Source organism: Oncorhynchus nerka, linkage group LG13 (genome assembly GCF_034236695.1).
Source record: "Oncorhynchus nerka isolate Pitt River linkage group LG13, Oner_Uvic_2.0, whole genome shotgun sequence".
Classification (NCBI taxonomy): Eukaryota; Metazoa; Chordata; class Actinopteri; order Salmoniformes; family Salmonidae; genus Oncorhynchus; species Oncorhynchus nerka.
In genome coordinates, this window is record NC_088408.1 from 32,477,761 (window position 1) to 32,589,328 (window position 111,568).

Genomic DNA, 111,568 nt, shown 5'->3' on the forward strand with positions numbered 1-111,568 from the left:
GACCTGGACGTCAAGGCTGAGAAATGCCTGTTCTTCCAGCAGTCCTGTAAAGGATGTGCAGCGGTTCTTAGGGTTTTCCAACTACTACCGGGGTTTTGGTAAGGTAGCGGCTCACATTACCTCACTGCTGAAGGGGGGCCCGGTACGTTTGCAGTGGTTGGCTGAGGCGGACAGGGCTTTTGGTCACCTGAGTGCTCTGTTTACCTCGGCTCCCGTGCCGGCTCATCTGGATCCCTCTTTGGAGTTCATAGTGAAGGTGGACGCGTCCGAGGCTGGGATAGGAGCCGTGCTCTCTCAGCGCTCGGGTACGCCACCGAAGCTCCGCCCCTGTGCCTTCTTCCCGAAGAAGCTCAGCCCGGCGGAGCGAAACTATGACGTGGGGGACCGGGAGCTGTTGGCTGTCGTCAAGGCCATGAAGGCGTGGAGACATTGACCACCTCAATCTGGAGTACAATCTGGAGTCCGTTTTGTGTTCACCCTTTCCTTTTCAGACCAGGCTCCCAGAACGTAAAGGCAGACGCATTGTCCCGGCTGTATGACACATAGGAGCGGCCCATGGATCCCACTCCCATACTCCCTGCCTGGTGGCGCCGGTAGTGTTGGAGTTGGACGCAGACATTGAGCAAGCGTTACGTGCAGAGCCCACTCCCGTCCAGTGTCCCGTTGGGCGTCTGTACGTCCCGTCTGCTGTTCGTGACCGGTTGATCTATTGGGCCCACACGTAACCCTCCTCTGGTCCTCCAGGCATCGGTTGGACGGTGCGCTGTCTGACTGGGAAGTACTGGTGGTCCACTTTGGCTAAGGACGTGTGGGTTTATTTTTCCTCCTGCTCGGTGTGCGCCCAGTGTAAGGCTCCTAGGCACCTGCCCAGAGGTAAGCTACACCCCTTACCTGTTCCACAATGGCCATGGTCACACCTGTCAATCGATTTCCTGACCGATCTTCCCCCATCACAGGGAAACACTACAATCCTGGTTGTTGTGGATCGTTTTTCTAAGTACTGCCGTCTCCTTCCTCTGCCCGGTCTCCCAAAAACCGCTTCACCGCCAATTACACACGGCCTTAATGCGGTCACACTCCATCACCACCCCTGAGGTGGAAATGCGATAACCCAGGAAGGAGACGGCTCATTTGGAGAACACACACTTCTCAGCCTTGACGTATAGGTCATGCTCCAGCAGTCTCCCAAGCACCTTGCGTACCAGAGACACATGCGCGGCGCGGGTGGCAGAATAGATCAGAATATCATTGATATAAACAACCACGGCCTGCCTGTGCAGGTCCCTGAGAATCTCGTCTACAAAGGATTGAAAAACGGCTGGAGCATTCTTTAACCCATACGGAATGACGAGGTACCCATAGTGGCCCGATGTGGTACTAAACGCGGTTTTCCACTCGTCTACATCCCGAATACGCACCAGACTATACGTGCTCCTGAGATCCAGTTTTGTGAAGAACTGTTCTCCGTGAAATGATTCCACCGCCATAGCGATGAGAGATAGTGGGTAACTAAACCCCACTGTGATGGCATTTAGACCTCTATAATCAATGCACGGACGCAGACCTCCCACCTTTTTCTTCACAAAAAAGAAACTCGAGGAGACGGGTGAGATGGAGGGCCGAATGTACCCCTGTCCCAGAGACTCCGTGACATATGTTTCCATAGCCAACGTCTCCTCCTGGGACAATGGGTACACGTGACTCTTGGGAAGCGCAGCGTTTACCTGGAGATCTATCGCACAATCCCTTCACGGTTAATGAGGTGGTAATTTAGTCACTTTCTTTTTACTGAAAGCGATTGCCAAATCGGGATATTCGGGGGGGATGCGCACCGTGGAACCCTGGTCTGGACTCTCCACCGATGTGGCACCAATGGAAACTCCCAGACACCTTCCAGAACACTCCTCTGACTACCCCTGAAGAACCCCCTGTCTCCACTGGGTGGTGGAACGCTGGGTGGTGGAACGCACAGGACCCTCTCCGAACGCCCACGGGCAGCCAGCAGATTGTCCAGCCGGATAGACATGTCAATAAATTAATCTAGAGAGAGAGCGGACGTCCTCCCGGAGACTACACCGGTAGTGGTCTATAAGGGCCCTGTCGTTCCATCCAGACCCAGCGGCCAAGGTCCGGAACTCCAAGGCGTAATCCTGGGCGCTCCTCTTCTTCCTCTCCTCTTCTCTTCTGCCTAAGGTGGAACAGTCACTCTCCCGCCGCTCGGCCCTCTGGAGGGTGGTCAAACACGGCACGAAAGCAGCGGGTGAATTCCGGGTAGTGCTCCTTCGCTGAGTCTGCGTTTTCCCACTCCAGAGCACGACCCGTCAGGCAGGAGACGAGGACACTCACCCTCTCCGCTCTCGAGGGAGTGGGTCTCACGGTCGCCAGGTACAGTTCTAGTTGGAGTAAGAACCCCTGACACCCCGCAGCCGCTCCATCATAATCCCTCGGGAGCGCAAGACGGAGAGCGCTGGAGCCGGGGTGGGGAGAGAGGAGAAGGGGAATCCTGAGCTGGGGAAACCGAAGGTGTAGAGAGGAGACCACTCCTCTCCCATCGGTCCATTCTCTCCATCATCTGGTCCATGGCGGATCCGATCCGATGGAGGACGGTGGTGTGGTGGAGGACACGTTCCTCCATCGATAGGAGGGGGTTGGCAGCTGCTCCTGCTTACTCCTTTCTTAATGGTGCGGGATTCTGTAATGCCCGGGGTGTAGTGGAGGAAGAAGTCAGACACAGGAGACAGAGAGTTCAGAGTAGCGCTACTTCTTTATTCACCACACAGTTGAAAATGATGCCACTCAAAACAAATGCCCCAAAACACAGGGGAACTAAACAGTCCCAAAAATAACTCACGTACACAAACAACCGTGACTTACAGGCGTGTACACGAGTACACATTAAACAATCCCGCACACCCAGCAGGCGGGGCCGGCTGGATAATAGAGCCCAACTAATTAACCTAACTAAAAACAGGTGTAACTAATGAACAGACAAGGAGGGGGAGGAAAAGATCAGTGGCAGCTAGTAGGCCGGTGACGACGACAGCCGATCGCCACCCGAACAGGAAGGGGAGCCACCTTCGGTAGGAGTCGTGACAGTATGTTAATCTCTTCTCAGGAGACAAGCTGTTGTGACATTTTCCTCAACAACCACTGTTGCAACCCCTATTTTCAATAGCATGTATAATTAGAAATTAATATTTGTCATGTTATAAACTAGAAATCAAATGTTTTTGTTGCTCTAAAAAGATATCTAATTATTTTCAAATAAGAAATGTGTGCTTAAAATACAATGTATACATTGATAATGACTGAGATGGTTATCCCTGTGATAAAACAAAACAATATATTCAATATTATTATAAACCGGGTAGTTTAGCTCCTGGATGGTGATTGGCTGAAAGCTGTGGTATATGAGACATTTTTGCTGTGTTCACGTGCTGGACACAGAGATGACTGGGGCTGAACTGGAGATGCCGACGCCCACTGATGCCAAGGCAGTACAGAACGAACAAAACAATATATTCAATATTATAAACCGTTTGGCTCCTAGATGTTGATTGCCTCAAACCTTTTTGCAGCGTTCACGTGCTGGTCGGAACTCGGAAATGTACGACATGCTAACTGGTTGAATGCGACATGTGTAAAGACAATATACCACGGCTAAGGGCTGTATCCAGACACTTCACTTTGCTCTGTGCCTAAAAAACAGCCCTCATGCTGCGTTCATGACCAAGTTGGAAATTACCACATACAACTGGGAAAAATCCACTTCAATGGCCCCCCAACTGGTCATTCCTAGTGTGAAACTCATCCATCATCCTGATCTCCACCTTCTCCCACATGCTGACCTCTGACATCACCTACTAAAGAAATTACCTCTATAAAAGCATTTTCAACAGTTATATGCAAAAACAAAATAATTTATTTATAGTAAAATGTTTACGAGCATGATAGCTGTACTTTTAGTTGATAGGTTACACAGCTCGTTGGCCATTAGCCAATCAGCGTTTCTAAACGAGTTCAAAGCACGTGAATGCGTCACTGGTAAATTCCCACCTCCATCTTGGTTATGAAGGCAGCATCAGTTGTGGCGTATTGGCCACATACCACACCCCCCCAGCCCTTATTGTTTAAATAATATACTGAACATGCCTTAGACATGCCTTAAACATTACTTTGTCTAATATACGAGCCAATGAACTCACAAATTCATGTAGATTATTTTGGTTAAACCAATCAATACTTGCATTGTTTCAAGCTATTTGACCTTTACTTTGTCAGAAAATTGTGTATTGTTGTGACAATAATGACCTGCTGTGCAAGAAACCAATAAAAACGAATAAATAAAGGAGGCTATTTATTTTGTCAGAGCCATAGAGACGCTTGGCTGATTGTGAGTTGAACGTTATCCCCCACCAACCAACGGGCTGGGCTGTTATAGCCTGACACTTTCACTTTCTGATTACTAGAAATCAGGAGGACGTTTCAAGAGTGAAAATACCGACACACAAGTGTTTACATAAATTAAGATTGTATTACTTTTGATCTGGTATTTGACGAACCTCTCGTCCAAAAGTGATTGTGACTAGTTTGTTTATTATCTGTGTTGGTTGACGTCGTGACAGTATTATGCGGTAAGTAGACTACGAATTGGTCATCATAAATTGTGTATATTTTTCTAGTTTGGGCAGCCGATAGATAGTGCATGGGCGCTAGATCTGCACTATCGTCTGTCTAGGCTTGATATGCATTTTGTCAATGGTTTGTGCGGCTAAAACAGAATAATACAAGACAATAATGCCAGTTTGATACAGGTGCAACATGTAGTGAGTAGGAGAGTGAAAGAGAATATCACCAAATACCCCACTACAGGAAAGTAACACACAACTGAAGCTGTACTCAGGAGAGCTAATTTGATAAATGGGGTGAAATAACACAGACTGTGTCATTAAGGGGGTTAAGCACAAGCTAGTCTTTGAAGTTGTGGAGTTGGATCAAAACCCACTACTCTCTGGTTTTACGTGTGAGCACTTAGGATTCGTAACTCACAATTCCACAAAGTGGAGCAGTGCCCCAAAGAGCTGCTGAGCGAATATCATGACGTGTTCAATGATCTATTGCAGTCTGTGCTTGGAGATGTCCACTTCCAATCTGGTCTCATAGACTAGACATAACATCGTAAATGTACATCTTGGAGACTCAAATGAGTAATGTTACGTTTGGTATGGTTACATAAAACAGATGGCTACTTAGGGTGGTTTGTCTGGGTCGAACGTAATAAGGCTAACGTCTAGCAACTCAAAGGTTGCGATTTGGAATCTCATCACGGACAACTGTAGCTAATTAGCAGCTTTTAATCTATTTACTACTCTTTAGCATGTTAGCTAACCCTTCTTCTAACCCTGATTCCGGAAATGTTGTGCCGAATAAATGCAAGACACATTGGCGGGGAGGCACGCTATAGACAGGCAAGGGACAAACTTTTCTGGTCGAACATGAGAGAGGAATCAAGGACATGTATCCAATTGCTCAGCCTGTAATGAATATGCACGAGCACAGCAAAACGAATCAATGATTTCACATAACATCCCAGAGTGCCCATGGCAAACAGTGAGCATGGACCTTTTTACGTATATAGGAAAGGACTTCCTGATTATTGTTGATCATTACGTAGATTACTGGGAGGTGGAGCCACTGCCAGACGTGTCAGCTGACATGGTCGTCACATTCTGCAAAGTGGGGAGGAGGGGGGCTATGAGGCAGAGCCAGCTGCTAAGAGAGTGAAAGATTTATGCAAGAGGGCAAAGCTAGACAGTATGGATGTATGGTCAGCTATACTGCAGTGGTGCAACACGCCACGGAGGGGATGGACAGTAGACACGCACAGCGTCTTGGTTGTCACCAGCGTGGGTAAAATCACTGGGAAGCAGTATTTGAGGCGTCACTTACAGATGCGGGTTCGATCCCAGGCTGTGTCACAACCGTCCGCGACCGGGAGTCCCATAGGGTGGCGCACAATTGGCCCAGCGTCGTTCAGGTTAGGGGAGGGTTTGGCCGGGTTGGCTTTACTTGGCACATTGTGCTCTAGCGACTCCTTGTGGTGGGCCGGCACCTGCAGGCTGACTTCGGTTGTCTGTTGAATGGTGCTTCCTCCCACACATTGGTGCAGCTGGCTTCTGGGTTAAGCGGGCGGGTGTTAAGAAGCGCTGTTTGGCGGGTCATGTTTCGGAGGACGCATTACTCGACCTTCACCTCCCGAACCTGTTGGGGAGTTGCAGTAATGAGACAAGATTGCATATCACTAAATGGGGGTAAAAAATATATACATAGATATTTTTCAGATCTGTGTTTCATAATTTTCCTTCAATTTTATTTTTTAAATTTTTTAAATTTCACCTTTATTTAACCAGGTAGGCAAGTTGAGAACAAGTTCTCATTTACAATTGCGACCTGGCCAAGATAAAACAAAGAAGTTCGACACATACAACGACACAGAGTTACACATGGAGTAAAACAAACATACAGTCAATAATATAGTATAAACAAGCCTATATACGATGTGAGCAAATGAGGTGAGATAAGGGAGGTAAAGGCAAAAAAGGCCATGGTGGCAAAGTAAATACAATATAGCAAGTTAAACACTGGAATTGTAGATTTGCAGTGGAAGAATGTGCAAAGTAGTAATAAAAATAATGGGGTGTAAAGGAGCAAAATAAATAAATAAATTAAATACAGTAGGGAGAGAGGTAGTTGTTTGGGCTAAATTATAGGTGGGCTATGTACAGGTGCAGTAATCTGTGAGCTGCTCTGACAGTTGGTGTTTAAAGCTAGTGAGGGAGATAAGTGTTTCCAGTTTCAGAGATTTTTGTAGTTCGTTTCAGTCATTGGCAGCAGAGAACTGGAAGGAGAGGCGGCCAAAGAAAGAATTGGTTTTGGGGGTGACTAGAGAGATATACCTGCTGGAGCGTGTGCTACAGGTGGGAGATGCTATGGTGACCAGCGAGCTGTGATAAGGGGGGACTTTACCTAGCAGGGTCTTGTAGATTCGCAAGAGGGTGAATGTATCTCACCAGAGAAAGTATCAGAGAGAGCGAAACAAAAATGTGCTAATCAGCGTTGAGCTAAACTGAGTGAGTTCAACTGTGAATGGTCCTGGCGAAAAAATCTAAGTCTAAAGGGAAGCCAGCTTGGATTTGGCGTCTCTCCTATCAAATCGCTTTGAGAGCATACGTCATTAACAGGAACAACTTGAATTGTTGCATCTCTTTGTGTTGTTGTCCACCTGTGGCTAGCTAGCTAAAATTGTCTCTTTCCTAAATTAGCCATGGATGGATATAGGGATTTGGACGTGTGGTTTTACTTAATTCGCCGTACTTGCCAATAATTTTAAGAGCGATTCTGATCCAAACATTTCTCTACGAGTTGGGTGAGTCAGCATGCGTTTCTACTTTCACGAAGGCGCACGCACACATGCAAACAAAAATCAAAACCATGGACAGCCACATCATATTTAGCTTATGTTGATTGGACTTAATTGTTTTGGGTATCATTCAGTTGTCACTGTATTAGACTAAGCAGAGGTGATTTGACGATGTTGAAGTTAAGTTGAAATGGTGCTGGAATAGTGGAGGTATCTCCTGTTTTCTTTGTGACTTGCGGTAACTCTCTGTGGTTTTAAATCAACAGTTGTTGATTGGTCTGAAAATGTTAGAAACATTGACTCCCTTAACCATGCTGTAGGTCATGTAGGTCTATAGGTCTGTTACATGCAATATGCGTCATGGATTTCCCCAGTCAGAGGTTGCTGTTTTGTGATAAAGCCAAGGTTTTGTTAATGTATTCTGCCACTGTGTCTTCTTATTGTCTTGGCCTTTAGGCCTATATATCACACTCGCAAGGCATATGAATTAACAGCAAACAACGCAATTATCACAGCACATACAGTGTAGAATGTAATATGGCTTTTCTGGTGATGGGGGTGGCTTGGCTTCCCCAGTGGACTTATCCACACACCGCTACTGTTAATTCATATGCCTTGCGACCGTGATACCTGGTGTGCATCTGCGTAGTGGTTGTCTGTCACGACCAACCAAAAGCACTATTTTATACTGGTTTTTAACTTTTGTTTCTTCCTTCTCGTCGTTAAAGCTACTATAGGAGGGAAATGATGCCACCATCTATGTCATTAAGTGTTTCAGTAACAGGCAATGCTTTGTGTCTCTGCAGCGTCAGTATTTGACGTCCCACTCAGCCAACACTCATCTAAACAGTGACTGTTTCTCCGTGGGTCTTACCTGGCAGCGTAATAAAGGTTGATAAAGAGCAGCAGGTGAGATTATATTTGTAATTTTTGCATCCACTCATGGCCTAATGACTCTTACCTTGCCCTAATCAGTGAATTTGTTATTTGATTGCCCAGGCTTATTGAATTATGAAATGTTTTGATAAATGTACCTTTTACAGCAAGGAAAATGTATTCTCTGGGCACAATGTATTTTATATCTGAAAGTGTTGTAACATTGTATCAGAATAGGCCTACCGTCCTGAATCTGTTATCTTTTCAAGATCAGAGCAGAGGACAGCAAATCCTGTTTCCATACAGCAGCATCAGTGTTGCAAGTATGAGTCAGGTAACTACAATGAAATGATACAGTTAGCAGCTGTGTAAGCCTGTGAACAGTAATAAATAGCCTATCAATCTCTTCCTCTTAGGCAAGGACAATGAGTTTGGAAGAGCAAATCAGGGGCCTCTCACCAGTTGCAGCATCTGCCCTTGCAAGTAAGTTATCTCCCTGAGCTTTATGCAGTTGTTGTTAACTGTCCTCCTAATAACATCATATTTGTTTCCAGGAGCTGGAATTAAAGAGGACATTGATATTCAAGAGTTAACAAGAGATGATCTGAACGAACTTCTGCCAGGCCTTGAGCATTTCAAACTTAGGAAGAAGATCAGTGAACTTCTAACCCAATCTAAACAGGTTGGTATAGTCCCAAAAGCTTCTATGGTTACTGTACCACTTTGTGTGATCATTCAGTATAGTTAATAGAATGAAGGTTTTTGATTCATTGTACATTTCCATTGTATGTACTAATCCCCCCATGTTTTCTGTTATTTCTGTTTCTTAGGACACAGCTAAACCTATCGATTTCATTCTTAACGAGTTTAGGAAATTCCTTCCAGCTGTTGTCATGAAGAGTAAGTCCCTTTTCAAGGACTTTCAGCATAGCTGTCACCCAATACATTTGTGGTGTCTCTTTGGTTGTAATTGTATGCACTGGTCACTTTCTCCTTGCAGATGCACTTGTTCCTGGGGGAGTGTTACATGGATACGTCCCTATTCTTAAAGATTTGAAGAAGCAGCAGGTCAAAGCCGTGCACTTCATTCAGGAACACATTGAACTGCTTGAGAGCTACAATAAAGAAGAGCCCATGGAGGCTGAGGGCAATGCTGTGTCCCCATCAGCTGACTCTGCTACAGCAGGAAACCAGCTATCCAATGTTGCAGGTAAATGACATAACTGCTGTCTGTGTTGGTTGCAGAACAGTGGGTCTCATCCCTCATGAATCAAAAGACATAGATAATGGTATACAAAATGTTGAGAAATTAAACATTCAAGACATTCACTATTGGGATTTTAATGGAGCTCGAACAGTCTTTTCTTAGCCTAAAATTACTCTGTTAACAGCCGAAATGTACATTATTTCCAGTACATAAGCAATATGTTGAAGGCGCTTCAGAGTCCCTGGGTTCGCGCCCAGGCTCTGTCGTAACCGGCTGCGACCGGGAGGTCCATGGGGCGACGCACAATTGGCCTAGCGTCGTCCGGGTTAGTGAGGGCTTGGTCGGTAGGGATGTCCTTGTCTCATCGCGCACCAGCGACTCCTGGGGCGGGCCGGGCGCAGTGCGCGCTAACCAAGGTTGCCAGGTGCACGGTGTACCCTCCGACACATTGGTGCGGCTGGCTTCCGGGTTGGATGCGCGCTGTGTTAAGAAGCAGTACGGCTGGTTGGGTTGTGTATCGGAGGACGCATGACTTTCAACCTTCGTCTCTCCCGAGCCCGTACGGGAGTTGTAGCAATGAGACAATATAGTAACTACTACAACAATTGGATACCACGAAATTGGGGAGAAAAAGGGGTAGAAAAAAAGAAATTGAATGGGCTCCGTCATGTTGTCAGTGCACTTCCATGTTAGTGGACATTGCCTGTAAGGGCACAATAAGGGATTCAAACAGGCTAGTTAGATGTCTTTATTGTAGCTGCGACTTCTACAGTACAATTTAAGTTCGCCTACAACACTGCCATTTATGGACCAGGCTAGCTGTAAGACACATTTGAATATGCTAATGTAGTAACTGAGGTGTCACAGTTGCTTAACCCTATATTTAATCACATGTTTATTATTCTATAGAGTGGAGGACGGCGACATTCTTCACCATTCTGACTGGGAATACTCTGCGGTCTCATGAGGAAATCAATCGCTGTCTCACTGCAAAAGGTTTAACTGAGGTGACGTCACTAGAGGAGAGTGATGTCATCCTGGCTTTCTATCCCATTGTCTCTTGGGCTGGGACTGATGTTGAAGCAGCACTGCAGAAGATTCCAGGTAATCAATATCCATGAAGAACATTGTCAAAACGTTAATGATTAATTAATCAGGTATGTTTACGTGATTATTGCTACTGTTATCCCCTCTCTCTTGACAGCTGGTAAACCTGTCATCCTGGTAGTGCTGCATCACACCTTCAATCCAGACTACACTGTACCTAACAGTAGCAGACTAGTGACCAGAGGTGATGAAATACTCACAGTGGACTGTCTCTTCCATGAGAACCAGGGACTACTGGATTGTCCTCGCAATGAAGAAGCAATTCTAAAGATTCTGGACAGGACAAAAATACAGCCAAAGGTAGTTCACCTTTATTCAAAATGATAATTTAGATAAAGAGGAACATTGTGTCCCCAATTAATACAAATGGGAAAAAGTGAGCTTGAGTTGAGATTAGTAACGTCTAGGGAAATAACACGTAGTTGTAATACTCCTCATGCACACTGACCTGTATGTGTACTGTGTATTTTAACTCTGGTGCAGAATGATGAGGTCTGGGAACTAATCGGAGAAGAAGAAGCCAGTGATGCCTCTGAGCAGGAAAACCTAGAGGTATGTCGTCTCATTTCAGACTTTGCCACTTGATCAAAATATGAATGACAGGTCAGAGCAGAGGGAGGTGGTCAGAGCAGAGGGGATCAAATCCTGTTTACTTACAGCAGCATCAGTGTGACAATACAAATATGTTTCAGGTAACTACAATGAAATGATACAGTTAGCAGCTGTGTAAGCCTGTGAACAGTAATAAATAGCCTATCAATCTCTTCCTCTTAGGCAAGGACAATGAGTTTGGAAGAGCAAATCAGGGGCCTCTCACCAGTTGCAGCATCTGCCCTTGCAAGTAAGTTATCTCCCCGAGGTTTATGCAGTTGTTGTTAACTGTCCTCCTAATAACATCATATTTGTTTCCAGGAGCTGGAATTAAAGAGGACATTGATATTCAAGAGTTAACAAGAGATGATCTGAACGAACTTCTGCCAGGCCTTGAGCATTTCAAACTTAGGAAGAAGATCAGTGAACTTCTAACCCAATCTAAACAGGTTGGTATAGTCCCAAAAGCTTCTATGGTTACTGTACCACTTTGTGGGATCATTCAGTATATTTAATAGAATGAAGGTTTTTGATTCATTGTACATTTCCATTGTATGTACTAATCCTCCCATGTTTTCTGTTATTTCTGTTTCTTAGGACACAGCTAAACCTATCGATTTCATTCTTAACGAGTTTAGGAAATTCCTTCCAGCTGTTGTCATGAAGAGTAAGTCCCTTTTCAAGGACTTTCAGCATAGCTGTCACCCAATACATTTGTGGTGTCTCTTTGGTTGTAATTGTATGCACTGGTCACTTTCTCCTTGCAGATGCACTTGTTCCTGGGGGAGTGTTACATGGATACGTCCCTATTCTTAAAGATTTGAAGAAGCAGCAGGTCAAAGCCGTGCACTTCATTCAGGAACACATTGAACTGCTTGAGAGCTACAATAAAGAAGAGCCCATGGAGGCTGAGGGCAATGCTGTGTCCCCATCAGCTGACTCTGCTACAGCAGGAAACCAGCTATCCAATGTTGCAGGTAAATGACATAACTGCTGTCTGTGTTGGTTGCAGAACAGTGGGTCTCATCCCTCATGAATCAAAAGACATAGATAATGGTATACAAAATGTTGAGAAATTAAACATTCAAGACATTCACTATTGGGACTTTAATGGAGCTCGAACACAGTCTTTTCTTAGCCTAAAATTACTCTGTTAACAGCCGAAATGTACATTATTTCCAGTACATAAGCAATCTGTTGAAGGCGCTTCAGAGTCCCTGGGTTCGCGCCCAGGCTCTGTCGTAACCGGCCGCGACCGGGAGGTCCGTGGGGCTACGCACAATTGGCCTAGCGTCGTCCGGGTTAGGCAGGGCTTGGTCGGTAGGGATGTCCTTGTCCTGGTGCGCTCCAGGAGGCGCACCAGCGACTCCTGGAGCGGGCCGGGCGCAGTGCGCGCTAACCAAGGTTGCCAGGTGCACGGTGTACCCTCCGACACATTGGTGCGGCTGGCTTCCGGGTTGGATGCGTGCTGTGTTAAGAAGCAGTACGGCTGGTTGGGTTGTGTATCGGAGGACGCATGACTTTCAACCTTCGTCTCTCCCGAGCCCGTACGGGAGTTGTAGCGATGAGACAAGATAGTAGCTACTAAAACAGTTCGATACCACGAAATTGGGGAGAAAAAGGGGTGAAAAAAAAGAAAAAAGAAATTGAATGGGCTCCGTCATGTTGTCAGTGCACGTCCATGTTAGTGGATATGGCCTGTAAGGGCACAATAAGGGATTCAAACAGGCTAGTTAGATGTCTTTATTGTAGCTGCGACTTCTACAGTACAATTTAAGTTCGCCTACAACACTGCCATTTATGGACCAGGCTAGCTGTAAGACACGTTTGAATATGCTAATGTAGTAACTGAGGTGTCAGTTGCTTAACCCTATACTTAAATTACATGTTTATTCTATAGAGTGGAGGACGGAGACATTCTTCACCATTCTGACTGGGAATACTCTGCGGTCTCATGAGGAAATCAATCGCTGTCTCACTGCAAAAGGTTTAACTGAGGTGACGTCACTAGAGGAGAGTGATGTCATCCTGGCTTTCTGTCCCATTGTCTCTCGGGCTGGGACTGATGTTGAAGCAGCACTGCAGAAGATTACAGGTAATCTTGGCACCCAGAACCAAGTGTACCGTAACAGTCTGTCACCAGAGACTATTTCCAGGCGATCAATAATTCATAAAGGAACTTCTCAAAAAGTGATATCTAATTCCAAAATCTCTTATCTGTCCCTCATTCTCTTGACAGCTGGTAAACCTGTCATCCTGGTAGTGCTGCATCACACCTTCGATCCAGACTACACTGTCCCTGACAGTAGCAGACTAGTGACCAGAGGTGATGTAATACTCACAGTGGACTGTCTCTTCCATGAGAGCAAAGGACTACTGAAGGGTCCTCGCAATGAAGACGCAATTAGAAAGATTCTGGACAGGCCAGAAATACAGCCAAAGGTAGTTCACCTTTATTCAAAATGATAATTTAGAGAAAGAGGAACATTGTGTCCCCAATTAATACAAATGGGAAAAAGTGAGCTTGAGTTGAGATTAGTAACGTCTAGGGAAATAACACGTAGTTGTAATACTCCTCATGCACACTGACCTGTATGTGTACTGTGTATTTTAACTCTGGTGCAGAATGATGAGGTCAGGGAACTAATTGGAGAAGAAGAAGCCAGTGATGCCTCTGAGCAGGAAAACCTAGAGGTATGTCGTCTCATTTCAGACTTTGCCACTTGGTCAAAATACGAATGACAGGTCAGAGCAGAGGTAGGTGGTCAGAGCAGAGGGGATCAAATCCTGTTTCCTTACAGCAGCATCAGTGTGACAATACAAATATGTTTCAGGTAACTACAATGAAATGATACAGTTAGCAGCTGTGTAAGCCTGTGAACAGTAATAAATAGCCTATCAATCTCTTCCTCTTAGGCAAGGACAATGAGTTTGGAAGAGCAAATCAGGGGCCTCTCACCAGTTGCAGCATCTGCCCTTGCAAGTAAGTTATCTCCCTGAGCTTTATGCAGTTGTTGTTAACTGTCCTAATAACATCATATTTGTTTCCAGGAGCTGGAATTAAAGAGGACATTGATATTCAAGAGTTAACAAGAGATGATCTGAACGAACTTCTGCCAGGCATTGAGCATTTCAAACTTAGGAAGAAGATCAGTGAACTTCTAACCCAATCTAAACAGGTTGGTATAGTCCCAAAAGCTTCTATGGTTACTGTACCACTTTGTGTGATCATTCAGTATAGTTAATAGAATGAAGGTTTTTGATTCATTGTACATTTCCATTGTATGTACTAATCCCCCCATGTTTTCTGTTATTTCTGTTTCTTAGGACACAGCTAAACTTATCGATTTCATTCTTAACGAGTTTAGGAAATTCCTTCCAGCTGTTGTCATGAAGAGTAAGTCCCTTTTCAAGGACTTTCAGCATAGCCGTCACCCAATACATTTGTGGTGTCTCTTTGGTTGTAATTGTATGCACTGGTCACTTTCTCCTTGCAGATGCACTTGTTCCTGGGGGAGTGTTACATGCCTACGTCCCTATTCTTAAAGATTTGAAGAAGCAGCAGGTCAAAGCCGTGCACTTCATTCAGGAACACATTGAACTGCTTGAGAGCTACAATAAAGAAGAGCCCATGGAGGCTGAGGGCAATGCTGTGTCCCCATCAGCTGACTCTGCTACAGCAGGAAACCAGCTATCCAATGTTGCAGGTAAATGACATAACTGCTGTCTGTGTTGGTTGCAGAACAGTGGGTCTCATCCCTTGTGAATCAAAAGACATAGATAATGGTATACAACATGTTGAGAAATTAAATGTTCAAGACATTCACTATTGGGACTTTAATGGAGCTCGAACAGTCTTTTCTTAGCCTAAAATTACTCTGTTAACAGCCGAAATGTACATTATTTCCAGTACATAAGCAATCTGTTGAAGGCGCTTCAGAACGACCAGGTAACTCAACCTTAAACATGGCATGTTTTTCTCAAAACATAAGAATTCTATAATTTTAAACCCTTTTACAGCTGGCAAAGCCAACCACAATGACTTGCACAGACTCACAACAATGTGCTGCAAAAACACTGGACTTGAATTCATAGTACTTTGTTGTCCTCAGCCTTAGGTGCTGTAGAGGTCCACCCCAAACGACCAAGAACAGATCTGCCCACCAGTGGTAAGTGGCAAAACTTCAAGGAACCCCCACCTCATACTTCAGGAGCAGCTGGAATAACATGTGCTCCTCCAAGTACCACTGGTAGTGTGCAGTTCAGGTCGCGAGGCAAACTGGAGACCTCAAAACCATGCTCTCCGTACACTTCAGGAGCAGCTGATATTGAGCCATCTGCAACATCCTACAAAGGTCATTATCAAAGCCTAAACACTGTTCAATGTCATTAAATCCTTTAAAATATAATTCATTTATAAGTAAAAAATTGATGTATCAATCACAGATAGCCTCTTTAAGGAATTGGAAACAATGTGTTGAGAATTTGATTTCAATTGCTACTTTCAGATAGGTCCTCACCAGTACCTGGTAACATCCAGGCCCCAAAAGAAAAGGAAAGAAAAGAACCTGGAAGTTGGAATTTCTTCAGCAGATTGGGAACAAAACATTTGCCAGGTGAGATTCTTGAGATATGCTTTGTACTAATCGAAAACAATTTGTTCATGCATTTCCTGTCAGTCAATCTAATTGGCATAAATCCCTCCTTACCTCTCCACTCTGATAGCTGATGTGTGATGAGCTTTCTAGTGTGAAATGTCTGTAATGGAAATCCACCACTTTTGTTTGCAACATCTTGGGGATATACTGTATGTAGTGTTGTCATTTAATTATGTTTTGTTTCAAGAAGTTAAAGTCTATTCGCAAGTGTGTGGAAAAACCCTGAACGCTCACCTTGCACTCATGAAACAAGTGGAGGATCTGGGACTTAAACGAAAGGAGACCAGTGTAGAGGACTGCCAAGTCATAATGGTCTTCTGTCCTGTTACATCTCGTGTGGGAACTGACATTGAGGCTGCCATGAGCCAAGTTCCAGGTAGGAACGCCTTTTGGGATTACACCATGAAAGCAAAAGATTTCTAGACCGAATACAATTGTCAATACTACTTCTATCATGGGATTTCATTTTACTCAACAGGATGTATTGGTCCATGTTGTAGAACCTTTTGTCTAATGATTTTTTGGGTGGAAGTACTTTTCTAAAGCTTGCATCATTTTGTCTCAACAGGTAACACAGATGCCATTCTAGTGGTGATGCACCATACTTTTGATTGCTACTTTGTCACAGACCAGAGATCTGCATCTCACTACAAAAGCGTAGTAGAGAAAGTGAATGTTCTCTTCCATGACTCTGTGGGACTTCTGCATTGTAAAACAAATGATATTGCAGTGACTCTCATACATAAGGCCTTACTGAAATACAACAGCAGTCCTTACAGACATTAAGCGCCCCATTGTGGCAACACAAAGAAAGTGTTTGAAGTCTGTAACAAGATTACAACGCCACCAACATTATTTAAAAACCTACATTTCTACAACTTCCACCCAGGGCTTTGGTAACTCATTCTAGTTTAGAAAAAAGCTTATCACAGTTTGTGTAGTGAGCCAAATTAAATATCTTGATTCTCAATAAGTACAAAACTAGACTTCTCTCTGTAGAACCTCTGTTGTGAGTGAATCTTTGAAGATAAGATTCCTCATATGCATTTGTGAATTTCAGCTTGTTCTACTTTTAGTATTAGAAGCATTTATAGTTTGAGGTGTTTTCTACTTTGTTACGTTATGCCTCAATCATGAGAATGTGTTTGAATGTTTAGTCTTCTATGAGAATAAATTAAGTACAAGTGTTGCATAAAATATTGAATTAACTTAGTAATAATGATATTGACAAGATTTTCAACTCTTCTGTGTTGAGGAATTTCTGTCTCTGCAGATAGACTAATCTATTCCAAAGCTAAAATAAAGAGTGCACACGCAACATTGATTGGAACAAGTGTCAAGTCAAATATTTAATATATCATAACACTAAGAACGTAATTGATTATAAAAATTCTGCTGATATGAATATAAAAGATGCATAGCGGCATTCATTTCTAAACATCCTTGTAGCAATACTTTTGCATTTATATTCACACAAAGTGATTTAGAATCACTTTTCTCTTGCCTTAAGTCTTTCCATCACAAAGTAAAGACAGGCTTTAATGACGAAACAGCAGTTTTGTCAACTGATGTAAAAACCTGCTGTTAATAAAGGACACCATGATCAAAATGTCATAAGCCCATCAGGCCACAAGAACAACACTAGTGTCAAAACACAACCATGGGCCTGTAGCACCAAAATGAAGTAGGTCAGTCAATGAGAATGTATGTTCTTATTTCCACTGGAAGTAAGGCCATGTCCCATGATCCATCCATCAACCATCTCCACCTCGCAGAAGTAACCGTGTCATGACACAGTGCAGATCATTGATAAATATATTATGATATTTCATGTTTCCCAAATGTAATGTGTTTATAGGGACAGGCTTTACAGGAGATTGTCCTCAAATCTTCTCCCTCAACAGGAATTGGTCTGCAACCTGTTAACGTGTACAATATGCTTAAGTGTGAGAAAACATCCTTTTACACTTTGGTATGAATCACATGAGCATTTGTCCTCATCGGACACTAGAACTACTGCCACATGCTGGAAAATATAGGCCATTAACAGTATATCACTGTTCTTTAATATATTTAACTGCTGTCTCATCACCACCACTGGTTTTATGCCCATTAGACAGTATCATATCCCCACGTCACAAGAAACCAACTGTCTTGAATTCACAATAGCTTTACAATTCTCTCTCAGACACACACATCATGGCATTTATCCCAGTTAACTCAACCTAGACAATCAACCATCTGATACGTCTTGTGAATATGTTAACTGGACAGCCATGGTTAATATACTCCAAATAACACACACACAAAAATATATACAGTACCAGTCAAAAGTTTGGACACACCTACTCATTCAAGGGTTTTTACTATTTTCTACATTGTAGAGTAATAGTGAAAACTGAAAAAACAAACGGAATCATGTAGTAACCAAAAAAAACAAAAATATATTTTATGTTTTAGATTCTTCAAAGTAGCCACCCTTTGTCTTGACAGCTTTTCACACTCTTGGCATTCTCACAACTAGCTTAATGAGGTAGTCACCTGGAATGCATTTCAATTAAACAGGTGTGTTTTGTTAAGTTAAATTGTGGAATTTTGTGACAAGGTATACAGAAGATAGCCATATTTGGTAGAAGACCAAGTCAAATAAGCAAATAGAAACAACAGTCCATCATAACTTTAAGAAATGAAGGTCAGTCAATCCGGAAAAATTCAAGAACTTTGAAAGTTTCTTCAAGTGCAGTCGCAAAAACAATCAAGCGCTATGATGAAACTGACTCGAATGAGGAATGCCACAGGAAAGGAAGACCCAGAGTTACCTCCGCTGCAGAGGATAAGTTTAGAGTTAACTGCATCTCAGATTGCAGTCCAATGCTTCACAGAGTTCAAGTAACAGACACATCTCAACATCGACTGTCAATCAGGCCTTCATGGTCAAATTGCTGCAAAGAAATCACTACTAAAAGGACACCAATAAGAAGAAGAGACTTGCTTGGGACAAGAAACACGAGCAATGAACATTAGACCGTTGGAAATCTGTCCTTTGGTCTGATGAGTCCAAATTTGAGAGTTTTTGTTCCAACCACCGTGTCTTTGAGACACAGAGTAGGTGAACGGATGATCTCCGCATGTGTAGTTCCCACCGTGAAGCATGGAGGAGTTGTGACGGTGTGGGGGAGACACTGATTAATTTAGAATTCAAGGCACACTTAACCAAGATGGCTACCATAGCATTCTGCAGCGATATGCCATCCCATCTGATTTGCACTTAGTGGGAGTATCATTTGTTTTTTAACAGGACAATGACCCCAAACACTGTGTAAGGGCTATTTGACCAAGAAGGAGAGTGATGGGAGTGCTGCATCATATGACCTGGATTCCACAATCCCCGACCTCAATCAAATTGAGATAGTTTGGGATGAGTCGGACCGCAGAGTGAAGGAAAAGCAGCCAACAAGTGCTAAGCATATGTGGGAACTCCTTTTTTAAATGTTACCTTTATTTAACTAGGCAAGTCAGTTAAGAACAAATTCTTATTTTCAATGACGGCCTAGGAACAGTGGGTTAACTGCTTGTTCAGGGGCAGAACGACAGATTTTTACCTTGTCAGCTTGGGGATTTGAACTTGCAACCTTTCAGTTACTAGTCCAACGCTCAAACCACTAGGCTACCCTGCCGCCCCGATCCTTCAAAACTGTTGGAAAACAATTCCAGGTGAAGCTGGTTGAGAGAATGCCAAGAGTGTGCAACGCTGTCATCAAGGCAAAGGGTGGCTACTTTGAAGAATCTAAAACATCAAATATATTTTTATATATTTTTTTTGGTTCTACATGATTCCATATGTATTATTTCCTAGTTTTGATGTCTTCTTTATTTTTCTACAATGTAGAAAATAGTAAAAATAAAGATAAACCCTTGAATGAGTAGATGTTCTAAAACTTTGGACCGGTAATGAATATACACACATATTCTGGTTCGGGGGAGAGACGGGCAAAAAAGTGCCATTCATATACATTAAATTAACAGCAGAGAAAGTCTGGCTAGGGTCAACATCCCTCCCCTTATAGTCCACACCCGCTGTAACCCTGCTATTGGCCCTCTGCGGTGTTCGTCACTGGCTTGGTCGGTTGGGGCGGCCCCTCCAGTAGTTGTTATAGGCCTCCTGGAACATGTTCTTGCAGCCGAGCTTGGTTGGGGCGGCCCCTCCAGTAGTTGTTATAGGCCTCCTGGAACATGTTCTTGCAGCCGAGCTTGGCGTCGAGGCGGGAGCAGATGAGGAAGGAGCCGCCCATCTTGCGGTGGAGAGAGTAGGTCTCCTCGGGAGGCGGGGTGAGGCGCTGCTTCAGCATCACGGGGATCAGGTTGTGGATGCGCTCCGTGGTGCTCTGGGCGCCGAAGTTAAAAGGCTCCATAGAGGCAAAGGCCTCGCCCAGGATCATCACCGCGTCCACATGGGCGTTCACCATGGACTGAGGGAGGGGACAGAACATACTCAGAGAGAGTAATAACCTGTATGTGTGTTTTTTAGTGGGTTCAGGGGGAGCCATTGTAATTAAGTTATGGGTATTCACTACTCAGTTTATGCCATGGCGTAATGAAGAGCCTTCTCAATTCATTGTCTACGACAAAATAAACTAGTACGTGGCATTGTTGATTCATGTGTTGAGAACGAATGGACTCACCTTTGACTCATAACCTGTGAGGAACTTGAGCTCTACTGATCTTCTCCGAACCCCCTCTCTGTCTCCCTCTGCTGCTGACTTGATGAGCTGATTAAAACAATGAATGTCACACACGTCAAATAAATCATTTTGATCGGCTATGTTTTGTTGTGGGATAAAGCCTAATAGCTTACCTCGATGTAGATGTCAGTGAAGTCCTCACTAAATCCTCTTGTGGCTCCGAAATCCAACAATGCAACCTATGGATGGAACAGAAGTAATGTTTAGTCATTCTAAGCATTCAACATCGTGCTACTGGAGGTGGCTACTGTATAGGCTTGGCAGGCTCTACAGAAGACACCAAGAAGACCCATTTAAACAGAGACAACCTTTAGGAGGGTCATCAACATTAGTTACAGGACTCTAATGATGAAATTGATAACAAGAGTTAAAACTCACCCTGTGTGTCTGTGGGTCGTAGAAGAAGTTGGACCAGTTGGGGTCAGTCTGCATGTATCTGAACTCAAACAGCTCCCTTAAACAAAGTTTCAGGATATTCTCACAGATCTGACACACACAGCGAGAAAGAGGCAGAGAGAAAGAAAGATACTTTAAGAACACACATTTTTCAGTCTGCAATTTCACCACCAGGTGGCAGTAATACACTGTAGCAGGTGCTTTGGCGGGTGAGGTGACAGAAATGAGTTTTCTGTAGTGGCGTTTGTCTTACACATCAAAACAAGCTTGGGCAAGCAGAAAGCACACATCAAAATCCACAAGTACACAACGTACAATAAGTAAATACCAAAATACATAATGGTGGCCTTTGTTAATGAACACAGGTGCAGCATACAGTGACCTCGTTCTTGAGCTCCTGGGAGAGTTGTTCAGCCTGGTCCAGAGGGAAGCCTGGGACCAGCTCTGTGGTGAGGACGGCGTTGCTGCTCAGCTCGTCTATTACATCTGGCACGTAGAAGAACGGGTGGTCTTTCAGCAGCTCCCTGTACCAATCACATAACCATCGTCAGACGCGGGAACAACACAACACACAGCTTTGAAAACTCAAGCTCATATGACTAAATGGGAGTATATGTGCAGTATTTATGTCATGACAATTCACAGGATATTTCCAGTGTTTCAAAAATGGCATTATGTTACTGTATGAATTTATAATAACACGGTATGATCTTCTGTTCAAACTCCACAGATGTGTCAGTGAGTGACCTCTGCAACAACTCATCTCCACAATCCCTCAAATAATCCTCCCGTGTCTACACTCTAGCTGTACAAATCACTGTTTAATACTGTATGAACATGTATAGAAGGGAGAGTCCACTGGTCATGGTCAAGGTGAAAAAGCATGTCATCCACAGCTGGTGCGTACTGTATGTAACAGGAGCCTCCTCTCTGGACACAAATCTTATCTCTCACCCTCACCCTGCCTGCCAACAAACCTGGGGATCATGGAGCGGGGACAGGGGGCATGAGGACAGGGTATGTAGAGGGGGTGCTTGTTGTCTCCTTGTATTATGTCCAGATCGGCTATATTTAAATGCTGGCTGTAGACGAATGATGCACTTTTATATCAAAGTCATCCAACCAACACTCCCCAAAGGCCTGGAGTGGCTATTCGTAGACCCTACAGGCTACAGTACATTTCCTGATCTGGAGTCATAATATGCTGTGTTGTCCTCCCACCACGATCTGGAAAAGTCACTGTGTTTAAGAGATTCATTTACCTTGGCCCCCTTGGGATTTATGGATTTACTAAGTGCTCACTAAAAAGCCACTGCTTGAGTCATCACAAATTCCTATTGCTTGGCTACATCCAAAAGATAAAGCCACATTTCCCCCCCTTCATTTCTGGAGCCTGCTGTGACGATTAGATGACGGAAATAGTTACGGGGGAGGTGGTCTTTAAGAGAAAGCTCATCTGGTTGTTTTGATCACTCACTGGAATTTCTTGGCACATTTGGCCTCTCTTATGTAATCACATTCCAGTGCCAGCTCTCTGCTCATCACCTCAATCAGATGCTCAGGGAAGAGACCTGCACAAGATGTTAACAGAGGGAGAAAGAGCGAGAGAGATATAGAGAAACAGATTATGGTTATGGATTATGGTCGACTGAGGCCTAGAGGGATGTGTGTTCGGATCATTCCCAGAGTACAGTGGAGGCCCAGAATGATGGGTATTGGACACCATCATCGATCATCTGCTGGGTGACTCTGCTGTCGATGACTGCGTGGGCTTTATTTTTGGCAGGCGGTAACTGTCAAACGCACATTAGTTAGAAATTGTCATGTAAAAACTGGTGCACTGGCATTTTTCACCCCTTAAGCCAGGTTCGACAATTTACCTGTCTAACATCAGCTTGTTTGTGCTGAGGTGGAGGTGTGGAAATAAAATTTGCGCCAAAATGCCAATTTCAGTCAGCGCATCTAGAAATATTGAAGAAGGACCGAAAGCTGGTCTTAGCGGAAATACAATTGGTTATGGCATTGATTTTGCCAACAAATGTGCACACAGTAGTTTTATGTACATCACCAATGTTTAAAACAGACTGCATAAAGTTTTCCCTCATCTTTAAAAAAATATCATGCATCTTGGACCAAACAGTCAAATCGCGGGAATTCCGATGGTTGTCTGTGGTTACTACATGATTCCATATGGGTTATTTAATAGTTTTGATGTCTTCACTATTACTCTACAATGTAGAAAATAATAAAAAATAAAGAAAAACCCTAGAATGAGTAGGTTTGTCCACATATTTGACTGGTACTGCATATCCATATTTAAGCCATGCATATTTAGCAAATATGGGATAGGCCTAGATTTTTGTTTCTGTAGGCTATTTATCAAACTAGGCTATAACGGACTAACATTCCAATTGTAGCAGATGACGACATAATACACAAAAGACCGTAAATACACAACTTGAACCAACCACATATTTATCAATGGAGCACGTTCTGATTGCCCAGTGAAGAGCGTCAAGCCTCAACATGCCTTCAACTTGTCTATTCATCAAAACCCAGCAATTTCACACCACCGCCAGCTACTGCGCCCATTATTCTGGTTGCAAAAATATTTCTGACACACTCCAAACCTATAGCACTACCGCCTGCTCTTATATTTACCATTGCGTTAGGGTTGTTAAAATAGAGCCCCGTATGTGTGTGAACAGGATCAGAGTCTGTGCTTACAGGGAGGGGGGCAGTATATTCCCCACGTTATGTTGTGCTGCATGTGTGATTTACGCTAAGTCATAAATGTGATTACTACATCATGCTACAAATAAAAAACATTAAATAAAAATCTAATTCTACAAAACAAATCTGAAATCCGTTCAGGGATCATCACCTTCAGGCAGTGCGTTGCTCATGGTGAGGAGAGTCATCAGGTTGTTGATGTCACTGTCGATGCTTTTAGCCACTCCGGGGTACTGCATGGGACAAACAGAGCAGGAGAAACATGACAAAACAACCATGTTTACAGGTTTGACTCCCTGACACCAAAAACTGTGAAAACACTGCCATGATATGGTGTCCCTTAGTGCCCTCAAAGCTCATATCTAAGCTAAGGACCCTGGGACTAAATACCTCCTTCTGCAACTGGATCCTGGACTTCCTGATGGGCCCCCCAGGTGGTAAGGGTAGGGAATAACATATCTGCCACGCTGATCCACAACACGGGGGCCCCTCAGGCATGCGTGTTCAGTCCCCTCCTGTACTCCCTGTTCACTCATGACTGCAAGGCCAGGCAAACTCCAACACCATCATCAAGTTTGCCGATGACACAACAGCGGTAGGCCTGATCACCGACAACGGTGAGAGAACCTACAGGGAGGTCAGAGACCTGGTCGTGTTGTGCCAGGACAACAACCTCAATGTGATCAAGACAAAAGGAGATAATTGTGGACTACAGGAAAAGGAGGACTGAGCACGCCCCCATTCTCATCGACAGGGCTGTAGTGGAAAAGGTTGAGAGCTTCAAGTTCCTTGGTGTCCACATCACCAACATGGGCCAAGAACACCAAGACAGTTGTGAAGAGGGCACGACAAAACCTATTCCCCCTCAGGAGACTGAAAAGATTTGGCATGGGTTCTCAGATCCTCAAAAGGTTCTACAGCTGCACCATCGAGAGCATGGTTGCATTACTGCCTGGTTTGGCAACTGCTTAGCCTCTGACCGCAAGGCACTACAGAGGGTAGTGCGTACGGCCCAGTACATCACTGGGGCCAAGTTTCCTGCCATCCAGGACCTCTATCAGGCGGTGTCAGAGGAAGGTCCTAAAAATTGTCAAAGACTCCAGCCACCCTAGTCATAGACTGTCCTCTCTGCTACCGCACTGAAAGCGGTACCGGAGTGCCAAGTCGAGGTCCAAAAGGCTTCTTAACAGCTTCTACCCCCAAGCCATAAGACTCCTGAAAAGCTGATCAAGGGCTACCCAGACCCCTCTTTTACGCTGCTGCTACTCGGTTTATAATCTATGCATAGTCACTAACTTTACCTACATATACATATTACCTCAATTACCCAGTGCCCCCGCACATTGACTCTGTACCGGTACTCCCTGTATATAGCCTCGCTTGTTAATTTACTGCTGCTGTTGAATTATTTGTTAATTTTATATATATTTTTTAACTTCTTAAAGCACTGTTGGATAAGGGATTGTAATTAAGCATTTCACTGTAAGGTCTACACCCGTTGTATTCGGGGCATGTGACAAATACAATCTGATTTGAAATGCTAATGAGACAGGAATTTAAACATCTGAAAAGCACTCTAAGAGCCACATCTATATAGAAGTTTGGAGATACATCTCTACAGTTTATGACAACAGACAACAGAGCCTACTAAAGCATTTTAAGGTAAACAGTACAGAGTTGACACACAACACATGTGATTCAAAGGTCATGTTTTATCTTTTCAAGGAAAGACGAACATTGCCTTAAATGGAGCCACGGGAACAGCAGAAAAACAACACAGATTGTTAATGCTGCTGGTCACTGCTGATATTTGTTCGCTCATTCAACATCGGTCATTTCTACACTTTGGACTATTACGTCAATGCAGCAGACGAGGCCTTTAAAGTAAAAACAGAGGGTATGAAATGCCTATACCATGATGTAAGGTTCGAGAGGTTTGTTCAGGAGGGTGCAACATCACAGAATGTTCAGATATAGAAATATACTGGTGTAAAACACAGCATCCTCCTGAATGACTCCCAGGTCGCCATCTCACCTGGATCTTCATGGCCACCTCCCTGCCGTCCTTCATCTTAGCCAGGTGGACCTGTCCGATGGAGGCCGCAGCAAACGGCCGCTCCTCAAACGAATCCAGCTTGTCCCTCCAGTTAGGGCCCAGGTCGTTGTTGATGGACTTCTACCGAGGGAAAGGGACACAGATACCTAATGGCAGCTCCCTCAACAGTGTATCACTGCAATGGGCTATAGCTTTCAATGATATACCTATTAGTCTTCTAATGTTATTCACTTTCATTGTCTTGTTGTGACTGACTGACTAATTCATGACTCAAAGAGCAGCTTGGCACAATTTGTTTTTCTAGTATTCCCCTTTATAGCCAGGGGCTACAGGGCTAGTGACGAGGGGACTTAAGAGTAGGTTATTAAAAGGTGAGACATTACCGTCATCTGCTTGATGGGCATGAAGTCTGCACTCTGTCTCACACGCTCAAATATCTTGGCCAGCTGGGGGTTGATGAAGGCATCATCTGAAACACAGAAGACAGGGAGATGGCAGTGAATGGCTGATTGACGTACAACAGCCAGAACAAAACATGAGGAGACAAGCCATCTTGTTGCTGTCTGTCAACCTGTTCATTACACTATGCACCAACACAGGACAGGAAATGACAGGTCTTAATCACAATGCCTTGTTCAGTTAAAAATGACCAACTAATATAAATAACATCTAAGGCCTTGGTACCTCTGGGCACTTGGACAGAGTTTATCACAATTTACAGGTCCTTGCCAGTGTTCACTAAATGTCTCTGGGAGACCAAGATGTTTGGCACAGCAACCACCTTCACATACCCAAGCTGGCAGTGCTGTAAAAGGGCCCTTAGATTTGTTATAGCAACAGAGGTGTCTGTGCATGTTAAACAAAACAAAGTGGTGTGACCCACGCTGCAGGGCATTGTGGGTAAGATCTACAACAGTACAAACATTCCGACAAGTGGGGAAAAAGCACTGGAGGAGAACAGCAGCAAAACACATGACTGAGGTCAGAGGAAGAGATTCCTGCCAGATCCAGCTGATTGTGAGTGAAGGTGACTTTACTCGGTATTTAGGCTTAGTTTGGCAGAACAAAAATCTATTACCTGAATCACATCCATCGGTCTGTTTTCTGAACTGAGAATTACAGAAGTGGTGATTTTACCAGTCTTACTTTAAATTACAGTGATTATTATGGATGTTTATCGTGACTTTTATCAGTTTATCATTTATCTGTTATGATCAGACAGCCATTGAGTAAAATCATTAAAGAGATTCTCTGGTGCTCTTGTATACTTTTTAGCCAGTAGTTCTGAAAGTAGGCAAAAGTGGTCCCCTAAAATTGCAATGGCGTCACATATGTGCACCAGGTCATTGTGCTCTCTCCCGCTCCGCTGTGTGTGCATCTTGCTAGCTGTCATTCAAACGGCGAGGGGCTGAAGATCATTGGCTAGAACTCAAATTGCTAGGGGGCTGGCCCATGTTGGGGAAAATGGCGCACCACAGCGTACAGAAAAACAGTCACTTTCAAACTAGGGATTTAGTGGCTAGATAAGGTAAGAAAGTAATTCTGCTCATAGATTTTAAACCTCCAGCCCAAAGCAGGAGGTTTAAGTAAATACTTAGTCGCCGCCAAAGTTCCAGAATATGTCTTTAACCCTTTACACATGTAGAAATGGACTATTATGGACAGGGCCAAATTGAAACGATTCTAACAGAAGAAGTATAAAAAGCATATGCATGACCATGGTAGCAAATGAAAGAACACTTTGGAGTTCATGGGGAAATTATCCGGCCGACGGTGAGGACAAAACAGTTCATCTGGCACAAGACTGAATCCAAACACTAAACCGTTGATTTCATGTGCATTTCACATTTACTGTACATTTCCCAGCAATGTATACTCTGGACACATTCAGTAACGTAACAATATTCATGAGAATTTTGGGGTAGGTGCAACAAAATAAGATTACAAGGGTTTGAGTGAGGTCTAACTGGTGTCTCCAAGTGGCCACAAACACACACCTCTCCAAACTGTGCACAGTTCCTAAGTCATTTCAACGCACATTTATGACTCAAAGAAGAGTCTTCAAATATACGGTGCTTTGTTGAGCTCCTCCTAGCTTTGTCGTTGGAACACAGCCCTGCGTCCCCACCAGCACACAATTACTCTTATTTACACAATGCAAAAATCTACTATTATAAATCTCAATCTGGGTCAGGTAGGCATCATTTGAAAGTTTGTCCTATTGCCAACGTGACTAGCTTAAGTTATAAAATACGAACTTAGTGTTAGGCTTTCACAAGGCACTTCAGACAGATTGTAATTTTGGTGCACATAGAATGGAGTCAAACACACTGTAAATTATATGAGTTTATGAGTGTGAAAACGCACATTTGTACTCATGGGTGCGTGGTTTCCTTGTAGGGCATCAAATCTGTATTTATTATGATCCTCAAAGTCTCATCTTTCAGAACACATGGACTCCTCTCGAATTACAGCATTTCCTACACTCCGACAACAAAAAGTGCAGAAGTAAACCAATTAGCAGGAGGGATGGGGCATCTTTTTGTTGCGCTTGGTACACACGTTTAGAATGGCTGTCAGTTGAACCCCATACAGCGCTGTAAAGCGAATAGCCTGAGCTCTGATGTCATATATAGTACGTTACTGTACAGCCACTGCCAATTGAGGCGCTTATCAATTACCAAAACCTGCCATTTTCAATCCGTATACGGGATGACAGGGGCTGTGAGTGTAGGGCTACCCCATCAATTTAATGCTGTTTTACCCTGTCTTACTTGACCTAAATAATACAAGTAGCAGCCGCATTTCTAGTCAATGTGCTGAAAAGAAAAGGCTAGGACCCATCCAAGAGAACCACCAACTTCTAGATAGGACACTGTATACCCAGGTGAACATTACAGTACAACTAGGTGGCCACATATTTGAAGCTGGAATAGTTCATGGTGAAACTGCCACGTCCGTTTGCAATATTACAACAACAAACACTGTTTTTCCTGTTCGGACTTCATTGCAAGCGATAGAAGAGCCAAAAAAAAAAAAAGCTGTGAAACGCACGGGAAACTGTTGAGCGTGAAAAACCCAGCAGCGTTGCAGTTCTTGACAGAAACCGGTGCACCTGGCACCTACTACCGTACACCTTTCAAAGGCACTTAAATCTTGTCTTGCCGATACACCCTCTGAATGGCACACACACACACAATCCATTTCTCAGGGCTTAAAAATCCTTCTTCAACCTGCATCCTCCCCTTCATCTACACTGATTGAAGTGGGATTCAACAAAATCTATCAATAAGGGATCATAGCTTTCACTTGGTCAGTCCATGTCATGGAAAGCACAGGTGTTCATAATGTTTTGTACACTCCCGTGTACGTCACCGGTTGATAACTGAAATTCTACGACTAAATCTATTACTAAGATTCTGCATACAGTTAAGAGCTACCCGTATGCAACACCTTCCTAGAGTACCAAGCCAGTTGTGTCTAAAAACAGCAGAGAACACTTGCTTAGTCACCTCTGTTTACATAGGGAAATATCAGCGGTTTTCTAACAAGCAGCGATTCTGGAGCTTTGGTAGAGACCGGCCACTTCAAAACACAAAAGGTTGCAGGTCTAACATGGCTGGTGGCTTATTGTGAGCCCTGGCTATGCCTTGGCTGTTGCTGTCCCACAATGGTACATTTGGTGTGTGTCACACAATTGACATGACAACGGCAGGAGAATGCCTGTGCATAGAGTTGCATTAATCCTATGCTGTGCCCTGTGGCGCTGTTTCCCAGCTAGCTGGAGCAGTTGGGAATTAAGGATGGGCATGTGTTGTTGTGAGCCGACCTGAGGTGAACTAGGCGATGCAGGAAGAGATGCCAGAGGGCCAGAAATAACTCCCGACTCCGTCACATACTAATCTACAGAGGCTGGATTAAGGCCTCACAGTATCAACCCAGTAGAGGTTATGAAGATGACTCAAGACTGCCCTGACACTAGGGGAAAGGGTCATGAAGCCTGCCATGCTGCAGCACAGTAGACATCGCTGGTGTGGGCAGTAAAAAGACAGAATGGAAAAGCTACAAACAACTAACCATAGGTCAACAGAGCAGCATAGAGGGGTGACTGGGGTCGCAAAGGGAGAGAATGTTTGGAGAACAGAGAAGGTGCTACTGGAGGTGTGTATTACAATGTAAGCCAGTTGTCACCTTGAATGCTGAGCATCTGGCCCAGTTTCAGTGCGGCTCCGCGGACCTTACACAGCGTCCTGACGATCCGCTCTGCGTTAGCCTCTGACAGGAACGGACTGGAGTCCAGAACGGCCTTCTTGTCAGCTGAGTGGAGAAACAACAGTCAGCTCTATGCTAAACTCTGAGGTTGGCATGGAAAATGTGATTTTCCTGGCGGGAGGTAAACTAAATGTTGAATCTCATGGGTTTAGTGGATAGGTAGTGTATGTGTTCTATATTCCTAGGTTTGTTGGTGTAGTGTAGTCTCTGATGAACTCATTAGGCTCCATGTGTGGAGTCTACACTTGGGATCACCGTACTCCTCCCTCCCCCTGCTCTCCCTGGACGAAGATACACCAGGGCACAGCCTGGAAACAAACCAGCTTAAAGCCTACCCACATTCCAGACATTTAACCAAAAAAATAATTTTCATAAATGAGGCATTTTCATAAACCAGTGAGCTAAACAATCAGACAAGGAATCTGGTCTCTCTAGGTCAGGGCAGCCCAATTCCGGTCCTCGAGGCCCGAAACGTAGTTTTTTTGTTTCTACCTGGTAGTTACAGTAACTGCACACACCTGGTGTCCCAGGTCTGCATTAGTCTCTGATTTGGAGGGTGACAACCAGAAGTGTGTCGGCCCTCCAGAACCCGAATTGGGCAGCCCTGTTCTAGGTAGTGCTTTGGTAGCAGCACCAGTCAGTCTGGTTTGAAGCCCCCAGACACCCTCCAGCAGAGAAAGAGGACCACCTGCCAGGCAGCCCAGGTGAAGTGTGGGGGGGGGGTCAGTGGGCTACACTGATGTCAGCAGTCAGACTAAGGCGTTAGGAGCAGAAGGAGATTTGAAAGACTGTTAATGTATCTTGAACCAAGATTACCTCAGCCACAGTACTGCTACTACGTCATATCCCCCAGGACAGTCTTGATTAGCATAACGTCAGACCCCCAGACTCACTTTGTATTGTGCAGCAATTATGCTCATTTGAGAATGATGTGTACTTTTATACCATCTTTGACTTTATTTGTACTTGACCCTGGTTGTCTCCCTAATTTCGATCTGGTCTCATCGCTCAACTCCCCAACGGGCTCGGGAGGCGAAGGTCGAGTCATGTGTCCTCCGAAACATACCCTCCAAACCCGCCCGTTTAACCCAGAAGCACCAAAGTGTCAGAGAAAACAGTCGCTAGAGTGCAATGAGCCAAGTAAAGCCCCCCTGGCCAAATCTTCCCCTAACCCGGACGATGCTGGGCCAAAAGTTCACTGCCCGGTTGTAATACTTCCAGGGATCGAACCTGGGTCTGTAGTGATGCCTCTAGCACTGTGATGAAGTAGCTTAGATCGCTGCGCCACTCGGGAGGCCCTTATCATGTCTGATCCATGGATTAAAGTTGGAGCTTCATTCACAGCCCTAGATTCAATGTACTTGTCTTTCTCCCAGGGTATTAAAGAGACAATGGCCATGTGAATGGCTGTATAGTCGCCCCTGCTCTAGATTGGACTGCCACACCACCTCCAGCGGTCCAGCCGTGGCATGGCGGAAAACTAATTGAAGAGTGCGCTGGAAAGGTCAGCTCAATAAACGGCCCTCTCCAATTCTTCCCCCGACAGCTGCAGAGGGTAATATCACAGAGGGCAGTTTCATTAAGGGCCCTTTGTAAGAGCTAAGACCACCCACACCTCAACTGAACCTAACTATAGCAGAGTCAAACAACTATAGCCTAGTGTTTTCAGCTATGCTGAATGACGAATGATTGATTTTGATATGAATTATTATGCCTCTCTGCATGTCTGTATAGGTTCATCATCATATCATGCACTTGTCCATTGCATGCTAATTGAAAGGTTGTCATTCCTAGACAGGTTACATCCTGCAGGGGCAGTGTGTGCATGTTACTGCTGGGTTAAGTGTCTAGTATGCCAGTGTGCATGCATGTACACGTAATGTCAAACATAAGCCCGCTTCCAGTTACCGTAGGAAAAACGCTTATGTTAAACAGTTACCGTTATCCTCACTTGGCCTCATACTCTTCTTGGCTACCTCAGCCAGCGCTCCAAAGCCCAGTCCTACAGCCAGACCTGTGAGGACACAACACACCGGCGTTATGACATCCTGTCATAACATGCTGTTAAGCTCTGGGTCGTTCAGTAGGGTACAAGGTTATGGAACGTTCAGATAGAAATACATTGTGTAGAACATACATGGTTCTCTGTCATGAAGCGTAAGGAATTGTTCCAGCTCTATTCATGGCCTTTATATCGACAACGTTCAGATTATTGTGCCCTCCAAAAAAAAAAAAAAAAAAAAGTTAATAAAACCAATTTTTACATTCTTAAAATATTGCACAGTATAGCCCATTGGGTAAATTGCGTCGCCTAGCCTTTTGCTTTCCCCATGACACATCAGTCAGGTCAAATCAGTTCCTGATCGCTCTAGGAACAGTCATTTATGCCAGTCTAGTTTATTTAAGACAGACGCAGTTCAGTCTTATTTACAGACAGCTGTTAATAACAGAGCCGACGAGACGGTCTCTGACCATTTTCTATTTTGTCATTTCAATAAAAACCTTGAACCCACCCGTCCCTGCCGAAGAAAATAGCGGGGCCTCGAGGAGTACCAATAGCCACCAGTCTAATAACAAGAAAAGCCTGGCCTCATCGTACGAATGTAACTTGGTTGTGTTTATAAAAAGGTGTTAGGTAACATAAGAATATGAAATGTACATTTCTGAAAGAACATAACCCTTTCAATAGTTTGTTACTGTGGGCTATATGCAAAAATTATTGGATATATTTTTTTTAAAGGAATTTCAAGTATAAAAGCCATTATATTCGTGGAGTGCCTTTATTACAACTATGAAACAAAAAACATATGCTGTTACTGTGTTTCAATGCACATTTTTTATAACGACTAAACAAATAAAAATACCCACGCAACAGTCAATAAAGAAAATATCAGCAGCATAAACATCAGCATAGGCTCCAAGTGTGCTTGTGAATAGTGAAATCTGCACAAAAGCAAGAATGGCATTGAATGGCAGTGAAAAAAGAAAGCCTATTATTGTCAGTTATTGGTCACATTATTTATGGCCTCACTCGTGCTGACACTATGATGTGCGTCTTCACGCAACAGTTAGGACAAGGGATAACGGCTAAATGAGATCTAACAGTCACCCCAAATCTGTCACCTTCACTTGATCGCAACACTTCCCACAAAACTTGCTTGCAGCCGAAACAGGTGTCGTAGGTTTTGTTCCGAGCGCATCTGCCCAGCTTGCAGTTTCTCCTCCCCAGGAGCTGTGCGCAAATGTCTCTCACGTAGCCCATGTGCCAGACTCAAGATGAAGTCTCTCCTGCTCATGGTGTTGTTCATGCACTGCCTGAACAACACTTGTGTGTTGATAGCAGCCAAGTCAAGCATGTTGTCGAACACCGCAACAGGCCAGCGTGTTGGATCGATAGCAGAGAATCACAACACTGACTGGATCAACCCTTTGGGTGTTACTTCTGGCATAGTTCTCTACTTGTGACGATGCAAGAATCTGGGCACAGAAGAGCAATGTGTCACCGTACTGAGAATACGAGGGGCATCCAGATCTGCAGCACAGAATTAAGATCACACCTAAATGGCACATTCCATGGAATGTACGGGAAATGTTATTCAAGCAAATGCACCCAAAACAACATTCAATAGTGCCGAGCTCGGCACATTTTGGGCCACAAACCTCATGGCACAGAAACAAAAACAAGCTTGATCAGAGAGTACAGCCGTACAGTAGCGTGTTACATAACTCTACATTTGGAGGGAAAAGTGGGGAAATACTGTTAACTTAATGTGGCCGACGAGCTGTTTGCTCCCTTTGAACCAGTGACCTTAGAAATCCAAAACAAGCCCAGTCTTTTCCCCTCTGTTAGGGACAATTCTAGGTCATATCCTGCCAATGATTAAACTACCAGGCTGTTTTCCACAACACCAGGAGAAAGCCTTATCAGTTAGTCAGCCAACCATGCAGCCACACCTGTGGTCCAAAACGCCATGTGTATTGTATTACACGTCAATGATTAAGAGGCACTTCCTACACTGGTTAGATCTAGGGCTGGGAAATGTGAGGGACCTCACGATACTTAGTTGCCAATACGATATGCATTGTGATTCTCAAGATTCTATATGTATTGCGATTCAATTCTGCGATTTTATGTTCCAAACATATTACTCACTATATGTCTGCTTCAGAGAGACAAGACAGTACGAGAAACGTTTTGCTCAGTCAGGGAAATAAAATAAGTGCTGAAAACATGTTGGCTCACTACTTTAAAAAAATGAAGAACAAGCTACAGGATGAAACAATTTTATGTAGGATCGCCCTGTAGCACTCAGTTCTGTAATCATGAAGTGCTTTCAAAGGCTGGTTGTGGCACACATTAACTCCATCTCAGCCACCCTAGAATCACTTCAATTTGCATACCGCCCCAATAGATCCATAGATATTGAGATTGCTTTCTCTCCACCTACATAAGAGGAATACCTATGTGAGAATGCTGCTCATTGATTACAGCTCAGGGTTCAATACCATTGTATTCGTCACCAAGCTTATGACTCTGAACACCTCCCTCAGCAACTTGGATCCTGGACTTCCTGACGGGCCGACCCCAGGTGGTGAGGGTAGGCAACATCACCTCCACCACGCTGACCCTTAACACAGGGGTGTGTGCGTAGTCCCCTCCTGTATGTCCTGTTCACCCAGGACTGTGTGGCCACGCACGACTCCAAAAACATTATCAAGTTTGCTGACGAAATGACGGCGGTAGACCTGATCACATTAAGTCAGCCTACAGGGAGGAGGTCAGTGACCTGGCAGTGTGGTGCCGGAGTAACACCTCTCCCTCAATGTCAGTAAGACCAAGGAGCTGATCGTTAACTACAGGAAACAGGGGGGATACCCCAACCAGATTGACATGGCGACAGTGGAGCAGGTAGACAGCTTCAAGTTCCTCGGTGTCCAAATCACTAAAGACTTAAAATGGTACAACCCAACACACACACGTGAAGAAGGTGCGACAGTGCCTCTTCCCCCTCAGGAGGTTGAAAAGGTTTGGCATGGGCCCTCAAATACTGAATAGGTTCTACAGCTGCACCATTGACAGCAATATTGACTGACTGCATCACTGCTCGGTATGGAAATAGCACCACCCTTTAATCGCATGGCACTACATGCGATTGAAGGTTGTGCGGACAGCCCAGTAAATCACTGGGGCTGAGCTCCCTGCCAGACCCCAGTCATTTACTATTTTCTCTGCTGCCGCACAGCAAGAAGTACTGATGCATAAAGTCTGACATCAACAGACTCTTGCACAGCTTCTATCCCAAAGAAATACAACTGATAAATAGCTACACGGCCTGAGTTCACCTGGCATCTTCATTGAACTTTTATTTCAATATTTGCACTCTATGCACACACAGAGCCCCACACACACACACTCCGTAATTTACTCACGCACACATAAGATGCACATACATTTACACTGACTCACACTCTCACATGCAAGCTGCTGCTACTCGGTTTTAACTTCTTTCCTGTTGCCTAGTCACCTTACACCTATGCAAATCTGGTATTGGATCAGATTTGAACAAATATATTTCCTGTATATAGTATGCTTATTTACTTACTTTGTGAATGTCATATTTCTTATTCCTTGTGAGGGGGGGGTTTGTAATACATTGTTATTTATTATTGCATTGTTGGGTTTAGAGTTTGCAAGAAAGACATTTCACTGTACTTGTGCATGTGACATTAAAACTTGAAACTCAATCCAGATTAGTGTAAAATAGCTGCCTTACTCTTGGCTTTTGGTCATTGTAGCCTTTCTTTCACATTTCACTTTTGTCATTTTAATTCAGTCTTCCATTGATTAGATATCCCCTACATTTCTAGTTACACAAGCATGACAAGCATGCCAGGAGTACCGATGTGTCAAAAACCGCAACACTGCTTGGTTCACACGCTCAACAGTTTCCCGTGTGTATCAAGAATGGTCCACCACCCAAAACATATTCAGCCAACTTGACAACTGTGGGAAGCATTGGGGTCAACATGGGCCAGTATCCCTGTGGAATGCTTTCAACACCTTGTAGAGTCCATGCCCCCCGACGAATTGAGGATGTTCTGAGGACAAATGGGACGGGGTGATGCAACTGAATATTAGGAAGGTGTTCCTAATGTTTGGTACATGACACACACATTCAAGGGTTTTTCTTTATTTGTACTATTTTCTACAGTGAAGAAATAGTGAAGACAACACTATGAAATAGATTGCTCAAAGTTGTCACAATTTGCCTTGGTGACAGCTTTGCACCCATTTGGTATTCTCACGACCAGCTTAATGAGAAATGCTTTTCCAACAGTATTGAAAGAGTTCCCACATATGCTGAGCACTTGATGGCTGCTTTTCCTTCACTCTGCCGTCCAACTAATCCCAAACCATCTCAATTGGGTTGAGGTCAGGCGATTGGGGAGGCCAGGTAATCTGATGTAGCACACCATCACTCTCCTTCTTGGTCAAATAGACCTTACACAGCCTGGAGTTGTGTTTTAGGTCATTACCATGTTTAAAAACAAATGATAGTGGGACTAAGCACAAACCAGATAGGTACGGCGTATTGCTGCAGAATGCTGTGGTAGCCATGCTGGTTAAGTGTGCCTTGACGGTAGGAATCACGGTAGGAACCACACATGCAGAGATCATCTGTTCACCTACTCTGCGTCACAAAGACACGGCGGTTGGAACCAAAACGCTCAAATTCCGACCAAAGGACAGATTTCCACCAGTCTAATGTCCATTGAGCGTGTTTCTTGGCCCAAGCAAGTCTCTTCTTATTGGTGTCCTTTAGTAGTGGTTTCTTTGCAGCAATTCGACCATGAAGGCCTGATTCACGCAGTCTCATCTGAACAGTTGATGTTGAGATGTGTCACTTAAACTCTGAAGCATATATTTCTGAGGCTGGTAACTCAAAATGTATACTCTGCAGCAGAGTTAACTCTGGGTCTTCCTTTCCTGTGGCGGTCCTCATGAGAGACAGTTCCATCATAGCGCTTGATGGTTTTCGCAACTGCACTTGAAGAAACGTTCAAAGTTCTTGACATTTTCCGGATTTACTGACCTTATCTTATAGTAATGATGGACTGTCATTTCTCTTTGCTTATTTGAGCTGTTCTTGCCATAATATGGACTTGGTCCATATTTCCCAAATAGGGCTAGCATCTGTATACCACCCCTACCTTGTCACAACACAACTAGTTGGTTCAAACACATTGAGGAAAGAAATTCCACAAATTATTAAGGCACACCTGTTAATTCAAAAGCATTCCAGTTGACTACCTCATGAAGCTGGTTGAGAGAATGCCAAGAGTGTGCAAAGATTATCAAATCAAACTGTCACATGCGCCAAATGCTTAATTACAAGCCCTTAACCAAAAATGCAGTTCAAGAAAGAGTCCAAAAATTTGACCAAATAAACTAAAGTAAAAAATTATAGGCTATATACAGGGGGTACCAAGTCAATGTGCGGGGGTACAGATTAGCCGAGGCAATTTGTCCATTTGGGTAGGGGGTAAATGCAAATAATCCAGGTGGCCAGTTGATTAATTGTTCAGCAGTCTTATGGCTTGGGGGTAGAAGCTGTTGGGGAGCGCTTTGGTCCTAGACTTAGCACTCTGGTATCGCTTGCCATGCGGTAGCAGAGAGAACGGTCTATGACTTGATGACAATTTTTTGGGCCTTCCTCTGACACCGCCTAGTATAGAAGTCCTGGATGGCAGGAAGCTTGGCCCCAGTGATGTACTGGGCCATACGCACTACCCTCTGTAGCGCCTTACGGTCAGATGGCGAGCAGTTGCCATATCAGGCGGTGATGCAAGCGGTCAGGATGCTCTAGATGGTGCAGCTGTACAGCTTTGAGGATCTGGGGACCTATGCAAAATATCTCGACCCGCTCCATTTCAGCCCCGTTGATGTTAAATGGGGGCTTGTTCAGCCAGCCTTATCCTGTAGTCCGCAATCAGCTCCTTTGTCTTGCTCACATTGAGGGAGTTGTTGGCCTGGCACAACTCTGCCAGGTCTCTGACCTCCTCCCTATACGCCGTCTCAGCGCTGTCGGTAATCAGGCCTACCATTGTGTCGTCAGCAAACTTCATGGTGTCAGAGTCATGTTTGGCCACACAGTTGTGGGTGAACAGGGAGTACAGGAGGAGGGGACTAAGCATGCACCCCTGAGGGGCCCCAGTGTTGAGGATCAGCGTGGCAGACGTGTTGTTGCCTACCCTTACCACCTGGGGGTGGCCCATCAGAAAGTCCAGCATCTAGTTGCTGAGGGAGATTTTTAGTCCCAGGGTCCTTAGCTTAGTGATGAGCTTTGCGGGCACTATGGTGTTGAACACTGAGCTGTAGTCAATGAACAGCATTCTAACATTGGTGTTACCTTTGTCCAGGTGGGAAAGGGCAGTGTGGACTGCGATTGTGTCATCTGTGGATCTGTTGGGGCGGTATGTGAATTGGAGTGGGTCTAGGGTATCCGGGATGATGCTGTTGATGTGAGCCACGACCAGCCTTTCAAAGCACTTGACGTGAGTGCTACGGGGCGGTAATCATTTAGGCAGGTTACCTTCACCTCCTTCCACAGGGACTATGGTGGTCTGCTTGAAACATGTATTACAGACTCGGTCAGGGAGAGGTTGAAAATGTCAGTGAAGATAATTGCTAGTTGGTCCGCTCATGCTTTTGAGTAATCCGTCTGGACCTGCAGCTTTGTGAATGTTGACCTGTTTAAAGGTCTTGCTCACATTGGCTACCGAGAGTGTTATCACAGTCTTCCAGAACCTCTGGTGCTCTAATGCATGCTTCAGTGTTGCTTGCCTCGAAGCGAGCATAAACGGTATTTAGCTCGTCTGGTAGACTCGCGTCACTGGGCAGCTCGTGGCTGAGTATCCTTTTGTAGTCTTTAATAGTTTTCGGTGTAGTAGGATTCAAACTTAATCCTGTATTGACTCTACCGGTTTGATGGTTCGTCTGATTTCTTATAAGCGTCCGGATTAGTGGCCCACTCCTTGAAAGCGGCAGCTATGGCCTTTAGCTCAATGCGGATATTGCCTGTAATCCATGGCTTCTGGTTGGGATATGTACGTACGGTCACTGTGGGGACGACGTCGTCGATGCACTTATTGATGAAGCCGATGACTGAGGTGGTATACTCAATGCCACACACACACAGTTTGGGGTCACTTAGAAATGTCCTTGCTTTCCATGAAAACATACATGAAATTAGTTGCAAAATGAATAGGAAATATAGTTAAAGAATGATTTTTAATTGAAATAATTGTGTCCAAACTATGCTTTCGTCAAAGAATCCTCCATTTGCAGCAATTACAGCCTTGCAGACCGTTGGCTCTAGATGTCAATTTGTTGAGGTATCTGAAGAGATTTCACCCCATGCTTCCCGAAGCACCTCCCACAAGTTGGATTGGCTTGATGAGCACTTCTACGTACCATACAGTCAAGCTGCTCCAACAACAGCTCAATAGGGTTGCGATCCGGTGACTGTGCTGGCCACTCCATTAGAGGCAGAATACCAGATGACTGCTTCTTCCCTAAATAGTTATTGAATAGTTTGGAGCTGTGCTTTGGGTCATTGTCCTGTTGTAGGAGGAAATTGGCTCCAATTAAGTGCCGTCCACAGGGTATGGCATGGCGTTGCAAAATGGAGTGATAGCCTTCCTTCTTCAAGATCCCCTTTACACTGTACAAATCTCCCACTTTACCACCAAAGAACCCCCAGACCATCACATTGCCTCCACCATGCTTGACAAATGGCGTCAAGCACTCTTCCAGCATCTTTTCATTTGTTCTGCATCTCACGAATGTTCTTCTTTGTGATCTGAACACCTAATTCCGCTGTCCAATGTCTGTGTACTTTTGCCCATCTTATTATTTTTTAAAGAATTGGACAGTATGAGATATGGCTCTCTTTGCACCTCTGAGATAGGGGTTTTGCGGGCACCATTTAATGAAGCTGCCAATCGAGGACTTGTGGGGCGTCTTTCGCAAACTCGACACTAATGTACTGGTCCTCCTGCTCAGTTGTGCGCCGGGGCCTCCCGCTCTTTTGTTCTGGTTAGAGACAGTTTGCTCTGTTCTGTGAAGGGAGTAGTACAGAGCATTGTAATAGATCTTCAGTTTCTTGGCAATTTCTCGCATGCAATAACCTTCATTTCTCAGAACAAGAATAGACTGACGAGTTTCAGAAGAAAGTTCTTTGTTTCTGGCCATTTTGAGCCTGTAATCGAATGCACAAATGCTGATGCTCCAGATACTCAACTAGTCTGAAGGCCAGTTTTATTGCTTCTTTAACCTCATAGTCCGCCCAAACCCGTATGCGGTAGCGTAACTACAGCCTCAAGCTCATTACCATAACGCAACGTTAGCGATTTCTAAAAATCGCAAATGAAATGAAATAAATATGCCTGCTCTCAAGCTTATCCTTTTCTTAACAATCCTGTCGTCTCAGATTTTCAAAATATGCTTTAGAACCAGAGAAAATCAATAATTTGTGTAAGAGTGGTGATAGCTAGCTTAGCATTTAGCGTTAGCATTTAGCACGCAACATATTCACAAAAACCAGCCAAGGAATCAAATAAAATAATTTACCTTTGAAGAACTTCAGATGTTTCAATGAGGAGACTCTCAGTTACATAGCAGATGTCCCGTTTTTCCTGAAAGATTCTTGTGTAGGACACATCGTTCCCTTTTGTTACTATGCATTTGGCTACCGAAACTAACCGAAAATTCAGTCACCTACATGTCGAACTTTTTTCCGAATTAACTCCATAATATCGACTGAAACATGGAAAACGTTGTTTGAATCAATCCTGAAGGTGGTTTGTCATATATCTCTCCATTGAAAGCACCGTCCTTGTAGCCTGGTTTGTTCTGAGATTCGAATGGAAAAATACTGGGAGCTGAGTTTTGCACACCAAATGCCACGCAGACACCAAGAGGGACACTTGGCAATTGTAGTCTCTTATGGTCAATCTTCCAATGATATGCCTACAAATACGTCACAATGCTGCAGAGACCTTGGGGAAACAAGATAAAGAGTCCGTTCATTCCTGTCGCATTCACAGCCATATAAGGCGATCATGGAAAACGTAGCCTCAGAAATCCTGTGCATTTCCTGGTCGGTCATACATCTTGGTTTTGCCCGAAGCATTTGTTCTAAGGGACTCACAGTGAAAATCTTTGCAGTTCTGGAAACGTAAGACTGTCTTCTTTCCAAAACTATCAATTCCAAGCATATTCGAGCATCTTTTCGTGACAAAATATTGCGCTTAAAACGGGCACGTCTTTTTATCCAAAAATGAAATACTGCCCCTAGAGTACTAACAGGTTAAAATCAGCACAAAAGTTTTCAGCTGTGCTAACATAATTGCAAGAGGGTTTTCTAATGATCAATTAGCCTTTTTAAAATGATAAACTTGGATTAGCTAACACAACGTGCCATTGGAAAACAGGAGTGATGGCTGCTGATTATGGGCCTCCATACAGCTAGATATTCCATTCAAGAACAGCCGTTTCCAGCTACAATAGTCATTTAGAACATTAATCTCTGCACCGTATTTCTGATCAATTTGATGTTATTTTAATGGACAAAACATGTGCTTTTCTTTAAAAAATAAGGACATTTCTAAGTGACCCCAAACTTTTGAACAGTAGTATATGTGCACACACACACACCACTTTTTTGTGTAGTTTACAAATAGATAGTCAAATATCAATATTTAAAATAAAATAAAATGGGAAAAAATTGCAAAATGTAACTAGCGATTTCCGCCCCACCATCACTAGTGAGATCCCAAAGGGCTGTTCACAGGACAGTTAGCAGGGTGCATATCAATCAAATGTATCTATAAAGAACTTTTTATGTCAGCCGATGTCACACAATGTAGACACTAGGTACTAAATAAACCAAATCTGGTTTTAGATCATTTTTAACTCAAAAGGGTTTAGTAATTGATTTCTTCACTAACTTTACATTGCCCTCTAAATAAATATTCAAGCCAAAGCAACAACACATTCAAAAAGCTTCACCATGATATGTGGATATCGGTTTGTTTTTTTACACCCATTTGAACCCCTCAGTATTAAGCCTTCCTGGTTAAAACAGCATCCAATCAATGATTTCTACACTTCATGAGCAGTAGCTGACTAAGTCCTTCTGCCAGCCAAGTCTCAGTGAAGGCACAGAGGTTACACCTCTGTCATCTCCAGACACTGTCACACACAGCACTCACTGCTTCACACCCCCAAGTTAGGTTAGGACAAAGCAGCGGGACACACCATACCAGGAAGCTGCTGGCTTACCTAGATATCAACTTACAGAAATAGGGAATTGTGTTTATGGGGCGGAAAAAAAATAGATGCCTTGTTTTGGAGATGACAATAATACCAGGGGTTTTCATAAAAAGACAACCGGTTAGACACATTTTGAACTTCATGGTATGCTAACTTCCGTGGTAAGACTACAACAACAAACAGCTTTACATGGAAGCATGTGTACCTGTCAAAGGGAACTGAAACCCAGAGAGCATGGTGTTAACTTATGTATCCATGTTCCAACCCAGAGAGAGCAGAACAGGAAACATGCATGGCTAGGCATTCCCTCGCATCGGTACACCGACATCAGGAACCGGATAGCCTGTCAGCAACTCGATCTCAACGTGAGACCAATTTATGTTCAATCCTCAGGGGACAGCACATCACTTTTCCCCTGTAGGAGAGGGCCCTGGGGGGGGCTACTAAGTATCCCCCTGAGCCATGTTGGGGAGGGAGAGCAAACCAATAGGGTCCCAGGGTGCTGGACCGGCAGGTGTCTGTCGAGACTCACGTTACTGCAATGCCACCAAACCTGGCAACCCTAACTTCCAGCTGAAGGACGGTATTGACCGGTCAATACTGTCCCCACCCCAAACCTCCCATGAAAGAGAGAGAATGCCGGAGCTGGCCCTGTAATATATAAAGATGGTGTCAGGGACATGTATAAACCCAAGGTAAACAGGTTCTCCTTAGTGGCTTTGCTCTCACTTGTGTATCAGCTCGCTGCGCGGATCTGATAACCTTTCAAAACAGTGACAAAATATACAGCATGCTGACAGCGACAGGTGGCCCATGCTGGGGCAGGACCGGGCCGTCCGTCAGTTCAGGTCCCAGAGAACAGCAGGACCAGATATCAGACTGTCTCTTTTACCAAGACGCTGCCTCCGTAAAGGCAGCGTCTCTGTGACGGCAGCAGTTGACTGGCTTTACTTTTTAAGAACTCCAAAGTAGCTAAATCTGTAGTCTGCTCTGCAGGCCTACAACTGGTCAAAGTGCAGATTAACCTCCAGGACTCAATCTGACCATGTGGCCGTCAAGGGGAGAGGAGATCTCACTCACGGGATGAAGACACACGGACCACCTTTCACCCACTGGCCTGCAATTTACAGGCAGTAGATATATCAAGTTGAGGATAAACAGACACTAGGGCTATGTTAGGCAGACACTGACAGGGAACATGGGTGCATGTGGGTGGGACACTTTGGTACACGGGTGGCTTGAGAAGGGGACATAATAGGGTAATAAATAAATAAAAAACACAGGCCGAAACACAGGCTCTATTTCTAGATATTGACACTGGTTACAGCAATAGTTGTCGCTGAAAGTTTTGGCAGAAGAGTAGGTTTGCCTCGTGTGGATCAGTGGCATACGACTTCCCATTTAATGTAATGTGGATGAAATGGGGGAATAAAAAGGTGAGCTCAAGCCAGAAACAGTAGAATGGAGCGCTGTGTGTGTCAGAGCCTGATGTTGAGGACACCACATCAATATTCCCAAGTTAAAAAGGATCAAGTTCTTAATACTTATCGCAATGTAATAAAGGAGGGATCTTACTGATCCAATCACACTTTCAGTACTTTCCCGACACGAACATAAACAATATAATACATTTGTAATGGTAGCCTTTTGTGCACTTCAACGTCATAGACCGAGCAATAATAAAACAACATATTAGAAACCAAAATAATGTACAGCCTTACCTCCAAAATTAGCCAGTCTCCCTAACCGGGACACGGGTACCTTTCTCTCTCGTGCCCTTTCACTGAGCTACAACAGAGAGAGAACAGTATAATGGTAGACAAGATACACACACAGCACATCTCTGAGCCACAGGTACCAGTGAGAGAATATGTGTAGACGTACCATTTGTTTGTGTGGTTTCTCATTCCTCTTGGCTTCTCTGGCCTTCTCTATGTCCTCGGCCGTGAGGCCCCCAACCCCCGAGCCGTCCTGGTGATAGGAGCGGTAGGAGCTATAGGATAGGTAGGAACGGATCTGTCCTGAGAACTGGCTGCTGGGATCCTTGTAGCCCTCAAACAGCTTGGATTTGACCGAGGCCTGGACGTTGTATGTCCCGCAGGTCGTGCTGTCTGTGGTCCCCATCCCCTCTGAGGAGACGCCTTGTCCCTCTTCTCTGAACCCTGGCTCTACGTGTTCCCCACTGTCCATGCTGCTCCCCTCTGCTTTGGAGAAGTCATACTTACTGTCTATGTCTGCTGGGAAGTCACCAGACACGCTTTGCTGCTGCCCACCAAACTCCTGAAACAGATATACAGATGTGGAAGGTCAATGAGGAGCTGGGGTTTCACTGGAGCGTCCGAACCAGGAAAAACTCATGGCCAGAGATATTTTCCATGTCAGGTCATGTGGTCAACAAAAAAAAATAATAATAATAATAAATAAACTCTTGGCCCTAACCAAGGGCCACCTTATTGATCCGCCTCAAGTCAAACTGTATTTACATCCACAGCAGGCCACTCTTAGTGGCAGCTTTGTTCTCTACTATTGGACTATTCCTACGCTGTGAAAACAAATAGGAGCCAGCTGTACAGACTAACTCAGCCATGATAAGACCACAAAGCTCTATGAATCAATCTTTTGTTGAGCTCACACAAAATTAGATTAGGCAAAAAGAAAGCCTAGGAAGCTATTTGACACCGAAGCTCCGACACCCATTTTACATCTGGCCATTGGTGGTAGTGTTGTCTGACAATGAAAAATACAATCTTTGCCCACTACCCCCATAGAAGAGCCCCGTTCATCTCTCGCTTTACCCACCTGCATCTTCTGCATGGCTACTCCCAGGCTCTGCTCTGCAGTCATCTGCATGCTCTGGGCCATGGCCTGGGCTCCTCCAATACGCAGTGTGCTGGCCTGAGTGTCTATTACCGCCTGGCTCAGCTTAGCCAAGCCACGCATCACCAACATCATGTCGCCTGCCATGGTGGGTCTCCCTCACACCTAGAACACAGATGTGGAAAGAAATCATATTTGAGGGTTCGGAGTTACATACCAAAGTTGACATACAACATAGCCGGAGGATAGATGTACTGAAAGTAGGCCTAGTCGTGCTGTAACTGTGTATAAGAAACCTTCAAAAGAATGCATATCATTTCAATAGTGTACATAAGTGTGACAAAGGGAAAGGACATGAATCATACTGGTGAAATAATAGTCTACAGTCACCAACGGCCTATTGGAGAATTTTAAAGTCACAACACTATAGGCCATTGGCTGAGGTTTAAGTCTCGCAGGCTAGTGGCCAGCTATCCACTCAGCACTGCAGTCAGTCAACAACTAGAGAGTACCTGGCCGAGCAGGCAGAAAAACACAGCTGTTATCAAGGATCACCGTGGCCATGACAAGCTCGTAAAGGTTAAACACGTTTTCAATCTGAGACAAACCTTTAAGTAACAGCCGCCAACACACGGGCTACACCGGGAATCAAAAGGTGTTACGTTACAACAAACATGAGCATGTCTCTACTAAACATTCTCTGGAAGGAAAACGGGAAGGCATGGCACGGAAAGTATCCTTGCCTGGCTTTCAATGCAGGACTTTGATAGTATCCACTGCTGGTCAGTTATTTTTTGCTATAATCCTGTGCCATACTCACAAGTTCCTTGCATCAGTAAGTGACCAAGAAAGGCCACTGAAATGTGGCTTTACAATTAGATTATCTGGCCTTTTCAAATCTCATCGTTTTAAAATGACATATTGAGTAGCTTGGATGAAAGGTGCCCAGAGTAAACGGCCTGTTCCTGAAATCGGACACTGTGGTAGGATTAATAACAAGATCACCTTTAAAACGGTATAAGATACATGTATGTTTGAGGAATGTTAATAATGAGATCTTGTTTTGAATTTGGCACCCTGCACTTTCACTGGCTGTTGTCATATCATCCTGTTAACGGGATTGCAGCCCTAAGAAGTTTTAACCAAACCCAATCAAAATACGTCTACCAGGTAATACCAGGACATAATTCAAGGATTTCAGTCATATTGATCAATGGCATGGGTCTAAAATGCTAGGCTGAACTGGGACACTCAGTCCAGTCCTGTGATTCACTTTCCCTGGCTGGTGATGAGGGGACAGTGGACGCTGAGTAAGGGCAGAATCACATAGGATTTCAAATGAACAGAGGAGTTAAGATAGTCAAAAGGATGGATTGTTTGTGCTTGGTGACAGCTTGGCCATCCTGGGACTCAAGAGGGCTTTAGAATTAGCCTGCGTTCTGAAGTAGAACCAAGCAGGCTGCAACGATATCTTGCGCATAGCCTTCTTCCCAGACACCATTTATGGGTCTGATATTCTCTTTACAAACCAGGGCGCATAGAAATCAGTAAATTGTGTCACAGAGCCATGGATCAAACGGTTCTTCATATATTAGAGAAAACACTAACTTCAAGGACATCCTCGCTTGAAACAAAGTCACCGTAGCGTTGTCTCAATTATTTGGCAAAAGAGTAACAACTGCATACTAGCCAGCCAGACTACCCCTGTATTCACACTACACATAGTGCCTTCAGAAAGCATTCATAGCCCTTGACTTATTCCACATTGTTGTGTTACAGCCTGAATTCTAAATTGATTAAATAGATTTCCCCCCCCACCCCATCTACACACAATAGCCCATAATAAAGTGAAAACATGTGAAGACATTTTTGCAAAGTTATTTAAAATGAAGTACAGAAATATCTAATTCACATACAGTACCATTCAAAAGTTGACACACCTACTCATTCCAGTCATGTATCTATAGTCCCAGTATTGACACACCTACTCATTCCAGTCATGTATCTATAGTCCCAGTATTGACACAGCTACTCATTCCAGTCATGTATCTATAGTCCCAGTATTGACACAGCTACTCAGTCCCAGTATTGACACAGCTTCATTCCAGTCATGTATCTATAGTCCCAGTATTGACACAGCTACTCATTCCAGTCATGTATCTATAGTCCCAGTATTGACACACCTACTCATTCCAGTCATGTATCTATAGTCCCAGTATTGAGTCATCAGTCCCTACTCATTCCAGTCATGTATCTATAGTCCCAGTATTGACACAGTATCTACTCATTCCAGTCATGTATCTATAGTCCCAGTATTGACACAGCTACTCATTCCAGTCATGTATCTATAGTCCCAGTATTGACACAGCTACTCATTCCAGTCATGTATCTATAGTCCCAGTATTGACACACCTACTCATTCCAGTCATGTATCTATAGTCCCAGTATTGACACACCTACTCATTCCAGTCATGTATCTATAGTCCCAGTATTGACACACCTACTCATTCCAGTCATGTATCTATAGTCCCAGTATTGACACACCTACTCATTCCAGTCATGTATCTATAGTCCCATTCCAGTCATGTATCTATAGTCCCAGTATTGACACCTACTCATTCCAGTCATGTATCTATAGTCCCAGTATTGACACACCTACTCATTCCAGTCATGTATCTATAGTCCCAGTATTGACACACCTACTCATTCCAGTCATGTATCTATAGTCCCAGTATTGACACACCTACTCATTCCAGTCATGTATCTATAGTCCCAGTATTGACACACCTACTCATTCCAGTCATGTATCTATAGTCCCAGTATTGACACACCTACTCATTCCAGTCATGTATCTATAGTCCCAGTATTGACACAGCTACTCATTCCAGTCATGTATCTATAGTCCCAGCTACTCATTCCAGTCATGTATCTATAGTCCCAGTATTGACACAGCTACTCATTCCAGTCATGTATCTATAGTCCCAGTATTGACACACCTACTCATTCCAGTCATGTATCTATAGTCCCAGTATTGACACACCTACTCATTCCAGTCATGTATCTATAGTCCCATTCCAGTCATGACAGTCCCAGTACCTACTCATTCCAGTCATGTATCTATAGTCCCAGTATTGACACACCTACTCATTCCAGTCATGTATCTATAGTCCCAGTATTGACACACCTACTCATTCCAGTCATGTATCTATAGTCCCAGTATTGACACACCTACTCATTCCAGTCATGTATCATTCCCAGACACACCTACTCATTCCAGTCATGTATCTATAGTCCCAGTATTGACACATTCCAGTCATGTATCTATAGTCCCAGTATTCATTCCAGTCATGTATCTATAGTCCCAGTATTGACACACCTACTCATTCCAGTCATGTATCTATAGTCCCAGTATTGACACACCTACTCATTCCAGTCATGTATCTATAGTCCCAGTATTGACACACCTCATTCCAGTCATGTATCTATAGTCAGTATTGACACACCTACTCATTCCAGTCCTATAGTCCCAGTATTGACACACCTACTCATTCCAGTCATGTATCTATAGTCCCAGTATTGACACACCTACTCATTCCAGTCATGTATCTATAGTCCCAGTATTGACACACCTACTCATTCCCGGGTTCTTTATTTTTTTACTATTTTCTTCATTGTAGAATAATAGTGAAGAGATCATAGGAAATTACTGTAACCAAAGTAACAAACATTAAAGATTAAGAATTAACAGTAAATCTACTGAAATTCCTTCAGTCATTACAGATTTTGGCAAAACAGCTTGTAGTTTCTTCTATGACTGACCCCAATTGGCCAACTGGTCGATAGTTTGGTCGTTAGGCTGTTGGTCGACCAAGATTGTTTTAGTCAAGCAGTAATTGATAGATTTTGCGCCCATCTCAGTGAACTAATCCATTGACTAAAAGCCAATTTATGCTTGATCTGAAAATGTGGTCCGAGGCTCCATATGGAGGGTGTGAAGCAATTGCGGGGCACGCCTTTGGCCAAATCGAAGTCAGATTAACCATGGGCCCAGATGACAATTCTCTAATCTCTCCAGAATGGACGCTCTCCTGCCAATTTGTCCACAGTCAGTGTTTCCTAACTTCATTGTGTGAATTGTTTGCGTTTCAAATCAAATGTCAAGTCAAAAATCAAGTGATATGTAAAGGGGAATTAATATACACTAACAATCAAATAATCCTTTCTAGGGAGTTTTTCCTAGCCACCGTGCTTCTTCACCTGCATTGCTTGCCGTTTGGGGTTTTAGGCTGGGTTTCTGTACAGCACTTTGAGATATCAGCTGATGTACGAAGGGCTATATAAATACATTTGATTTGAAACGCAAACAATTCACACAATGAAGTTATGAAACACTGACTGTGGACAAATTGGCAGGAGAGCGTCCATTCTGGAGAGATTAGAGAATTGTCATCTGGGCCCATGGTCAATCAGACTTCGATTTGGCCAAAGGCGTGCCCCGCAATTGCTTCACACCCTCCATATGGAGCCTCGGACCACATTTTCAGATCAAGCATAAATTGGCTTTTAGTCAATGGATTAGTTCACTGTGATGGGCGCAAAATCTATCAATTACTGCTTGACTAAAACAATCTTGGTCGACCAACAGCCTAACGACCAAACTATCGACCAGTTGGCTAATTGGAGTCAGTCATAGAAGAAACTACAAGCTGTTTTGCCAAAATCTGTAATGACTGAAGGAATTTCAAGAGTTACCATACTCGGTCACAGTGATGGCTCTCGTACTTCTATAGGTTAGTACCGATGTTCAGTGGTACAATGTAGAAGGTTTTATAGAAGGGCTTTGTAAACAGTACTCAACAGAATGCAATGATTTGACATACGCAACATCAGAGAGGACCTGACTACTTTCTGATAGAGAATTCAGGGAGAGTGCAAAACCTGTCGCCCGTAATAAAACGAAGTGTGCTGTGGTAAAATGCAGCCAACGGCTTTAATGCAGTGGCAGCTGCATTCGTGTAGATGTTGCCATGTTCCTACCGGCTGTAGACTGTCAACTGAATGATCTGCTTTCTATTAAGCGAGAGACTCGTGTTTTTTTTATAGAAAATGTATTGTCTATCCAAATGCCCAGATATTTGTAAGCAGGGAAACAATCAATTTGGGCACTATCCAAGGTAAAGATGCCTAAATCTTTAGCCATTCAATGTTCATTTAAGGTCAATTACTGTTTTTTGTAAGACGATGAAAGCAGTCTGTAGGTCAGACAGAGCCTGATCCACATGCACTTTGGTATTCAGAGAAGGATTTGTTTGGGTCAATGGGCGATACCATGCCAGCGTAGATGAAAAATGTGTGTCGGATCTCAGATTGGTTATGGTAATTCTCACAGAAACTTCATTGGGAGGAAGGATGTTTGAAATGCTTCAAGTTTGTATCTCAAATAGTTTTCTTAAAAATCTTAGTGGCCATTTTTTAGACCTATATATGCCTCCTGTAAATCCCTATGATCCGTGAATGATACACACAATATCTTGGTGTCATACTTCATAGTGTGCTCTAACAGTATATCTAGATTCTGAAATACAATCTCACATGAATTGATTCAACATTAATATGAATATTAAAAATGACCCTTTTTGATCTTGTTCATTTTAAGACGTAACAATTAGTGATGCAATAATATGACATTTTTGGCCGATATCCGATATTTTCCTTGCCCCCCCCCAAAAATCGATACTGATAACCGATATTTCAAATTTTAGTGGCCTTTGAAGTATTCTAGTTCAGTTAAATAGGTAACACACACACGGACGCAGCGGTCTAAGGCACCGCATCTCAGTGCAAGAGGAGTCACTACTTTCCCTGGTTCGAATCCAGACTATCACATCCAGCCGTGATTGGGACTCCCATAGGGCGGCGGACAATTGGCCCAGCGTCGTCCGGGTTTGGCCGTCATTGTAAATAAGAATTTGTTCTAAACTGACTTACCTAACCTATAAAGGTTACACACACACCAAAAAGTTATTTTTGTTGGCATTTACATATGTCCCCATTACCATTCAAACATATTCAAAGCCTATTTCTTTCACTTACTTGCTGTGCTGTTTTGTTGTTCATTTGTTCAGTCGTTTCATTCTCAACCAGGATTTCTATGGAAAACAATTTGGGTCTTTACGTGTTAAAAGAATATACTATTTGATGTGTCAATTAAGCTTGTTGACCAATCAGGACCTGAATATGACTGCACGTCACATAATTTAACGCGTTCAAATTTTTTAGGTAGTTATGAAATACGAGTGATTGTGTAATATGTTACAATTCATCGATACATATGATGCTGGTGAAGTTGTCTCGTGCACCTACAGTGCTAGTCATTACAGAAAGCTAGCTAGCTCATGGATGCAAACAATGTTCTTCCCCCAAAAACATAGCAAAACGACAATCTGTTTCAGTTAGCTAGCTAAGTAGCTATGTGTCATCATCGAAAATAACCCTAATTTATAAGACCGTTCTTATTTGATTAATGGTGGTCGGACCCATCTATGTAAAGCAAGCAACAATACGGATTAGCCATAACAGTGGACTTTGCGGGTAGCCTTCAAAATACAAATATGGCATAATTCTACTATTGGTATTATTTTGCATCACTGCATACTTTTACTTTGAAGGCAAACCGCAAATTCCACTATTGTGCCTAGCTTCACAACACATTACTCAGTCCGGTCGAGCCTCTCTAGCCAGATGAAGCTAGCTGGCTGCTTATAACGTTAGCTTTGGCCAACAGGGTTAAGTAGCTGGCTAGTTATTGATTTTCATGAACTGAAGTTTCAATAGGCGAACAACAATACTTACTCATAAGGATTCCTAAATCTCTGCTAAGAATAATGAAAATGACTGCAGTTTCTATTGGTCATTGTTTTCAGGCTGGTTGTATTGGTGCTAGCTAGGTACCAAGCTAAAGCTAACTACCCCAGAAGTTGGGGTCGAACAAATGCTTTATTACCAACGCGGTATTGAAAACCCATCGTTTCTGGCCTGTGTTGGCAGACTTCTTTGTACAGCTTTGACAGTGCTAAATCGGTATCGTGTTGAAAAATCATAATCGGTCGACCTCTACCTTCTAGGCAGAGTTGCAAAGAAAAAGCCATCTCTAACTGGCCAATAAAAATAAAAGATTAAGATGGGAAAAACACAGACAGTGGCCAGAAGAACTCTGCCTAGTTGGCCAGCATCCCGGAGTCGCCTCTTCACAGTTGACGTGGAGACTGGTGTTTTGCGGGTACTAATTAATGAAGCTGCCAGTTGAGGACTTGTGAGGCATCCGTTTCTCAAAGACACTAATGTACTTGTCTGCTTGCTCAGTTGTGCGCCGGGGCCTCCCACTCCTCTTTCTATTCTGGTTAGAGACAGTTTTTACTGTTCTGTGAAGGGAGTAGTACAGAGCGTTGTAAGAGATCTTCAGTTTCGTGGAAATTTCTCGCATGGAATAGCCTTAATTTCTCAGAACAAGAATAGACTGACGAGTTTCAGAAGAAAGTTCTTAGTTTCTGGCCATTTAGAGCCTGTAATCGAACCCACAAATGCTGATGCTCCAGATACTCATCTAGTCTGAAGGCCAGTTTTATTGCTTCTTTAAATCAGGACAACAGTCTTAGGCTGTGCTAAAATAATTGCAAAAGGGTTTTCTAATGATCAATTAGACTTTTAAAAGTATACTCTTGGATTAGCTAACACAACGTAACATTGGAACACAGGAGTGATGGTTGCTGATAATGGGCCTCTGTACTCCTATGTAGATCTTCCATTAAAAATCTGCCGTTTCCAGCTACGATAGTTATTTACAACATTAACAATGTTTTTCTGATCAATTTGATGTCATTTTAAATAGACAATGTTTTTGCTTTTCTTTCAAAAACAGTGTATACCAAAACAGTGTGTGTTATATAGGTATGCTCATCAGCTTTGACATTGGTTTTGCACATTGGCCGATACCGATGTTGGCATTTTTATCTAATATCCGCCGATTCAGATCCGTTCACCAATATATCATGCATCCCTAGTAACAATATACTCTACAAGTACCTGCTATTTCTGAAGTTCTGATAAATTTTATGAGCACCCACAATACAGTGAATGGGAAAACGGATTCAAAGCAAACCGCCTCTGCTGATTTGCTGAATGCGCAATCCAAAAAGGAGGGCTGTGATTGGTTAATGACCTATAATGTCAATTTCTATGTATAAAATGGGTCCTAGTTTGAAGAGTATATTTTCAGACCCTTTGTGTTCACTGACATTCGGATAAGCTGTCCAGCTACTCTGATAAAACGTAGCTAATGTCATCTAGCTAGGTCACGTTTCAAGGCAGCAGAGTTTACTCAACTCCCCGTTATAGCTATACATCCTGTATGGAAGATATCCATATTACAGGGAACTAAACTAGAGAGTTAAGGCATTTTTTTTTTTTTTGATATCCAAATGTCTAAAAAGAAGCCAAATAAAAAAAAGGTTAATTTTGAGATATTAATATTTCATGTTGAATAAATGAATGTGAATAGATTCTGAAATACAACTTGACATACTAATTTTTTTGGGAGCACACAATAAGAGTATAATGACACCAAGATGTCTGTATCATGTACAGATCATAGGGTTTTACAGGAGGCATATAAGTCTAAAAATGTCCACTTCCATCATAATTTTCTCAAAAATGTATATATGTCAAATATCCTTCCACCAAATGAAGTTCCTATGTGAGAATTGCCAGAACAACCAGATACAAAAAAATATTCCGTCTACGCTGGTGTATAATTGCTCCAATCTCTTGCAAAACATTAGAATATTACCAAGGTACAGTTTATTATGAAATAGAAGAGCTAATCTAACTGAAGATATTTTTTCACCGTAGAAAAAGTTATTCTCCATGTGTGCAGTTCATATTCACCTGCACTAATATCCAAAATTACAGTGCATTTGGAAATTATTCAGACCCTTTTCCCACATATTAATATGTTGCAGCCTTATCCGATAACAGTTTAATTATTAAAAAATAATATCATATTTACATAACTACTGAATAACCTTTTACTCAGTACTTTGTTGAAGCATCTCTGGCAGCGATTACAGCCTAGAGTCTTCCTGGGTATGATGCTACAAGCTTGGCACACCTGCATTTGGGGAGTTTCTCCCATTCTTTTCTGCAGATCCTCTCAAACTCTGTCAGGTTGGATGGGGAGCGTCACTGCACAGGTATTTTCAGGTCTCTCCAGATATGTTAGATCGGGTTCAAGTCCGGGCTCTGGCTGGGCCACTCAAGGACATTGAGACTTGTCCCGAAGCCAATCCTGTGTTGTCTTGGCTGTGTTCTTAGGGTCGTTTTCCTGTTGGAAGGTGAACCTTTGCCCCAGTCTGAGGTCCTGAGCGCTCTAGAGCAGATTTTCATCAAGAATCTCTCTGTACATTGCACCGTTAATCTTTCCCTCAATCCTGACTCGTCTCCCAGTCCCTGCCACTGAAAAAACATCCCCACAGCATGATGCTGCCACCACCATGCTTCACTGTATAAATGGTGCCAGGTTTCCTCCAGATGTGACACTTGGCAATTAGGTCAAAGAGTTCCATCTTGGTTTCATCAGACCATAGAATCTTGTTTCTCATGGTCAGAGTCATTTAGATGCCCTTTGGCAAACTCCAAGTGGGCTGTCATGTGCCTTTTACTGAGGAGTGGCCACTACCATAAAGGCCTGAATGGTGGAGTGCTGTAGAGATGGTTGTCCTTCTGGAAGGTTCTCTCATCTCCACAGAGGAGTTCATGGTCACCTCCCTGACCAAGGCCCTTCTCCCGATTGCTCAGTTTAGCCAGCGGCTTCCTCTAGGAAGAGTCTTGGTGGCTCCAAACTTATTCCATTTAAGAATGATGGAGGCCACTAATTACATTTTTTTCATACCCTTCCCCAGATCTGTGCCTCGACACAATCCTGTCTCTGAGCTCTACAGACAATTCCTTCGACCTCATGGCTTGGTTTTTGCTCTGACATGAACTGACAACTGGGGGACCTTAGACAGGTGTGTGCTTTTCCAAATCATGTCCAATCAATTGAATTCACCACAGGTCGACTCCAATCAAGTTGTAGAAACATCTCAAGGATGATCAATGGAAACAGGATGCACCTGAGCTCAATTTCCAGTCTCAAAGGGTCAGAATACTTATGTAAATAAGGTATATGTTTGTTATACATTTCACTTTGTCATTATGGGGTATTGTGTGAAAAATGAGGAAAATAATTTAATCCATTTTAGAACAAGGCTGTAATGTAACAAAATGTGGAAAAAGCCAACTGGTCTGATTTTTTTCCGAATGCACTGTAAATCACCACAATTTTCCTATTGTTCCTGCCAATCTAGGAACCCACGTGCTGCCTAGCTCTGCACATCAACAATGGCCTCTTCACCAAAATCAACGTGAGACATTTCCTCTGCAGCTATGACTGGATATGATTGCACTAGGTCACTGCTTGCTCTATTGGTCACATTGATAAAAGCAACAGTTGATAAAAACACTTGCCAGAAAAGTTTACAAACCATTAAAATAATGCATAAGTTAACAACCCAATCAAGCAAACTGTCTGCTTTGCAGTACGCAAGTTACAGCCTGTAACGTTACTGTACGATTCAATGTCTTATCATTAAAGTCATGCAGCCACAAAACTGTCAAGTATAGGACTTGAACAACTTTCAGTTGAAAAGCTAACTGCAGGCCATAAACAGAGCCTCACACTGTACCGAGTAATTGCATATCAGCCTATCCACTTCATTTCAGTAACACAGTAAAGGACAAAACTGTAACAATACAAATAATAAGGTAAAGCAGCCCATTAGCAGACACACTTGTAGGTACCCTCCGCTTTGAAAATAACCAGGCATGTGGTGTGCATGTGTCACAGCTGTCGCTGGTACAGAATTGTGTTTACGGGCCAGCAAGCGCCTCTTCTAGCCCTTCGTGACCGTTGAGAGCTTTGTCCTTCAGGCAAAACTACCAACACAGTGGAAACGATTATTCTTTATGTTCACTCTGCCCATTTACTTTCTCAAAATACAGACGTCATTCACTTCTACAAGCTGATTTAAATATATGCGGAAATGAGCATTTATGAATGACCTATCGTTGGCTAAATGTCACGCCAGATAGCAGATCATGCATGCACGTGAAAGTTTGATGCCTGTAGTTACAGGTTGTAATTGCTTCAATTTTTTGTGAGATTTATACTGCATCATGAGTTAAAATGTTTGGATTTCATCAGATTTGCATTCAATCTCGGTGCAATGTCAGTAAACGAACTAACTACACTTCAGACATGCTGTATTCACTGACATTCGGATAGCTATCCAGCTAGTTACTCTGATAACATTAACGTTAGCCATAGTTTAGCTAGGTCACGCTAAGGCAGATGAGACGCATCGTTTTTTCACCAATACACTGCCCAAATTGTCAAACCAGGAAGAAGCAATATGTATTAATTCCATTATTCCAAGCACCATACTTGTCATAAAAGAAAAAACCCACTTACCGCCAGTAATTACGAATGTCTGGATTTATTTTCAATGCTATGCAGCCTCGTCCCCTAACAGTGTGTCGTCTTCCACCATGAGGTCAACGCTGTTTACCAACTCAGAACCGTGATTGTCAAAGGCATTTTACCCCACCTCTGAACATCTTCTATTGGTCGTGTCCTGATCGAGGCGGTCTGTTTTGGAGAGGTGGTGGCTGAATACTGATCTCTCATTGGTCAATTGTCAAAGAAAAAGTTGTACTCTCCAATGAAAAGTCAGATTCCTGTTATAAGGGCGGTTTTAGCTGTGTTTTCCACTAGCTCGCACAGCCAGAACCTCGAAATTGGCTATATCGGCTATGAAAATGTATGAAAAAAAGAGACCAGGGTTGGGCATAAGGTTAGCAGTGTGGTTAAGGTTAGATTTAAAATGTTTAAGAACAGAAAGAACAGGGATTATGAGATTGTGGCTGTGGTAACTAGTGACGACCCTTATAAATAAGATACATTGTAAAAATGTACAACATTGTATACATGAGAATCCACGACGTGAATAGTGTGATATTTAAAACAATAGCTAGACCTGCTCTATCATGTGTCAAAAAGTCCCAGTTCACAAACTAAATGTGGCTAATAGAGAGTAACAAGTCAAAGATGATCATAAATATCGTAGTAGAGCATAAAATTATATACCCGGTTGGTTAGTGATTTTTTTAAAATAATTTTAAAAAGACATGTTTTATGTGAATTTTTACTGCCACCTACTAGTATTTTTTTTCAAACGTTTTCCTCTTATAAAAACGTTTACACATTTGCTGTACCAATATCAGTCACGCGATGGCGTACGTGACTGGCAAATTACATCACCTGTGGAAAATATAGGCTAGCGAGAAAGGACTTGAATAATTTATGAAAGTGGATTACACTTTTTCATTTGTTTGACCTCACTTCTCATTCAGTTCATATTTGTATGTAGTATATTTATAGTGTTGCATCATCTGTATCTTTTTATATGCAGTAGCTATAACAGTTGATTGATAACCATATTAATAACCAACATGTTGATTGATAACCATATTGATCATAGGAAATTATATCAGTCAGGTAGTTGAGAAATGAATTCACAGGCCCTCTCGTGGCATCTAATTTCTTTATTAGATCATTCACAGGATAAAGTCACCCTCCATGACATATATTGATAAAAATAGACTTAAATGAGAGACCATGTACAGTGCACTTTACTTGAAATTTGACAAATGTATAACCACCAACATCTGCATAGGTCAGGGATGGATATAGATTTTTCTTACTACCTCAGTAAACAACAGATCTGGGTAGTGCCTCGCAGCCATAGTTTTTCCATGTGATTGGTCTTTATTGACACACAGGGCTATTATCTCAAAGTTCACCTCAGGATTTCTCTCCTTATGGGGTCTAGAAAGTACTCATGATGTTGATGTCCGTGTATGACAGACACACCCATTATACAGTTAATTTTCTGACTACTTGTAAGGTAAACATGACACAAACTCAGTTGATGGGAACACTGAGGTTACACATACACGCACACACGCACATGCACACACACACGCACGCACGCATGCACGCACGCACGCACGCACGCACGCACGCACACACACACACACACACACACACACACACACACACACACACACACACACACACATATGCAAACATTCACCCTCCCCCTCCCCCCAAATGATCCAGTGTTTATATGCTGTGTTTTAATACAATCTTTGTGTCTTAGCAACAGAGACTACTATTATTAAGCTGTTTCACTGAAGTAAACACCACGGTAGATCTGTGACTATGTGTCTAAAGCTTGTGTAAATCTTCCCCCTTTATTAACTTCATAAAAGTGTCTGAGTTGTGTGGGGCTGCACGCTGGACATTGTGCATTAACAGACATGGTTAAATGCTGATAACACTAAAATGGTCAAACATGAGGCAATCATTTTAATTTGAGGGCCACAATGACCTAACCTGGTCTGAAATCTCAAGGGACTGGAAAGTTAATTTTCATACCAACTATCAGGGAACCAGGCTCATTCAAATCAGAAAGGCCACTAGCATTTTCCATCCAGTTTAGTATGCCAGCTGACACACTTCCCTCCCTTCTACTAAATGGTCATTGGTCATTGGTTTGTCCTCTGATCTACACAATCATGAGCTAGAATTTTAATGGGTGAGTAATGACTGCTTTACAGCAAATGACTGATTGAATTTACGAAATAGATAAGTTAGTATGTGAATTTCACAGAGATCTGTTTCACACTCATTCTGCACAATGCTGTTTGAAGGGTCATACAGAGGCTTCCAAAAAGGTTCAAATGGTTATTGATATCACATTGAGTAACATAAATTATAAATTAATTATAAATTATTCAAATAACAATTGTGAGAAAAATGTTTTACAACTTGCCTACAAGACAGCAATGTATAATTATTAATGTATGGTCTGATTTGGTTGATAAGGGCCATTAGGGAAATTAACACTTTCCCCTAGAGCCATGTAAATAGCAATATGCTAAAGATGTGCTAAGAGAAGGGGTAGGAAGTGATAGTCTCAAGTAAAAAAAGGCAAATATTTACTGTAGGTAGTCCTATAATATTATATAATATTTCTGCAATAAAACGTTTGCTTTAAAATCTAGAATAAAGTAAATAAAACACTGTTTGATTGAACAGTGATCAATTCTCCATAAAGTTATAAAATGTCGTTGTAGTGACAGGTAGCATTTCACCTTTTGCACGGTTTGTGGCTATACAATGTAGAACAAACATGCCGAATGTGATGTGACTATAATATCAGATCACTAATATTACTAAAATGTTATATTGTTTTACATTATCGTTCATTATTATGATCCTGGGTTTATTGAATACATTTCACTCCAATTAAGTTTTATTATGTGATGACCCAATCCAGATGCACTAGCCCAGCCAAAAACACAACCCAAAACAACGTCGGTTACGTCTCAACCTAAGGCTGTGTGCGTATCAAGCTTTTTTCTTCCCTGCTAGGCAATTGGGAGAAAAGCTGTTTGTTGCGTAGTAATGACTGTCTGTGTCTACTTCCTTCCTGCTTTTTGTAGTAGCCTACACTAAGCAAACAACAGCCTAGTAGCCTACTACGCCGAAGCGAGGTGTTGAAGAACTCAAAGGGTCATAAGAGCAAGTATTTTGGACACGCAGCGGGAGAAAAAGTTCATTTCTGGGAGAACTGGCCTTCCTTTTTTGCCTGTCCGGAAATAAGAAGATTGCGTGTTGTGTGAAGTTCGCTCAACAGGTATTGAATGTTCTGAGACGCGCTGGATAGCACTTTGTGCTGTATACATTCTCATCGGCTTTGATGGTTGGTCGGACAGCCACCCGTTCGATATTTCAGAACTCATAGAGCGGTTTCTATTAGGACCAGGTGTCTGTTAGTACAAGGTAAGACACTCATCTCCAATGAGTCTGTTTGGAGTCTTTTTTAAACTTTCCAAGCAAATTGTCGGAATGAATTGAATTGCGTTGGTAAAAGCTATTTAGATAAAACGTTCTTTATATAACAGCTTTCTAGCCTTTATTTACAACCACGCTGCTCACCAAGATAGAAATGTGAAAAATGAACAAGTGATATGAGGTACTGTTGTATTTAGCTATTGACAACAAGGGAAAAAGCAAACCGTTTTTGTTGTTACAATGTATCAACAATTTTGGAACTCTGTTACAACAACTGTAAGGATATAGCCCAGATACTGCTGATGATAATGATCATAATAATATCATTAATAATAACAATAATACATATATTTATTATTATTGCTATTGTATCAAAGAAGGTCAGAGAAAATATTACTAATGATAGTTGAGGCTTATAAACTACTGCACTTTTTCTCTTGGTTTCTTCTTGTTATTAGATGAGCTAAACTATTGATGTGGATTTTCTAAAGAATGTCATGATGGTTATGATCCAAACCCAGTAAGCATTTTATAACAATGGCAAGTTGAGCTTGCAGTAAAGCTCACATGCAGCTATAGATTACCACGTGTTTGACAGAGATATGTAGTTATTGTACTGGAGATAATCTGCTTTATGTCATATGAACCAATTATTGTCAAAGTTAAACAATATATATAAATAAAACAAACTTGTAAATCGTTGAATATTAGTTCGATCAAGTCCCAAATGAAATACAGCCACCGCAGTCCATTTATTGTACGGACTCGATTTATCTTTGGCAAATCCTCATGTTTTTTTTCTTTTATTTGCGATGTTTGCATATGTATTATTTTTTGTTGCCCGGTCATACAAAGAGAGACAATAATTTGAGTTAGTCAATGCTGACTAAGTTCCAGGGAGGTGATAGAGAGTTCATGGGAACCATCACAGGTTCTACTCCCTCTATAGAGGCTGGAAGTGCTACTTTGCCTCTGAGAAGTGTGGGTCTGACTGGGAGAGAAAGACGCTAAGTAGTTGGTCAGAATTTGACCTGTCCCCAGGCACCTGGCCAGAGGCACAGGGGTGTCCCTGTGAATGCCTGTTAAATAAATGTAACCTTTATTTCTCTAGGCAAGTCAGTTAAGAACAAATTCTTATTTACAATGACGGCCTGCCGGGGAACAGTGGGTTAACTGCCATGTTCAGGGGCAGAACAACAGGTTTTGACCTTGTCAGCTCGGGGAGTCAATCCAGCAACCTTTCGGTTACTGGCCCAACACTCCAACCACTAGGCTACCTGGCTGACATCTCCTGCCTGGCTCTCCTCCTCCTCTCTGCCTCCAGATGGTGGGGACTGGGGAGGCTTGTGTGGGGAGCCACACTGCAGCTGTAATTCAAGCATTATGCCACATGTTAACCAACATTTCAGTTTGAGGTGAACAGTAGTATTTTCTATAAGGTAATGAATTGTTGTTCCATGGTGTGCCAGTGTAACAATATAGATCTACTGTGGGCTTGTGCAGAATATAGACAAGTGTGCCATTTTCAAAGCAACTAAAACTAATTTAGAACCATTCATAGGAAAATCCAAAGCCCAACTCTGTCTGGTAAAGTATACAGGGAATCATTTTGAAATGTTAAGTCAATGTCTTGTTTGTGTAACATACATTCAGCAGAGATGATGATTTTCTGGGTTCTGATCCAGGGTGCCCTTTAAACAATACTTCTTAAATGTCTTGCATCAGCTCTTTTCCCTTAAAAGGGAATACTTGATGTGTTCTTCTCTCCCTGCCCCCTGAAACACTAATCTTGCAGTATTTCATATAAATGTAGCTTATACTTAATCTTTCCTTCTGTCTTTTATGTTTATTATGATTCACATATTTTCCAGAGACTCTAGTCACTGCAGTTAACCTACAGTAACAGTATCCCACTAGACAAACACTGGTTGAATCAATGTTGTTTCCACGTCATTTCAATGTAATTACGTTGAACCAACGTGGAATAGACGTTGAATTGACATCTATGCCCAGTGGGATACTTAGATCCCTACATTTTAGCTCAGTATATGCTTACTCACTCTCAAAATAGCCTACAAGCCTTGTTATGGGATTATTTGTTTTGACTGTTTTGTGTCACAGATGAACTAAACCAACGTTATGTGATATAAAGATTCAGGAATGCAGTCAAAGTATTACGCTATTAATCACATTTCTGTCTCACTGAAGCATAGACATAAATGGCCGTGTAGATGTTCTCCTTCAGAAGCATATGTTTTAGGTATTTGGAATACACTTTGTATTTTGTCCAGCAGAAGACTTAAAACTGTATTTCCTCAAACGCTGCTGGACCTCATTCGCAGACAAAATGTGGGGGCTGCCCTAGATTAAAAAGAAAACTGAATAGACAAGCACGTCATAAAAGAGCAAGGCCAAATAGCCGTATCATTCCATTTCAGGAACATGTAGTTTACGGTAGAGAGCTACAGTGAATCTCTCTCTAAGACTAATGGCAACAAGTAAATCTATTCTTGTGTCTCATTACCTACAGTACATTTTAAGTAACAAAAGTTAAACTCTGGGTATTTTCTTAGCTAGAGAAAAAGCAAACACATTACTATTTCATGCAACATTGATTTGTTTCTTGTATAGGCAAGTAATCCGCCTTGCCTTGGGAAGGAATGCTACCTTTGTGAGGGATTTGCTGGGTCATATTTTTAGAACAAAATGAAAGCTACACACTCATTAGTCCACACTCCACAGTGTGGGAAATAAGCTTTATTCTCATTAAAATGCACGTCATATAATTTCAGCCTTTATTGAAGCTTTCACTGACTATGTTTTGTTTTTCCTCTCCAACAACTCTCCTCCATAGAAGATTCAGCAGGAAATTCCACCTCTCTTTTCACATACCCCACCAAATGCTATGGTGGGGGGTAGATGCCAGAGCACCAACCAGGACTAGAGCTAGATGGGAGAACATACTGACAGTACGAGTCTGATACTATGGCTGCTTATGCCCTGAGCAGTCTGATTATGATGAATAGCAACAATCTGAAGAGTGAGAGCAGCCCTCGGACTGGGAGGCCTGTGCTCCCTGTGCCAGACCGCTCCACCTACTGCCAACTCCTGGTGACTGGGGGCCCCTACAGCCCTGGCAGCCTGAGTCCTGGCTCCCCTGGGGGCTCCTTCGTCTTTCCCCCCTCTCCAGGCCCCAGCAGCCCCAGGGCCCGCTCCCCTTGCCGCCACCCTGATACCCTGGGGGTGATTGTGGGCAACCGTGTCCGCCGACTCAGCAGCAACGGAGACGATGAGGCCCCAAACGGGGAGGTGAAGCGCACAGTGCAGCTCCTGCAGATCCACCGGGAGCTCCTGAATGTGGAGGTCAACAAGAAGGTGGGTCTGTTCGAGGCCCAGATCTCTGGCCTGCGCACCCAGGTTCAGAACGCTGAGATCCAGCGCAGTCCTAGGGCCCCGCGCAGAACCGGCCCAGCCTCCCAGGCCAGTCAGCCCACACAGGTGCCCACACTCAACCCCCCACAGAGAGACTGCTCTCCAAGCATTCCCAAGGAACTCCAGAATGGGAAATTGTGTCTCCGCTCGGAGCAGGGAGTAACGGGGAATGGCAGAATAGAAAATAGCACGGCTGACCCAAATACAGAACAGGGAAGTCTGCTTGTGAAGAAATCAGCAGGAACTTGGTCCCAAGCTGACAGTTCAGCAAGCAGTCACTCCCCAAGTTCACTGAGGATTGGCAGCTTCTTGGCAGGCAGTGACAGTGAGCACCCTGTGGAGAGGGCCCAGACCTGCCTGACAAAGGCAGGAACGGAGCCAATGGAAACCCAGCTGCAAGCAGCCTCGGCATGGGCTGACAGAGAGGGGAGCTGCCCAGAGGTGGGGACCACCATCCCAGCCGTCATAGTAACGGACCACGGGATGGAGGCCCAGGGAGAAGGCTGTGATCTGAGCAGCGAGCCCCAGCACAGCCCCAGATCATCCCGAGCCCTGAGGAAGCTGTCCTCCTCCTCAGCCTCTTCCACAGGCTTCTCCTCCTCCTGGGAGGAATCAGAGGACGACATCTCCAGCGACCCGGAGAGAGCCGAGGGACTGTCACCTGCCCTCCTTAACACCCAGCAGAAAGCTGTGAGTAACTCATTTTTATTAAGGAACAAACTCATTCATTATTTAGTCTGTCACTAATCAATGTATCTTCTCTTTCACTTTGAATGGGTAGATAGATAGAAATCTAATTTTACCCAAAACATTTGGTTTATTGTTCAATGAAATAGGGACTGAAGTTAATAATTCAAGTTTTAAGAAAGCTTTTTAGGTAATTGGGAAATTCTGTTTCGACACATTTAAGTGGCATATGTAGGTCCGTGACACTCCCATCTCTAAATTAACTTGTAAGTTTGCTAGAGGGCCTCTCTTCCTCAAGTTCTTTGTCACACGGCGCTCTTGCAACAAACCGATCCGCTTCCTCCCTGAATAACGGTTGACATTCTCACTAACAAAGGTACTTCTGTGTCCCGTTGTCAACCTCAGAGACTATGACTCTGACCACTGTTGGACGTTCTTCAAAGAGAAGGCTTCTGGCGTGGTTTATATATGAGGGGATGTGTATACAGGTGTAGGATCTTCATATGACCAGTTTCTCACAGCAGGAAAATAATCCTGCAGCAACAGGAAATGCAAATGATTGTGTGGATTATAATTAATGACCATTTTTGTGGGTGTTGACACATTTTCAGTTAGGGCAAATAAAGTCTGAAATATTTAGGAGAAATTACAAACTTTAAAAGCCTTTTAAACCTAAAATACATTACAAGTTGGCATTTCCTACTGTTCAGGAAATTTCTTGCAACAACAGGATGATCCATTTAAGATCTTACATCTGTACGTTAAGGGAAGAGTTTGCTTTAAAACAATGCACCAGGATTTGCTTACCCTAAGTGTTAGGACCAATAAATGTCATTAGTGGTGAGTGTGCTGCTGCTGGGTGGTCTGAGATATTAATTACAATATACCTCGGAAATCGTCTGTGAGAATTTGTCATCTCATTAAAACCTCCTTGGCCTGTCTACGTCTGACTCTGACGTCTGACTCTATGTCTGAGATGCGTCACTGATTACCGCCATCACAGTGTTGTATTGCTGGGTTGCAGCTGGAGCACACACACAGACACAGGTCTCCAGTGGCAGACTAAAGTGGCAGGATGAGGATAATGTGCTCCACATGCTGTACGGGACGTGTGCCAGGAGATCCATGTGATGTCTTGTCTGGGATAAACAAGTAAATCAGAGGGAGAAAACACTTCATTGTGCCCATCTGGGCTGACGATAGCAAACAAAATAAATATATGAATGCAGAGCACAGCCGCAAGGCCTAGATGGCCCAGATAGCCTTGAAGTTAAGTGAATGGAACTGTGCTGGTTTTGTGAAGGCTGTTTACACTGTAATTGATTTGCTTTGGAGAGGAATGTGTTGCTTTTATGTATCCATGACAGGGAGGCAGTCCTCTTTTACTGGCCTATGTCTGAGGAAAGTGTGAATCCCAGAAAAAGAGAAAATACACTTAGCAAGCTACTTGATGATGATGATAGATGGCAGAACCATTACCCAAGAGACCTCTGCTTATTATTGAGCGATATTATCTTGACCTTAATGATACACTGATCTGTAATTGATATATTGCAGTGAACTCAGATTGGTGGTTAAGGTGTTTGGTGTGCAGACAGGAGATATTTGACCCAGCTGGAAAGGGCATATTTTATTTTATAATGCCATTTTTTGCTACTTTCCAATTAGTTCAAGTTAACTGGGTATAAATAGTAGGTTTCTGGAGTCTATTGGCTATAGTTTATACTTACTTTTCACAGTATTCTCTTATAAGGAATGAGTTATATGTGGGTCGTTTCACCAATTAGGTGCCTTTGGAGTAGTGTAACTTGTTGAGATTGTTTTTGTTGCTTTATTTCACCTCATTTTAACATTCAGTCATAAAAAGCACATTCCCATCTCAAGAGGTCAAAAAATATATACTATAGTAACTGCCTATTAAGTGCCAATTAAAGTTGACCATAACAGGTTTGACTAGTTCCTCTTAAATCATCCATAAATCCCCTTGTGACAGGGGAAATGGAAGCTTATTTTGTGCAACAGGGATGGGCAATTGAATGCAAGCGTCACAACAAAATGTTGATCGTTAAAACATTTCTAGCCTTTCTTATCTATGGGTAACAGGATTACTGTGTTATGTAGAAAATCTGACTTATTGAATTGACCATGTGGTCTATATTAAATGTAGACTCCGCGAAATGACGTTCCCATATGTGCAGCACCGAAGATATTGAGATGAGCGAGACGGAAGACTTTGCTCTCACACATTGTATCTGCACATGTGTATGGGTTCTCTTCACATTGTTCCAGCGTGGTAGCCACGGAGACGTTAAACCTCGCGCTTCAACACCTTAAGTTGTTGTGGAAATTGACATTATGAATGTCCCTAGGCAGGTAGTGTTGTTTACACACAGTCTGAAAACCTTCTAAGCACTTCAACATGTTCTAGCATCTTCCCCCTTCCTTTCTTAGTCACAGCAGTAGATTACACCAAAGTGATGGCAAATACCTTAAGTACAATGCCAAACCATAGCCATGGGAAGTAGGGTGCTGATTGTGCTGCAGAATCCCCAGAATTTTTTATTTGTATTTTTTTTAAATATATATATATATATATATATATATATATATATATATATATATAGCATGTCCTGCATTGCATATAATCGATGAGGTGCGCATTCACAAAAAGGACTATTGCTCCAACGTGTACCTAACCATAAACATCAATGCCTTTCTTAAAATCAATACACAGAAGTATATATTTTTAAACCTGCATATTTATCTAAAAGAAATCCAGGTTAGCAGGCAATATTAACCAGGTGAAATTGTGTCACTTCTCTTGCGTTCATTGCACGCTGAGTCAGGGTATTTGCAACAGTTTGGGCCGCCTGGCTCGTTGCGAACTAATTAATTATGACATAACATTGAAGGAACAGCAATATTTAGACTTAGGGATGCCACCCGTTAGATAAAATACAGAACGGCTCCGTATTTCACTGAAATACTAAACGTTTTGTTTTCGAAATGATAGTTTCTGGATTCGACCATATTAATGACCAAAGGCTCATATTTCTGTGTGTTATTATGTTATAATTAAGTCTATGATTTGATATTTGATAGAGCAGTCTGACTGAGAGATGGTAGACAGCAGCAGGCTCATAAGCATTTAGTCAAACAGCCAGCAGCTCTTCGCAATGCTTCAAGCATTGATCTGTTTATGACTTCAAGCCTATCATCTCCTGAGATTAGTCTGGTGTAACCGATGTGAAATGGCTAGCTAGTGAGCGGGGTAAACGCTAATAGCGGTTTCAAACGTCACTCGCTCTGAGACTTGGAGTAGTTGTTCCCCTTGCTCTGCATAGGTAACGCTGCTTCGAGGGTGGCTGTTGTCGATGTGTTCCTGGTTTGAGCCCAGGTAGGCGTGAGGAGAGGGACGGAGGCTATACTGTTACACTGGCAATACTAAAGTGCCTATAAGAACATCCAATAGTCAAAGGTATATGAAATAAAAAATCATATAGAGAGAAATAGTCCTATAAATACAATATTAACTACAACCTAAAACCTATATTGAAGTCTCATGTTTAAAGGAACCACCAGCTTTCATATGTTCTCATGTTCTGAGCAAGGAACTTAAACGTTAGCTTTTTTTATATGGGACATATTGTACTTTTACTTTCTTCTCCAACACTTAACGAGCATTATTTAAACCAAATTGAACATGTTTCATTATTTATTTGAGGCTAAATTGATTTTATTGATGTATTTTATTAAGTTAAAATATGTTTTCATTCAGTATTGTTGTAATTGTCATAATTACAAATTTAAATAAAAAAATTCTCTGATTAATCGGTATCGGCTTTTTTTTTTTGGGTCCCCCAATAATCGGTATCAGCATTGAAAAATCATAATCGGTCGACCTCTAGTACGGTTGCATTTTGGCTTTGTTTAGATGGATGAAACCAGTGGGCAGCATACAGACACCACCGGCTACAGACCTACCTTAGATCTTACTTGCAGTGGTGTAGTTCTATTTGTTTAGATAATGGAGCGCAAAATATATGTAAATGACGTCATCATTTCCTCAATCAACGTTTGTACCGACAGCCTATTGAATAATCTATCACGGCTCCCCAACCAAAGGCTCCTGGCGTGCTAACGTCCTGTAGAATTTCACTCCAACCCCAGTTGGAACTAACCCGATTCATTTGATAAACCAGCTAATTATTAGAATCAGGTGCGCTAGATTAGGGTTGGAATGAAAACCTACAGGATGGTAGCTCTCCAGGAACAGGGTTGGAGAGCCCTGTAGAAAACATGTATAAAATGCATCCTCCAATTGCAACGTCTGCCAATGCTCACACATATTGTCTCAAGAAAATGTTATACAGTGCATAGCAAAACATTCTAAAAACCTGTTTTGCTTTGTCATTATGGGGTAGTGTGTGTAGATTGCTGAGGGAAAATGTATTTAATCCATTTTAGAATAAGGCTGTAATGTAACAAAACTTGGAAAAAGTCAAGGGGTGTGAATACTTTCCGAAGGCACAGTGTTTTTAGTACCCTCCAACACCAAGTTAGGCATACCTAATTTCAAAATAGGCCATCATCACTGTCAATCATGAATGATAATTATTTACGTTTTACCGGTGAAACTGCATCTGCATGCCAATCATTTGATTGATCTCAATCAGTTTCATGCATTTCGATCTTCTTGAATTACTGTTTCATGAGCGAATTAGAGCAGATGATGTTAACAAACTATTAAGCGTTCTTGTATTTTGTTTCAATCAAAGCATAATGTATATCCTGCATAGTGGCTCTGAGTTTTGGCACGTGATCATTTTTTGGGGACTATTCAGCTTCAGCTAACCATCATAAAATGTCATTAGAAATGCGGTGTTTTGGTGGAACAGTAATGTTATAGGCCTGCTATGCTGTTCGGTTCTGTTATATTAAATTCTAATTCATCGTAATGTGATCTTGCGAGACATTGCTTCAGCTTTGATCTAACTTTACTAAACAAGCACCATTGTGAGAAGTGATTATCTTCTGTAATAATGATAATAATAATGATAATATTAATAAGTGATGAGGGCTATTAGGTGGAGGTTACAGATCTTGATGAGTGTTATATTACATGATTGGAGCACCCATCGTGGTTCTAAAAGGACTGCATTATATAAACTTTGATTTGATTAGCTTGAACACATGGTTACAATATACCCGATTACAGAATAAAAGAAAACAGAGGGCTGAACTATGAATTCATATAATTTATTTGCAGATATTTAATCATCAAATCAATGGATGAACATAAGTAGTGACCATAAATCATTACTACGTAGAATTGCAAGAAAATTTGTTTTAAAACAGCCATAAAATGTAAAGACCACAGCCGGACAGGAGAAGCAGGTACGGGGAGTCAAACGTTTATTCAGGAACAGACAAAGAACATAACAGGAGCAGTGTCAGCACATGGGTAAACAAGGACATATGACAAACATCAATCCCGAAGCAGGGAACAGAGCTAGGGAACAGACAGATATAGTGAAGGCAATAACACAAGTAATAGAGTTCAGCTAAGTCCAATGAGCGCAGATGCGCGTGACGGGGAAAGGCAGGTGTGCATACTGATGGTGGCTTGATTGCGTAATCCTGGGGAGCCTGGCGCCCTCGAGCGTCAGGGGGAGGAAGAGCGGGAACAGGCGTGACAGTACCCCACCCCCCTAGCGTCCCACCTGGGGGAGCCGGCCGAGACATGGGCGCTGGACAAGCCGGCTGGGGGTAATCTCCCGACGAACTGGCAGGGATGTGGGAGCCTGGCGCCCGATGATCCGACGGAGACGTGACAGTCTGACGAGCCGGCAGGGCGAACAAGATCTGGCGATCCGGCTGAGGCCCGACGTGAGAGGGGCGCCTTCCGAGCCAACCGGGGCAAGGAAACCTCTCGAGCCAGCTAGTGCGTGGAAGCCCGACGAGCTGGATGGGCACCCCCGGTTCCATCTGCGACGACCCAGAACCAACGTCTCCACCAACCGGAACGCCAGTACTCCCCGATGCTTTGTGTGATGGCTTTGGGATTCTGTAAGGAACAATGCCGGACAGGAGATGCAGGTACGGGGAGTCAAACATTTATTCAGGAACCTGACAAAGAACACGACAGGAGCAGCGTCAGTACACAGGTAAGACAAACATCAATCCCGAAGCAGGGAACAGAGCTAGGGAACAGACAGATATAGGGAAGGCAATAACACAAGTAATAGAGCTGAGTCCAATGAGTGCAGATGCCCATGACAGGGATAGGCAGGTGTGCGTACTGATGGTGAGTCGATTGCGTAATCCTCAGGAGCCTGGTGCCCTCAAGCGCCAGGGGGAGGAAGAGCGGGAACAGGCATGACAATAAAATTAAGCTTTTGGTGTGGTGTATTCATGCATCTCAATAAACTAGAACCTAAAAGCATTATTACCTCCAACTTGGCCCAATTCATATTTTCAATTTCCCACCCTGACATAGCCTACCTTAACGGGCCCTGCGTCTCAACCAATAGTCAATATAGGTTAAAGATCCAAAGCAGAGCTACAGAAACTTGGGCTTTACAGTGGCCACTCTGGTTTGCGTGTCCTCTGCAGAATGGTGCAGCTGTAACCAAATGGTCACATATCGTTCTGGGTTCCACTGCGCAAGAGCAGATCGGTGGAGTTTATAAACATCAAGGCAGACAGGTGATTTTTTTCTTATTTTTTTCTATACTTTCTGAAGTTGTCAAGCCTCCAATGGGCCTCTGCATTGCACACATGTAGCCTACAGTTATTCATAATTCACCATAAGAAAGGGAAGAAACCACTATTTACCTACCTCTAGGCTGCTGTAGTCTACATATTTATTTGGTTTGTCATTGTATCGTTTTTCATGAAATTTGATTACTTGTGAAGCTAAGGCAGCTGCACTGCACTAATTCATCAATAAAAAAATATATTTTGGGGGGAGAAAATTATTTGTCGCGAGCCCCCTTCCCCCCCTCCCCCGCAAATAAAATTGCAGCACCCCCGACCCCGAACTACTTCCCGTGGCTATGCACCAAACCTATTGTAAGATGCCTCTTTAGTCAGGAGCCGTCTGCTCTGCCTCCAATGAGGTTTCCCAATCCCAACAACAAAAATAAAGCAAGTCTATCACCTTGATATAGTAGGTTTGTCCAAACTTTTGACTGGTACCGTATATATGGCCTATTATATATTTGTTACTAAATAGTCATTATAGCTCTATTGTTTATATTATCAAGCATTCAGATGGCTTTTTATAGTCTGGATGCAAATCTAATGCTTTAGCCAAGTTCTTTGTCATGGGTTATTGAGCTTATTAGGAAGGGGTTCTCTGGGCTGCGGGCACTGTGACACCCATCTGGAACCATGTCACGGTGGTGTCTCCTTTTCCTGTGTCGACCAGAGGAGGGAAGAGCCCTGCGCGCTACAGCACAGTGTAGCCTTGCTAGAACTGCAGTGCAGATGATGCAGGCTTGCGGTTGCTTGTTGCAACAGGCACAATAACAAGTGCCCAGGGGAGCTGCTGTCTACAATGTGGTGCAGTCAGGTGTTTCTCTAGCGTTGTCAAAAAGTTGTGTGGTGGTTCAATAACATTAGTCATTAGTTGGACTGACTGTTGCAGTCCAACTAGCTCCCTGTTGTCCGAAATATCTATCTAGAATATTATTACTCACGTGATAGAATATATACATATTTTAATGATATCTTTGTCTTGGGCTGTGGCCAGTTGTTTTTTTCTAACATCCGGCTTTATATTTTTCTGTGAATTGAAGTCAAGTCCAGGGATAGTCCTGCATGGCCAGACTCAGGAAGACTGAAGATCCAGGGGTTCCCCATTGGAAACCCCATGGAGCGTTATCTGTTGTTTTTGCAGTTTGTTGTTGTTCTTGTTGTTGATGATGCATGGGATGGCAGTTTAAAGGGCTGGGTTGCTAATAAGGCTGCATTTAGTGATGGCAGCTTCCTGTCTCCAACAGGAAGGATGAAGGGGGCTTATCACAACCACATGGCTGGACATGCTGTTGTGGTGCCTGGGCAACAGGATGTGATGTGTTATGGTGCAGAATGGTGACACTCACTCAACACAGCTGGGTAACACTTCAGACGAGTTCTAATGAGAGAGATTGACACTTTTTAAATATTATTGTTGTTGTGCTTTCCCTTGAACTCAGTGAGAGGGACGTCAGCAGTGATGTGAACCAAATACGCGCACACACATTTCACACACACACATATACCCCAAAAGCTAACTCTAATTTAGGTGAAGGATCTTGAGGGTTCAGAGCAATGGAAAAAGTAACACCCCTGTGGTAGCCTGTTGCCTGGGAGACCATGTGACGTCAAGCGAGGCCTGCTTCAAACAGCTGGGTTCTGTGTGCGTGTGTGTGTGTGTGTGCGTGTGTGAGAGAGAGAGAGAGAGAGAGAGAGAGAAGTGCTGCTAGGAGGGAGGGACCCACTTTCTTATGCATGAGACAGGAAGTGCAACAATTTTTACATTCCCCCTCTTTTAGGTTGTATGAGGCTGACCCTAATACTCCATGGCAGAGCAGAGCGCTTAGCCTGGCTGGTTGGGTACCCACTAAAGGGAAAGTATCAGTGGACTCCTAATCAGTGTTTTTGTTTGCTATCTCACTCTGTCGAGATAGAACGACAATTGCATTTCTCAAGTGGCGTGTTGGCGGATGTACTCTACTTATAGTAGTGGAGATTCCTTACTAGTTCTATATCTATGCCCGTTGTGTTATGAATGGTTTGTGAGTAATTGCCACTCAATCAACAACCTTGTGTTTAGAATTGCTAAACCTGTTGGATCCCCTTGTATAGCTGATGCTGCCTGCCACACAATTACCTACAGTGACATGTTGAACTCTAGTAAATAAGCAGAGAGGTGTTGCTTTGATGCTCTCTGCATAGATGTCTTCCTTTAAGGTGATTCATAGAAGTTGATTCACAGCCTCTCCTTGACTTTTATGACTATAAACCACCTCCCATCTTACTAGCACAGTATACTATACAGATACAGGATCTTAATTTGACCGGTTTCTCGTAGTAGGAAAATACTCCTGCAGCAACAGGAAATGTGGATTATTGTGTGGATTATAATCAATGGACATTTTTAAAGGGATTGATACATTTTTTGTCTGAAATGTTGAAGTGGAAATTACAAACTTTATAAACCTTTTTAAAACATCAATACACTACAAGTTAGCCTTTCCTGACAACAAGGTGATCAAATTAAGATCCTACATCTGTAGGTATAGTAGATTAATCTTATCCCTGGTGCTAGCTCACTGGAATGTCTAAATCTCACTGTTATTGAAGGAACAGCAATGGTGTGCATCAAACAACTCTCATTACATTGAAGCAAGTAATTTACCCAGCATGGGACCAAAGTAGGACATTGAGTCCTCTAGTCTAGTCTATTGTGTGCGTGTATTCACTCTAGGATTGTTATTTACACGTTTCCACATGTCTACATGTCTCAGGGTATCAGCATAATAAAGAGAAGGCATGATGTCAGAAGAGGCCTGTTAAAGGATTCCCTTGTTTATGGCCCATTGCCAGTAGCTAGGTCTCTGTCTGTCTGTGTAGCTAGGTCTCTGTCCGTCTGTCTGTCCTGCTTCTGTATGGTTACTGCTGTGATGCTGCTGTGGGAAGACTAAAGCTGGATGAGCTTAGGTCACATTCTCAGGCTTTGCACATGGTTAGTATGCAGAGTTATAACACGTTCACTGTTATTACATTCTTCAGAACCTTTCACCCGAGGATTAGAGATGAAAGTATACTTAAGTGAATTAGTTCCTCATTTAGTAGAAGAGTGGTGAGATCAATACCATACAGTAATATGACAGAAACCTTTTGCGTGTTTGAAGAGATGCTGGATGGACCTGAACTTTTCAGGTCAGACAGACATATACATAGATCTTATTGGCCAGTGGAAAGTGTCTTCTTATCTTCACAAGATCTATCTTTTTTTTGTCACTCGATAATTTTTTTTGTCGCAGATGTGGAAAATACTGTCGCCACCAACAAGCCCCCACCACTTTCCTGTCTCTCTGACAGAGGTTCCTCTTCAGGGGTTAAAAACCACTTCCTCCCTGTGCTCGGCGCTGTGCTCAGTGGAAACTTTAACAACACCAATGAGGTGGAGGAGTCGCTGAAGAGCGGCATCCCTTTCCTCCTGCTCAATATAGAACGCTGCCTGGGTCTATTTTATCAGAACAATAGCACGACGCAATGAGGTTACGTGCTCTCCCCACGATTACGGTTCTGCCTCTTCCGGTCCCCAACTAACAAACCCGCTGGGGCTTTTGATAACATGCTTGTAGAATGGCTGGAATGGAGATAGAGGGATGGACGGATGAGAGAGGGGTAGAGAAAGAGAGTGATCTTCTGGCCCATGGCTGTCCTGAGAAGAGTAGCTGAATATGTTTCACACCCAAAACAATTTAGTCAGGGCCCCTGTATACACTGGATGCCAAAACGTAGGTTAATTCACTACAAATACATGTCTTGCAGCATAATAGGGTGTATGACATGTATTCACTGGGGACATGTATTCACTGGGGACATGTATTCACTGGGGACATGTATTCACTGGGGACATGTATTCACTGGGATGGACTATGTTGAACGGCCGTAAACAAATCCCATCCCGTCATGGCTGTGGTTTATTCACAGTAGGATGGCACAGTCATACAGGATTAAGGGGAGAAGGGAGGATATGTGGGCTTTTTATGATGGATGAAGACTGTGGAAAGTTTGTTGAGAGGTGATACTGAGAATGTGCCCGTGGCCTCTGCTCTGCTGTGTTGTTTGTTTTGTTATGTTCTATTTTGACTATTTACCTCCAGCACTGGCCATGTGATTCTCATCACTGAGCCAGTCCATTAGATTACTGTGACTGATGCATTGAGGAGCACTTCATATCCCAATTAAAGTGATAAGATCCAAATGCCATGAGCTCGACTACAAATCACCAGATCTTTCTGTACTGAGGATCTGATTGAGGAACAAAGGGCACAGTGTATGTATTTGGAAGCACAAAGTCAAAGGCCCTGAACGAAATGAGCAAAATCTACTTTTGAACAACAACTATCTACATCTACTATCTCCCGAACCAAATGAATGCTGCTTGCCTGCTGTGCTAGGATGAGGGTTGCAAAGCTACCGGTAATTTACTCAAGTTACCGGAATCTTCTGTAATTCTGGTAATTAACAGAAAAATCTATAGCAATATATCGTAATTTTGGTAATTTATACGTGAATAACTTAATTTTTTTTTTTAAAGATTCATAAATAGTATTATTTATTTATTTATCTGTGTCCATATTGTCCTTGAGGTTCTAGTAGATAGACCATATGGTTCAAGAGAAAATAGCCTAATTAATGATGAAAACATCTAATCAACACTGACATAATTTTAAATAAACTCTTCCACTACTGACTTTTTTCACAACTGCCACCAGTTTGAAGCCAATACATTGATAACAAATACATTTTGACAGGGGCGCAACTTTGGTTTTAGAAGTGTGGAGGGCATTTTTTAAATTATGTTTTATTTAACCTTTATTTAACTAGATACAGTGCATTCGGAAAGTATTCAGACCGCTTGACTTTTTCCATATTTGGTTACATTACAGCCTTATTCTAAAATTGATTAAACAATAACCCATAATGACAAAGCGAAAACAGGTTTTTAGAAATTGTTGCAAATGTATTAAATATAAAAAAACAGATCAGATTTACATAAGTATTCAGACCTTTTACTCAGTACCTGAAGGACCTTTGGCAGTGATCACAGCCTCGAGTCTTCTTGGGTATTGTTGGGGGGAATCTAAAGCTAATTTCCTGCATTTCTACACAATCCAATATGACCCATGGCCCTTCTAGCCGTCTCTATTTAGAACAACAAAAAGTAAGCAAAAATGCCCCCAGTCACCAAGCTAGGTAAGATATCATTGTTAAATATGTTTCTTGTGGGAAGCTCCTACAGACCACCAAGTGCTAACAGTCAGTAGCTGGATAATGTTTGAAATGCTTATGTTAATGTATGTGATATATGTGGTATACTTTCTGGGTGATTTAAATATTGAATGCCTTTCATCAAGCTGCCCACTCAAGAAAGCTTCAAACTGTAAGCAGTGCCTGCAACCTGGTTCAGGCTATCAGTCAACCTACCAGTGTAGTTACAAACAGCACATTAATTAAATCATCAACATGTATTGATCACATCTTTACTATTGCTGCAGAAATGTGCTTTAAAGTAGTATCCAAATCCATCGGATGTAGGAAAACCAAAGTTCCAAAGGCTGGGCCTAATATAATGTATAAGAGGTATATTATGTAGTGATTCCTATGTTGCTAATGTAAATAATATTTGTTGGTTTGTGGTGTGTAATGAGGAGCAACCAGATGCTCCACTTGACACGTTTATGAAATTGCTTATTCCAGTTACTAATAAGCATGCACCCATTAATGACTGTAAAAACTGTTAAATTCCCATGTATTGATGAGGAATAAAATAAAATAAATGATGACTGCACAACCGATTGGCAAACGGACTGCAAATTGAGAAAACATGTGACTAAACTGAATAAAAAGAAGAAGAATCTATACTATGAAAAATGTATCAATTATATAAAGAATGGCAGTACAAAGCTTTGGAGCACCTTAAATTAAATTTAGGGAAAAGGGCAATCTCAGCTCCATCATTCATTGAATCAGATGGCTCATTCATCACAAATCCCACTGATGTTGTCAATTATTTTAATTATTTTTTCATTGGCAAGATTATCAAATGTAGGCATGAATGGCCTACATTCACGCTGACACTACACATCCACTGGAATTGGAATTGAAATTGATGATAAAAAGATTGTGGGAGCTGTTTTGTTAGACTTCAGTCCAGCTTTTGACATGATCGATCATAATGCAGGAAAAACTTATGTGTTATGGATTTACACTCCCTGCTATATTGTGGATAAAGAGTTACCTTGTCTCGCCTGCTCCCGCTCTCCCTCCCTGGCACTCGAGGGCACCGGCTACCCTTCTTTACACACACCTGTCGCCATCATTACATGCAGCAGCGCTCATTGGACTCACCAGGACTCCTTCACTTTGTTGATTACCCCCTGTATATCTGTCTGTTCCTCTAGGGTCTTCCCTGCATCCGCATTAATTGTTGTTATGTGTTCCTGTCCAGACGCTGTTCCTGTTCCGTTTCATGTCCGTCAGCTATTAAACCTTCACTCCCTATACCTGCTTCTCATCTCCTGCGTCGATCCTTACATACCTGTCTAACAGAACACATAGGGTGTTCTTTAATGGAAGCCTTTCCAACATAATCCAGTTAGAATCAGGAATTCCCCAGGGCAGTTGTCTAGGCCCTTTTTTCAATCTTTAATTTTGAGTAAAGCCAGTGTGTCTATGTATGCGGATGACTAAACACTATATACATCAGTTACTACAGTGAGTGAAATCACTGCAACACTTAAAGTTAGTTTCAGAATGGGTGTCAAGAAATAAGTTAGTTCTAAATATTTCAAAAACTTAAAGCATTGTATTTGGGACAAATCATTCACTAAATCCTAAATCTCAGCTAAATATTTTAATATATAATGTGGAAATTGAGCAAGTTGAGGTGACTAAACTGCTTGGAGTAACCCTGGATTGTAAACTGTCAAGGTCAAAACATTTTGATACATTAGTGGCTAAGATGGGGAGAAGTCTGTCCGTAATAAAGCGCCGCTCTGCCTTTTTTTCACAATCCCCAAGTCAAGAACAGACGATGGGATATGCACAGTACTACATAGAGCCATGGCTACATGGAACTCTATTCCACAACAGGTAACTGACACAGGTAACTGATAAAAAACAGATACAAATACACCTTATGGAACAGCAGAGACACACAGACACAGACTTACACACACACACATGATAAGACACATACTCTGCACACACGTACACATTGAGTTTGTATTGTAGATATGTGATAGTAGAGTAGTGGCCTGAGGGAACACACTTAATGTGTTGTGAAAAGTGTTATGAAATGTAATGTCATGTAGTATTTAATTTTTATATATAACTGACTTAATGTTGCTGGAACCCAAATAAAAATAAGAATGAACAAGATCAAAGCTAATTCAATAATCGATATTGTGTTGCACCTTCAACAAATACCCTAACAAATGAACAAATCAAGTACAAAGACTTTTGATTGTCTTTATTAGTAAGACATCCTCTATATCAAATTTCCACCAGACCTCCCAGACAGCCCGAGCCGCCTGCATACCCGACCCCCGCCAATCTAATCAATACCTCAACTCTCTCTCAACAAAATCCCCCCCCCCCCCACCTTTTTTAAAATTATTCCCAAGGGAAAGGTTTGGAAACAAAAGTTTAAAAAATAATAATAACACATACACCTACACATTAACACACACAATTAATATCATAGGCCTAGTAGTATTGTAGAGCTCTTTTTACTTGCACACAATATAGCTGGATCGCCCCGTCCTACCCCTAAGGGTCCACCATCCTGCACTGCCCCAAACCCAACACACCCACTCAGCTTTAGGATCTTAGTGAAACATTCATTATTGGTTTTGGGTGTGTTATGCCAAGGCCAGAGTGACAACCCACAGGACGGCAGACCCCCAGGGATTGCCTAAATAGGTATCTCCCCTGACGTGGGCATGTTTTTAATACAGACTCCTTTTGTCGTACTGTTATTCCATATAAGGCATCCAGACCTTATGAGAGTTGCCCAGTATACCCCTAATCTTGTAATAAATCAAATCTAGCGATACATAACTTGACATTTCTGCCATCCTTTGTGACATTGTGGGAGGATAACCAACCTTCCAATTAATGGCAATGCATTTCTTAGATGCTTGGTTACACAGTTTCGTTTGATAACAGTCTCCAGTATCAACATTTCAAGCAAACAAAAAACAGGGAGAAGGGAGAATCTGTAGACATGCTGAGGTAAAATACATACTCTGACAGAATTCAGCCAGCCTTCACAAGACCATAACATATGCAAATATGTCCCCTTTTGTGTTTTACACCTCCAGCAGAGAAAGTACATTTCTGAGTGCATGTTATTCAGATACACTGGCATATAGTACGTTCTATGGAGGGTCTTAAACTGCAGTCATTTATGTCTGAAATGATATGAACATGACTGGACATTCAAACATATCTGTATCCATTCATCATCATCAATAGCTTCTACCAGGTCTTCCTCACATTTTTGTTTTACATGCTTTGTGTCATCGGAAAAGCATCTATCAACCCTTGATACCGTTTGGAAATCAATTTGAGGTTTTTCAGACTGCCTTAAAATGGTTTCAATCTTTGAAACATCTGGCTTGTAAAGTGTTTGCTGCACAGAGATAATAAAGTGCATCTGCATCTTCCCTGGCTGCCTGACCCTGCCTGACCCTGCTGAGACTCGTCACCATCTGGTCCTCCTAAGATGAGGCATGACAAAGAATTAATAGTTGTATAATTTAAATGACCATTATTACCAGATCCAAGACTGTAGCTTTAAGCTACTGTACTGTAGCTAGTGTGGGGTCTACCAATCAACTCAAGATGGAAGTTTGTATCATTCACTGATTGTTAATATACTGCAAAATTCAACTGAGCTCCGTAGATTCGTCTTCCCTGGCTGTCTGACCCTGCTGGGACACCTGCCACCATCTGATCCTGCTAAGACATGAAGATCATAGTGTTGTGTACCGGCGGTGCACCATGACAGTGAAGCCTGTAGAGTTGTTGATTACAGTGTCAGTGTGAAAAGTAGGCAATTAGCTAGGGAAACTGACAAATCGATAACTTTACATTGCTATACTGACTCTAATAAACTCACATTGTACAAAAAAATTATTACCGGTCTTCAATCATTTGGTCGCTGGTTTCATCGTTTGATTCAGGTCTAGTATGAATGAGGCAAAAATAATAACGTTACCTACTTTTGGCCAGCTCACTCTCTAACGGTACATCAACTGGCGAAAGCTAGCTAAGTTAATTTACTTCTGTTGAAATGGGACAGAAAGGCTACAAAATATTTCCAAACAAACAACAGCTGTTAGATAGCAATAATAGCCACCTCATATCATTATCTGACAGGCTAGAGCTGAACTGGCTGTGGTAGCTACTAGCTAGCTAATTCACCTCAGTCAAGAGGGGATGAAACATTAGTAAGCTAATGTTACATGTCAGTTACACGTCTAGCTCAGCACTGAGAATAAACACTAGTTGATTTTTTTCCCCTGTTAAGTTAATTAAACAGTGGTTTCCTTGCCAGCTACATCAGTCAACTGAAGAGTAGCCAGTTTCTGCTCTGCTTGCTTTTACAACTCGGAGAAAAGCGCAACACATACACACAGACATCAGCTGCCTCTGTTCACCTCTCCCATGCTGGTCTTATGCGCCAGCCTGTCTGCACGCTGTGTGGTGTCCGAGCGGTCCTAAATCCAGCCTCCAAACAGTCTACCCAACCGCTCTAAGGTGCCCACATGGTCCTAAAGCACACCGACACCGTTTTTAGTATAACAGTGCAATGATAAAATAGAGCGGGGCAATTTCTGAATGTGCATGGGGTGTGGGGTATGTCCCCAGTGAAAGTTGCGCCCCTGCATATTGACATAGTAAAATAAATACAAGTGTAAAAAAAAAAGATATTTAATGCTGAAACCTTCATATTAAACACCAATGGTATTCACTAAGTTGATGATTTATATTTAGGAGAATGTTTTACAGCTTTGTCATTCTTTAAAAAAATGTTTAATCATCTTATTTAATTATGTGATAATGCCACACAGAGGGCCAGAGATAATTACAGACACCTGTGATAGTTTGAAGTACCACTGGATGTCTTGTGATAGAGTCCTTGAAAGTTACCAAAATTCTGGTAGTTCACTGGTAAACTTTGAAAGTTTCCAGTAATATACCCTCGCTTTGCAACCTTAACTAGGATACAATGGCAACTTGCTTATACCTCTATTTACGCCTGGCACTAGGTGAGGGATTGTTTACCCAGGGTGCATTGCTGCAGCGTGGTGGATATGGTAGTAGGAAAGTATTGTGGTTTCACATGGTGCTAGCTGTGCTGTACTGCACTGAGCAGACTCTTACCTGTTATCTGACTGTGAGGTTGGCTCCAATGTTTGTCCTGTCTGTGAAATGAAGAGTTTAGATGTACAGACAGAAACTTGGGCTCATCAAATCATTCAAACCACATCACCGGGAGCCACGATCTGGAAGTGAATGTTGTGTGTAACATTTCTGCTTTGAGAGCACAAAGCAGGTTGAGAAAATAGAGAGAATGTATGCATAGGAGTTGCAAATGAGTTGAAGGCCAATTTGCCCATAACCTTAACATTTAACTAACTTAGTTTGATTATGACCAATGCCCACAACTGTGACGTTGTCAAAGATACCCAATGATGTAGACTCAACTCATCTGAATACCTGGTGTTTGGCCTGGTACGACCTTATGTCTTTAACTAAAGAAATCTATTCAACCTCTGTCGAATTTAGTAGATCATTTGCGTATGTAAAACCGCCTCAATAACGTATTTGAAACAGATTGATACAGCAGAAACTACTCCTCAGTAGTATAGTCATGTAAATCTGTCTCTGCATGCAAATACCTGATTATCATGTGGTACAGATCAAACCTTTTTCAGCTCTGCCTAATGACAGAAAGTGCATGGCCTCTAATGTCTGTGGACACAATGGTTCATTATGTAATGCAAATAATACACAAGTATTCCATCAAAGATTAAATGTTGCTAGAAAGTAAAAAATATATTCCACAAACAGTCTACAATATGCTATGATGGAAGTTGTTCCAATAAAGAAATTCCAGATTTCACTTGAATTGATAATTCTGTCAGATTTTGCCTCAAAACACCGCTCTCCAGTGCTTGGCTTGGCTGCCAGAGTGGGTATAAGGAGAGGTATATTATGTTCTTCCTACATTTGATCTTAGAGGATATAATTATTTAGTCCAGAGAGGAGCAGTAGAGTTGGGGGAATCCATCATTCCAGGAATACAGGAAAAGGAAGTCTCACAGGGACAACTCACCCAAAATACGTCACACCACCGCAGTGACCTCAGATCCTCTCTGAAGACAACCCCAGAGACTACTCAGGAAAGGAGGTTATGTAAATAGCCTATATATTATGGACTGCATTTGTTCTCTCTCTCTCTCTCTCTCTCTCTCTCTCTCTCTCTCAAAAATGTATTCTAGTATTGTAGTTAGCTAAACCATACGCTGTATCTGGATTATAAGAGCCATGCTAACAGAATCACTGTATGTTTTATGGATTTAATGCCAGTTATAATATCTGGATATGAAAATAAACAACGATAACACAGCTCTTTTACTACCAAGTGTTTGCCAAGTATAAATACACTGACATTGCACAGAGCTGTGATTCTGTATGTTCACTGTGAGTTGTTGAGTGTTGGTCGGGGTGTTTGTCTGTTTGTCCCACCCTGTCCTGATGTGTGTCTAACATGCTGCAACCTGAGCAAACTCGTGTCTATGCCGTTCCCACATGTTTGTGATTTGTGTGTTTGAGGAACTGGTGATTTGCATGGGCGAGCAGGACACACAGACTCAGCCCGGCCACAGGCAGCAGGGCCGTGTGGACGGACGCCGGGTGGCCTCTCAAGTGCTCACTCTCAAAGTCATACCAGCTCATTTGCATGGCCCTGATTTTGTTTTTCCAAGGTGGCTTTGTGAAACAAATGAGCCATAAGCCTGGTTGTCCTGCCCCTGTGAAGACTCTGATCATAGCAGGCAGCTATATCTGGAGAAACAGAGTGCAGCATCCATCCATCTGTCACCATGTCGTCTTTTGTCTCTCACATGTGGAGCCTGATTGTCCCTATGCTGGGTGTTGTCTCAGCATCTATCCTCCTCTTCCTCAGACAGCTGCAGGTACTGTAACAAAAACATGCTTTGGCTTTAGAGGTTAGATTCTACTGAAGTTATAGCGGTTTCCTGCTACTGTATAAAGAGGTGTTATTCTCATTTATTAAACCATTACCATTACAATGATGTCTTCTATATGGGTCTTATCGCTGTCCTGATAAAACGTTATCATGGTTTGAAAGTTATGTTGAGTGGTCATTGTAAAAGGAATTCAGTGACAAGTACCTCAAATTTGAATTGAAAAGTGCTTTTAGATATGAAGAAATTAGTTATGACTGCTTATATTTATATTTAAATCCGCTATGCATTGTTGTGCATGTGCTCTCATTTATTCAGCATGGAAAATATTGAATGAATAAATGCATAACAATTATCTGTCACAAACTTCCATTCATTCTTTTGACCACCCATCTTGACTTGACCTCCTCCCTCCTCATCCTCCCTCTTCCTTCCCTCCATCCCTCCATAGCAGTCACTCTAGTCAGTTCCTGTCTCCCAGACTCTTCCTGCATCCTCTGTTTCCCAAGTCTCCACCTCATCTCCATGGCTCCACTGCTTCCTCCAGACTCTGACTTGTTTTAATCCGTCTCTCCAGTCTGTGAGGGGACTGTCGGTCTACTTTCTCTCCCTTCTCCTCTTCCCTTCCCCTGCACCCTTCATGTTGGCTCGGTGCTGTGGCCCAGTACCTGTCGGTCTGTGATAATAAATACAATTAAAATTTTAAAAAATTATATACTGTATGTATATTTATTAAGGTCCTTCCCAGTTTTCATATTTAACATTTCAAGCCATTACACATTTCATAATTCACAATTTCAGACAATTTCAGACAAGCTCATGGATATTTTTACACTGCTCAGAGGCAGTGCTTCTCAATCCTGGTCCCGGAGACCCAAAGGGTCACTAAACACTAACGTGTTTTTAATAACTCCCAACCATACCCCAAGCCACCGCGGCCTGGTCGGTTCTGTTTCCCATCATCCACCTTGATACAGACCAGAACCCCCAGTGTCTGAGCTGAGCTGTGAGAAATGTAGATGAGTCACTCACTCTCCTTTCATCTGAACACACATAAATTTGACAGAACACAGAGATACTTTCTCATTTAAACCGTTAACTCAAAGGGCGAATGGTTTCACAATTTTCCAACACTAATGATGGATTGGGTTTTTTAAGGGATATCTTTTGAACAGAACTAGGTGGAGCCGTTATATTGTAGTCGCAACTTACTGTAGCTACACTACTTTCTCACTATGGATGGAGTAGCACCAGGAAAGCAAGTGCTTATCTGATTATACGTCGGATGTGTGTATACATGTGCATGAAAAAGATGACGCTCCAGTGGATAGCAGACATTTTACAGGCTCCTGACCAATTCTGCTTTTTGTGTGTTTTTTTTATGCTGATCTTTTTTTGTACATAATGTCTCCGCCATCATTTCCTATGACCGAAAACAGCTTCCGAACATCAGTACAGTGATCACTAACCTCAATTTGGATGGACATTTCTACTTCAACGAGTTGCCAGCTCTGGATGTTCTGCTGACTACGGACCAGGCCATAATCCCCGGGACTCAAATGAGGATGCTACGGCGAAAGAGAGGCAAACGAGCTGCATTCTGATAAGACTTTGTTGGCGAGCAAATAAACCGCCTCTACCCTTCGTTCTATTGACAAGCGTACAATCACTAGAGAACAAACTAGAAGAGCTCCGCTCAAGACTGTCCTATCAACGGGACCTGAAAAACGGTAATATTTTATGTTTCTCAGAGTCGTGGCTGAACAAGGACATGGACAATATACACTGAGTGTACAAAACATTAAGAACTCTGCTCTTTCCATGACATAGACTGACCAGGTGAATCCCGGTGAAAGCTATGATCCCTTATTGATGTCACTTGTTATTTTTCGTAGCTGTCTATTTACCACCACAAACCGATGCTGACACTAAGACCGCACTCAAGGAGCTGTATAGGGCCATAAGCAAACAAGAAAATGCACATCTGGAGGCATCGCTTCCCATGGCCGGTGGTTTTAATGCAGGGAAACTGAAATCCACATTTTTACCAGAATGTCACCTGTGCAACTAGAGGCGACAAAACCTTTACTCCACACACAGAAATGCATACAAGACTCTCCCTCCTTTGGAAAATCTGACCATAACTCTATCCTCCTGATTCCTGCCTACAAGCAAAATCTCAAACAGGAAGTACCAGTGTCGCTCTCCGATGAAACGGATGCTATGCTACCGGACTGTTTCGCTAGCACAGACTAGAATATGTTCCAGGGTTCATCTGATAACATTGAGGAGTTTACAACATCAGTCACTGGTTTGATTAATAAGTATATTGACAATGTCACCCCAACAGTGGCAGCACTTATGTACATATCCCATCCAGAAGCCATGGATTACATTCAAGAAGCGGGACACTAATCCAGACTCTTATAAGAAATCCTGCTACGACTGTCAATTTGCCATCAAACAGCCAAAGCATCAATATAGGACTAGTATCGAATTCTACTATGCCGGCTCTGATGCTCATCGGATGTGGCATGGTTTGCAAACTATCACAGATTGCAAAGGGAAATCTAGCCGCGAGCTGCCCAGTGATGCAAGCCTACCAGACAAGCTAAATGCCTTCTATGCTTGCTTCAAGGCAAGCAACACCGAACCATGCATGAGAGCATCAGCTGTTCCAGACGGCTGTGTGATCTCACTCTCCGCAACTGATGTACATTCACAAGGCCACGGGGCCAGAGGGATTACCAGGACTTGTACTCAGAGTATGTGCTGTCCATCTGGCAACATGTCTTCACTGACATTTTAAACCTCTCCCTGACCTGGTCTGTAATATCTACATGTTTCAAGCAGACCACCATAGTTCCTGTGCCCAAGAACGCCAAGGTAACCTGTCTAAAAGACTATCGCTCACAACTGTAGCCATGAAATGCTTTGAAAGGCTGGTCATGGCTCACATCAACACCATCATGCCAGACACCCTGGACCCACTCCAATTTGCATACCGCCCCAACAGATCCCCACATGACACAATCTCTATTGCACTCCACCCTGCCCTCTCCCTCCTGGACAAGAGAAACACCTATGTGATAATGCTGTTCATTGACTATAGCTTAGCGTGCAACACCATATTGTCCTCCAAGCTCGTCACTAAACTTAGGACCCTGGGACTGAACACCTCCCTCTGCAACTGGATGCTGGACTTCCTGACGGGCAAACCTCAGGTGGTGAGGGTAGGCAACAACACATCCACCACTCTGACCCTCAACATGGGGGCGGATCGAAAACTTCATGTTCCTCTGTGTCCACCTCACAAACGAATGGTCCACACTAGGGTTGACCCCATATAGCATTCAACTGGTCGATTTTTTTTTGGTCGATAGGCTGTTGGTTGATCGAAATATATATTTTTTTATGTCACACGAGACACCTGTCTAATTTGGCATCTGTCTCAGTGGACAGTCCAAGAAGAAGGGGAGTGTGGTTAAGATGCACAAGGTGTGTCTCTCTCCAGAATGCACTCTCTCCTGCCACTTTGTGCACATTCATTGTTTCATAACTTCATTGTGTGAATTGTTTTTGTCATTTGATTGTTAGTGTCTATCAATTCCCCATTACATTTATCACCAGTAGTATGTTTATCGTTAATCCCCATCATTTCTAATCTACAATGTTTGTTTGGTTACGGTAATTTCTGTGAATGCATCCAGTATATTATCATTACATTCGTTTACCATTCTCATTGTCGGGGTGGACATGTTGTTTGCAAGGCTCACAACCTATGCTACACTTGTGAGAAACAAGTTTTGGTTTATCTCATTCCATTTATTCACTGCATTTTGTTTGGAGTGCTCCTGTCTATGTTGAGTAAGGACACACCTGATTACACATAGAAGTTGGCCTAGGCTACCTGGCCTGCGCGCAAATGTATAAATGTATTTGAAAAACATTTGCAGGTCTCTCCCTTTCGATAACCATCGAGCATCGGCATGAACAGTAAAAATGTGATGCTCTAATCCAGTGGAAATGTCATAAAATACATTATTACTTTTTATCCCTTGTGTTAATACAGCTGTGTCTGTCCAGAGCTCACTGGTCAAAATTCTGAGGGCCCAGAATAGTTGATACAAGGTTTCTAGTTTGCTAGCTTGACCTTCAGGTCGAACCCCGTTGATAGTTGATACAATGTTTCTAGTTTGCTAGCTTGAGCATCGGGTCGGACCCAGTTGATAGTTGATACAAGGTTTCTAGTTTGCTAGCTTGAGCTTCGGGTCAGACCCTGTTGATAGTTGATACAATGTTTCAAGTTCATTGCAGACATGCCAAGCGTTGCCAATGTGATTTATAGGATATTCCTTTGTGTCAGGAAATTTTCTACCTGCAATGTTTTTATTTGTTGGCCGGGGGGGGGGGGCTTAACTTGGGTCTGGCGACCCCTTGTGACGGGCCGGGAGCCTGCAGGCTTACTTTGGTCATCAGTTGAACGGTGTTTCCTTAGACACATTGGTGCCACTGGCCTCCGGTTTAAGCTGGTGGGTGTTAAGGAGCGCGGTTTGGCGGGTCATGTTCGGAAGGACGCATAACTCGACCTTCGCCTCTCCAGAGCTCGTTGCGGAGTTGCAGCGATGAGACAATATTATAAGGTCTATAATTATTATTATAAAAATGGTTTCTACAGCTGCACCATTGAGAGCATCTTTACTGGCTGCATCACCGCTTGGTATGGCAACTGCTTGGCATCCGACTGCAAGGCGCTACAGAGGGTAGTGCATATGGCCCAGTACATCACCGAGCTCCCTGCCATCCAGGACCTCTATACCAGGCGGTGTCAGAGGAAGTCCCTTAAAATGGTCAAAGAATCCAGCCACCAAAGTAATAGACTATCTGCATTGACCCCTTTTTGCACTAATTATTTTTGATTCATCACATACGCTGCTACTGCTTATTATGTATTCTGTTGCCTAGTCACTTACCTATATGTACAGTGCCTTGCGAAAATATTCGGCCCCCTTGAACTTTGCGACCTTTTGCCACATTTCAGGCTTCAAACATAAAGATATAAAACTGTATTTTTTTGTGAAGAATCAACAACAAGTGGGACACAACCATGAAGTGGAACGACATTTATTGGATATTTCAAACTTTTTTAACAAATCAAAAACTGAAAAATTGGGCGTGCAAAATTATTCAGCCCCCTTAAGTTAATACTTTGTAGCGCCACCTTTTGCTGCGATTACAGCTGTAAGTCGCTTGGGGTATGTCTCTATCAGTTTTGCACATCGAGAGACTGAAATTTTTTCCCATTCCTCCTTGCAAAACAGCTCGAGCTCAGTGAGGTTGGATGGAGAGCATTTGTGAACAGCAGTTTTCAGTTCTTTCCACAGATTCTCGATTGGATTCAGGTCTGGACTTTGACTTGGCCATTCTAACACCTGGATATGTTTATTTTAGAACCATTCCATTGTAGATTTTGCTTTATGTTTTGGATCATTGTCTTGTTGGAAGACAAATCTCCGTCCCAGTCTCAGGTCTTTTGCAGACTCCATCAGGTTTTCTTCCAGAATGGTCCTGTATTTGGCTCCATCCATCTTCCCATCAATTTTAACCATCTTCCCTGTCCCTGCTGAAGAAAAGCAGACCTGCTTGATGATGCTGCCACCACCACGTTTGACAGTGGGGATGGTGTGTTCGGGGTGATGAGCTGTGTTGCTTTTACACCAAACATAACGTTTTGCATTGTTGCCAAAAAGTTCAATTTTGGTTTCATCTGACCAGAGCACCTTCTTCCACATGTTTGGTGTGTCTCCCAGGTGGCTTGTGGCAAACTTTAAACAACACTTTTTATGGATATCTTTAAGAAATGGCTTTCTTGCCACTCTTCCATAAAGGCCAGATTTGTGCAATATACGACTGATTGTTGTCCTATGGACAGAGTCTTCCACCTCAGCTGTAGATCTCTGCAGTTCATCCAGAGTGATCATGGGCCTCTTGGCTGCATCTCTGATCAGTCTTCTCCTTGTATGAGCTGAAAGTTTAGAGGGACGGCCAGGTCTTGGTAGATTTGCAGTGGTCTGATACTCCTTCCATTTCAATATTATCGCTTGCACAGTGCTCCTTGGGATGTTTAAAGCTTGGGAAATCTTTTTGTATCCAAATCCGGCTTTAAACTTCTTCACAACAGTATCTCGGACCTGCCTGGTGTGTTCCTTGTTCTTCATGATGCTCTCTGCGATTTTAACGGACCTCTGAGACTATCACAGTGCAGGTGCATTTATACGGAGACTTGATTACACACAGGTGGATTGTATTTATCATCATTAGTCATTTAGGTCAACATTGGATCATTCAGAGATCCTCACTGAACTTCTGGAGAGAGTTTGCTGCACTGAAAGTAAAGGGGCTGAATAATTTTGCACGCCCAATTTTTCAGTTTTTGATTTGTTAAAAAAGTTTGAAATATCCAATAAATGTCTTCCACTTCATGATTGTGTCCCACTTGTGGTTGATTCTTCAGAAAAAAATACAGTTTTATATCTTTATGTTTGAAGCCTGAAATGTGGCAAAAGGTCGCAAAGTTCAAGGGGGGCGAATACTTTCGCAAGGCACTGTACATATCTACCTCAATTACCTCATACCCCTGCACATCGACTCAGTACTGGTGCCCGTGCATATAGCCAAGTTATCGTTACTCATTGTGTATTTATTCCTTGTGTTATTATTTTTCTATTATTTTTTGTTGGGAAGGGCCCATAAGTAAGTATTTCACTGTTAGTCTACACCTGTTATTTACGAAGCATGTGACAAATAAAATGTCATTTAGATTTTACTGCATTTATGAGTACAGTTGATAGTTGATGCAAGGTTATATCTGGTGTGTGGTATCCTCTGTGGAAATGGGTGTGATGCTATTACTACATAATAATACTTGCACTGCTTACTTTGTTTTAGACAGAGTAGCGTCAGGAAAGCATTAAAGCATGTGGTCATCTAATTGTGTCATTGATGTATGTATTCTTGTAGGCTGTTGGCGTGTAATTGGGCTGTATCTCTAATGTTTGTCATGTGAGGGTGTGGTTGTTTTGCTTTTATGATCGTGGGTAGCATAGAAACACATAAACAGGCCTAAAGGGAAAGCTCACACTCAGTCCTGTCCCTGGTGCTGCTGTTATCTGATGGTCTGGCTCTGCCTCTCCCTGAGCGCCACCGCTACGCAGCTGACCCCTGGTTCAGTCAGTTTCCACCACGTGAAACAGTGTGTGTGTGTGTGTGTGTGTGTGTGTGTGTGTGTGTGTGTGTGTGTGTGTGTGTGTGTGTGTGTGTGAGAGAGAGAGAGAGAAAGAGCACTCACATTTGTGTGGTCACGCACTCATGTGCATATGTGTGTGAACCAACCGCTAGCCTCCCTGATATTCTCTTACATCTACTGTGAAGAGCAGTATGAGTGGATCCCCCCACCATTGGAGCACAGCTCAAGTGATGGAAAAAACTCCAGTGCCTTTTATAAACTTCTTAATGTAACTTAATCTACTTACTGAAAACAGATATTTCCATCTGGGTGCACGTGCACTGTTCAAAGATAGTCATATACCTTGTCATCACATCTAGATATACATTGTTCCATGGATGGGAAGTTGCTTTGTCATTGTTTTTTCAAAGTCAGACGAGAGGATTTAAACATGGCAAGTATAGCCAGTCAGCTGAGAGAAAATAAACCAAATATCTCTTAATTATGTGGAGTAAGATTTCCCAGCAATTATTCAAGTGTTGAAGTGCGTTTTAATGATCTTAACTCTTAAGAGCTGCTCTTAAACATCTCACTGTGTTTGCCAGAACGGCTGTTGTTTGTGCGTTCGTCCTTGCTTTTGTATGTGTGTGTGAGTCACTGAGTTCAAAGTGCACCCTGGCTCAGTGTGGGAGAGCACCCTGAATGATGTGTGTTAGCTCAAAATGTGTCTTGGCGAGCACTCTGCTGGCTCTGGTGCTTGGGGGGGGGGGGGGGGGGGTAAAGGCTTCCCTGGCCTTGGGCCGAGAGAGACCAGAGTGCTGTTGTCGGTTGGTGGCTAAGGGAAACCCCACATCCATCCGAGGTGGAGATCAGCTAGCGGAGTGAAGAATGCACTGGCCATGCCAAAACGGAAAATTAAAGAGAGCTCTCTCAGGGACGTCCAGTGAGGGGGGAATAACATCATGTTACCCATCGGCAGAGCACAGCGACTAGGCTGGAACTCATCCTGAAAAACACACTCTGCCGTTAACTGTTATACATGGGGCTCATAATGCGTTGGCGCCGACCCTTTGCACTTAGTTAGATTGAGACCATCTTAATGATTTGGCAGCAGCAGACTCCTTAAACCTCTTCTCTGTACATTTTTAACCATGTTATGACCTTCGAGTCCTTTGTGAACAAGGCATGCGACACACAAGAAGGTTGTCTTTTACCAACACCAGATAGCATATAAGCAGGTCATAAGCAATGGCAAACTGCAACATTTTCTCTCATCTTCATGGCAAAATGTGAAGAATAGCAGGAGATGAGCTATAAAACAGCACATTTTTCTTTCTGCCCCATGGCAAAATGTGTTGAATTGCAGAAAGTTAGCTTTAAAACTGCAAAATGTTCAGTCTCATGGCAAAATGTATAAAATAGCATTACAAATCTGCAAATTTCTCTCTCTGTCCATGGCAAAATGTGTTTAAATGTGGAAGTTAGCGGTTTTCCCCCAAAATGTTTTTGTTGTGTCACGGCTGTTGAAGGCGGAGGACCAAGGTGCAGCGTTGTGAGTGTGCATGTTCTCTTTCGTTGGAAAATGACACCGAACAAAACAATAAACACTACAAAACCAAACCGTGAAGTTAAAGGCTATGTGCCCTAAACAAAGTCAACTACCCACATACACAGGTGGGAAAAAGGGCAGCCTAAGTATGGTTCTCAATCAGAGACAACGATAGACAGCTGTCCCTGATTGAGAACCCTACCCGGCCAAAACATAGAACTACACAACATAGAACATAGCATACCCACCACAACTCATGCCCTGACCAAACCAAAATAGAGACATAAAAAGGATCTCTAAGGTCAGGGCGTGACATGTTGTTGTTGGTTTTTGGGTTGGGGGGCCCGTGGTGGTAGGTGTTCCCCAGAACACAGCAAGGACAAGGTAACAGGAAGATGGATTTTAATGCCACATGGTACAAAAGACTATTCATGGCTGGAATATTCACAAAGCCAGGACTCACCAATTGTTTTGTATACAGACACTTTTCACTACCCAATGTCCCTCCATCTGCCTTCAAGTGATCCTAGAATCGTCCCTGATTTCAGTGTGCTGCTAAGCCTCACCCAAAGCAGCACTTGCCATGCAGTCAGATGTGTATGTCAGTCCCCTTTAGAGCACAGCCTGGAACCAGTTACATATACCCTCAAGCTTCAGTAGCAGTAAGTGAAATATTACTCCTGGACTAATTTACAGATTCAATGGAGACTCTCCCTGACTCTCTCTTTCTCTCTCTAACAGGCATTCATTCAGTCCCCAGTTCAGCTCAGACCACACGGAACCCTGCGGTGTCCCAATGCCATAATGACCATAATATGTACATAGGATATCATCTACTAAGTTGATCATATAGTTGAAGTCAGAAGTTTACATACACTTAGGTTGAAGTCATTAAAACTAGTTTTTCAACCACTCCACAAATTTCTTGTTAACAAACTATAGTTTTGGCAAGTCAGTTAGGACATCTACTTTGTGCATGACACAAGTCATTTTTCCAACAATTGTTTACAGACAGATTATTTAATTTATAATTCCCTGTATCACTATTCCAGTAGGTCAGAAGTTTACATACACTAAGTTGACTGTGCCTTTAAACAGCTTGGAAAATGATGTCATGGCTTTAGAAGCTTCTGATAGGCTAATTGACATAATTTGAGTCAATTGGAGGTGTACCTGTGGATGTATCTACTTACAAACTCAGTGCCTCTTTGCTTGACATCATGGGAAAATCAAAAGAAATCAGCCAAGACCTCAGAAAAAAAATTGTAGACCTCCACATGTCTGGTTCATCCTTGGGAGCATTTTCCAAACGCCTGTAGGTACCACATTCATCTTTATAAACAATAGTATGCAAGTATAAACACCAAGGGACCATGCAGCGGTCATACCGCTCAGGAAGGAGACGCGTTCTGTCTCCTAGAGATGAACGTACTTTGGTGCGAAAAGTGCAAATCAATCCCAGAACAACAACAAAGGACCTTGTGAAGATGCTGGAGGAAACAGGTACAAAAGTATCTACAGTAAAACGAGTCCTATGTCGACATAACCTGAAAGGCTGCTCAGCAAGGAAGAAGCCACTGCCCAACCGCCATAAAAAAGCCAGACTACGGTTTGCAACTGCACATGGGTACAAAGATGGTACTTTTTGGAGAAATATCCTCTGGTCTGATGAAACAAAAATAGAACTTGGGTCTTCCAAATGGACAAAAACCCCAACCATACTTCCAAAGTTGTGGCAAAATGGCTTCAGGACAACAAAGTCAAGGTATTGGAGTAGCCATCACAAAGTCCTGACCTCAATCCTATAGAACATTTGTGGGCAGAACTGAAAAAGTGTGTGCGAGCAAGGAGGCCTACAAACCTGACTCAGTTACACCAGCTCTGTCAGGAGGAATGGGCCAAAATTCACCCAACTTATTGTGGGATGGTTGTGGAAGGCTACCCAAGTTAAACAATTTAAAGGCAATGCTACCAAATACGAATTGAGTATATGTAAACTTCTGACCCACTGGGAATGTGATGAAAGAAATTAAAGCTGAAATAAATCATTCTCCCTACTATTATTCTGACATTTCACATTCTTAGAATAAAGTGATCCTAACTGACCTAAGACAGGGAATTTTTACTAGGATTAAATGTCAGGAATTGTGAAAAACGAAGTTTAAATGTATTTGGCTAAGGTGTATGTAAACTTCCAACTTCAACTGTACATTGACTATCAAGTTTTGTAGTTTTCATAGTTTACAGGTGGAAGACATACACTTGGGGGGCTGAGAAAATATACCTTGCAGTATATTTAGAGTCGTGATATTCAGTCTAACAAACAGCTGTCATTTAAGACAATAGTTAAAAGGTGGCTTTTAGATACTTAACTTATTAAAGGGATATTCAATATTAAAGACATTTTATTGTCTAGAATTGCAGGAACTTTTTAATGTACATATTCATGTGCATCATTATAATAAAACACAGTCTTCATCTTTTGTGTCTTGATTTAAATAAATATGTATGTGTGCATCATTATAATAACTCAGTATTTTGTATCTTAATATTTGCCTTGAAATACCTTCATTAATGATGGTGATGACTTATCCTTCCACTTATACTGTTTTTAAAATACCCCTCCATATACCCATCAAGAGAGGCGTCATAAGTCATGTCAAACTGTGTAGAATTGCAGGAAATGCGTTTTAAAATGTCAAAACAAATTCTGGGTAATCCCCGGACACCCCTCCTACTGTTTGCCCTTCTCCCCTCCCAATATCTACACCATATTTTCGCCTTGGTTTCTATTATTCCTGTGGTCTGTAATAATTATGTGGTGTATGCTAATATTAGTTAAGATGTGCGCCTGCCTGTGACCATCTCGAGAGAAAAATCTCTGTTTTAACCATAAACTGCAAAAATAATACACTCAAATACATTAGTGATTGACAGGAAAAGGAGTCAAATGTTAAAGTGTGGTGGGTTGGATTCTGAATAGATAATAAATTAACAATGACATCCATGCACAACAGAGCACTGTTCTGTTTTTTTTCTCTTGTAATACTACAGTGTTTGCTATGAAAACAGACTGAGTACTGTGTAAGGAACACAACACAGTGTAGGTTTACTCAAAGCGTCCTCTGTTTACCATCCATACAGCACAAGTCATGGAAGAAGATCAAGAACATGGTCCACTGGTCTCCGTTCGTCATGTCCTTCAAGAAGAAGTACCCTTGGATCCAGCTGGCAGGTCATGCAGGTAGGCCTTGACAACGCTGCTTCTGGAATGTGGGGATTCTGGGATAAGGCTATGGATGGAATGTGGGGATTCTGGGATAAGGCTATGGATGGAATGTGGGGATTCTGGGATAAGGCTATGGATGGAATGTGTGTTTTGTGTTCCGCTCTCTTTCTCCCGGCTGGATTTGATACGCTACAGTGACCATTGTGTTTGGAATTCAAATATAGTCTCATGCTAAGCATCGGGGATAAACTTGTACATCATATATTCAAAGGCTCAGTACTACAATTCTGGCATAGCTAAGAGTTTCATAATATTAGTATTTACTTTAACTAGGCTACCTGTAATTGAATATTTCACTCAGAATCAGATAAGACTTTTTCTTTAGCAACAGGACCAAGCAATGTAAACCAGGCCTACAACCTCTACTGTAGGTTGTCTAAATGTTTTTATTGCATGTGATGGTTCCACTCAGGCAGTTTCAAGGCGGGGGCTAACGGGCGGATCCTGAAGAAGCACTGTGACTGTGAGCAGCGCTGCCTAGACTGGCTGATGAATGACGTGCTGCGGCCCTACGTACCGGCCTACCACGGAGACGTGGAGAAGGACGGGGAGAAGTACAACCAGATGGACGACCTGCTCTCTGAGTTCGACCTGCCCTGCGTCATGGACTGCAAGATGGGCGTCAGGTGAGTGTCGGACACTGGAATGACACACTTTCATAGGCAGGTGCATCTCTGCGTTGAAGTTGCAATTAGGCACAGATCTAATCTCAGTTAAACGGCATGGTAACTCTCAGATCTCTTTGTTCCCGGTTTGACAGGTTAGGGTAAGGTCCAATATTTAGTCAGGCAGATATCCATTAGGCCTAGCTCCGAGGAATGACCATCACCCTCCCCTACAGTGAAGAGATCGTCCTGTAGCTAGCAGACAGCCAGCGGGCCCCTATCTCACACCATGGCTTAAATCAGCCTGTTGGGAAAGTGTTGTGAATCCAATTCCATTCCTTTGGGTTAATTATTTGACTGCTGAACTCCACATATGTGTTACAGTTGTCAAACTCTCCCTTGTTAAGTTTGCATCAGATGTATACCATATATGGGTTATAATTGTTCTCTCCTTAGCCACTTTGTAATGTTATTAGTGACCAGTGAAGTATTGGAGTGTCTTCCGAGCCACTTTAAACTGTATGGTAACAGGTCAGGCCTGTTTTGATACAGTATCCTATATTGCTGAAATTAATAGCTGTGTTGCTCTCTCCCTCTCCTCTCTTTTCCTCTCTAGCACAGCTTTGTGTGCTCATGTGAACATTCTCTGGAATATACTGCACTGCAGAGATGGACAGAGTTAGAGATAACCAGATGGCCAGGATATTAGCAAATTATAAACCGGCCTGTCCAAACACAACAATGTGGTGCAGCTCTAACAGGCTAAAGCCTGGCCTGTTATTGAGGTAGCTGGCTGCTGCAGCACGAATCAGAATTTGAATCTGCAAAGGAAAGGTTGAGAAAACAGAGGCCCTTATTCAGGGTTGAACTGAGGAAAAGGGAACCCCTCCTGTCTTCTAAAGTATATTATGTGAAATAAAACAGTTGCTCTTCATTCATATGTTGGCTCCTGGGATATGATCACTCACTATAGCCACGACAATACTATCACAACTTTGTCAAACAAGAATTATCGTTATTGTATTGGACAATGTTTGTATTCTAAGATGTAAAGAGTACAAATATCCTTTATATTGTCCCATAAAAGGACATTTATTTTGTTGCTGGACTGGTAACACCATAAAACCATAAAATCCCATTCAACAAGTCAGTACCAAACAGATAGGAATGAGTGAGTAATCTCTTTTGCTTCTCTGTCCACCAAAGGACATACCTGGAAGAGGAGCTGGCCAAGGCCCGTAAAAAGCCCAGTCTAAGGAAGGACATGTACCAGAAGATGGTGGAGGTTGACCCCCTGGCGCCCACACCGGAGGAGCAGGAGCAGCAGGCGGTCACCAAGCCCCGCTACATGAAGTGGAGAGAGACCATCAGCTCCACCGCTACACTAGGCTTCCGCATCGAGGGCATCAAGGTGAGGACAGCTGGACTGCTGTGTGAATGGACACTACAATGCATCGTGATATACAGTAGAGTGATGCATTGTAACATTTACATTTCAGTCATTTAGCAGACGCGCTTATCCAAAGCAACTTAGAGGAGCAATTAGGGTTAAGTGCCTTGGTCAAGGGCATATCGACAGATTTTCACCTTGTCACTCGGGTATTCAAACCAGCGACCTTTCAGTTACCTGCCCCATGCTCTTAACCGCTAGGCTACCTGCCATCATACTCTCGAAAACTCACTTAACAGTCAATTGTTGAGAAAATTAAACACTATAGGGAAGATGACAAAATCCTGCATATGCCAGTCTACATTCTGTAGTTACTAGTCAAAATTATAAATGGTGAAAAAAAGATCTCAAAATCTACCCATAAGGAAAAATGTTATAATGGGAAATCGAATGTGTAATTCTGCTTGTAAGGGCTGACCATGATGGTCCTGCTTGGTTTGCGTACAGACAACATGCAGTCGCCCCTTAATAGCATTCCTCATACTAAGGGTTGCCAGGGCCAACAGGGGGGGGGGATCCCTTCTCTTTAGTCTCAGTGTGTATAGGCTGTGTTGAGTGTTTTTGTCACAAATAGGGCCTGCTTGTGACACTTCTATTGACAGTAACATCAGTTGCTGAAGCATCCCATTCACTCCCACACACCATCAGTCTCCTCCAAGCTGACATGAATAGATTCAGTGCAGCAGACATACAGACAGATGGTCTGATCGTGTGATTCTGCCTCAGTAAAGCTAAGAATACTAATAGTCTTATTTGTAAAAAGCTGGGAGCAACAACAACAAAAACGAGCATATCTGCAGCATATCCTTCCTAGGCAATTAGATTACATGAGGGTAGTCTAATACCTCCTAAAGCCAAGAGGGAGACATCCTGGCCATGTTTGGGCCGTAACGCTGTCTTCCAGAATTTGTCTCCTCTAATGAGGGCCTGTGGTTTGACTCTGGAGGGCTACAGACAGATGTGCTGGATGAATAGTTCAGACTGGACCGGCAGTGTAGGGAGCAGCGGCAGGGCTGTCCGGAGTTTTCCACTCCAACCATGTCCATAGATGGCCTCGGCCCGCGGGGCTCCTCTGGCTCTCTCTGTTGTCATGACATCAGGGGTTGCCCTCGGAGACTGTGTGTGGAATCAAAAGGCTCTCTGAGTTTTTTGAGTGCACACAGCTGCTATTGTGTCTGTTGGGTCCCAGCTCAATGCCCATATTATTGTCTGCTTGCATATTAATGTTTGACAGACACTCTTATCCACAGTTACAGTTAGTGCATTCATCTTAAGACATTCATCTTAAGCTAGTTGAGACAACCTCCTACATTATTTATATTTATATATATATACATAAAAGTGGGTGGACACCCCTTCAAATGAGTGGATTCGGCTATTTCAGCCACACCCGTTGATGACAGGTGTATAAAATAGAGCACACAGCCATGCAATCTTTATTGACAAACATTGGCAGTAGAATGGCCCGTACTGAAGAGCTCAGTGACTTTCAACGTGGCACCGTCATAGGATGCTACCTTTCCAACAAGTCAGTTTGTCAAATTTCTGCCCTGCTGTAAGTGCTGTTATTGTGAAGTGGAAACGCCTAGGAGCAACAAAGTCTCAGCTGCGAAGTGGTAGGCCACACAAGCTCACAGAATGAGACCACTGAGTGCTGAAGCGTGTAGCATGTAAAAATCGTCTGTCCTCTGTTGCAACACTCACTACCAAGTTCCAAACTGCGTCTGGAAGTAACGTCAGCACAATAGCTGTTCGTCGGGTGCTTAATGAAATGGGTTTCCATAGTGGAGCTGCCGCACACAAGCCTAAGATGACCTTGCACAATGCCAAGCGTCAGTGGAGTGGTGCAAAGCTCGCTGCCATGGGACTCTGGAGCAGGGGGAACGTTTTTTTCTGGAGTGATGAATCACGCTTCACCATCTGGCAGTCCAACGGACAAATCTGAGTTTGGCGGATGCCAGGAGAACACTACCTACCCGAATGCATAGTGCCAACTGTAAAGTTTGGTGGAGGAGGATACTGGTCTGGGGCTGTTTTTCATGGTTCGGGCTATGCCACTTAGTTCCAGTGAATGAAAATCTTAACGCTACAGCATACAATGACATTCTAGACGATTCTGTGCTTCCAACTTTGTGGCAACAGTTTGGGGAAGGCTCTTTTCTGTTTCAGCATGACAATTCCCCCCTTGCACAAAGCAAGGTCCATACAGAAATGTTTTGTCGAGATCTGTGTGGAAGAACTTGACTGCCCTGCACAGATCCCTGACCTCAACCCCATTGAACACCTTTGAGATGAATTGGAACGCCGACTGCGAGCCAGGCCTAGTCGCCCAACATCAGTGCCCGACCTCACTAATGCTCTTGTGCCTGAGTGAAATCAAGTCCCTGCAGCGATGTTCAAACGTCTAGTGGAAAGCCATCCCAGAAGAGTGGAGGCTGTCATAGCAGTAAAGGGGGGACCAACTTCATATTAGTGCCCATGATTTTGGAATGAGATGTTTGACAAGCAGGTGTCCATGGTCATGTAGTGTATCTACTGAGACAGTAAAGCACAGCTTTGTTGTTGCGTTTGAATATGTGCACATTAAGTATGTAAAGACGTGTCCTGCTGTCTAAGCAATATGATGCAAAACATTGGGCCACTTTCCTGTTTTGTTCACCTCTTTCAGCAGGGTTTTCCTGTGTAGAGAAATGCCTACAGTATGTAGAATGTTATAGTAAGTTCCACGTTATGGGTCTGACTTTTGAAGTTATTTTGCCTCCCCTTGAATGATAGAGGTCTCAGACATAATATAATGTTGGAGGCCCCATCCTCAGCTCTTTCTTTCCCTTCCTCTTTGCAGAAGGAAGACGGGACGGTAAACAGAGACTTTAAAAAGACCAGGAGCAGGGAGCAAGTGACAGAGGCATTCACTGACTTTGTCAAAGGAAACCAGAACATCCTGGTGAGTGTGTGTGCATGTGTGTGTGAGTCTTTCAGTGTGTGTGTGTGTGTGTGCGTGTGTGCCTCCATCTATGTGTCTGTGAGCCAGAGCCCCCTACCTCTGTGACAGACCTCCTTCCCACTTCGTCACAGTCTAAAGGCCTCTGGAGGGAGCTCCCATGGACTTCCCCCTCTCTAATGGCCCAGGAAGTGAGGTCATAGCCGGGGAGGCTGTGTGTGATGTGGGCCTCCCAGGGTTCTGGAAACAGGGCAGGGGAAGGGAAAGTAAAGAGTAAGGGGGATACCTAGTCAGTTCTACAACGGAATGCATTCAACTGAAATGTGTCCTCAGCATTTAATCCAACCCGAAACTAAACATTCAAAAAATATTTCCTCCATTCCATTCAAACAAGATTTCCTCCATTCCATTCCACATTGGTTTGTCATGTGTTTATCTGGCACCACTAGACTCAAGCCAAGGCTGGCAAGCCCAGCCAAACCCACTATCTCTGTCATTGTGTGGTGGGCCTTGGCCCCACTGTTGTGTACTTAACAGTCACTCATGTGTGGTCTTTATCTCTCTCTCTACTGAGCTGATCTGTTGGCCAATAAGGTTTGCACTATGGAGTTATCAAAATTCACACAATGGTCTGTTTATGAGTAACGTTGTGTAATGAATACAGATTTCAATTCAGTTCAATTTTGTGGTATTTCTAACATAGTTTGTACATGAAATAACACACTTTCACCTTGAGCCTTGAATTAATGAAAGCTTTCCCACATCTCCCTGTGTAGATTGAATAATACCTATTTTGTTCTCGCCTGTCTGTTTTCAGAACTGTTATCTGGACAGACTGAAGGAAATCATGAACACTCTGGAAATATCAACCTTCTTCAAGACCCACGAGGTAAACAAAATCTATTTTTGTCCTCCGCTGGTATTTTATCTACAGTTGTAACATTTACTGAAATGAAAGCATTTGAGATCCGCCCATATACCACTCAACTGATACAGGAGGCTACAATCTGGGCAGTGGAAATACATGAACAATGGCATCTATACAAACACCAACTAATCACAGGACATTGTTATTCCAAACAGGAAGCGTAGTCAGGCTCAGGCACGTGAACTGATAGGGCTCAACCGATGCCTGAGTACATGCCCTTTGCCCCCCAATGACAAAGTGCCCTTGCAGCTCGGTGGATTTAAGACATTTTATGTATTACTTTTTAATTACATTTTAAATGTAACGAATTGCACATCAAACTAGCTCATTTCATAAGCTCTCGAATATCAGAAAAGGTCCCCCTCCCCCACCCCAAGAGCTCACTCGTCTGACTTGCATGCAGTGGCCATTGGCACCGGTCATGGAGACTTGAATACTGGTAGGAGGCTACTTTTGAGTTGGATCTGTCCTATGCGTCTCTGACTGTTAGTGACAAAGAATGGGGCATTTCCGCTGCTTCTTAGTAAGATGCAGATTTCAGCTGCAATTAAGTTAAAACAAGTTTGTTTCAATAGCATAGCTGACTATTACATCATCATTCACTCTGATCAGATTATATTTATTTAACTAGGAAAGTCAGTTAAGAACAAATTCTTATTTACAATGACGGCCGACACCGACCAAACCCTAACGACGCTGGGCCAATTGTGAACCATCCTATTGGACTCCCAATCACGGCCAGTTGTGATACAACCTGGAATCAAACCAGGGTCTGTAGTGACGCCTCTAGCACTGAGATGCTGTGCCTTAGACTGCTGTGCCACAAGTGAGGCCAAATAGGTAGACACTCTTCCCGATGTCAATCATCTAGGCCTAGGAGTCACTGGCATTAGCTTGCTTACAATGTGTGATGATGGCTGTTGTTGCACCCTTCTTGGTGCTGTGGTGTTTCAGAGGAAATGTTGAGACACAGGCCCTTGAACAAACCTCCCAGGAATAACCTATGTATGTTAACCCCTCAGATATACCTACTGTATGTGAAACCAGTGGGTCTTTATAGTAACATTTGATCTAACTCAGGAATAGCTGATCAATAAAGTTATTTGGACTCACATTTGACATCAACATTCTGTCCAGACATACTGTAGTAAGACCATAGAGATTTATAGAGATCGCAACGATGTATCTGTGCCATTATGTTAGTCAATTTTCTTCTTCTTTTGATGTTTGAAAAAAGTGTCAAGCTAATATTGTTGACTTACTGCCACCTGCAGTGCTGGAGTCTTGAATCAAATCTTGTGTTTCATTTGTTGTGACCACTAGATGGCCGTCATAGCTTAAAGCTGTTAAACTAGGCAAACCAATTTGAAGAAGAAGACGAGGCTCTGATCATTGGCTGATAGCTCCCAACCCATAGAAATCCCCACCCAGTCGACTACTTTAAAACGGGTTATTTCCAAGTAATGAGCTCTGTACATCTCTATGAGTAAGACACACCTGTAAAATGTAATCATCTGGATTGCACTTGTACAGTATAATGTTTTTTCCCTGTCAATGCCTTAATGAGTATTTAACTACAGAAAGCATAGGATCATTAGATCAAATAAGTATCTGAACCTCCAAGTCATAAGGTAAAGTTTAACAGTAAAAAAATGTGTACGGTGTAAGTACATTGAAGGATGTTGATTTAATGGGCAGTTATTTACTCAATGCCGATAACAACCTTTACATGATTATATATGGCGATATAGACCATACAAAATTCTTCATTAGGCTTCTCCCTCTTTATTCTTAGATGGCTACCATACACACATTTCAACTACATTTTAAAATGATGTCTTAGCCTATTCTAAACAGGGGAAAAAGTGTTATTTTAACTGCTAGTTTATGTATTTGGTGCTGACAGAGATCTCAGTGTTTTGAGGTCTAAGATGGATCCCTCTCTCCTTCTCTTCTTCCCCAGGTGATTGGCAGCTCACTGTTGTTCGTCCACGACAAGCGGGAGCAGGCCAAGGTGTGGATGATAGACTTTGGGAAGACCACCCCTCTGCCTGAGGGACAGGTCCTGAGTCACAGAGCCACCTGGGAGGAAGGCAACCGTGAGGACGGCTACCTCTATGGCCTGGACCACCTTATAGACATTCTCACCCAAATGGTGGTGACCCCAGAGCCAGACTCACTCTGAGAGGACCGTCCTGTCACCTCTGTCAACCCCTCCCCACCTCGACCCTACCCCCCTGACAGGACCACCACCTCGCACTACAGTGACGCCTCTGGTGTCCCCAAAAAGCTACCCCATCTCTCTGTCCCTCCCTTATTCCCCCTCTCCCTGGCCCCAGAAAACAAACTGTAACCACACAAGTGAAATGTGATCACTGTTTTGTGTAAACTTGTAGATTCTGTACATACTGCTGTACAGTGTGTTTCTGTTCTGATGAGACCATGGGTTAGGTTCTTTCTCTGCAGCTAGTCCCGTGACAAGCCTTCTTGAGATTTTAGTTGGTTTTGTTTAATGAGGGTTCTTTAAAAAAAATATTTTAGTGTTAGCTAACATTGTAGAGCACTTCTTGCTTTCATAGAGGATTACATTTCTTATGAGTTACAACTTCTATGGTGCTTGGCCTTGTGGTGAAAGAGAGACCATTGAAATAGTTATATTCAGCAGTCGGGCACTTCCTGTGTTTTTAAACTAACATACAATTTAACATTGACAGAAAATGTCAAGGGTTAATATTACCCTTTTTAGCTGATAGGATTGCCATATTCCATTTCCTTTATATGAATGTATTTGTGACCCCCTTTCCAGAATTCTCCAATGTTTATAATTAGTTTGTTTCTCAAGTGCACTTGAGACTGTGTGCCGTGATGTGCCTGTCTATATTCATTTCAGTGCCTTCAGAGTGAAAGTAGAGAAGGTTGCATGAGTAGATTGCCCTCCGATATGCACTAAGAACCTATTTTATTAAGGCTAATGTTGACATTCCTGGAATCAACCATTGAGGAGTGACTATCAGCTCAGAGGTAAATGTACATGAAGCAGAGGGAGTAGGCGACTGCCTGGTCTCTAACAGGAAGTGGCCCTTAACCAAGTGAGAATGAGTTTGCATTCTAAATATTCCAAGTTCTTCAGCCATTCAGAACACTTAAAAAGACCAGGTTTTATTCTCTTATTGTCATGATTCCCTTAGTCAGAGGTGGCATCACCTGTCATACTCTGTCATTAACGTATATGGCCTAGCATTGTGCACCCATAATAATCACTGCTCTTGAATGAACCCATCCCATCCTGTTTTCCAAGGAACCTGTTCTTGAGGGGAGTTTGTTAGTGTGCACAAGGCAGCTTGTGATTGCTGTTTGCATGGCTATTTGCTATTCAAATCTACCATTCCTGCCTCTTGCCCAAACATCCTGAGGTGGCAAACAAAACTAATGGGATTTCTGTCTATTGGCTAGCAGGTTTATAAACAGGGAGACACTGTCATCATTGTCTGATTGTATTGAATTAGCAATAAGTCATGTTTTGGTGACAATCACACATGCATGACATGGACCATAGAAAGAGTGACTGACATTGTATGGTAGGTTTTTTTAATGGCAGTTAATACCATTTTTTATATGTTGTTTAGCTTACGTTAATCATTTAATAGTAATTTCCCTTTAATAACCATATTAGATACTTCACTCTCATAACTGAGAATATTGTGAGGGTGTCCTTGTTTTGTAATGACTGCTCTCTCACCTTTATCTGAGGGACTGAGAGGGGTGTGGTGTGGTGTGTTAGAATGGCAAACATAATGTCCCAAGGAAACAGGGCTCACTTCTCCAAGGCCTTCAATTGGTTGAGGCAGATGATCCTAGCAGGATAAAATAGACAAATAGTTTTGACCAATACTCTAGGTGTCAAACTTGTCTTGTCTTTGAGTGCCATCAAACTACTTTACCGATGTAGCAGGGATAACCATCAACTTGACACTTAAAAAAAGAAATTCAGTTGCTAAATTGAGAGTGAAACTATAGGCCTACTGCATTAGACCAGAAAGCACAGACATAAAGAGTGGAGTGCCCTCTGCTGTTACTGAATTGTATTACACTGAGCAGCATAAAACAAATGACATGGGTGTATTTTACAGAAACACATTTTTGACTTTGATTTAAAAATGTTGCCTTCAATTCTCTTACTTCAATATTTCTGGAGTACCTTCTTTCAAATCCCTACTTTGTCATTGTGCTTGTAGTTTTTGTGTAGTCTCTTAGAATGATGTACTCATGACCATATTTATTTCTTTGTGATACTTGCACAAGAACACTAAATGTAGCTAGCTGCATGTCATTTTTATTTTTTTACAATCCTGTCATTTTGCTTAGACTCAGTCATGATATAATCATTTAGTAGGTCACTGTAACATAGGCCCGACTCACTGCTTCTTACAATGTGTAAATCATACTGTATGTTTTAGAGATGAACAAGAAGTCTGTGTTCTGTGCACTCTACCAGGTGTTCTTTGTGCCTATGATCTGTGAGACCTAGTTTCGGGCTATGCTGGTCACGGAGTGGTTTGTTGACATGGAGATTGTCATAGCAATGTCATCTGTCATCCCGGTCCAGGTTGACATGATTGTGTCCTTCGTCTCCTCGCCTTGTGCTGTGACACTGTGGGGATGTTGTGATTGATATACACACACACTGTGCCTTTAGGTCCTCTGGTCATTGTGCTGTCATTACCCATGGATCTTCTTATGTAAATCATGCCATCATATCAATACTGCAAGCAAAACTACCCACTGGGCACACACTGGTTGAATCAACTTTGTTTCCACGTCATTTCAATGAAATTACGTTGAACCAACGTGGAATAGACGTTGAATTGACGTCTGCCCAGTGGGTATGCTTGGCTGTACAATTTTACCGTAGTAAATTTGAACGGAGTGGTTTAAATGCTACCACTTGTTTGTGCCTTTTATTTCAATGTACTGCTCTCTGTCTCGGTTACGGCACAGGTAAATTGAGTTATTCCACATGGACTTCTTGTCAAGCACTTTTCACACAACCCGTTCTTAATGAATCTTTACACCATGTCATGTGTGGGACAAATCTCCCTAGCCCCGTTTATACCTGATTCTAACTTGCGTTCTTTGTCTGGATCTTGTCCACATTCTGATTGTGCGCAAATATTTAGACAGGTGTGGACAATCGAAAATCACATTGTGATCTGATTATGATCAGATCATCCTGTCCGCCTCCGGAGGTAGTCAGACATGCATTGTGTCTGGATATCTTACAAGTGTAGACAGATCTGGACAGAATCAATATGTGTCTTACATTAAATAAATATATCATATTTTGAAAGAATAGCAGTGAAATAATCTGCTTAAAGGAAGGGACCAGGACATCTAGTCACAATGCAAACACAGTGGATGGATAGCAGATGCATTTTAACCATATGTAGATTTCTGGAAATATGGGCACAATCAGAATGAAGAAAAGATCAGGAGAAAAGGACCAATGTTAGCACCAGGTATAAACAGGGCTCCTGTCTCTTCATCTCTCTGTTCTGCCTGACCAATTGTCATCTAATAAGAGCCTGTTCAGACATTAGGCCACAAGCACAGGAAGATGTAGCCTAGATAAGGTACATGTAAGGATGTACATGGCAGCATGCTTTCAGATCCCCCCCAGAAAGGAGAAGTGCATCATCCCACCCCTAGGCTCTTCGCTGCATGGTGTTTTTGTCTAAGAATATACCTTTTCTATGGTGTTTTAAATACGCAAACAAGATTATGCTCAGAATATAAACGCAACCATTCACATGACAACTGACAGGCACATAGTCAACAGCACCCTAGCACCACAACAACAATACATGTTTTAAATGTAACATTTATTTAACTAGGCAAGTCAGTTAAGAATAAATTCTTATTTACAATGACAGCCTACTGGGGAACAGTGGGTTAACTGCCTTGTTCAGGGGCAGAACAACAGATTTAGACCTTGTCAGCTCAGGGATTCAATCCCGAAACCTTTCAGTTACTGGCCCAACACTCTAACCACTACCAATAAAGTATAAAACCACTACCAAGAACCACAACCCTAGATGAGGCAGTCATTTCCAACATGGCATTGTAGCAGATGAAGTGTAGCTACAGTTTGGCCACCAGCATAGATCAAAACACATATAATGTCAACACTCCCAAGCACTGGGAGTATAAATAGAGATGATTCTAATGCTATACATTTAACTAAGCAAGTCAGTTAAGAACAAATTCTTATTTACAATGACAGCCTACCCCAGCCAAACCCTAATGACACTGGGCCAATTGTGTGCTGCCCTATGGGAATCCCAATAACAGCCAGTTGTGACACAGCCTGGAATTGAACCAGGGTCTGGAGTGATGCCTCTAGCACAGAGATGTAGAGCCTTAGACCGCTGTGTCACTCAGGAGTCCATTATGCTGAAGAACATCTCCCACACATTCAACCCAAAGTAGCTTACGCCACAAAATGCACCATTGGTCAATTGATACTGTATAACAAACTGTTGATTTCCTCTGAAATAGTTACATCACCGAAATAGCACTAGGCTCTTTTGTTTTTTAGATGCACCTGTTGCCACCTAGTGGCCAAACTACACAATAGCAAGCAGATCTTACACGTAGATGGAAGGTCAGGGGGCATGAGAAACATTTCATCTCCACAAACACAACTCTGAGAGTGCGTCAGAGCTATAGGTCAGTACAAGCACTAGATATATACTTATATACATATAAAATACCAGTCAAAAGTTTGGACATACCTACTCATTCCAGGGTTTTTCTTTATTTACATTTACATTTAAGTCATTTAGCAGACGCTCTTATCCAGAGCGACTTACAAATTGTGTTGTTTCAAATACGTGCTTGTTGTAAAGCATGGGATGGCAAGTACAGTACAGTAATGGCAAGATATTACAAGACTAATTTAACCCCAGGTTAATCACTGGTGAGAAGAGACAGACAGACAGACTCTCTATAAGACACACAGGATATTGTTTTTGTACTATTTTCTACGTTGTAGAACAATAGTGATGACATCAAAACTATGAGATAACACCTATGGAATCATGGAATCAAAAAAGTGTTAAACAAATCAAATTGTATTTTATATTTGAGATTCTTCAAAGGTGCCACCCTTTGTCTTGATGACATGATGCCAGATGTGTTATTTCATGGTTTTGATGTCCACTATTAGTCTACAATGTGGAAAATAGTAAAAATAAAGAAAAACCCTTATTTGAGTAGGTGTGTCCAAATGTTTGACTGGTACTGTATATATGTGTTTGTGTGTGTATAACAACAGAGCTAAAACATAAAAACTAGAAAATTAAAGTGAGTGTGAGAGGAGGTGGTGTGGTGTGGCTGAGTGAGAATGATGATGATCTTATTGAGTTGCTTGGATATTTATTCCCCAAAGCAGGAGGAGAGGACTTCCTTATTTAGTAACGCTTGGCCTGAGTCAGGCTGCTGGCAGGGAGCCTAAGAAATGTTGTTGGTCTGGACAGAGGAAGGCTTGGAGAGGGGCCATGCATAAAACCCACCCACACATGTTTACATACTATTTGTATATCTACAGCTGTACAACATTTTGGATAATTTTTTACATTTTGGATTATTGTGTGCTTGTTGACATTTAAAGCATTGATTGAAAGGAACTAGCAACATAGGCATTTCGCTGCACACGCCATAACACCTGCTAAACTGTGTAGGCAACCAATACAATTTCATTTGACATCTTCCTCGCTCTTTCTCCTCTCTCCTTTCTCCTTTCTCCTCCGTTACCCATATTTCCACCTGCACTAGGCACAACATATTGTAGCCAGTGGCTGAAGTGTGTAACAGGGTAACCCTTTCTGCCTGTCATCTTGTGAAGTGTCGCTATAACAGGGCTCAGGGCTCATTGTCAGAGACGACAACAGTGACAAGGCAAATCTCAGTCATGGGGCAGGATGGCATGTCAGCTGTCATCAACTGAACTGGATGTAATATGTTTAGAACATTTTTAAAAACGCTACGTTCTATGAATGTTACAAAACTACGAGTAAAGAAAAGGCTTTGAAGTTAGTTTGCGCATACAGTTTGCTGGGAAGTACAGTTCTGTGAATACACACATCCTTCAACAGGAGTTGGTCATGAATGAACGCAATCTGTCTAGAGAGCTGGCAAGGCTATGTTGTGATGGCTCTCTCCCAGACCTGTGTTTTATTACTGTGGTTTTATAACAGCTCTGGGGGTGGAGGAAGAGATATGACCCCCTCAGATTGACTGATGACAGGCTTTATGTGGCCCTGGTGATACATGTTTCACTGGGCTGCCTACAGGAATCAGAAGAGGTTACTGTAAGAGCTTGTATGTGTGTGTGGGGGGGTCCCCACAAGGAAGACCTTTCCCAGGTCCCCACGAGGTCAAAGACTATTGTAGGCTTATGGGTTAGCGTGTATGTGTGTGTGTGTGAGGCAGGGGGTGAGGCAGGCAGGGTACATGAGCGAGAGCAGAGATCAGGTTGTGGGAATTTCCCTAGATGGTTATGAATCACTGTGGTGATATGCCCAATTTCCTCCTGGGATGGGAGTATCACTGGTCTGTATGAATCATACGTCCCCTACTGTAAACGACAGTCATATCAATCAATTGCCCGATCAATCAAACAGAGAAATCGATGAGGTCAATTTGTAGAGGTTTGGGTTGCATTTGAACTAATTCAATTAATGCCATTCAATGGTCCTAGCTGACTGCCTTAGTGTGAGGGAAATCACGTCTATGGTAGAAAACACCCAAGATGCATGCTGCTGTCAGAACATATTGGGTTCCCGGGTTCTGACAGTAGGCCAAACAACGATGTACAACATACAGGTATGTGACAAAATAAAGGAAACACTTGAGTAAATTAGGGTTCTGGCAGCTCTGTTATGGTGTGGGGTGCACTTTCTTGGCATGGTTTAAGTCCACTCAACCACTTAGAGGGCAAGGTAAACGGCAATTAATACACAAACATTCTGAGTGATCACCTTGGGAGTGTTTTCTTCCAGGATGACATTGCCCCCATGCACAGGACGCGAGTGGTCACTAAATGGTTTGATGAGCATGAAAACGATGTAAACCATATGCCATGGCCGTCTCAGTCACCAGATCTTAACCCAGTTGATCACTTATGGGAGTTTCTGAAGTGACGCCTGAGCAGCCAGGTCACCCGTGATACGAGTCAGTAGTCTACATCCATCCATGTCTGAGGACATTGAAAGATGACATGGAAACCAGCCATTAGGGGCAACAGTGAGTGCTGTTACCTTCAAGTAGGTTTTGGTTTTGCTAAAGTGTTGTGGATGGGGATAGTGGATATGCGTAAGCATTTGCCTCTGGTGCCAAAAGGTTGAATGTTCAAATCCAGCAATAGAAGTTGTTTTTGAGATTTTGGTTTTAAACCTAACCCAAACCTTAACCCTTACCTTAACCATTTGGAGTTAATGCCTAACCTTAACTCTAACCTTAAAAATGCAGAGTTAATGCCCATGTAACCTCGCCCCTACCTAGGCTCGAAACAGGGAACCTCTGCACACGTCGACAACAGCCACTCACGAAGCATCGTTACCCATCACGCCACAAAAGCCACGGCCCTTGCAGAGCAAGGGGAACAACTACTTCAAGGTCTCAGAGCGAGTGACGTCACCGATTGAAACGCTATTAGCGCGCACCACCGCTAATTAGCTAGCCATTTCACATCGGTTACACCTAAACTTAACCATAAACACTTAGAAAGGTGACGTTTGCAGCAACTTTCGAAATGTGATGTTTGAGAAACATGGATGAACGTCTAATTCTGACGTGAGACTGTGAGAGCTAGTTGGCCCGAGACAGCATTTTCCAGCACTATCAACAAAACACCAATTATGACATTTCCCATAGAAAAAACTCCAATAGAGTTCCAGACACTTGTAGAATATATGCCAAGACTCATTGTAGCCCTTCTGGCTCGTGGTGGCCAAAGGCTCTATTAAGACACAATGTTGCTTCATTTATTTTGGCAGTGGCCTGTACATCACCAAGTATTACCTTTACTTGACATTTTGTACACTCCATACAGATTCCGGGCCAACTGTACGCATGTGTTGTTTATTCAGTGATACCACTGAGAAACAGAGCATCTGCTGGTAGAGAATACGGTCTTGCACATTCCCAGAGCCAACAGCATCATGGGAA

The 111,568-nt window shown here is 42.8% G+C and overlaps 3 protein-coding genes across 16 annotated transcripts; 2 read left to right on the top strand and 1 right to left on the bottom strand.

The window, feature by feature from the left end:
• The first annotated feature begins 4,460 nt into the window (after positions 1-4,460).
• LOC115139381 (uncharacterized) lies at positions 4,461-17,183 on the top strand. 9 transcript variants are annotated; one of them, XM_065026337.1, is made up of 26 exons: positions 4,463-4,634; positions 8,227-8,329; positions 8,529-8,630; positions 8,713-8,779; positions 8,851-8,978; positions 9,127-9,196; positions 9,297-9,506; positions 10,413-10,607; positions 10,708-10,910; positions 11,094-11,162; positions 11,385-11,451; positions 11,523-11,650; positions 11,799-11,868; positions 11,969-12,178; positions 13,102-13,296; positions 13,441-13,643; positions 13,827-13,895; positions 14,118-14,184; positions 14,253-14,380; positions 14,529-14,598; positions 14,699-14,908; positions 15,112-15,150; positions 15,314-15,556; positions 15,710-15,817; positions 16,047-16,235; positions 16,428-17,183. In XM_065026337.1, the coding sequence occupies exons 3-26, from the start codon at positions 8,622-8,624 to the stop codon at positions 16,643-16,645; spliced, it is 3,165 nt and encodes a 1,054-aa protein (XP_064882409.1). In that variant the 5' UTR covers positions 4,463-4,634; positions 8,227-8,329; positions 8,529-8,621; the 3' UTR covers positions 16,646-17,183. The 9 variants fall into 9 exon arrangements, with proteins under 9 accessions (XP_064882415.1, XP_064882416.1, XP_064882409.1 ...); XM_065026336.1 differs by having other exon boundaries at positions 8,566-8,630; XM_065026338.1 differs by having other exon boundaries at positions 8,566-8,630; positions 16,050-16,235.
• LOC115139384 (atypical kinase COQ8A, mitochondrial-like) lies at positions 17,180-56,902 on the bottom strand. Of its 5 annotated transcripts, none has more exons than XM_065026345.1 (15): positions 56,779-56,901; positions 45,195-45,377; positions 44,280-44,675; positions 44,117-44,183; positions 32,010-32,072; positions 29,978-30,103; positions 26,170-26,255; positions 25,766-25,906; positions 23,882-23,963; positions 22,475-22,568; positions 21,380-21,521; positions 20,980-21,087; positions 20,715-20,780; positions 20,542-20,628; positions 17,180-20,328 (listed from the first exon to the last, which is right to left on the bottom strand). In XM_065026345.1, exons 2-15 carry the CDS (start codon positions 45,357-45,359, stop codon positions 20,011-20,013), a joined length of 1,941 nt encoding a protein of 646 aa, XP_064882417.1. In that variant the 5' UTR covers positions 45,360-45,377; positions 56,779-56,901; the 3' UTR covers positions 17,180-20,010. The 5 variants fall into 5 exon arrangements, with proteins under 5 accessions (XP_064882417.1, XP_029532557.2, XP_029532556.2 ...); XM_029676697.2 differs by having other exon boundaries at positions 21,374-21,521; XM_029676696.2 differs by having other exon boundaries at positions 31,998-32,072.
• A 2,899-nt stretch (positions 56,903-59,801) lies between these two features.
• On the top strand, positions 59,802-106,282 carry LOC115139385 (inositol-trisphosphate 3-kinase B-like). Of its 2 annotated transcripts, none has more exons than XM_029676700.2 (8): positions 59,802-60,216; positions 63,083-64,350; positions 95,273-95,372; positions 95,830-96,043; positions 97,229-97,433; positions 100,315-100,416; positions 101,231-101,302; positions 103,305-106,282. In XM_029676700.2, the coding sequence occupies exons 2-8, from the start codon at positions 63,214-63,216 to the stop codon at positions 103,524-103,526; spliced, it is 2,052 nt and encodes a 683-aa protein (XP_029532560.1). In that variant the 5' UTR covers positions 59,802-60,216; positions 63,083-63,213; the 3' UTR covers positions 103,527-106,282. The 2 variants fall into 2 exon arrangements, with proteins under 2 accessions (XP_029532560.1, XP_029532561.1); XM_029676701.2 differs by having other exon boundaries at positions 59,802-60,070.
• Positions 106,283-111,568: the final 5,286 nt, after the last annotated feature.

Bases quoted from the DNA above. Each gene is read 5' to 3' on its own strand.
- LOC115139381 (XM_065026337.1), top strand. The intron at 13,297-13,440 runs GTAATCTTGGCA...TTCTCTTGACAG, and splicing joins AGCACTGCAGAAGATTACAG to CTGGTAAACCTGTCATCCTG. The intron at 15,151-15,313 runs GTAACTCAACCT...TGTTGTCCTCAG, and splicing joins AGGCGCTTCAGAACGACCAG to CCTTAGGTGCTGTAGAGGTC.
- LOC115139384 (XM_029676695.2), bottom strand. From the start codon at position 45,359: ATGGCAGGCGACATGATGTTGGTGATGCGTGGCTTGGCTAAGCTGAGC. The intron at 23,964-25,765 runs GTGAGATGGCGA...TGTCCCATGCAG, and splicing joins AGGTGGCCATGAAGATCCAG to TACCCCGGAGTGGCTAAAAG. The intron at 20,629-20,714 runs GTAAGCTATTAG...TGTTTTAATCAG, and splicing joins TCACTGACATCTACATCGAG to CTCATCAAGTCAGCAGCAGA.
- LOC115139385 (XM_029676700.2), top strand. From the start codon at position 63,214: ATGGCTGCTTATGCCCTGAGCAGTCTGATTATGATGAATAGCAACAAT. The intron at 95,373-95,829 runs GTAGGCCTTGAC...GGTTCCACTCAG, and splicing joins CCAGCTGGCAGGTCATGCAG to GCAGTTTCAAGGCGGGGGCT. The intron at 97,434-100,314 runs GTGAGGACAGCT...TCCTCTTTGCAG, and splicing joins TCCGCATCGAGGGCATCAAG to AAGGAAGACGGGACGGTAAA.